At 43.8% G+C, this 110,719-nt stretch overlaps 2 protein-coding genes across 6 annotated transcripts; one reads left to right on the forward strand and one right to left on the reverse strand.

Annotated features, from left to right (window-relative positions):
* Positions 1-13,241: 13,241 nt before the first annotated feature.
* On the reverse strand, positions 13,242-51,777 carry nprl2 (NPR2 like, GATOR1 complex subunit). 2 transcript variants are annotated; one of them, XM_080184447.1, is made up of 11 exons: positions 51,679-51,777; positions 43,716-43,807; positions 41,753-41,921; positions 41,340-41,448; positions 30,513-30,649; positions 27,870-27,967; positions 22,503-22,539; positions 21,137-21,230; positions 17,115-17,232; positions 15,786-15,928; positions 13,242-15,012 (listed from the first exon to the last, which is right to left on the reverse strand). In XM_080184447.1, exons 1-11 carry the CDS (start codon positions 51,748-51,750, stop codon positions 14,945-14,947), a joined length of 1,137 nt encoding a protein of 378 aa, XP_080040573.1. In that variant the 5' UTR covers positions 51,751-51,777; the 3' UTR covers positions 13,242-14,944. The 2 variants fall into 2 exon arrangements, with proteins under 2 accessions (XP_080040573.1, XP_080040574.1); XM_080184448.1 differs by lacking the exons at positions 13,242-15,012; positions 15,786-15,928 and adding an exon at positions 15,941-16,151.
* Positions 51,774-77,956, forward strand: cyb561d2 (cytochrome b561 family, member D2). 4 transcript variants are annotated; one of them, XM_080184453.1, is made up of 3 exons: positions 51,793-51,985; positions 56,143-56,180; positions 75,151-77,956. In XM_080184453.1, the coding sequence occupies exons 1-3, from the start codon at positions 51,862-51,864 to the stop codon at positions 75,652-75,654; spliced, it is 666 nt and encodes a 221-aa protein (XP_080040579.1). In that variant the 5' UTR covers positions 51,793-51,861; the 3' UTR covers positions 75,655-77,956. The 4 variants fall into 4 exon arrangements, with proteins under 4 accessions (XP_080040576.1, XP_080040579.1, XP_080040578.1 ...); XM_080184452.1 differs by lacking the exon at positions 51,793-51,985 and adding an exon at positions 55,118-55,149; XM_080184451.1 differs by lacking the exon at positions 51,793-51,985 and adding an exon at positions 55,219-55,452.
* Positions 77,957-110,719: the final 32,763 nt, after the last annotated feature.

Here is a 110,719-nt window from a genome sequence, read left to right on the forward strand (position 1 = left end):
ACGAGGACGTAGTCATCTTTTATTGAACCTGTCACCTCTGTCAGCAAATAGACAAATCACAAGTGACAATCAAGCATGTACCTTTGTTCCTGATCCCAACATTTGAAAAACCTTTTGCCAGGGTCCTAATCAACTACTTAGGGCCATTGCTAAGGGAACCAATATTTATTATCATGGATGTATCCACCCGATTCACTGAAGCCATATCCTATAACCATTGCAGCTAGGAGAATAATAGAGGGGTTAACCAAATTAATTATTAGATATGGCTTACCAAAGGAGGATCAAATTTAATGTCAGGACTATTCAAAGAGGTCATGAATATCCTGGAGATCAAACAGTACAACTTATCAGCCTATCATCCAGAGTCCCACGGAGCACTAGAGAGGTAGCACCAGACTTTGAAAACCATGATGAGAGCTTTTTGCCAAGACTACCCTCATGATTGGAACAAAGGGATTCCATTTTTATTATCTGAGATTAGGGATGTATCAAACAAGTCTACTAAATTTAGTCCTTTTGAACTGGCCTATCAGTATGAGGTCAGAGGACTAGAGAAATTAATTCATGAAAAGTTGCCCAGTATGAAGTCAGAGACTATCCTTTTAGACAATGCCTCAAATTTCAGGGAATGACTGATTGGAGCCTGAGGTGGCGACAAAACATTTAAAGATGACAAGGAATGAAAGGCAGGGCTGATAGGAAGGCCCAAACCCCTAGTTTTATAACAGGACAGAGAATGCTTATGTTATTACCTGTATCAAGTGAACACTTGAAGCTAGATTCAGTGAGCTGTATCCCAGAGAAAGGAAATTGAGTGAGGTAAGCTATACAGACAGATACAAATCACACAGTGTGTGTCATGTGAACATGTTAAAGAAATATTGAGTTAGAGGAGATGAGAATAAGCAGGGGGTCTTGTTGGTAATGATGCATGGAGAATATGAGGTGTTAAATTATCATATAATTTCTACAGTGCAGAAGAGGCCATTTGGCCCATCAAGTCTGTACCTACCTTCTGACAGAGTCGGCTCCCTACCCTATCTCCATAATCCCACACAGTTACCATGGCTAATCCCTCCTAAGCTACACAATTTGGAACACCAAGGGGCAATTTAGCATGGCCAATCCATGCGTATCTTTGGACTGTGGGAGGAAACCAGAGCACCCGGAGGAAACACACGCAGCCACAGGAAGAACGTGCAAACTCCACATAGACAGTCACTCAAGGCTGGAATCGAAATCGGATCCTGGGGCTGTGAGGCAGCAGTGCTTCAGGATGTGTTATGTGACAATGACTGCCCTATAATTAACTTGGGGAATGAGGAAGTACTGGAGAAGTTAAACCAATGGTTAAATGTCAAATGTTATTAGCAAAAGTACCAGACCATTAAGACAGAGATGTTAAGCCTGGTACTGGCATTACAACACTTTGAGATTTATGTTGTCAACAACCCAGCAGAGACAATCATATATATGGACCACAACAAGAATTTGAGGGATCAGAACTTGGTTATTCTGAAGGCGTTTGCTATTGTACCCTTTAACGTAAATCTTTCATGTGGCCAGGAGAGAAAATGTCATTACGGGTGCTTTATCTTGAATATAGAAGAAATTTTGGGAGTTGTAACTATAAATTCTCCAGGGTATATTCTGTGTTAATACATGCATTTGGATTTTGTAATGTTGACTAAGATAGAATTAGTAAGAAAAGGGTTGAGAAATGAAACATCTTTTAAATTAAGACATTTCATTTTTAAAAAGAGGGGAATGTGTCATGGATCAGCCGAGTGACAGCTGTAGCCAGTATTCAAAGTGGATGATGAGATGTGACCTTTCCCAGTAACAAGATTAGCAGACAACCAGACAGGATCAGGTGTAAATAGCTGTCATCAGTAAACAGTTTACTTAGGTGACTAAGAGATAAGTGGAGATATACAGATGCTAATTTAAAAAGTCACAGAATGTGAGATGCAAAGAGCCCAAATATATTGTGTAGGGTTGGGGGGTGGGGTGGGGGGGGGGGGGGGGAGAGGGGGGGTGGGGTGGTGTGGTGGGGGGGAGGTGGAAATCAAAGAGGAACCAGCAATTAATTGCCAGCACCTACAGAAGCAGGCAAGTCAGTTTAACATTCCACTGCTAAGAGGCATTGTAATATCTAAGGATCTGAGGGTTATTTTAACATTAAGAAGTCTTAGAGCCAAGATACTGCAGGAATCTTCATAAAGGCAGTTTAAATATCTTTGATAGACCAGGAAAAGATGTTTTCCAGACTCTTTCATCTGCCTTGTATTGTGTGGGAATTAGGGTGCTATTCGGATTGGCGGTTGGTGACTAGTGGGGTGCCCCAAGGGTTGGTGCTGGGGCCTCAGCTATTTACCATTTATATAGATGATCTGGAGGAGGGAACTGAGTGGATGGTGTCGAAATTTGCTGATGACACCAAGATTGGTGGAACGGCAAATTGCGCGGAGGGTGTGGAGAGTCTGCAGAAGGATCTAGATGGGCTGGGCAAATGGGCCAGGAACTGGCAAATGGAATTTAATGTTGGCAAGTGCGAGGTGGTCCACTTTGGTAGGAATAATGATAGGAAGGACTATTACTTACGTGGCGAAAAACTGCAGCAGGCGACGGTGCAGAGGGACCTCGGGGTCCTTGTGCATGAGTCACAAAAACCCAGCCTGCAGGTGCAGCAGGTGGTCAGGAAGGCTAATGGGATGCTGGCCTTCATAGCGAGGGGGATTGAATATAAAGGTAGGGAGGTCTTGCTGAGGCTGTATAGGGCATTGGTGAGGCCGCAGCTGGAGTACTGTGTGCAGTTTTGGTCGCCGCACTTACGCAAGGATATTTTGGCCTTGGAGGGAGTGCAGAGGAGGTTTACTAGGCTGATACCGGAGTTGAGGGGGTTGAGCTATGAGGAGAGGCTGAATAAACTAGGCTTGTACTCGTTAGAGTTTAGAAGAATGAGGGGAGATCTCATTGAGACATATAAGATGATGAATGGGATGGATAGGGTAGAGGTGGAGAGACTCTTCCCACTCAGAAAGGACAGTAGGACTAGAGGGCACAGCCTCAAGATAAAGGGGGGGGCAGTTTAGAACGGAGTTGAGGAGGAACTTCTTCACTCAAAGGGTGGTGAATCTCTGGAATTCTCTGCCCGTTGAAGTGGTGGAGGCTGCCTCGCTAAATATTTTTAAGATGCGGGTTGATGGGTTTTTGATAAGCGAGGGGATTAAGGGTTATGGGGAGAGGGCGGGAATGTGGAACTGAGCCACGACAGATCAGCCATGATCTTATTGAATGGCGGGGCAGGCTTGAAGGGCTAGATGGCCTACTCCTGCTCCTATTTCTTATGTTCTTATAAGCTAGATTTCACTTTAGATTTATTTAATTTGGATGTTGTTTGGGAACGGGAAAATCTTAAGGAGTTCAGGGATTGCAAGTATATATTTTGGAACAAAGGGTAATTTCTAAACAAACTGTGTTTAGTAATTGATATACTTAATTGTTGTAGAGTATTATAGTCCAAGTCATGTGCATTTGTCTTTCATTTAATAAATAGTCTTTAGTAATTGTCACACAATGATTGGGCAGGTTATTCTCATTGAAGTTTTCACCTATCTTTGCAAGCTATTCCAAAACAAAACTATACACTACCATGAACTGGTGTCTCAAGTTGAGATTTCCTTGCAGATAACATCCACATGGTTTGTGAAACCCCAACATGTACCTGTAGATGGTAGATAGTCTTTGGGAATCAGAAGAGTCCACAGAATTCCGAGCCTCTGACCTGCTCTTGCTGCCAGAGCAATACTTGGTCCAGTTTAGTTTCTGATCAATGGCAACCCCCAGGGAATTAGTGATTATGATAGAGGGTGTTTGAGTGATAGTAATTTGATTTGATTTTTTGTCACATGTATTGGGACACATGAAAAGTATTGTTTCTTGCGCACTATACAGACAAAATATACCATTCATAGAGTGCATAGGGGAGAAGGACAGGAGAGGGTAGAGTATGCTGTTGCAGTCACAGACAGGGTGTAATGTTTCAGTACCAGAGTCATCATGAAAGAAGCTGAACTTTGTGCAATCATCGGCGAACATCCCCACTTCTGATCTTACGATAGAAGTTAATTAATGAAACAGCTGAAAATGGTTGGGACTAGGACATTACCCTTATAGATTCCTGCAGTGATGTCTCAGGACTGAAAAGATTGACCTCCGAGAACCATATTCATCTTCCTCTGCATCAGATATGACACTGGCCAATGGGATATTTTCCCTGATTCCTGATTACTCTGGTTTTGCAAGGGCTTCTTGATGCCATACTTGGTCAAATGATGTCTTGACGCCAAGGTCAGGCACTCTTATCTCACCTCTGGAGTTCAGCTCTTTTGTCCATGTTTAGACTAAGACTGTATTGAGGTCAGGAGTGGAGTGAACCACGCAGAACCCGAACTGAATGTCAGTGAGTTGGTTATTGCTGAGTACCTGCTGCTTGATAGCACTGTCGATGACACTTTCCGTTACTTTGCTGCTGATTGAGAGCAGACTGTTGGTAATTGGGAGCGTTGAATTTGTTCTGTTTCTTGTGTGCCGGATGTACTTGGACAATTTTCCACATTGCTGGTAGATGCCAGTGTTATAGCTATACTGGAACAGCTTAGGTAGGGGTTCAGCTAGTTCTGGAACACATCTATTGCCAGAATGTTGCTGTGTCCAGAGCCTTTGCAACATCCAGTTCATTCAGTTGTTTCTTGATATCACATGGAGTGATTCGAATTGGCTGAAGCCTGGCACTGGTGATACTGGGAACTTCAGGAGGAGGCAAGGTGGATCATCCACTCAGCCCTTCTGCCTGAAGGTGGTTGTCATATTGAGACATTACATGTTCACCTGCAAAGTTAAAGCCCATAGAATAAAAGAGATAGGTACAAAGTTGACTGAATGGCAGAAAACAAAGTACTAGTGAATGGTTGCTTTTCTAGACTGAAAGAAGGTTTACCGAGAGGTTGGTATTTGGATCAATGCTTTCCGTGATGCATATCAATGACCTCAACCTGGATGGAACAGAGCATAATTTTAAAATCCACAGGTGGCAAAAAACGTGGACGCATTATAAATTGCAAGGAGGATAATGATAGACTTTAAGAAGAGGTAGCCAGATTAGTGGAATGGGTTGACTTATGGAAGATAACATTCAATGTAGAGAAATATGAAGTGAAACGCTTTGGTTAAAAAAAATAAAAGAAAGAGTAGGATCTGAAATACACTGTCTATGGAGCAAGTAGTTAAGATCTGAAATATTCTATCTATGCAGTGGTTAGGATCTGAAATACACTGTCCACGCAGTGAGTGGTTAGTATCTGGAATACACTGTCCACGCAGCGAGTGGTTAGTATCTGGAATACACTGTCCACGCAGCGAGTGGTTAGTATCTGGAATACACTGTCCACGCAGCGAGTGGTTAGTATCTGGAATACACTGTCCACGCAGTGAGTGGTTAGTATCTGAAATACACTGTCCACGCAGCGAGTGGTTAGTATCTGGAATACACTGTCCACGCAGCGAGTGGTTAGTATCTGGAATACACTGTCCACGCAGCGAGTGGTTAGTATCTGGAATACACTGTCCACGCAGCGAGTGGTTAGTATCTGGAATACACTGTCCACGCAGCGAGTGGTTAGTATCTGAAATACACTGTCCACGCAGCGAGTGGTTAGTATCTGGAATACACTGTCCACGCAGCGAGTGGTTAGTATCTGGAATACACTGTCCACGCAGCGAGTGGTTAGTATCTGGAATACACTGTCCACGCAGCGAGTGGTTAGTATCTGGAATACACTGTCCACGCAGCGAGTGGTTAGTATCTGGAATACACTGTCCACGCAGCGAGTGGTTAGTATCTGGAATACACTGTCCACGCAGCGAGTGGTTAGTATCTGGAATACACTATCTACGCAGCGAGTGGTTAGTATCTGGAATACACTATCTACGCAGCGAGTGGTTAGTATCTGGAATACACTATCTATGCAGCGACTGGTTAAGCCTTATCAGTGCTGCTTGATAGCACTGTCGATGACCCCTTCCATCACTTATGATTGAGAGTAGACTGATTGGGCAGTAATTGGCTGGGTTGGATTTGTCCTACTTTTTGTGTACAGGGCATACCTGGGCAATTTTCCACATTGTTGAGTAGATGCTAGTGTTGTAACTGCCTTGGAAGAGCTTGGCTGGGGGACCGGCAAGTTCTGCAGCACAAGTCTTCAGTACTATTGCAGGAATGTGTCAGGGCACATTGCCTTTGCAGTATTCAGTGCCTCCAACTCTTTCTTGATATCACATGGAGTGAAACAAATTGGCTGGAGCCTGGCACCTGAGATGTTGGGGACCACTGCAGGAGGCCGAGATGGATCATCTACTCGGCACTTCTGACTGAAGATTGCTGCAAATATTTCAGCCTTATCTTTTGCATTGATATGCTAGGCTCCTCCATCATTAAGGATGGGGATATTTGTGGAGCCTCCTCCTCCAGTGAGTTGTTTAATAGTCCACCACTATTTATGACTGGATGTGGAAGAACTGCAGAGCTTAAGATCTGATCTGTTGGTTGTGGGGTCACTTAGCTCTGTCCATCACTTGCTGTTTGTCATGCAAGTAGTCCTGTTTGGTAGTGTCACCTTGATTTTAGGAATGCCTGGTGCTGTTCCTGGCATGCCATCCTGCCATCCAGGTTGACCCCCTGGCATAATGGCAGTGGTTGACTGGGGGAATATGTTGGGCCATGAGATTACAGATTGTGCTGGAGTACAGTTCCACTCCTGTTGATGGCTCACAGCACCTCATGGATGCCCAATCTTGAGCTGCTAGAGCAGTTTGAAGTCTGTCCCATTTTGCAGTGATAGTGCCACAAAACACAATGGAAGTTATTCCCAATGTGTAGTCGGAACTTCGTCTCCACAAGGACTGTGCAGTGGTCACTCTTACTGATTCTGTCATTGACAGATGCATCTGCAGGCAGATTGGTAAGGATGAGGTCAAGTATGTTTTCTCCTCTTGAAGGTTAGGTTTCACAGAATCCTACAATGCAGAATAAGGCGTAACGAGGAGAACAGTGTGTAACAATGCAGGTAGAATTAGGGGTCTTCTTGTGAGGTATCCTCTTGGGTTGAGTGGTCATAGTATTGTTGAATTTCTGATGGAGATGGAAGATGAGATAGTAGGGTCCCAAACCAGTGTCCTCTGTTTGAACAGAGGGGAGTATGATAAGATGAGGGCGGAATTGGTGAATATTGATTGGGGGCGCAGATTGGTTGGTAGGACAGCTGAGGAATAGTGGAAGATTTTAAGAAGATCTTTTTCAGTACTGAGAAGAAATATATTCCGATAGTAAAGAAGGACTGTAAGAGAAGGGATAACCAGCCGTGGTTATCAAAGGAAATAAATGAGAGTACCAAATTAAAAGCCAATGCGTACAGAGCAGCTAAAAATAGTGGGGAATTAGAAGATTGGGAAAGATTTAAAAAACAACAAAGATTGACTAAGAAAGCGATAAAGGAAAGATAGAGTCTGAAGCTAAACTAGCTCTAAATATAAAAAACGATAGTAAAAGTTTTTACAAATATATAAAGAGGAGACTGGCTAGAGTGAATGTTGGACCCTTGGAGGATGAGAGGGGGAACTTAGCGGTGAGTAACAAGGAAATGGCTGAGGCTTTAAATAAGTTTTTTGTGTCGGTCTTCACCAAGGAGGACACAAATAGCTTACCGAATATTAAAGATAGCAGGATGGTAGGAGATGATGTCCTTAATGCAATTACTGTCACTAGAGAGGTACTGCTTGGTAGACTAACAGGACTGAAGGTAGACAAGTCCCTGGGACCGGATGGAATGCATCCCAGGGTTCTGAAAGAAATGACAGAAGTAATAGCAAATGCCTTAGTAATTATTTATCAAAATTCGCTGGACTCTGGAGAGGTGCCGGAGGATTGGAAAACGGCTAATGTTACGCCGCTGTTTAAAAAAGGTAGCAGACAAAAGGCAGGGAATTATAGGCCGGTTAGCTTAACGTCCGTAGTTGGAAAAATGCTAGAATCCGTCATCAAAGAAGAAATAACAAGACGCCTAGAAGAGAACAGTTTGAGCAAGCAGACACAGCACGGATTCGTGAAGGGGAAGTCGTATTTAATGAATTTATTGGATTTCTATGAGGATGTGACTAGTGCGGTAGACAGAGGGGAACTGGTGGATACGGTGTTTTTAGATTTCCAGAAGGTGTTCGATAAGGTGCCTCACAAAAGGTTGCTGTAGAAGGTTAGGGTACAAAGAATTGGGGGTAAAGTGTTAGCGTGGATTGAGGATTGGTTATCTGACAGGAAGCAGAGAATTGGAATCAATGGGTGCTTTTCTGGTTGGCAGTTGGTGACTAGTGGAGTGCCGCAGGGATCAGTGCTGGGGGCTCAACTGTTTACCATTTACACAGATGATCTGGAGGAGGGGGCTGAGTGTAGGATAACAAAATTTGCTGATGACACGAAGTGAGTGGAAAAGCAAATTGGATGAAGGGAGCTGAAAGTCTGCAGAGAGACCTGAATAGGCTGAGTGAGTGGGCGAGGAACTGGCAGATGGAGTATAACGTTAGCAAATGTGACGTTATCCACTTTGGTAGAAATAATAGGAGGGATTATTATTTAAAGGGTGAAAAGCTGCAGCATGCTACAATGCAGAGGGACCTGGGGGTCCTTGTGCACGACTTGCAAAACCTCAGTCTGTAGGTGCAGCAGGTGATCAAGAAAGCGAATGGAATGTTGGCCTTTATAGCGAGGGGGATAGAATATAAAAGCAGGGAAGTCTTGCTGCAACTGTACAGGGCACTGGTGAGGCCGCAACTGGAGTACCATGTGCAATTTTGGTCCCCGCATTTGTGTAAGGATATATTGGCCTTGGAGGGAGTACACAGAAGGTTCACCAGGCTGATCCCGGAGATGACGGGGTTAACTTATGAGGAGAGATTGAATAGACTGGGCCTGTACTTGTTAGAGTTTAGAAGGCTGAGGGGGGATCTTATTAAGTCATATAAGATAATGAAGGGGCTAGATAGGGTAGGGGTAGAGAGATTCTTCCTGCTTAGAAAGGATAACAGAACTAGATGGCACAGTCTCAAAATAAAGGGTGGGCACTTTGGAATGGAGTTGAGGAGGAACTTCTTCACTCAAAGGGTGGTGAATCTCAAATTCTCTACCCATTGAAGTGGTGGAAGCTACCTCGTTAAATATATTTAAATCACGGGTAGATAGATTTCTGATAGACAAAAGAATTACGGGGAGAAAGCAGGAAAGTGGAACTGATCCACTTCAGATCAGCCATGATCTTATTGAATGGCGGGGCAGGCTCAAAGGGCTAGATGGCCTACTCCTGCTCCTATTTCTTATGTTCTTATGTAGAAGGAGGCCACTGATCTTAAAAGGTAACTCAAGGGAAATGCACAGTGTTAAGAATTGGGGAAAAAGATTAGAAAAAAGTAAAACAGGGAATTGATTAGAGACGAATGGCTGGAGAAATTGATGAGATGCAAATTAGCCTATTCATTGAAAAAAGTATTTTAAATACGTGACTCGAGAGAACAATGAGGCTATAGAAATGGTAACTTCAAAATAGAGACAAGAAAATCAAGTATTCCCAAAAGTCATCTCCACAAGGGGATAAAATCAGAGGGAAAGAAATGATGTAACTGTAGAGAATTAAGAAGAGCTAGAGACAGCTAACATCAGGGGAGATGGTGGCATAGTGGTATCTCACTGGACTAGTAAACCAGAGACCAAGAGCAAAGTCAGGGGTTCAAATTCTGCCATGGCAGATGGTGAATTTTGAATTGAATAAAATTCTGGAATTAAATGTCTACTGATGACCATGAAACTATTGTCAATTGTTGTAAAAAACCCATCATCTGGTTCACTAAGGTCCTTTAGGGAAGCGAATCTGCTGTTCTTACCCAGTCTAGCCTCCATGTCACTCCAGATTCATTGCAATATGGTTTGCTCTGAAATGGCAGGCAGTTGGCCACCTTAACCTGGAGTGGTAATTATTTACTGAATTTAGATCTTTTAGAATTTTAGATCTCTGAAGGCAGAAAAGGTAGTTTAATAGGGTGGTGAAAAAGGTTAATGACATACTCGTCTTTATCAATCAAGGTATAGATTACAAAAACATGATGGTGTTGTACAGAATTTTAGTGAGACCACAGCTGGACTACTGTGTGTAGTTCTCATCACCACATTATAGGAAGGATGTGAAGGCACTAGAGGGGGTGCAGAGGAGATTTACCAGGATGCTGCCTGGGATGGAACACTTAATTTACAAAGAGAAGTTGGATAGGCTTAGGTTGTTTTCATTGCAGCAGAGAAGACTGAGGGGTGACTGGATTGAGGAGTTCAAGATTATGAGGGGGCTTGGACAGGATCGATAGGGAGCAACTGTTTCCTTCAGTTGAAGGGGACACAAGTTAAAAGTGAGGGGTGGGAGGTTTGGGGGGAATTTGAGGTAAAACTTTCTTACTCAGAAGGTGATGACCATCTGGAATGCGCTGCCTGGGAGGGTGGTGGAGGCGGGATGCCTCACATCCTTTAAAAAGTACCTGGATGAGTACTGGGTACGCCATAACATTCAAGGCTAAGGGCCAAGTGCTGGCAAGTGGGATTCGGTGGGCAAGTCAGGGCATTTCATGTGTTGGTGCACTTGATGGGCCGAAAGGCCTCTTCTGCACTGTAGTATTCTGTGAATTTAGCTCATAGAGTTACTTAATATTGGGTGTTATTTGGGATAATGTAAAGTGTGTCTATAGCCTTAAGTGTCAAAGTGAGGTATAATTCTTCTTGTATTTTTTTATGAATTGTTCACACAACTGGCTGTTTCCTCACTGCAGTACACAGTGGTATTGTCACTGGACTAGTAATCCAGAGACCCAAACCAAGATATGGGAACTGGAATTCAAATCCCACCACAGCAGATGGTGAAATTTTAATTCAATAGGAATCTGGAATTAAAAGTCTAATGATGACCATGAAACCATTGTTGATTGTCACAAAAACCCATCTGGTTTTTCAGGGAAGGAAATCTGCCACCCATACCTTGTCTGGCCTACATGAGACACTAGATTGACAGCAATGTGGTTGACCCTTTAATATGCTCTCAAATGCACTCTGAAATGCAAGGCAGTTAGGGATGGGCAATAAATGCTGGCCCAGCCACCTACTCTGACATCCTGTAAAGAAATAAAACAAAACATAATACCAAAAAAGGCACACATAACAATGAGCCAGTGTTCCAAGGTACCCTTCTAAATTTTAGGACACCCTTGCATTTATCATCACCATGTTTCATAACAACTGGCTGAAAGAGATACCTAGCACAAAGAAAAAATATGATTCAATCAGAAAGATTGGATCTGGAGTATTCACAAAAAAAAATTGAAAGAATTGTAGGAAACAAGATATTTGAAAAGACAACATGGAAATGTGCCCTTCTGATTTCCACTATTTGGAAATTCTTATTCTATCACACAGGAGATAAAGAGTGAAATAATACATAGCTACATGAGATTTACAATCTACCATCTAGTGGGTTATGTAAAGATTAAAAGATATTGTGGACAAGAAGTCCCAATTTTTCGAGGGAGATTAATGGATGTCTTGAAACACAAGTATTGCACAGATTAGAACAATGGATACTACCAATGCAGGTAAGGAATTTGAGCAACACAGCATTTCAATGCTGCAAACAAAGAGTTTATTTACTGATATTGGATATGGAAAAGGACAGAAAGTGGAATTGCAAGAAAGAAGCAAGGCAAAAGAAGGGATTGGAAGAAAACAGAGTGTGCAAGGCCCCTGCAATTATATCGCATCTTTGATATATTCAGGTGTAGCCGATCTAAGCAAAACAAGGTACCAGGAACAGCAAAAGAGTGTTTAGCCTTGTCTTTTCCATTTATTTGCAGTGTGGTGACTAGTGGGGTGCCCCAGGGGTCGGTGCTGGGGCCTCAGCTATTTACCATTTATATAGATGATCTGGAGGAGGGAACCGAGTGTAGGGTGTCGAAATTTGCTGATGACACCAAGATTGGGGGAAAGGCAAATTGTGCGGAGGGTAATAGGAATCTGGAATTAAAAGTCTAATGATGACCATGAAACCATTGTTGATTGTCACAAAAACCCATCTGGTTTTTCAGGGAAGGAAATCTGCCACCCATACCTTGTCTGGCCTACATGAGACACTAGATTGACAGCAATGTGGTTGACCCTTTAATATGCTCTCAAATGCACTCTGAAATGCAAGGCAGTTAGGGATGGGCAATAAATGCTGGCCCAGCCACCTACTCTGACATCCTGTAAAGAAATAAAACAAAACATAATACCAAAAAAGGCACACATAACAATGAGCCAGTGTTCCAAGGTAGGAAGAATGGTAGGAAGGACTATTACTTACGTGGCGAAAAACTGCAGCAGGCGACGGTGCAGAGGGACCTCGGGGTCCTTGTGCATGAGTCGCAAAAACCCAGCCTGCAAGTGCAGCAGGTGGTCAGGAAGGCGAATGGGATGCTGGCCTTCATAGCGAAGGGGATTGAATATAAAAGTAGGGAGGTCTTGCTGCAGCTGTATAGGGCATTGGTGAGGCCGCAGCTGGAGTACTGTGTGCAGTTTTGGGCGCCGCACCTGCGCAAGGATATTTTGGCCCTGGAGGGAGTGCAGAGGAGGTTTACTAGGCTGATACCGGAGTTGAGGGGGTTGAGCTATGAGGAGAGGCTGAATAAACTAGGCTTGTACTCGTTAGAGTTTAGAAGAATGAGGGGAGATCTCATTGAGACGTATAAGATGATGAATGGGATGGATAGGATAGAGGTGGAAAGACTCTTCCCGCTCAAAAAAGACAGTAGGACTAGGGGGCACAGCCTCAAGATAAAGGGGGGGCGGTTCAGAACGGAGTTGAGGAGGAACTTCTTCACTCAAAGGGTGGTGAATCTCTGGAATTCTCTGCCCGTTGAAGTGGTGGAGGCTGCCTCGCTAAATATTTTTAAGAAGCGGGTTGATGGGTTTTTGATAAGAGAGGGGATTAAGGGTTATGGGGAGAGGGCGGGAAAGTGGAACTGAGCCACGACAGATCAGCCATGATCTTATTGAATGGCGGGGCAGGCTCGAAGGGCCAGATGGCCTACTCCTGCTCCTATTTCTTATGTTCTTATGTTCCATCCTCTTTGAGGATAGGGATGTTCATCCCCATTAATTGTCTACCACCATTTTTGGGGCTGGTTGTGGCAGAACTGCAGGGTTTCAATCTGACTCACTGGGTTGTGGGAGTTGTTCTTTCACTGTTTTAGCATGCATGCAGTCCGGAGTTGTAGCTTCACTAGATAGGCTTTCCATTTTTCAGAATGCTTGATGTGCTGGCATATTCTCCAATACTTCTCATTGCACCAGGGTTGATACCTGACTTCACCATAATGGCTTAGTGAGGGATACGCTGGGCCATGAGATTACAGTTTCTAGTTGAATATAATTCTGCTGATGTTAACGTCCTGTGGTGCCTCACAGATGTCCCATTTTGAGCTGAATCTATCCCATTTAGCAGAATGGTAGTGCCACACAATAATATGGAGAATATCCTGCGTGTGAAGATGGGACTTTATCTCCACTAAGATTGTGCAGTGATCCCTCCTAACAATAGGTGATTGGTGAGGATGAAGTCAAGTTGTTTTTTTCCTATTATTGATTTCGCTCATTATCTGCCACAGGCCAGGTCTGGCAGCCATGTCCTTCAGGACTTGACCTGATGTAATACTGCACGTAAAAGATAAAAGCTATCTCAGTGCAGCACTCCCTCAGTAATGAAATCGAGTGTCAGCCTAGGTTGTGTAATCAAATATCTGGAGTAGAACTTCAGCCCATAACCTTCTGCCTTAAGGGTGAAAGTGATACTACTGAGCCAAGCTGACAGGATGACAAATTGATGATTTGTGACACTACTGTTCCACAACCACACTGAAGAGTTACTAAAATTCATTAATGCTTGTTCATTCACTGTTAAATAGTTCTATTTATCCAAAGCTAGTAATAACAATCAGTATGGATTTTATCCATTCCCAATCTCATAAAGGCATTGATTTACAGATTACTGATTTAAAGTGCACTGAAAGCTCTGCAGTAACACACCCAAATGAATCATTCTTAAACGTTGGAAAAAACATTTTAACTGTAAAGTCACTGCAGCTGACGTGATCACTTTGACACACACACTTTCCAGCAGCTGTCCATGGATAGATTAGACTCCTCAAGAGTGGGGACTCTACCAAACCCAGGAGCACTCCTGCCACTGAAAGCACCCCCATAACTGTCCCAGCCGTGATCAGCTAACTCAGTACCGATCAGCAACTGAATGTGGTTACTTCAGGATGTGTATGACTCAGTACTACACACAATCAATAAATTGGTTACACAGCATAGCGGCTAGCCAAGGAATATTTACCCATCATAAATGATGGGAGGAGAGTGGAAGATTTGAATGAATCAGCTGGGGGGGAAAGCTCTGTTCTATCCTTGATATGATATGGAGATGCTGGCGTTGGACTGGGGTAAACATAGTAAGAAGTCTCACAACACCAGGAGAAAATAACTGAAGGTAAAGATTATATCAATAAAAATCTCTCCATTGTGGATCAGAACCTATTTGAGAAAAAATATTTTCATACATTTCTTCACTTATTTTTAAGTGAATGCAGGAAAGTCAGAAGATCTTCTCAGTCCTGCAGGCCAGCACAGCTCACACTACCCAGCTCAGTACCATTTTAAGTCCACTTCTTTGCCAATCTGTTCCTCAATTTGGAAACTCCTGGTCAATATTATGCGACTGCACAGCAGAACACGCAGTGATTATCCTGGCAACACATTGTACTGTCACTTCCAGCACACAATGATATTTGAGTCGTTCTCCAGTCTCTCATCCAATTCCTTGTAGCTAATTCCTGAGAGAAACAGACAAAAAAAAGTTATAATTCCTGCAAAAAAAACAAACCGTCCCAAGAAGTTAGTTACAGCAGAAATCAGATACAGAGTTAAGGAGGTGTCAGTATGAGCATTCTTGCTTCAGAGTTAGAAGGCTGTGGGGTTTACAAGCTCCATTCTGACACGAGTTCAAAATCTAGGCTGACATTGCAGTGCTGGAGTTGCTGCATTTCAAATGAGATGTTAATCCAATGCTCCGTCATCACTTTCAGGTGAATGTAAATGATTCTGTGGCACTGTTTTCAAGAAGAACAGGGAAAAGATGTGCTGGTTGGGTGCACTGGCCATGCTAAATTCTCCTCTAGTGTACCCGGGTAGACGTCAGATTATGGTGACTAGGGGGTTTTCACAGTAACTTTATTGCAATGTTAATGTAAGCCTACTTGTGACACTAATAAATAAACTTTACCTGCTACATTACCATATTGGCTAGATACAGAGTAAAGCTTTCTTTGCACTGCCCTGATGGAATGCTTCTCAAAGATCCCGTGATATTGTTCCTTTTCTAGTCCCAAGTCATTCTACAGCCTCTCTGACTCAGAATTCCAAAGATGTTGTTAACTAGAAGCTATGCATCTATAACCAATATAGTCCTCAAACTGAATTCACAAAGAACTCTTACTGCCAACAGGACATGCATCTCAGTCCTGAACACATCTAATCCTTTGCATCACTCTGTTCCCTTGGTTGCTTTCATTCCAATAATGGAGTGATTCGTTGTGGGTTGCTGTACCTGTTTTGCAGCAGATTTCATCATAGCTGTGAGAGCCAGTGTAGAGACGTGGTGGGCGGCTCCTCTCATCACGGTTAATCTTTACTGGATATTTGTGTAGTCGCCGAATTAGATCCTTCATCAGACCAAATTGGATCAACTTCCTGCAATCAGAGGAGAATGACATAGATTGGCTATTCTATAACAAATCACTTATCAGGCACCCAAAGTCTCTCCACTACTTACAGTAAGAAATCTCACAATAACAGGTTAAAGTCCAACAGGTTGATTTGGTATCACATGCTTTCGGAGCACTGCTCCTTCATCAGGTTTTGAGATTTCTTACTGTGCCCACCAGAGTCCAATGCCAGCATCTCTGCATCATCACTATTTACAGGACACAAGTGTGTTGGGATTTAATCCATTTTGCTGGGTTGCTGCAACCAAACTCAAAAAACTCAACACCACGCAGGGCAAAGCAATGAGTCTGACTGGTATATTATCTATAGATCAAACATTCACATTTCTCAACCATCACTAAACTGTGGTTGTACTGAAATACCATCTACAAGATACACTGCAGCCATTTGTCAAGGCTTCTTCTAAAGACCTTCCAAACCTGCGACCTCGACGCTTTTCATTCATGAGACATTGGTATTGCTGGCTGCCTAGCATTTATTGCCCATCGCTAGATGCTGGAGGACAGTTAGTAACCAACCACATTATTGTGGCTCTGGAGTCGCATGTAGGCCAGACCACATAAAGACGGCAGATTTTTTTCCCCTAAAATACATTAGTGAACCAGATGGGTTTTCTGTCAATTGACAATGGTTTCATGGTCTTTAGTAGATACTTAATTCCAGATTTTTTTTATTGAATTCAAATTCCACCATCTGCTGTGGGCTGGATTCAAACCCAGATCCCCCGAACGGGTTTCTGGATTAATAATCTAGCATGATACCACTCGACCATTGCCTCCCTGGCAAAGGGGAGGACAATCTAGACATTTAGAAGGATAAGGGCAGTAGGCACATGAGAATACTACCATCTGCAAATTCCCCTCTTAAGTCATGCATTATCCTGACTTTGTGTGCATATCACTACTCCTTTGTAACACTGAGACAAAATCTTGGAAATTTTTACTGAACAGCACTCTGAGTACTTACACCCCACAAACTGCAGCACCTCAAGGCTAATTTGGGATGGGCGATAAATGCTATACATCCTGAGAATTAATGAAAAGAAAACATTAAACAAAACCAATAAGAGCAGAGTAAGGGAAGGGAATTCATTCGATCTGCTCAGAAAGATAAATCACAGTACGCTACAAAGCCAGGCTCAACATCTTACCTCTCGTCCACGTGTTGAAGTTGTTGAGCATAGCGCGAGCAGAGATCTCGAGCTGTAGTGCCAGGGCTGAGCCCACAGTATAGCTGGAATACATCTCGCAGGCTGGCACGCTTGTGTCCTGTGGGCAAAGGCAGCAATTAACAGCTCTTCAAAGATCTCCCATTGTTACAGGACCCATCTCCACTCCACAAGAACCCACTGGGAAGATTGAAACAATGTTTACCTCCAATGCCATTGAGAATGTAAGTAACTACAGGGCATTCAGTGCAATAAACCCATTCTCCAAACTGACATTTCAGTTTCAGGGATTAACTATCACAACATCATTACCTCAAACAAAAACAGAAAAATGCTGGAAAATCTCAGCAGATCTGACAGCATCTGTAGAGAGACAGTAGAGCCAACATTGAGTCGAGATGACTCTTTGTCAGAGCTGAGAGGAAAGAGAGTCAGCAGAGATTTATGCTTTGACAGTAGGGAGGGGTAGTGGAATTGGACAAAAAGAATGTAAATGAGCATGCAGAAGGCTGAAAAAAGTGTTGAAAGTGTCCATTAAGTGATCAGAATGTGTTAATGGCGAAACAAAGGTACAGCTTAGTAAAGGACTGCCTGAGGAATGTGGCAGTTAGCCTGAAGTGGGGGTGGGGATGTGGAAAAAAGAAGAGTGATAAAATGGAGAATGAAGTGAATTAAATGAATGGAACACCATTACCTCTTTGTATTGGCAATCTCGCACTCTTATAATACTCAAGTAACCTGTACATTTTGAAACTACAAACACCAAGCTGGTGGTTTCCACAATGACTCTGAGATCTTCAACAATATTTAAGACTATTCTATTAAATGTATTAACCAAGGACTGTTGACTAATTTAACAGAGGATGAGACAACACCTACAGTAAAATAGCAAACAGCAATCATTTGTTCAGTATTATCTACAGTAATTTGCAGGTTGTGATGCCTTCTCCTGGTTCCTCATTCCCAGATCAGTTATTTTTGTGTGAACTTCATTTACCAACCACTGGCTCAGTTTCCCAGCAGATCCATATTCTGTTCCAAATCTATTTAAATTGTTTCTCATTAGTTGTCCTGCCTCTAATTTTATCCTTCTTTCTTTTTTAATGTCTTATCCAAATGATGCTTTTTAAAATTAAAATCAGTAGGGTCACAATTAATGAGTCACAACCTCCTTATATCTTGAAAAGTTTCTCCCTTTCCTGCCATGATAAATTTAACTGCTCGACAGGCACTGGTTACCGTGTACTATTCCACAGGTGCTAGTTGCTAGGTAAACAACTGCACAAGTCCTGACTGAGCTCTGTATTTGTCCAAATGGACATCACCTGCAGAGGACACAAATGTGTTCTCATCCAATATTCAAACATCTCATACAAAAGGGCACATCTTTGTAGTGTGGGAGGAAACCGGAGCACCCAGAAGAAACATATAGAGACATGGGGAGAAAGTGCAAATTCTGCACAGATAGTGACCAGAGGCTGGAATTGAACCCGGGTCCCTGACGCTGTGAGGCAGCAGTGCTAACCACCGTGCCCCTGTGCTATCCAAGATCATTTTTGATGCAAAGGTCTACTCTACTTCCTTAGTCATACCTTGGACACAAATTTATCTTAGCCACTAATCACAGACAAAGATCCTTACTAAATACTCTGTAAATTTAACTGTATGAAATCTGCCCAACAAACCAACCATATCTTGGGACACTCCAACGAGTTAGTTGGCTTCACTGTCCTTCCATGCTGCCGGTAGCTTATTCATTTTACCTTCCCAAATATTACCCACTATGTATTGTTACATAATTTCAAAGATTCTTCAATATCTTCAATAAATGTTCTTTACATTTATTAGGTTAGATATGCTTCAAACATTTAATTTAAAGAACAGTTTTGTCCCTTCTAATTCCTAGAGACATTATCAATTTAAAAATCAGTAAATCAGTAAAAACAGAGATTTTGCCAGCAGGAACATGGAGTTGGGATGGCTCCAACAAGACATTGGTGCCTATATTATTCTAGGGAAATGTGCTGCCACGATTATGCACATGGTAAGGGTACGGGGTTGGATTTGGGGAAATCAGAGACTGAAAGGATGTGCAATTGCTGTCTGTCAGCTCTGTACAAGTGCATCTGAGCAAGTCATTGCTCAGGGTTGAGGTCATTCTAGAAACATTAGTCTGTCTCTTTTGCTGCAAGGCTTCATAGCTGATGCCAAGTTGGGCCGATCGCTCACAGGAGATAACCAGCAATAATCTGATAAACGTATGATGCATACTGGGCATATAGGCTTCTGAGACGGCTCCATTACCATAGGAGCTTCCCCTGCCTTTTCAGAAAGAGGTCATGCGATTTTTTTTGTGTGTCCCTCAGGAGTCAGCTTTACCAATAACCAGGAAGGATAATGGATTTATCCCAATAGTTAGAACATAAGAACATAAAAACATAAGAAATAGGAGCAGGAGTAGGCCATCTAGCCCTTCGAGCCTGCCCCGCCATTCAATAAGATCATGGCTGATCTGTCGTGGCTCAGTTCCACTTTCCCGCCCTCTCCCCATAACCCTTAATCCCCTCTCTTATCAAGAACCCATCAACCCGCTTCTTAAAAATATTTAGCGAGGCAGCCTCCACCACTTCAACGGGCAGAGAATTCCAGAGATTCACCACCCTTTGAGTGAAGAAGTTCCTCCTCAACTCCGTTCTAAACCGCCTCCCCTTTATCTTGAGGCTGTGCCCCCTAGTCCTACTGTCTTTTTTGAGCGGGAAGAGTCTCTCCACCTCTATCCTATCCATCCCATTCATCATCTTATACGTCTCAATGAGATCTCCCCTCATTCTTCTAAACTCTAACGAGTACAAGCCTAGTTTATTCAGCCTCTCCTCATAGCTCTGTTATGTTGGGTGTGATGGTCTTTTATTGCTTGTTTGTAATAAAACTATAAATAGATTAAGTTAAGAACATAAGAAATAGGGGTAATAGGTCATTAAGCCATTGAGTTGGTCTGCTATTGAACATATCATGGCTGATCTTTTACCATAACCCTATATTCCCATACTTTTATTGTATCTCTTAGCATCCTCCAAAATATATCCCATTCACCACCTTAAACATTCACTTGCTCCATCAGTGACTCACAGGGGCAACAGTGTGTACTGTCCACAAGATGCAGTGCAGCAATTCACCAAGGTTCCTTTGAGAGTACAGTCCATACCTGTGACTTCAATCATCTTGAAGGACAAGGGCAGCAGATACATGGGACTACCACCACCTGCAAGGTGTCCTCCAAGCCACACACACTGACTCAGAACTTTATCTCCATTTCTTCGATGTCATTGGATCAAAATCCTGGAATGCCTTTCCTAACAGCATAGGTGGATGGACCTTCAGCAAACAAACTGCAGCGGTTCATGTAGGTGGCTCACCATTACCTTTTCAAGGGCAGTTAAGGATGGATAGTAAATGCTGGCCAGCGACACCCACATTCCATGAAAGAATTTAAATAAAAACTTGATAATACACAACGAAGGAGCACCTGCAGCTCTCTGGAATAGAGAATTCCTAAGATTTACAACCCTTTGAATGAAGAAATTTCTCAGTTCCATAAGGTGGCCCTCCATTCTGAAACTATGCCCCTTAGTTCCAGATCCCCCAGACAGGGATAATCCTGACACAGCACACCCGCTCTAGCCTCTTTCAGAATCTTGCATGTTTCAATGAGATCACCTTGTATTCTTTAAAATTCTAAATAAGATGGTCCCAGTTTATGTAATCACCACTAATAGGACAATCCTCTCATCCCAGGAATCAATCCTGTGAACCCATATTGTGCTTTCTCTAGTTTAAGCATGTTTTTTCTTAGATAAAGGAGAAGAAAACCGTATGCAGGTGTGGTCTCACCAATGGCCTGTATAAATGCAGTAAATTGCCTTTACTCTTATACCCCAATCCATTTGGAATAAAAGCACACTGTTTGTCAATACTTTATCACTGAACAGATACTTGCAGCATACCTGGTTTAGTGACATATGCCAGGCATTCTTCCTGCAAGGACTTGTCATCCACCAGATCCTGCACCCTCGGAGTTGGGCAGTACACATTCGAATACTACAGAGGGGAAAGGAACAAAACACTGTTAAGCATCAACAGAACTACAGATCAATAAGATTAGTGGAGATTCAGTAAAACACAAGATATTTTATTTATTGGTTCATGGACATTGCTGGCTGGGCCATCATTTATTGCCCATCCTTAATTGTTCTTGAGAAGATGATGGTGAGCTGCCTTCTTAAACTGTTGCAGTTCAAGGGGTTTAGGTATATACACAGTGCTGTAAGATTGAGTGAGTGTGTGGGTGTGGATGTGAGTGTGAGAGTCTGTTTTATGCTCAGTCTCAGATTTCTCTCACCAGTACACACATGCTCACCCTCTGCCACCCACATACACCGACACTCATCTGCTGGTCATTTTTATTAGTTTTTTTAAACTTAACAATTTAGAGCACTTAAATTGCCTTACTTCTGCTCAGAAATTGTTTCTTTCCTTAAGATTTCATATTTTTTTGAAATTCAGTTTGTTTTGTCAAACCTTTTAGTTTGGAATATTTTTCATTAGCCCAACGAGTGAAGATAATATGTAAAATGTGGCCACCTGAACAAAAAGGTTGGACAAACTTGTTGCAGATGATACACGCTACTGCCACTGTGTCAGTGGTGGAGGGAGGGAATGTTGAAGGCAGTGAATGGGCTTGGGATGCCAATCAAGCGGCTTTTTCCTGGGTGGGTGTTGAGTTTTTTTGGATGTTGATGGAGCTGGACTCATCTTGGGAAACGGAGAGTATTCTATCACACTCCCAACATGTGCCTTGTACTTGGTGAACAGGCTTTGGGGAAATCAGGAGATGAGGAATGCGCCAAAGAATTCCCACATTTTGTCTGCTCTTGTAGCCACAGTATTCATATGGCTAGTCCAGTTCAGTTTCTGATCAACGGTAACCTCCAGGATGTTGATGGAGGAGGATTCAGCAATGTACTGCTACTGAATGTCAAGAGGGGATAGTTAAATTCTGTTTTGTTTGAGATTGTCTGGCACCTGTGCAGTATGAATGTTGTTTGCCACCCCAAGCCTAGATTTTGTCCAGGTCTTGCCTTTTATGGGCACGGACTGCTTTGGTAGCTAGGGAGTTGTGAATGGTGCTGAACATTGTACAGTCATCAGTGAACATCCTCTGACATTATGATGGAAAGAAGGTCATAACGGCTGAAGATAGCTGGGTGTTTTGTTGTATGTTAATGAAAGAAGGAATCAGGCACAGAAACAATAATTATTCAGATTACAATGTGGAAGTATAAACATACCAACCTTCCATTGTGCACTCACCTGGAATATAGGAACTAAAGTCACAACTCCATAGTATCTGCAAGACAACAGCACACATTATGTTCAGACTGCAACTTGCACTGAATGAATTCTAGTCCCATTACTGGACTGTGTGCAATGTAACACATTGTTTTGGGTAAGATATATTCCCATGCTGAATGTGGCAAGACAGACCTATGCTAGAGCAAGGATCAATTTGGGAATCATGAAGAATGGAACGAAATAAGGTCCTCATACTTATTAACCAACTCTTTATCCCAAATTACCATAAATACTGTGCATTGTTGTACACTCTACTTCAACCTGTTAAACCTTCTGAGAAGGATGAACAAATATATGCAAATTACTTTATCCCAAATTCCCAGATCCTGACCACTACTCAAAAAGTTCCTGAAAAAGCATTGAAACCTCAAATCAGCACAAGATTTAAAGACAAGGATCAATGGGAGATTTGTGTCAAGAGAGACAGAATGATAAAGAGAGAGAAGGAACAATGCAAACTTAATGTCAATGAGAGGAAGGAGCTTCATCAGCTTGAGACAGAAAAGGAAGGGAAAAAAAAGCCACTGCAGTCAAACTGGCAGAGAAATACGCAGAGTCTGTTCAGCAACGTTATGGAACAAAAGTAGTAGTAACATAAGTTAGCCCAAGGTGCTTCACAGGAGCATTATATAACAAAGTAGGACACCAAGCCATACAATAAGATATTGGGGGCAATTCTCCAAGCCCACTGTGCAGTTTGAGTAGCGCAGTAGGCCGGGAGGCATCAATGGAGGGAGGGGACACGATATTGTGGCTTGCCTGGGGATGTCCAGGAGAGAGCAATCAGAGTATGGCGGGGGGGGGGGGGGGGGGGGGGGGTGTGTGTGTGTGGTGGTCAGAAGGCCAGTGATCTGAATGCCGACAATGCTGAGTCACTGCGCATATGCCAATCTTCGCATTGAGAGATTGACACATGCGCAGTGGCCTGTTCAGCGCGATGATGCTGGCCTCTCCAGGGAGAATAGATCCTGCTCCACGATTGCCAAAGTGAATCGCACTGAGGCACTCTGTGATGCACAGAGTGTCAGAGATTCATTCTGGAAATCACGCTGAAAAAATCAGCGGGAGTTACTCCCATTTTCCCGCACATTGGGGACGTAGAATTTTTTTGGGAGAATCCCAGCCATTATGTCAAATGACCAAAAGCTTGATCAAAGAGATCTTAAAAAGAGGAGAGTGAGATAGAGACAAAGGGGTTTAGGGAGGGAATTCCAGTTTGGGATCAAGGCAACTGGAGGCATTTCCACCAATGGTGGAGTGATTATAATTGGGAATACACAAGTGACCAGAATTAGAGGAGCAGATATGTTGGAAGGTCATGGGGCTGAAGGAGATTATAGAGAAAGGGAGGGGCCATGAAAGGATTAGAAAATGATGAGAAGTTTAAAAGAAAGGCCAGGAACCAATCTAAATTAGCGAACATAGGAGTTATAGTGGGAAAGGACTTGCTGTATGTTAAGGCACGGGTAGCTGGGTTTTGGATTACCCCAAGTTTAGGCAGGTGACAGCCTATAGCTGTTTCTTGCTGTTATGTGTAAATTTCAGACTTGTGATGTGGAGAACTTCAGGAGGAGGCTGTGATGGACCATCCATTCAGCACTTTTGGCTGAAGGTGGTTGCAACTGTTTCAGGCTGGTCTTTTGCATTCATGTGCTGCACTCATTGAGGAAAGAGATATCTGAGGAGCACCTTCTTCCCTAAATTGTTTAGTTGTCCACCATCATTCATAATTGGATGAGGCAAGATTTGATCAGATCCATTGTTTAAGAGGTCACTTAACTCTGTCTATCCTCAAAGTGAAGATAGGACTTTATCTTTACCTCCTATTATGCAGTAGTTACTCCTGCCAATTTGGTCATGGACAGATGCATCTGCATCTGGTAGACTGGTGTGGGTGAGGGAAAGTTGTTTTTTCCACCTTATTGGTTGTCTCACCACCTGCCGCTGATCCAGTCCAGCAGCTATACCCTTCAAGATTCATCCAGCTTGGTCAGTGGTGGTGTTGCTGAGCCACTTTTGAAGTTGCTCACATGGACACATTCAGTGCCCTTGCCACCCTATTTCTTCCATGTGGTATTCAACATGGAGGAGTACTGGTTCATCAGCTGAGAAAGACTGGCATGTGGTAATCAACAGGAGATTTTCTTTCCCATATTTGCCATGATACCATGAAACTTCATGGGGACCAAAGTCAATGTTGAGGACTTCCAGAGCAACTTCCTCCTTCATGTATATCACTGAGTTGCCCTCTCTGGTGAGTCTGTCTGGCTGGTGAGACAGGACATTGCTAGGAATAGTGATGGTGGAGTCTGGGGCACTCAAGACTGACACTTATGTCAATAACCACCATAATGTACAACCTCTAACAAACACATCTAATGTGTTCCAATCAAACTAATTCCATAGACAAAAAACCCTTTTCACAGGTTTAACAAAGCATAGACTAATGTTCCCGTGATACTGCACTTGAGATCTTTGAATGAAGTCTCCTGTTCTCTGGATAGACTCAGAACAGTTTGAAGTTTGTTTATTTTTACTGGGATTTTTATGGCTCTGCATTCTTAGGGAAAAAAACTGATTAGCAGGTCAGATGATAGGAGCTTTACATTTTCAGTTTGGAGCAGCAGTTAGAGTTGAGTTAAGGGTTATCAAGCTGAAAAGAAGTCTCTCTCTGTTTTTCGGAAATTCTGCTGATTAGCTGACAGCAAGGTTTTGCCTTTCTGACGGGGGAGAATCGGCTGTTGGTGGCTTGCCTCGAGTCCCTGGTGTTTTGGGAAGCTGTTCGGACTTAAAACTGTTCGCGTTTATCTAGAGAACTGCAGACTTCATCCAAAGGTTTCAAGTCCAGTATCATGTGAACATTAGTCTATGCTGTGTTAAACCCGTTGAAAGGGTCTTTTGTCTATGGGATTGGTTTGATTGGAACATATTAGATATATTTGTTAAGCATTATACATTATAGTTGTTCTGTTTCTTGTCTGTAATTGGTAAAAGTTCTTGCTAATTTTTTTACTATACATGTTAACTACATTCTTAAATAAGCATGGTTTGATAAAAGCTCCCCAAGTGGGTCATTTGAATCATACCTGAAGTGAAACATATTGTGCTTATCCTAGCCAAATTCAAGAGGCAAAACGTGATGATCCACGTGGTCTTCATAAAACACTTTGGGGTTTCTGACTTGAACCACAATTGTAGGAAGCTCCCAAATTTAGCATGTGTTCAGTTGTTAGCGTGGAGGACTTTGCAGGGTCAATTGGGCAGGGTGTGCACTGCCATTTCCAATACCTAGATCCATGTCAGGCGGTCCCTCTAGTTATATTTCTTTATGACTTTTTGGTAAAATTTTGTTTGGCCATTTCAAAGGGCAGTTAAGAATCAACCACATTGCTGTGGACCTGGACTCACATGTAGGTCAGGTAGGCAAGGATGGCAGATTTCCTTCCCTAAAGGACATTAGTGAACAAAATGGGTTTTTACACCAATTAATGACAGTTTCATGGTCATCACTACTGGTTTTATATTCCAGATTTTTTATTAATTAAATTTAAATCCCACCAGCTGCCATGACGAGATATTAACTTATGACATCAATGCGCTAATCAGGGCCTTCAAATTACAGCCTAGTAACATCAATGTGTCACTGTCTCCTTCCACCCTTTAAAGTGATGTGTTCCAGATTGTAACAACTGGCTGCCAAAAAGAATGATCCTGCCATCCCTGGATGTAAGTAAAAGGAAATCTTGGTAGGCAAAGCCTTTCAAAAGGAGCAATTTGTTTTTCAGCAAGATGATCACTAAATACATGGATCCCACCCTTGTCTATATAATCTGTTCAATTAAATGGCAATTAAAATCTTATGATTATAAAATTGCTGAGGTTGCTAAGGTGCAGTGAATGGGCAAAAAACATTTCACCCACTTTGTACTAGAATTATAATGCAAAACAAAATGTTGGAAGGAATGAACTAATACATGCTTCAGAACAACTGAATCTGGTTTATTAGATTTGAGAATATTTTGATAAGCAGTGTAGAGAGTGCTTTACCCTGTATCTAATTCCTACTATACCTGCCCTATTCAAATGAGAGGTCACTGACCTGAAACGTTAACTCTGGTTTCTCTCCATGGCTCCTGCCTGTCCTCCTAAGAACTTAAGCATTTTTTTGTCTCCGTAAATGCCCTGCGAGTGCTTGATGGGAACAGTGTAGAGGAAGCTTACTCTATATCTAACTCGTACTACAGCAGTCCTGAATGTTTTTGTTGGGGACAGTGGAGAGAAGTTTTACTCTGCTTGAAGCTCATTCCATACCTGGTCTGGGACAGTTTTATGCGGACAGTGTAGAGGGAGCTTTATTCTGTATATAACACTATGTTGTACCTGCCTTGGGAGTGTTTGATGGGGGCAGTGTAGAGGGAGTTTTATCTGTATCTAACCTTGTGCTGTACCTGGCCTGGAAATGTTTGATAGTGATAGTGTAGAGAGAGCTTTACTCTGTATCTGTCCTGTGCTATACCTGCCCTGTGAGCATTTGTTGAAAGAATGTAAGGGGAGCTTTACTCTGTATCTTACCTCATGCTGTAATTGCCAGAGAACGCCTAATTAATTGGTGTACAAAACTATCTTCTGGATCAAAGATTCTAGGCAATGCTTGAGTTGACACTGTCTTCAAAAACAGAAAACGAATCTATTTCTTACCACTACCGAATTTTACCTTGATCTGCACACACAAAACAACCAGACTAGGGCCCACCCTAGTTCACCTGTCCAGAAAAATCCTACACCTCCCCCACATTGCAGTACCCATTATTTCTTAAATGATTCCAGAATTTATACCTCCACTTTCCTGGAGTCCTTCCATATGGTGATCACTATGTGTGAAGAAGAATTTTCTGATACGAGTTGCAGGTGTTTAACTACTCTGTGATTTCCAGTTACTAATATTTATTTATATAGTGCCTTTAGCACAATGAAACCTTCCAAGGTGCTTCACAGCGCATTTAAACAAAGTGCAACACCAAGCCACGTAAGGAGATTCAGATACAGTGTCTTAAATATGGCTATCTGAAAACTGGCAATATCCAAAAACTGGACAGTTCGTTAGGCTGCCATGCACGAATCTTCATTATTATTAGATGAGTAAAATAACTAAGCTTTGTTTAGTTATCTGCTGCATTGGCATGGTGGCACACTGACTAGTTATTGACTATTGCAGGTGGTGATATTCTCTTTAAAGTTATATTTCTTATCTGTGCCAGTCAAACAAAAGGCAAACTTGGGTTGAAATAGTTTGCAAGACACTGACTCTCTCTCTGTGCTACTCACAGTAAATTTTGCACTGCAATCCGCACCAAGTTTAACTCCACATCTGCTTCAGCAGAGATCTTCTGGATATGGCGGAATCCATCGATGTACGGCAGAATCTGACGGATGCAACATCAGCCAAAATTTAGCATATAGCCAGCCACACAACGGTTCAATGACAGTCTTCACCGGGCAATCGCTGAGCCGAACAGGCTCCTACAATGCTTTGGGCACTCAGTGGCTCCTCTACACGATGCATTTTTGTACACGGAGAAAATGTGGAATGGACGGCCACATGAAATGGTTGAAGCAAATAGCACTGACATATTTCAGGGGTGGCTTGATGTATATTGCACAGACTATGTGTGGTCAGCAGGTTCCACATGAGGCTAGCCAGACACAGTCAGTGATTCCCCCATGCCAGCTTGGAGTCAGATTCAGTCAGTGACTTAATTATGCAATAGCCAAAAATGGCAAAACACATTCAATTGTGTCTTCAAATCACATGGTAGTAACTGGTGAGGAAAGCTATGTGGCCCACCCTAGTTCACCTGTCCAGAAAAATCCTACACCTCCCCCACATTGCAGTACCCATTATTTCTTAACTACTCTGTGATTTCCAGTTACTAATATTTATTTATATAGTGCCTTTAGCACAATGAAACCTTCCAAGGTGCTTCACAGCGCATTTAAACAAAGTGCAACACCAAGCCACGTAAGGAGATTCAGATACAGTGTCTTAAATATGGCTATCTGAAAACTGGCAATATCCAAAAACTGGACAGTTCGTTAGGCTGCCATGCACGAATCTTCATTATTATTAGATGAGTAAAATAACTAAGCTTTGTTTAGTTATCTGCTGCATTGGCATGGTGGCACACTGACTAGTTATTGACTTCATGCACCTATCTTTTCCCATGCCCTAATTGGTCCAAGCAATCCTTGACCCAGTCCAAACCACCCAACATGAAAATTGGGAAGATCCAAAATTCGGCATGTACTTGGTCCCGATGTTACCGGTTTTGAGACACTGTACCGGTGTCAAGTTTAATTATCAAAAAAGAGTCTTAAAGGAGGTAAGTGAGGTAGAACGGCAGAGAGCTCTAGGGAGGGAACCTCAAAGCTTGGGCCCAGGCAATTGAAGGTTCAGCTACCAATGGCACACCAATTATAATTGGGTTTGCACAAGCGAACAGAACTAGAAAAGCAGAGATATCTTGTGGAAGAGCTTACAGAGATAGGGAAAGTCAAGGCCATGGAGGGAAGAGTGAAAATAAGGATGGGACTCAGAGCCAGTGTAAGCCAGCGAGCACCGAGGAATGAGACTTGCTGAGAGTTAAAACATGTTTTGGATGATCTCAAATTTATGGACGACAGAACGTGGGAGATTGGTCAGAAGTGTGTTGGAAGTAGTTGAGTCTAGAGGTAATGAAGGCATGAATGAAGGTTTCAGCAGCAGAAGAGCTGAGATGGGGTGAAGTCAGGTGATGTTATGGAGGTGGAAATAGACAGTAATGCTGATGGTATTAATATAATATCAGCAGTTCATCTTGGGATCGATTGTGACACCAAGGTTACAAAAGACTGGCTCAATCTTAGTCTGTTGTCAGGGAGAGGGATAGAGTCACTTCCATGTTTCAACTATATACATACAGCATCATTTCAGATGTCACTTCCTCCAGTGGATGCTTATTCTTCTCTGCTTCACCTTGTTTCCCATGCTCCAGCTCTGGAGAAAGCACCCGACAAAACCTCTGCTTTCACAACAAAAATCTGCAACTGACACCAACAAACAGACTTTTTCTCAAATGAGGCAAAGCAAGAGAGGAAGAACTGGGGAGTCTGGCACGTACTACTCAGCCAGTGTCTGCCGTTGTCTGGCAGTCTCAAAAGCAGCCAATCTGATACCTAAACAATTTACAATTGACAGGCTACTCAGCCAACGTCTGCTGTTGAAAGGCAGTTTCTGAACAGCACTGACAGTGGGTGGGATCAGGCAGAGAACAAAACCTGTAATGGACTCAACACATGCAAAGTGAAGCAAATGTTTACACAGGGAGGGAAATGGACATCGGAAAAGGTTAGAATTCTGCCCAGAGTCAGAAAGGTCCCATTTTTCTTCTAGTAAAGTGTCATGACTTTTCAATGACTTAAGGTCTTTTTTCCATAGTTTTCCAATTTTCTAAGCTCTGTGGGAAGCCTGCTGACTGGAAGAATCAAACATGAAGTTCTGAGAATCTTACTTTTGTAATTTTATTTAATGTTCCAGATTTATCACTTATCATCCAGTATACCTCTTCTCAGACTCTGGCTTTCTAGAACCCGATCTTCCCCAGTCAGTCATAATCCAGACATTAGGGATCAGTCTCGAGTGTCTCACACTGCTCCCAATGACCGAATGCCTCTCTTGTCCCAGTGGGTCTGACCACAGCAGTGTACATTTCAATCTCAACTTCTGCTGAGCAACTTCTCCAACATTCAAGAACATGAGGAACTAAGATTTGGACTTCGATCGGAGAGCCGTTTGAGTACCGTGGTGATACTTGGTCAACTGGGCTTTTACAACGTCTGAAGTTTCTTGTGGGCTTTAGCAGAATCAGGCTTTCATACATTCACACCATTCAGACACTCAATTCCCTATTCTTCTCATGACTTTCCTCTCACCTGCTGTGTTGTGAGATCCCAATGGATTTTAATAAAATCCTCTTTACACTCGGTGAAAACTGGAACATCATATTCCTGTACCACTGGCTGGTCTCTCCGTTGAGCGATCACCTTCAGGTGAATGGTATTGGATTCATCTACAAGAGCAACAAACCATAACTTACTTGGAATGCAACGTGCACCTCCATCTTCAGCTACACTGAGAGTCATCCAAAAACTGGGACTGTTTCTTTCAAACACTCAGCTTTGCATTCTAGTCCCTTGCTTGCCTCCCTACTAAGTCAGTTGCTAACTGGAAAGTACTTTGTGCATTCAGTCTCTTCACCTGCTGCATATCCCAAGGCCAGAAAAAGCTGGCTAACATGAGATAAATTCACAGTGACCTCATTATAATATTTAAATGGCCAATATACACCCTACAAGTAGACTTTTGCCTGTTCCTCGTCTCACTTTCATTAAAAGTGGAAATAGCTCATGTTTGAAATCTTAACCTCTGACAAGACACCCCTGATCAATTTCTGGGGGTGAAGGTTCAGCTATCTATTACAAAATAGCCAAGCAGAAAACAACCATAGCAAAACTGACAGATAAAATTGACCTGTAAAATATGACATAGATCTAAAACCTTACAATTCTGTACCAGAAATGCACCATACTCCAAGAACAACATCTAATCAAGTTAGATGGCAAGATACTATAGACAATTTGCCCAAGGGTAAAACAAGTTCGCAGACAAGGAAGATGATGAGAAATTTAAATGAATAACCAGCAAAACAAATGTTTTGTAATCAACTGCTCAAAAAATACTTAAATAAAGCCAAGACACAAGTGAACTTGTAACAATATCCACACTACTGTGAAGATATTGTACTTTTAGAAAATGTATTTATGCCATGTTTCTTGTGCAGGATTTATTTTTAAGAAGTTAGTTCTATTTACCCGGTGTTGTATATCTATAACTGACAGCCCCAAGTTGATACTGCAGAAGTATAATTAATCTTAATTGCTGGAGTGTTTATTTTAATCTGGGTTATTGCAGTTTGATTATTTTAGTGCTTTCCCCTGGGGTTTTTCAGAATGGCATTTGATTAGGGTGATTGACAGGAAAAATGACATGACTATGCTAGGCTAGGCTTAGAGAAACAGCAGTTGCTGCCTGGGATCTTTGAGAGTAGCTCTCTCTCTGTCTGGAGATTGGAGTCTGGGACCTGCCAGAAAATAGGTCTCTTCCTCTGAAGTTCTGCTGTTTGAAGATAGGTCTTTCTCTGGAGGCTGCTATATGGGAGTCAGAAGACAAGTGTCTTTCTATATCTCTGTCCAGAGTTGTTAAAAGGCTGGAAGTCCAGCACCCATGTAAGCCTATATGTTCTGTGTTAACTGATTCAGAAGAGGCATTTTTGCTTCAATTGGAACTATAGAGATAGCCAGCGGTTAAGAATTATACATTGTCATGTTTAAGTATGTCAATTGGTAAAAGTTATATTGTATTTTAACTATGTTGTTAAATAAAGTTTGTTTTAATAAAGCTTCATAGTGGGTTATTAGAATCATACCTAGAACAAAACACCTTCTAAAACACATTCTAAATTGGGACAAGACTAATTTTGATAGTATCAGGCAGGGACTTTCAGAAGTTAATTGGGGGAGTCTGTCAGAAGACAAAGAGACATCTGGTAAGTGGGAGGCTTTCAAAAGAGTGTTAACCAGGGTTCAGGTTAGCACATTGCTCTTAGAGTGAAGGACAAGGCTGGTAGAAGTAGGGAACCGTGGATGACTCAGGATATTGAGGCCACGGTCAAGAAGGAGAAGGAGAAACATGACATGCATAGGCAGCTGAGATCAAGTGAAAAGTATAGGGGATGTAGGGGTAGAATTAAGAAAGAAATCAGGAGACAAAAAGGGGAACAAGGTTGTTTTGGCAGACAGGCAAAGGAGAATTTAAAGAGCTTCTACAAATATATAAAGGCCAAAAGAGTAACTGGGGAGAGAGTAGGGCCTCTTAAGGATCTACAAGATCATCCATGTCTGGATCCACAAGAGATGGATGAGATCATAAATGAATATTTCTCATCAGTATTTACTGTTGAGAAAAGCATTGACGTTAGGGAACTTGGAGATATAAATAGTGATGTCTTGAGGAGTGCACATACTACAGAGAAGGAAGTGCTGAAAGTCTCAAAGCATATAAAGGTAGATAAATCCCCGGGACCTGATGAAGTGTATCCCAAGACATTGTGGGAGACCAGGGAGGAAATTGCGGGTCCCCTAGTAGGGATATTTGAATCGTTGATAGTCACAGGTGAAGTACCTGAAGATTAGAGGATGGCAAATGTTGTGCCTTTGTTTAAAAAGTGCTGCAGGGAAAAGCCTGGAAACTGATGAGCCTCACTTCTATGGTACGTAAGTTGTTGGAAGGTATTTTGAGAGACAGGATCTACAGGCATTTAGAAACGCAAGGACTGATTAGGGATAGTCAACATGGCTTTGAGAGTGGAAAATCATGTCTCACAAATTTGACTGAGTTTTTTGAAGGGGTAACCAAGAAGGTAAATGAGGGCAGTGCAGTTGATATTGTTTACATGGACTTTAGCAAGATCTTTGACAAAGTACCACATGGTAGGATGTTGTATAAGGTTAAATCTCATGGAATCCAGGGTGATGTAGCTAAATGGATACAAAGTTAGCTTGATGACAGAAGCCAGAGCGTGGTTGTAGAGGGTTGTTTTTCAAACTGGAGACCCGTGACAGTAATGTGCCTCAGGTCCACTGTTATTTGTCATTTATGTTAATGATTTTGATGAGAACATAGGAGGCATGGTTAGTAAGTTTGCAGATGACACCATGTTTGCAGATGGTATAGCGGACAGTGAAGAAAGTTATCTCGGATTGCAACGGGAACCTGATCAATTGGGCCAGTGGGCTGATGAATGGCAGATAGAGTTTAATTTAGATAAATGTGAGGTGATGCATTTTGGTAGACTGAATCAGGGCAGGACTTACTCAGTTGATGGTAGGGCGTTGGGGAGAGTTAGAGAACAAAGGGATCTAGAGGTACAGGTTCATAGCTCTGAAAGTGAAGTCATGGGTAGACAGAGTGGTGAAGAAGGCATTCAGCATGCTTGATTTCATTGGTCAGAACACTGAATACAGGGATTGGGACGTTTTGTTGATATTGTACAAAATATTGGTAAGGCCACACTTGGAATACTGCACACAGTTTTGTTCACCCATCATAGAAAGGATATTAAACTAGAAAGAATGCAGAAGAGATTTACTAGGATGCCCCAAGGGGACATGACGATTTGAGTTATAAGAAGGCGCTGGATAGACTGGGACTCTTTTCTCTACAGCATAGAAGGCTGAGGGGTGACTTATAGAGGTCTATAAAATGATGAGGGGCATGGAACAGCAAGATAGTCAATACCTTTTCCCAAAGGTAGGGGAGTCTAAAACTAGAGGGCAAGGGTTTAAAGTGAGGGGAGAGATACAAAAGGGTCCAGTGGGGCAATTTTTTCACATAGAGGGTGGAGAGTGTCTGGAACAAGCTGCCAGAGGTTGTAGTAGATGGTACAATTTTGTCTTTTAAAAAGTGTTTAGATAGTTATGTGGGTAAGATGAATATAGAGAGATATGGACCAAATGCGGCCAATAAGACTAGCTTAGGGGTTTTTGAAAAAACAAAATGCGGCATGGACAAATTAGGCCGAAGGGCCTGTTTCCATGCTGTAAACCTCTATGACTCTGTGACCTTCTGCCCATACTAATGCCAAAATCAAAAAAATGTTGGGGGTCTAGGCTAACTTCATAGTATACCTTGGAGTTTCTGATCTCTTCTCTAAAACTATTCACAAGGAATATACAACAGGCACTACATACAATGAACAGCAATAGAATAACACACATGCCTCACTACCACACTATTCACGTAAATGACCACTAATCAGCAGCAAAATTAAACAATATAAGCGAGGACTGGTCATAATCTTCCCAACTTGCTCAGATTCTGGGAAGATCCTAGTGGAATGGAAAACTCCAAATATAACATTTCTACTCGAGAAACAAGGCAGACAGAAATCAGGAAACTATAGACAGTTACCCAAATACCTATTACTGGGGAAATGCTGGAGGCAGCATTTAGGAAATCATTATTCAATCAGGCAAATTCAACATGGTTTTGTGAAAATCAGGTTTGATAAAGTTATTGGAGTTCTTTGGGGATAAGAGCTGACGGTATTGGAGGTGATATATTAACATGGATAGAGAGGATTGACCAACTAATTGATACAGGGAATTAGGATAAATGGGTTGATTTAAGGTTGGCAAACTATAACTACTGGAGTGCCAAAGGGATCAACACTGGGGTGTCAATTATTTACATCTAGATGAATGACTTGGATGAAAAGGATCAAATGTACTGTAGACAAATTTGCTGATGATACAAAGGTAGGTAGGCAAACAAACTGTGAGGAGGATACAAAGAATCTACAAAGGCATAAAAATAGACAAAGTAAGAGCATTCAAACATTTGGCAGATGGACCATAACATGGAAAAACGTGAGGTTGTCCACTCTGGTAGAAAGAATAGAAAAGCAAGATATTATTTAAATGGAGTGACATCGCAGATTGCTGCAAAACAAAGGTTATGGGCATCCTTATTTAGGAATCACTCAGTTACAATGCAGATTAAGCAAGTAATAGGGAAGAAAAATAGAAGGTTGGCCTTTAATGCAAGGGCTTAGATTATAAAAGTAGGGAAGTTTTGTAACAACGGCACGGGACACTAGTGAGACTATACCTAAGATTCTATGATCCTAGAATGCTGTGTACAGTTTTGGTCTTCTTATTTAAGGCAGAATATATTTCCATTAAAAGCAGATCAGAGCAGGTTCTGTGGACTGATTGCTGGTATTTAAGGCTTGGCTTATGAGGAAAGGTAGAGCAGGTTGGGTCGATACTCACTGGAGTTTAGAAGAATGGTCTTACTGAAACATATAAGATTCTGAGGGTGCTTCACAGGAAAAAATGCTGAGAGGATGATTCCTCTCAATGGAAAACCTAGAACTAGAGTACACAGATTGCACACAAGGGCTGTCTTGTTTAAGATGAAGAGAAGGAGGAATTTCCTCTCTGAGGGTTGTTAGCATTTGAAATTCTCTTCCACAAAGCAGGGTCAGAGAATATATTCAAGGCTGCGACATACAGATTTTTGACCAACTAGGAAGGCAAGGGTAATGGGGATGAAAAGTGATATTAAGGCCACAACCAGATCAGCCATGAATACTGAATGGCACAGCTGACTTGATGGACCGAATGGCCTACTCTTCTTCCTTACAATGTTATGGTACTTTAAAGTTTCTGGGAGGGCAAGAGCATCATTCTGGATCATTGTTATCCATTTAAACCACTGGCACTAAGACTTGTTATGACAACTATTCTAAAAACCGAGACTGCTTCTTTCAAATATACTGCTGTGCCTCCCATACATATGGTAATATTGTGGCTTTTGCTCTGAATTAGGGTAACAACTAATATAGCCTTTGACAAAGTAAACATTCTGAAAACTCTTCCCAGGAGAATTATCAAATAATATTTGTTGCCCATCCCTAACTGCCCCCTAACTGAATGGCTTGCTGAGGGTAGTTACGAGTCGTAGAAATAGAATCCCTATTGTAGGGGGTGGTCATTTGGCCCATCGAGTCTGCATCAACAACAATCTCACCTAGGCCCTATCCTCATAACCCCATGTATTTAACCCACTAATCCCAGTAACATATCTGGAGGAGGGAACCGAGTGTAGGGTGTCGAAATTTGCTGATGACACCAAGATAGGGGGAACGGCAAATTGTGCGGAGGGTGTGGAGAGTCTGCAGAAGGATCTAGATAGGCTGGGCGAATGGGCCAGGAAATGGCAAATGGAATTTAATGTTGGCAAGTGTGAGGTGGTCCACTTTGGTAGGAAGAATGGTAGGAAGGACTATTACTTACGGGGCGAAAAACTGCAGCAGGCGACGGTGCAGAGGGACCTCGGGGTCCTTGTGCATGAGTCGCAAAAACCCAGCTTGCAGGTGCAGCAGGTGGTCAGGAAGGCGAATGGGATGCTGGCCTTCATAGCGAGGGGGATTGAATATAAAAGTAGGGAGGTCTTGCTGCAGCTGTACAGGGCATTGGTGAGGCCGCAGCTGGAGTACTGTGTGCAGTTTTGGGCACCGCACCTGCGCAAAGATATTTTGGCCTTGGAGGGAGTGCAGAGGAGGTTTACTAGGCTGATACCGGAGTTGAGGGGGTTGAGCTATGAGGAGAGGCTGAATAAACTGGGCTTGTACTCGTTAGAGTTTAGAAGAATGAGGGGAGATCTCATTGAGACGTATAAGATGATGAATGGGATGGATAGGATAGAGGTGGAGAGACTCTTCCCGCTCAAAAAAGACAGTAGGACTAGGGGGCACAGCCTCAAGATAAAAGGGGGGGGCGGTTTAGAACGGAGTTGAGGAGGAACTTCTTCACTCAAAGGGTGGTGAATCTCTGGAATTCTCTGCCCGTTGAAGTGGTGGAGGCTGCCTCGCTAAATATTTTTAAGACGCGGGTTGATGGGTTTTTGATAAGAGAGGGGATTAAGGGTTATGGGGAGAAAGCGGGAAAGTAGAACTGAGCAGCGACAGATCAGCCATGATCTTATTGAATGGCGGGGCAGGCTCAAAGGGCTGGATGGCCTACTCCTGCTCCTATTTCTTATGTTCTTATGTTCTTATATGCATCCCAGGACACTAAAGGACAATTTGGCATAGCCAATGCATCTAACCCACATATCTTTGAAGAGTGGAAGAAAATCCACCCAGACATGGAGAGAATGTACGAACTCCACACAGACAGTGGCCCAAGCCAGGGATTGAACCCACGTCCCTAACCATTATGCCACCCCACATTGTCAGCCACATTGCTGTGGATCTGGAGTCATATATTGGCCAGACTGCAAAAGAGTCTTTCTTCCCTAAAGGACATTAGTGAACCAGAGTGGTTTTTACAATTGATAAACATATGAATTAGGAACAGGAGTAGGCATCTTAGTCCTTCAAACCTACTACACCATTCAATAAAATTATGGCTGATCTGACTGTCACTTTTTTAAAATCAAAAAGCTATCTAGTCCTGTCTTGAAAACATTTAAACACACTGCTTCTATGCCCTTTTGTGGAAGGGAGTTCTGAAGACTCACTTCCCCCAGAGAAAAAAATTCTTTTAATTTCTGTCTTAAATGAACAAACTCTTGTTTTTAAACAGTTTCTGTTTAAACCAGTGGTTTAAATGGATGACGATAATCCAGAATGATACTCTTTTCAGCCTATCGAGTTAGCTATGCCATTCAGTATTCATGGCTGATCTGGTTGTGGCCTTAATACCACTTTTCATCCCCATTACCCTTGCCTTCCTAGTTGGTCAAAAATCTGTCTGTCTCAGCCTTGAATATATTCTCTGACCCTGCTTTGTGGAAGAGAATTCTAAATGCTAACAACCCTCAGAGAGGAAATTCCTCCTTCTCTTCATCTTAAAATGAGACAGCCCTTGTGTGCAATGTGTACCCTAGTTCTAGATTTTCCACTGAGGGGAAACATCCTCTCAGCATCTATCCTGTGAAGCACCCTCAGAGTCTTAAACAGGTGATAGTTTCACAGTTACCGTTGCTGAGACTAGTGTTGAAATTCAGATTTATTTTTAATGAATTAAATTTAATCATCCCCAGCTGCCGTGATAGGATTTGAAACTATATCCTCAAAGCATCTGCCTGGGCCTCTGGATAACTAATTCCACCATCTCCTCCAAGATGTAGGAGAGTACAGAGGTAGGGAGGCACAGCACTAAGGTGGGATTTGAAATCAGGGAAGAGAATATCAAAATCAAGATATTGGTTACCTGGGAACCAATATAGGTAAATGATAGTCTTGGTGCAAGTTAGAATATGGACAGTAATGTTTTGGATGATTTTATTTTTATGAAGCTTCAAAGATGCAAGGCCAGCCAGAAATGCATTGCAAGTTCATTTCAGGGTCAAGTATAACACTAAGCTTGCAAAGAGTCTGATTCAGCAGCAAACGGTTGCCAGAGATTGATGAAGTCAATTGTTATGGGGCTGAATTTGTGACAGGCAGAGGAGGAGATAATCTGTCTGTCCAGCACTGGATGTCGGAAAAGTTGTCTGACAATTTACAGAAATAGGAAGTGAGGTAAAGCTGGGAGTTGTCATGTGGGGTTGAATGTATTTTTGCATAATTTCACCAAGGGGCAGCACAGAGATCAGAAGTAGGAGGCCATGGATTAATCCTTGAGAGGCACCAAAGGTATGGAAAAGGGAACAGAAGTCATTGCAACTGATTCTGTAACTACAACTGGCTACGTAATATTAGAATTAGGAGAGCACAGTCTCACTCAGCTGGACAACTCTGGGGAGCGGTAGGGGGATAATTCTGTCAATCATACAAACAAACAAAGAACAAAGAACAACCCAGCACAGGAAACAGGCCCTTCGGCCCAACGAGCCCACGCCGCCACATCCTCCTACACCTACCCTGCCCTGCGTGTATGCGAGTGGAACGCCTAACTTAGCCAGATTCAGGGGAGAATAGTGTCAATTTGGTATACCAATCAGCCTAAAAGCACATCTTTGGGGTGTGGGAGGAAACCGGAGCGCCCGGAGGAAACCCACGCAACCACAGGGAGAATGCGCAAACTCCCACAGACACAGGCCCAAATCCATGTATCTGCACAGCTAGCAGTGCTAGTCACTGAGCTGTTGCAGCGCCCATCTACTGGTCCAGGATCAAGCACACACGCCGACACGAAGTACTAGGCCACTCCCGGAACCTCCAAGAGCAGCCCACGCACGACCCGCCGTGTGCATGCCCCTTGTTTGACAACAAGGTGGACTGCCACCTGCGGAATAAAAAGACAAAAACGTTAACATGCAAGTCTGCATTTCCGGTGTCTCCCGAGGCTCTGACCCTATTTAATACCCCCTACTATAACCCTCCATCCTTATTTCGCTCATGTGTCTATCTAGGTAAACCTTAAACAAGTCCAACGTGCCTGCCTCCACCACCCTACTCAGTAGCGCGTTCCATACCCCCACGACCCTCTGCGTGAAGAACCTTCCTCTCATATCCAAATTATACTTCTCCCCCCTCACCCTTAGATCGTGACCTCTTGTAATTGTCCCCAATCTAGGGAACAGTTTATCACTATTGACTCTATCTATTCCCTTCAGTATCTTATATACCTCTATCATGTCTCCCCTTAATCTCCATCTTTCCAAGGAGAAAAGTCCCAGTTTCTCCAACCTTTCCTCATAACTCAGTCCTTCCATGCCAGGCAACATCCTGGTAAACCTCCTCTGCACCCTTTCCAGAGTCTCCACGGCTTCCGGTAGTAAGGTGACCAGAACTGGACGCAGTACTCCAAATGTGGTCTAACCAACGTTCTGTACAACTGAAGTATTAGGCGGCAGCTCCTATACTCTATACCCCTTCCTATAAAGGCTAGCATTCCATAAGCTTTCCTCACAACCTTCTCTACTTGTGTCGCCACCTTCACAGACTTGTGAACCTGCACTCCCAGGTCCCTCTGTATTTCTATACTCCTAATCAGTCTACCTTTTATCATGTAGCTCCTCTCTGCATTATTCCTTCCAAAATGCATCACCTCGCATTTGTCAGGATTAAATTCCATCTGCCACCTATCTGCCCAATGTACCAACCTATCTATATCCTGCTGTATCACCTGACATTCCACCTCAGTATCCGCCAATCCTGCCATCTTGGTGTCATCCGCAAACTTGCTGATCACACCACGTACGCTCTCTTCCAAGTCGTTTATGTATACTACAAAGAGGAGAGGTCCCAGTATTGAGCCCTGCGGCACACCACTGGTCACTGGCCTCCAGCCCGAAAAGGTCCCCTCAACAACTACCCTCTGTCTCCTGTTGCCCAGCCAGTTCTCAATCCACCTAGCTACCTGTCCTTGTATCCCATGTGCCTTAACCTTTTCTACCAGCCTACCATGAGGGACTTTGTCAAACGCCTTACTGAAATCCATATAGATGACATCAACGGCTCTCCCATCGTCAACTGTTTTTGTCACCTCCTCAAAGAATTCTACCAGATTCGTGAGGCAAGACCTCCCCCTAACAAAGCCATGTTGCGTATCCCTAATCAGATCGCAACGTTCCAAATGCTCATACACCCTACCCCTAAGTATTTTTTCCATTAATTTTCCTACCACCTATGTCAAACTCACTGGTCTATAATTTCCAGGGTTATCCCTACTACCTTTTTTAAACAGCGATACAACATTAGCTACCTTCCATTCTTCTGGGACCTCACTTGTGTCCAAAGAAGAGACAAATATTTGCGCCAGAGGCCCAGCAATTTCATCTTTCACCTCCCTAAGCAGCCTGGGATAAATACCATCAGGCCCCGGAGCTTTATCCGTCATGTCAAAGGCTATAGGCTGGTTGAGAAGGATGAGGATTTTGGTACTACGGCAGAACAGAAACCTGATTGCAGGAATGTCAGAGATCTGGAAAAGAAAAGCCTGGATTTGGGAGGCGCCAACGGGTTCAAGGATGCTGGAGAGGAAAGGAAATTTGGAAAAATAATGTGAAAGGACAGAGGAGTGAGGGATTGTATTTTTGAGAAGGGGTGGAGGACAGCATCTGATCAGGCAGAATCATGAACAATGTCAGCTAATATGGGGCCAGCAAGGAAAGTTGGGTAGTCAGCAGTTTTATAGGAATAGGATCAAGGCAGCAGGAGGCCATTCAAGTACTCACGGACGTACCTATTGGTAGTGAACACTCTCCGTGGGCATTCAACTCTTCCAGAATAATGGTCATCAGCGGGACTAGTTTCTGCTTGCTGTCTTCATTAGAGATGAAACCACTCTCAAGCTAGAAAGAGAGAACTCTTTTTATAGATCAGATTACGTACTGGCAAATTAAGCTATTTCATCAAAATCAAAACACTTTAATTCATTCCCCTTTTCAACTGCCTCAGTGGAGAGAAGATTTTCATCAAATCCCTCGGACTGAAAGTTCAGAGCTTTAATCTGTTGCTTCACATTGCCAATTCCAATCGAAGGGACTGTAAACATTGAAATTTTCAGAATGCATCTAGGACTGCTTCCTAGATCAGAGTTCCTGGAGAAGTAATGGTTTTAGAGGGTTGAATGGTCCTTTTCCATGCTGTTCTTACCTCTAGTGTGGTGAGGTAGCCTGCCAGCTTTTTTACAATTGGTTCCAAGGAACAGGTCTTGGCTTTTGCATCACAAACAAAGCCCAGATTGAAGAGCAATGCATTTCGGACATACTTCTTGTGTTCGATGCACACAGGACAACCAATTAGCTTCTTATCCATAGCAGTGCTTCACAAATAGAAAAAAAACTGATCAACAGAAATACAGAACTAACAGCAAATAGTGTTTACAATATAATTTTTCTTTATATTGGGAGGCAGGATAATCATACAGGCAACATAAACCTGTATATAAATGCATCTTCCCTGTGGTTCTAACAAAATAAAGCAGTTGCCTCAAGTTTGATGAACTCTATATCACAGTTTCCAAACTGAGAGTCATGACCTTTAGCGAGATGAAATTTTGGGGTTGCAAGTTCTGAGACAGTAATGGCTGCTGTGGAGCTTGGTCTGATTTCTGATGGCTACAAAGTTCTTTTAAATCTTTGCATTTTTTTCTCTATTTATGGGCACAGCCTAACAACAAATCATTCCTCCTTGCGCAGGAGTTAAACCCACCCTTGTCTCCTGATCAACAGCAGTACACACACACACACACTCCTCCCCCATTTCCCAGGATCACATGAAGTCTGAGACATTAAAATGGGGTCACACCAGGAAAAGGTTTGGGATGCACTGCTGTATACATTGCACTACTGCTTTCCCTGATCTCCTTGGTTGACACAAAAGATCTCAGCACTATTCAACCAGCAGAGGAGTTCTCCCAGAAGTCTTGGTCAATACTTACCCTTGACCAACATCATTGAATGAGATTATTCAGTCATTCACTTAGCTGTTTGTGGGTCCCTGAAGGAACAAACTGGCTACAACCCTACAACAGTGATTACACATCAAATGATTTGTTTGCCCTGAAGCATTTGGGACAATTTAAGCCATGAAAGGCACTCCTTAAAGACAAGGCTTTTTAACTTTTTTTTACTGCAACTCCTAGTTCATTGACATTGAGCTGCTGCGAAATGCCAAGATGCACCAAAGTGGATGAATCCTTCCATCCCATCCTCCGCCCACCCCATCATCTCCGGGATCAGAAGCGCTGATGATGCCCACAAATACAAAAAGTAAATTTTTCCATTTCTGTGCTCTTGGTTGGCAGTGAACATAGTCCTCAGTCTGTTCATACAGACCAGCAAAGGGACCTCAACCACCAGCCTATAAAGATCTTCTCCAGTCAAGCGGAGAAACTGGCAATCAGAAATAAAACCAATATCTGTAATGTTAAAACAACTTCTGCTCAGAGTAAAATAAGTCAACAGAATCAGAGCAGATAAATGTTACAGTGCACAGCGTATTACAATCCGGGAAACTCCATCTGTAAAGGTGGTGGAAGTTGATTCACTCATGGAATTAGATATATAATTGGAAAATAGATACTTACAGGTCTTTCAGGAAAGCATTGATGAATGGGAGTATTTGGATAACTATTCCAAAGATCAAGTATAAGGACAAAGGGCTGAATACCCTCCTGCTGCGCTATTTAATTCGAACTGCCCATACTGCTGTTTATTTCATTGAATCCCTACAGTGCAGGAGGCTATTCGGTCCATTAAGTCTGCACAGACTCTCTGACAGAGCATCCCACCCAGGCCCTATCCTGTGATACCATGTATTTACCCCACTAATCCTCCTAACTTGTACATTTTGGATACTAAGGAACAATTTAGTATGAACAATCCACCTAACCTGCACATGTTTGGACAGGGGGAGAAAACTGAAGCACCTGCAGAAAACCCACGCAGACACGGGGAGAACATTTAAACTCCACACAGATAGTTGTTTGTTGTCACAGGTTCCAGGGAATCCTTACACAGCACTAGATTATTACACAACCACTTATGTTTGAAAGATCCAATGATATGAAAAGAGGGTACAAGTGTGCAAGAAGTTTGTAACTTGTGGAACTTACACTGTAATGAGCTTATTCTGTAACTCTGGCTTTGTTATGATGTACACCTGGACTGTATCAAACAGCTCCCTTGAAATGTACTCCTCAGGCACCTGTAACAGATCCAACGTGCGAGTTAGGCTAACTGCAAGTGATATCCATTTTTGCTGATTCCTAAATACTTACACTCATCAAAAATCAGGTTACTCAATAAACCAGCGACTGTAAGTGAGCTCCATCCTTTATTCTGAAATGAAGGGCATTAGTACAACAGGTGTGTACCAAAGTTCCCAGTATAAACTCACTGCCATCAGCATTCTTTCTGATGTGCCTGCACTGACACTCTTAATACATCACCTTAAGCTTTCTCCCCACTACTAAACTCGGAAACTCACTTCACACTGGAGTTGAATTGTTTTTATTGGCTTGAGTGCTGTCATGATGTCGAGATGCCGGTGTTGGACTGGAGTAAACACAGTAAGAAGTCTGACAACACCATGTTTAAGCCCAACTAATTTATTTGATAGTAAACTCACAAGCTTTCAAGGTTCCGCTCTTCGTCAGGTGAATGGAGAGTTCTGGCCTCAGACAGTACATATAACAGCACAGACAGTTTAGAGGGGAACCTCGAAAGCTTGTGAGTTTACCATCAAATAAATCGGTTGGACTTAAACCTGGTGTTGTCAGACTTCTTTTTGAGTGCCGTCAGCAGACCCTGATACTCAGGTCTCACATCGCCAAGGGCAAAGACAGAAGAACATTTTCCAGACTCACCAAAGGTTGCTGCCTAGGAATACTAAAATTAGAAGTCAATTCTGGCAGTGAGAGACCCCCTCCAGATTCGGAGTCACTAATACTAAACCCATATTAAAAACAAGTCAGTGAGTGTCATACAGCTGACAACATGCTTCACAGTGTCATCCACAGATCAGTAATAGCATTCCTGCCTCCAAGTCAATGGTTGTAGTTTTAAGTCTTACTCCTGCAAGATGAGCACAATAACTCAGCTGACATTCTGCTGTAGTACTGAGGGAGTGCTGAGCTGTGGGAGGTGTCAAATTATGGAAGGGATGAACTGACGTTTCTCTGCCCTTTTTTAAATTAATCGCTGGCAAGGCCAGCATTTGTTGTCCATCCATAATTGCCTTTGAGAAGGTGCTGGTGAGCCACCTTCTTGAACCACTGCTGTCTGTAACCAAACTGCTGTGGGTCTGGATCCATTTATAAGCCAGATCAGGTAATGACAGTAGATTTTCTTCCTTGCAGGACAACAGATAGGTTTTTATGACAATCAATGCTAGTTTCCTCATCATCATTACTGAGACTGGTTTCAATTCCAGATTTTAGAAGTTAATTGAATTTAAATCCTACTAGCTGATGGGATTTGAAAACTCTTCCCCAGAGCATTAACCTAGGCCTCTGGATTACTCTAATAGTGACAATACCACTACTCCATCTTCTCTCCATGTTAAAAGATTTCTTGGCTTTATTTCCAAGAGCAGGGGAGTTCTGGCTAATAATAAAAATAGAATATGTTCCCATGTTGCTCTTTGTCAGAGTTTGCTGTAAACATAATGGCCACATTTCCTACAATTGCAGCTACAATTCAATTGGCTGTAAAATGCTTTAGGAAGCTCCAGGCCTGGGAAAGGCATTACCTAGATAGAAGCCTTTCCTCTTTTCGAGAACTTAAGCCAAATACTCCAGTCACACCTTTTGCCAAATTCAAAGGCAGACAGAAATTGGAATCAAAGTTTCATGTTTTGATTTGGACCATAAGGCTATAAGATGTAGGAGCAGAATTTAGCCATTCAGCCCATCGAGACTGCTCTGCCATTCAATCATGACTGATATGATTTTCATCCCTATCCTCCTGCTTTCTCCCCATAACCGTTGATCCGTTTATTGATCAAGGCCCTATCTATGTCTTAAAGACACTCAATGACCTGGCCTCCACAGCCCTCTGTGGCAATGCGTTCCACAGATTCACAACTGTATAGCTCAAGAAATTCCTCCTCATCTCAGTTTTAAAGGAGCATCCCTTCACTCTGAGGTTATGCCCTCAAGCTCCAGTCTTTCCCACTAGTGGAAACATCCTCTCCATGTCCACTCTATCCAGGTCTCTCAGTATTCTATAAGTTTCAATTAGATCTTCCCTCATCCTTCTAAACTTCATCAAGTATAGAACCAGACTCCTCAACCACTCCTCATATGACAAACCCTTCATTCGTGGGATCATTCTTATGAATCTCCTCTGAACTCCCTCCTCAGGTATGGGGCCCAAAACTGCTCAATATTCCAAATGGGGTCTGATCAGAATCTTATACAGTCTCAGCAGTACATCCCCAGCCCTCTAGAAATGAATACCAACATTGAATTTGCCTTCCTAACTGCCAACTGAACCTGCTTGTTAATCTTAAGAGTCCTGAACTAGTACTCCCTAGTCCCTTTGTGCTCCAGATTTCAAAGACTTTCCCCATTTAAAAAATATTCTACAGCCACTAATCTTCCTATCAAAGTGCATAACCTAACACTTTCCCTCATTGTATTCCATCTGCCACTTCTTTGCCCACTCTCCTAGTCCGTCCAAGTCATTCTGCAGCCTCCCTGCTTCCTCAACACTATCGGTCCCTCTACATATCTTTGTATCCTTTGCAAATTTAGCAACCATGTCCTCAGTTCCATCTTCCAGATCACTAATGTATATCGTGAAAAGTTGTGGCCCCAACACTGATCCCTGTGGAACACCACTAGTCACCAGTTGCCATCCTGAAAAGGACCCCCTTATCCCCACTCTTTATCTTCTGTCTGTCAGCCAAACTTCTATCCATGCCAGTACCTTGCCTCTAACATCAATCTTAGGTGATTTAGCAGCCTCATGAAGGCACCTTGTCACGTCCACCAGCTCTCCTTTGTCTAATTTACAACATATAAAAACTACAGCACAAACAGGCCCTTTGGCCCACAAGTTGTGCTGATCATATCCCTACCTACAAGGATACCTATAACCCTCAATCCTATTAAGTCCCATGTACTCATCCAGAAGTCTCTTAAAAGACCCTATCAAATTTGCCTCCACCACCGCTGACAGTAGCCGATTCCACTCACCCACCACCCTCAGGGTGAAAAACGTACCCCTGACATCTCCTCTGAATCTACTCCCCAGCATCTTAAACCCATGTCCTCTCGTAGCAACCATTTCAGCCCTGGGAAAAAGCCTCTGAGAATCCACCCATCTATACCTCTCAATATGTTATACACCTCTATCAGGTCACCTCTCATCCTTTGTCTCTCCAAGGAGAAAAGACCGAGCTCCCTCAACATATCCTCATAACGCATGCCACCCAATCCAGGCAACATCCTCGTAAATCTCCTCTGCACCCTTTCAATAGCTTCCACATCCCTCCTGTAATGAGGCGACCAGAATTGAGCACAGTACTCCAAGTGGGGTCTGACTAGGGTCTTATAAAGCTGCAGCATTATCTCCCAACTCCCAAACTCAGTTCCCTCGATAAATGAAGGCCAGTACACCTTACACCTTCTTAACCACATCCTCTACCTGCAAGGCCGATTTAAGAGTCCTGTGGACCCAGACTCCATGGTCCTTCTGATCCTCTACACTGCTAAGAGTCTTACCCTTGATATTATACTCTTTCATCCCATTTGACCTGCCAAAATGGACCACTACACATTTATCCGGGTTGAAGTCCATCTGCCACTTTTCTGCCCAGTCTTGCACTCTATCTATGTCACGCTGCAACCACTGACATCCCTCCAGACTATCCACAACACCACCAACCTTTGTGTCGTCAGCAAACTTACCAACCCATCCCTCCACTTCCTCATCCAGGTCATTTATGAAAACTACAAACAGCAAGGGTCCCAGAACAGATCCCTTGGGGCACTCCATGGGTGATCGACCTCCATGCAGAAAAAGACCCAATAACACCCACTCTCTGCCTTCTGCGGGCAAGCCAGTTCTGGATCCACAAGGCAATAGTCCCTTGGATCCCATGCCCTCTCACTTTCTCAAGAAGTCTTGCATGGGAGACCTTATCGAAAGCCTTGCTGAAGTCCACATAAACCACATCTACCGCTCTTCCTTTGTTAACGTGTTTAGACACATTTTCAAAGAACTCAACCAGGCTCGTAAGGCATGATCTGCCTTTGACAAAGCCATGCTGACTACTTTTGAGCATACGAAACTTCTCTAAACGTTCATAAATTGTTTCCCTGAGGATCTTCCCCATCAGCTTACCAACCACTGAGGTTAGACTCACCGATCGGTAATTCCCCAGGCTACCCCATTCCCTTTCTTGAATATAGGAACCACATCTGCAATACTCCAATCCTCCGGAACCTCTCCCGTCTCCATCAACGATGCAAAGATTATCACCAGAGGCCTCATCATTACCTCCTCAAAGAATTCTAACAGATTTGTCAGATATGACCTCCTTTTGACTAAGACATGCTGACTCAGTCCTATTTTACCTTGCATTTCCAAGTACTCCGCAATTTCATCCTTAATGATAGACTCACCCATGACTGAGGTCAGGCTAACTGGCCTATTAATTTCCCAAATTCTGCCTTCCTTCCTTCTTAATCAGGAGTGTTACATTAGCCTTTTTCTGGTCCTCTGGGACCTTCCCCGACTCCAGTGATTCCTGAAAGATCACCACCAATGCCTTCACAATCTCCTCAGCTCTCCCCTTCAGGACCCTGGGGTGTAGTCCATCTGGTCTTGGTAATTTATCCACCTTCAGACCTTTCAGCATCCCTTGCACCTTTTCCTGTGTGATGGCTACTACATTTACTTCTGACATCTAGTAGACGTTCCACAAATTCTTTATCTTGAGGTTAGCTACCAACTTGATTTTCCCAGTCCACCTGCATATTGAAATCCCCTATTACTGTAATATTGCCTTTCTTACATGATTTTCTATCTCCTGATTTATTTTCTGTCTGACATCCTGACTACCACTAGGAGGCCTATACATAACTCCCATCAGAGTTTTTTTCCTTTGCGATTCCTCAACTCTATCCACACAGATTCTATGCCGTCTGACCCTATATCACTTCTCGCTAATGGTTTAACTTTGTTTCTTACCAACAAGGCAAGCCCGCCTCCCCTACCCATTTGCCTATCCTTTCGATAGGACACGTATCCTTGGATGTTCAGATTCCATCTCTGATGCCCTTTCAGCCACGTCTCTGTGATGCCCACAAAATCGTACCCTCCAATTACAATGTGTGCTTCCAGCTCATGTACCTTGTCCCGTATACCGCGTGGATACAGCACCCTCAATGCTGTGTTGATGCCCCTTCCCATAGTTGTCCCTTTATCTGCTGTGCTTGAAGTTTTATTCCTGCCAATTTCCATACTCTCTATGGGTAGTTCTGGAAACTTTAACTTCTACAGTATCATCAATATTAATTGTAAACATTAATAATCGACTCTGCATTATGAGATACAGGAACAGAAAATAATTCAAAATTACACTCAGAGCATTGTTGTTGTAATTTACGTTATACAGGTACAAACATCCCAGTGTATAATATGGATTACACAATGAGAACCAGCTGAATATAGAAAGTTCAGGGGGAACTGAAAAATCAAATAAGCAAAGCAAAGAAAGAGTATGAAAGGAGGCTGGCAGCTAACATAAAAGGGAATCCAAAGGTCTTCCATAAACATATAAATATTAAAGAGTGGCAAAAGGAGGAGTGAAGCCGGTCAGGGACTGAAAAGGAGAGTTATGTATGGAGGCAAGGGCCATCACTAAGATATTGGATGGAAAACTTTGCATCTGTCTTTAACAAGGAAGAAGATGCTACCCAGGTTATGAGCAAACAGTAGACATTTCTTGAAGGGTTTAAAATCGATACAAAGGAGATATTGAATAGGCTGTCTGTACTTTTAAGTTCATGACACATTTGTTGAGATCCAAGGATACTGAGGGAATTGAGAATGGAAATTGTGGAGGCAATGGCCATAATTTTCCTCAGATACAGTGATGGTCCCAGAGGACAGGAAAATTACAAGTGTTCTAAAACAGGTATAAAAATTTAAGTTCAGCAATTACAGGCCAGTCAGTTTAATCTTAGTGATGGGGAAGCTTTTAGAAATAATGACAAAATTAATTGTCACTTGAGCAAATGCAGTTAATTAAGGAGAGTTAACATGGATTTATTAAGGGCAAATCATGTTTAACTAACTCATTTTGAGTTTTTGATGAGAGGGGAGTTAACGAGGTGTACATGGACTTTCAAAAGTCATTTGATAAAAGTGTCACACAACACTTGTGAACAAAGTTACAACTCATGGAATAAAATGGGCAGCAGCAACATGAATAAGAAAATGGACTGAATGACAGAAAACAAATTGTAGTGGTGAGAGGCTGCTTTTCTGGCTGGAGGAAATTTATAGTGGAGCTCCCTAGCGTTCAGCTTTAGGACTCCGATTATCCTGATATCTATTAATGATGTAGGCCTGGGTGGATAGGACATAATTTCAAAATTTGCAGATGACATAAAACTTGAAAGTATCATGACCTGTGAGGATGATAGTTTAGAACTTCAAAAAAAAGGCTCATGGAATAGGCAGACAAGTAGATGAAATATAACATGTTTTTAAGTGTAAAGTGACTCATTTAGTTGAAAGAACTTGGAGAACAATATAAACCAAAGGGTACAATTCTAAAGGGTGGACAAGACAGGTTGATAGCACAGTTAATAAAGCATCCTGGACTTTATTAGTAGAGGCATTGAGTGCAAAGTGTGGAAGTTACGTTAAATCTGAAAAAAAAATTGGTTCAGTCTCAGCTGGAGTACTGTGTCCAGTTCTGGGCATCACGGTTTAGGAAGGCATTTGAAAGGGCACAGAAAAAATTTGCAAGAATGACACAGGGATCAGAAATTTCAGTTACAGAGACAGATTGGAGAAACTGGGACTGTGCTCCTTACAGAAGGTTGAGGGGAGTTTTTAGTAGAGATATTCCAAATTAAGAGAGGTCCGAAACAGTAGATAGGGAGAAATGATTCCTTTTAGTGGAAAGATCCAGAATGAGGGGACACAGATTTAAGGTAATTGTCTAAAGAAACAATGATGACATGGGAAAAAAACTTCTTTACGTTTTAAGTGATTAAGGTCTGGAATTTACTGCCTGAGAATGTGGTGGAGGCAGATTCAATTGAGGTATTCAACAACGCACTGGATCATTATTTGAAAAGGAAAACCGTGCAGTGTAATGAGGCAAAAGCAGGGGATAGAGTGGCACGAGGTGAATTGTGACTGCTCCTGGCAGCCACAACAGGCTGAATTGCATCTTTGTGTCATAACTACTACAATTCAAATCCCAATTCTTAATCTGAAATAAATCAGACCATCTCAGCACAGCTATAAAAGCCAATCCCTCCCAACAAAAATATTTCAGGCTCAGTCAGGGCAGTGCAGAAAATCATGGAGGAATCCAGCTGCTGGAAGGTACGTCAGGTCACACCTGTACTTCTTGTAAAGATGCTGAATTCAGTTCCAGTACAGGGTGAGCTGGGGGGTCATGGGCACCAATAAATGTGGGCAGCCAGTGGACAAGAGGCTGCTACTTCGCTGCAATTTGGCTGTAGAGACAGGATTTTTTAATTCCAATTCAATCAAATCAAGTCCAATTCAGAGTCTCAACAAGTTGAGATATTCCAGATCCAAGCTGACAAGACAGGGCTCTCACCTCCTATCTTGGCCTTGATCTACAGGATCCAAGCTGATTGGAATAGGCATAGCACCTCCTCAAAGGCTTGATCTCATTTGCATCTTAGCCAAAAGGCCGAGATGCCGCTTTTAAAAATTGTTTCAGACGAAGCTAAAACGTAATCGAATGACTTCAACCAAGTGGAAAGAGGGGATGCTTCAAACCAGATAGTCTGGGTTCCCTCAGGAAATCTCTCGAGTTCCCACCTGCCAGAAGGCATCGCACTTTTGTGTGGGTACCTGGAAAGTGATTTTCGGCCCGAGAGTCGGGTGAAACTCGCTGAAAAACACACACTCGATCCGGCTCCCCATTGCCGGCTGCAGCAGCGGGGCGGGGCCACCCTGAACCCTGACCTCAGGCTGACCCCCCGCCGCACGCAGCGCCGTGACCTCAGCGCGCAGCTCCGCCTATCGCTCGCCGCCATGGCGGAACCCAGCGACGACTACTGGCTGTATGGAGCCCTGCGGAAAGCGGCTGGAACAACAGCCCACCTCCTCAGCCTGGCATTCCCAATCGGCGTGGCTGTGCTGTCAAGGCCTGGAAGCAGTGAGTATCCCACATCTGGACAAGAGCAGCCAGTAGAGCTGCTAAAATAGGGGCGGGACGAGGCGGATATGGGTGAATGGAGTAGGTTGGGGGAGGGGCGCGTCTGAGGGGGAGGGGGAGAGGGAGGGGGAGGGGCGCGTCGGAGGAGGAGGGGCGCGTCTGCGTGGGAGGGGGAGGGGGAGGGGGCGTGGGAGAGGGGGAGGGGGGCGTAGGGGGGAGGGCAGGGGGGCGTAGGGGGGAGGGCAGGGGGGCGTGGGGGGAGGGCAGGGGCGCGTCTGTGGGGGAGGAGGAGGGGTGTGCGGGGGAGGGGGAGGGGCGCAGGGGCGCGTCTGAGGGGGAGAGGGAGGGGAGGGGCGCGTCTGAGGGGGAGAGGGAGGGGAGGGGAGGGGGGAGAGGGAGGGGAGGGGAGGGGGGAGAGGGAGGGGAGGGGGGAGAGGGAGGGGAGGGGCGCGTCTGAGGGGGAGAGGGAGGGGAGGGGGAGAGGGAGGGAGGGGGGAGAGGGAGGGGAGGGGCGCGTCTGAGGGGGAGAGGGAGGGGAATGAGGGGAGGGGCGCGTCTGAGGGGGAGAGGGAGGGGAGGGGCGCGGGGGAGAGGGAGGGGAGGGGCGCGTCGGAGAGGGAGGGGAGGGGCGCGTCTGAGGAGGAGAGGGAGGGGAGGGGCGCGTCTGAGGGGGACAGGGAGGGGAGGGGCGCGTCTGAGGGGGACAGGGAGGGGAGGGGCGCGTCTGAGGGGGACAGGGAGGGGCATGTCTGAGAGGGAGAGGGAGGGGAGGGGCGCGGGGGAGAGGGAGGGGAGGGGCACGGGGGAGGGGGTGAGGGAGGGGAGGGGCGTGGGGGAGGGGGTGAGGGAGGGGAGGGGCGCGTCTGAGGGGGAGGGGCGTGGGGGAGGGGGTGAGGGAGGGGAGGGGCGCATCTGAGGGGGAGGGGGAGAGGTGGGGGAGAGGGAGGGGAGGGGCGCATCTGAGGGGGAGAGGGAGGAGAGGGAGGGGAGGGGCGCGTCTGAGGGGGACAGGGAGGGGAGGGGCGCGTCTGAGGGGGAGGGGGACAGGGAGGGGAGGGGCGCGTCTGAGGGGGAGGGGGACAGGGAGGGGAGGGGCGCGTCTGAGGGGGACAGGGAGGGGAGGGGTGCGTCTGAGGGGGAGGGGGACAGGGAGGGGAGGGGCACGTCTGAGGGGGAGGGGGAGAGGGAGGGGCGCGTCTGAGGGGAAGAGGGAGGGGAGGGGCGCGTCTGAGGGGGAGAGGGAGGGGAGGGGCGCGTCTGAGGGGAGAGGGAGAGGTAGGGGAGGGGGAGAGGGAGGGGAGGGGCGCGTCTGAGGGGGAGAGGGAGGGGAGGGGCGCGTCTGAGGGGGAGAGGGAGGGGAGGGGCGCGTCTGAGGGGGAGAGGGAGGGGAGGGGCGCATCTGAGAGGGAGGGGAGGGGCGCGTCTGAGGGGGAGGGGGAGCGGGAGGGGAGGGGCGCGTCTGAGGGGGAGAGGGAGGGGAGGGGCGCGTCTGAGGGGGAGAGGGAGAGGTAGGGGAGGGGGAGAGTGAGGGGAGGGGCGCGTCTGAGGGGGAGAGGGAGGGGAGGGGCGCGTCTGAGAGGGAGGGGGACAGGGAGGGGAGGGGCGCGTCTCAGGGGGAGGGGGAGCGGGAGGGGAGGGGCACGTCTCAGGGGGAGCGGGAGGGGAGGGGCGCGTCTGAGGGGGAGGGGGAGAGGGAGGGGAGGGGCGCGTCTGAGGGGGAGAGGGAGGGGAGGGGCGTGTCTGAGGGGGAGAGGGAGGGGAGGGGCGCGTCTGAGGGGGAGGGGGAGAGGGAGGAGAGGGGCGCGTCTGAGGGGGAGAGGGAGGGGAGGGGCGCGTCTGAGGGGGAGGGGGAGAGGGAGGGGAGGGGCGCGTCTGAGGGGGAGAGGGAGGGGAGGGGCGCGTCTGAGGGGGAGGGGGAGAGGGAGGGGAGGGGCGCGGGGGAGGGGGAGAGGGAGGGGAGGGGCGCGGGGGAGGGGGAGAGGGAGGGGCGCGGGGGAGGGGGAGAGGGAGGGGAGGGGCGCGTCTGAGGGGGAGGGGGAGAGGCGCGGGGGAGGGGGAGAGGGAGGGGAGGGGCGCGTCTGAGGGGGAGGGGGAGAGGGAGGGGAGGGGCGCGTCGGAGAGGGAGGGGAGGGGAGGGGCCCAGGTGGGGGTGGAGGGGGAGGGGGGAGGGGGGAGGGGGGCCGTGGGCGCGTCTGCGGGTGGAGGGGGAGGGGGGCCGTGGGTGCGTCTGCGGGTGGAGGGGGAGGGGGGCCGTGGGCGCGTCGGCGGGTGGAGGGGTGGGGGGCCGTAGGCGCGTCTGCGGGTGGAGGTGGAGGGGGAGGGGGGCCGTGGGCGCGTCTGCGGGTGGAGGGGGAGGGGGTCCGTGGGCGCATCTGCGGGTGGAGGGGGAGTGAGAGACGGTGGGGGTGTCTCTGTTTGTGTCTGTGGGTGGAGGGGGAAGGCTGTGGGTGCATTGGGCAGGGTGGGTGCGTTGGGGGGGGCCTGTGGGTGCATTGGGCAGGGTGGGCACGTGAGGGTCTGTGCGTGCATTGGGCAGGGTGGGCACATGGGGGGACTGTGGGAGGGCTGTGGGTGCATTGGGCAGGGTGGTTGTGTGGGTGGGCTGTGGGTGCATTGGGCAGGGTGGGCGTGTGGGGGGTGCATTGGGCACATTGGGCAGGGTGGGTGCATGGGGAGGCTGTGGGTGCATGGGGGGGCTGTGGGAGGTCTGTGGGTGCATTGGGCAGGGTAGGCGTAGGGCACCAGGTATATGGGACAAGATGGGGGACTGGTGCATGGGATGGTTCATAATTGGGGGGTGTGTATGGGACATGGTGGGAGAAGGGGTGTGTGGGCAGGATGGGTGTATGGGAACAGGATGGGGGATGTGTGTGGGGGAGAGGTTGTATGGGGCAGAATGGACTGGGGCTGTGGGTTTGTGGGGGAGGTTACTGTGGGTGTATGGGGAAGGATGAAGAGATGTTGTGGATGGATGGGGGAGGGGCTCTGGGTGTATGGAGCTGTGAGTGTAAGGGGCAGCATGGGGGAGGGGCTGTGGATGTATGGGGCAAGATGGGTGAGTGGCTCTAGGTAAATGGAACACCGTGAGTGAGGGGGTCCAGATATATGTGACACTACTGAGGAGGTGCTGCAGGTATATGGGTCACCGTGGGGAGGAGCTCGAGGTAAATGTGACACTCTGGACGATGGGCTCCAGGTATATTTGGCCGTTTGGGGGAGCGGCCTCGTGTATGGGACAGGATGGGTGTGGGTCCAGATATGTGATATCATGGGTGAGGGGCAGATGTATTTTAGCATCATTGGGAGTGGTTCAATTTTTACAGGAGAATCGCAGTGCGGGGGCTTCATTCCGTATAGCCAGGGGCACATCTAATAAAGAATTAAATTTATGTTTTAGTTTGTTATTTATGTATTCATATAGCAGGAAAACCAACAATAATTCTTTGAAAACTTCCAATTCTAATAGAGTAGGTTAAGGCATGTTCACTAAAGTGATCACTCAAACTTTGATTTCCAGCCTTCTATGTCCTTGAAACCTAGTCTTGTGTAGTGTTGTTCCGATGGAATTTCATGAGCCTAATGGTTTGGAAAGAGTCACTTTCCACTGGTCCTGCCTCACTGGTAGATAATAAGTTTATTAACATTGACCACTTGAGACATGTGCACATTAATGGGGATACAGATTTAACCTTTATAAGACATCTCAATGTTCCTTTATACCTATACCTATGCAGTGGCATATGATAAAGGCTTAACCATATCTCACCAATGCCATGACATTCTGATTACTGGGACTTGAGGATTGGACTGCAAATAACCTAGATGTTTTACTTTATACTTACCCAACCATAGACTCACGTTCTTTAATCAACAAATTATGAATAAGTATGGAAAAACCCGAGCAGCTTCTCCACTCCATCATTTGCCACATCTGTGAGCAGGCTGACTCAATACAATATGCTTTTACCAACGTCTTTCAAGCTCACTTCAAGTTATCTTCCTTCCTAATAGTCCAGCACTAGCAAGATGGACTTCATTGCCTTGCTTTGTACTGTAAGCTTCTATGAAATACTTGTGACCAAGTGTTGTGATGAAGGTGTTATTGGACTATACCTTAAATAACAGCTGATGATTTCACTTCATCTTTTTTGTTCTAGGTTTATTTTCTTGGCATCCATTCCTGATGGCTCTTGCTGTAAGTAATCTATACTTGCGTGTCACGCATGGAGATAGTCATCGGAGGCTGCCCTTTGGACAAGCATTTTTGTTTGGGGGATATGCTTCCCTCCAAAGAAAATACAATCTCCCCATTTCTCTTGCATAGTTTTTCCCAGGTCACACCTCTCTTAACCTACTCTTTTCAGTAGCTCTCCTCACTGACACAAAAACTGATTAGAAACGAGGACTGAGCCTGTATTTTGTCTCTGTGGGCTGGCCTAACGTGCTCCTTTTGCATTAGTGACCTTTAAAAATCCACCATGCAGCATTTACCATCTTCTGTGTCCTGTAATGGATCCTGATTTTAATTTTGTCTTGGAACAGAGTTGCTCCATGAGAATCTTTCCCTCTCTCCATCACACAACACAAACGTAGGTTTTAAATAAAAACGTTTCCTGCTTTGAATACAAGTCAGGTGACACATTCTCCCAAAGCTATGTTGTGCTGGGCTTCCTGACTTGTTTTTCACAGAGTGACAGCAGATAAATCTCAGGGTGACCTGCCACACAGACTCTTGTCAGGCCCACTGGCGACTTTCCTGTGACTTTGCTCAGAGTGAATTGAAAGTTCCACTGTTTTATGAGGATGGGATCATGAAAACGTAGGAATTGCTAAATATAATTGTTTTTAAAAACTCATTCATGGGATATGGATGTCACCAGCTAAACCAGCATTTATGCCCATCCCTAGTTGCCCTTGAGAAGGTGATGGTGAGTCACCAACTTAAACCACTGTAGTCCCTGTCTGTAGGACAAGGAACTTCCTAGCTCACTGCTAAACTGGTTTCATTCCTTTTAAACTTCCCAACGGTTTGATACAGCTGAAGGCTTTTTAGGCCATTTCAGAGGGCACTTAATAGTCAAGCACGTAGAATCATTGATTGGAATGTTCCGATCAGCACCAAATTCTCTGTCCATGCTTTCAGCAGAGGCAGGGTGTGAACGGACAGAAAATTCAGACCAAGCAAATAATTGATGCATGCAGAAACGGAACGGTGATAATTATGGGGGATTTTAATCTGCATATTGATTGGATGACCCAAGTCGGACATGGTGGGCTTGAGGAAGAGTTCTTGGAACGCTGTCGGGATAGTTTCCTTGAACAGTATGTAAGGGAACCAACGAGGGAGCGAGCTATCTTAGATCTGGTGTTGTGTAACGAGGCAGGTAGAATTAGGGATCTTCTTGTGAGGGATCCTCTTGGGACGAGTGATCATGGTATGGTTGAATTTCTGATGCAGATTGAGGATGAGAAAGTAGGGTCCCGAACCTGTGTCCTCTGTTTGAACAGAGGGGAGTATGATAGGATGAGAGCGGAATTAGCCAATGTAGATTGGGGGCGCAGATTGGTTGGTAGGGCAGCTGAGGAACAGTGGAAGATCTTTAAGGAGATCTTTTTCGGTACTCAACAGAAATATATTCCAATGGTAAAGAAGGACTGTAGGAGAAGGGATAACCAGTCGTGGTTATCGAAGGAAATGAAGGAGAGTATTAAATTAAAAGCTGATGCATTCAGAGTGGCTAAAAATAGTGGGCGATTAGAAGATTGGGAAAGATTTAAAAATCAACAAAGAATGACTAAGAAGGTGATAAAGAAAGGAAAGATAGCGTATGAAGCTAAACTAGCACAAAATATAAAAAAGTAAGTATAAACAGTGAAAGTTTTTACAAATATATAAAGAAGAGGAGGCTGGCTAGAGTGAATGTTGGACCCTTGGAGGATGATAGGGGGGATTTAGCGGTGGGTGATGGGGAAATGGCTGAGGCTTTAAATAAGTTTTTTGCCTTGGTCTTCACGGAGGAGGACACGAATAGTTTGCCGGATATTAAAGATAGAAGAATGGTAGGAGTTGAGGGCCTGAATGCGTTTACCATCACTAGAGAGGTAGTGCTTGATAGACTAATGGGACTGAAGGTGGACAAGTTCCCAGGACCAGATGGAATGCATCCCAGGGTTCTGAAAGAAATGGCAGAGGTGATAGTGGATGCCTTAGTAATTATTTATCAAAATTCGGCACAGTAGCACAGTGGTTAGCGCTGCTGCTTCACAGCTCCAGGGTCCTGGGTTCGATTCCCAGCTCGGGTCACTGTCTGTGTGGAGTTTGCACATTCTCCTCGTGTCTGCGTGGGTTTCCTCCGGGTGCTCCGGTTTCCTCCCACAATCCAAAGATGTGCAGGTTAGGTTGATTGGCCATGATAAAAATTGCCCCTTAGTGTCCTGAGATGCATAGGTTAGAGGGATTAGCGGGTAAAATATGTAGGGATATGGGGGTAGGGCCTGGGTGGTATTGTGTTCGATGCAGACTCGATGGGCCGAAGGGCCTGTTTCTGCACTGTAGGGTTCTACGATCTATGAAAATTTGCTGGACTTTGGGGAAGTGTCGGAAGTTTGGAAAACGGCAAATGTTACACCGTTGTTTAAAAAAGATAGCAGACAAAAGGCAGGGAATTATAGGCCGGTTAGTTTAACATCTGTAGTTGGAAAAATGCTAGAATCCGTCATCAAAAAAGAAATAGCGAGGCACCTAGAAAATAATGGTCTGATCGATCGGACGCAACACGGATTCGTGAAGGGGAAGTCGTGTTTGACGACTATATTGGATTTCTATGAGGATGTGGCTAGTGCGGTAGACAGAGGGCAACCGGTGGATGTGGTGTTTTTAGATTTCCAGAAGGCGTTTGATAAGGTGCCTCGCAAAAAGTTGTTACAGAAGGTTAAGGTGCATGGAGTTGGGGGCAAGGTGTTAGCGTGGATTGAGCATTGGCTGTCTAATAGGAAGCAGAGAGTTGGTATCAATGGGTGCTATTCTGGTTGGCAGTTGGTGACTAGTGGAGTACCGCAGGGATCGGTGCTGGGGCCACAACTATTTACCATTTATATAGATGATCTGGAGGAGGGGGCTGAGTGTAGGGTGACGAAATTTGCTGATGACATGAAGATGAGTGGAAAAGCAAATTGTGTGGAGGGTGTGGAAAGTCTGCAGAGAGATGGAGTACTGTGTGCAGTTTTGGTCACCGCACTTGCGCAAGGATATATTGGCCTTGGAGGGAGTGCAGAGGAGGTTCACATAGCTGATACCGGAGATGAGGGGGTTGGCCTACGAAGAGAGACTAAATAGACCTGGGTCTGCACTTGTTGGAGTTTAGAAGGCTGAGGTGGGATCTTATAGAGACGTATAAGATAATGAAGGGGATGGATAAGGTAGAGGTAGAGAGATTCTTCCTGCTTAGAAAGGATAGCAGGACTAGAGGACACAGCCTCAAGATAAGGGAGGGGGGGGGGCAGTTTAGATCAGAGTTGAGGAGGAACTTCTTCACTCAAAGGGTGGTGAATCTCTGGAATTCTCTGCCTGTTGAAGTGGTGGGGGCTACCTCGCTAAATATATTTAAGTCACGGGTGGATAGGTTTCTGATAGACAGGGGAATTAAGGGTTATAGGGAGAAAGCGGGAAAGTGGAACTGATCCACTTCAGATCAGCCATGATCTTGTTGAATGGCGGGGCAGGCTCGAAGGGCTAGATGGCCTACTCCTGCTCCTATTTCTTACGTTCTTAGAACTCCTACAGTGTAGAAGAAGTCCAGCATAGAAGAAGTCCATTCAGTCCAGCGAGTCTGTGGCAACTCTCCGAAAGAGCATCCCTGCCCTAACCTGGTAACCTCACGCATTTACCATGGCTAATCTTTGGACTGTGAGAGGAAACACACAGACTTGGGGAGAACTTGCAAACTCCACACAGTCACCCAAGTCTGGAATCGAACCGGGTGTCTGACGCTGTGATGGAACAGTGCTAACCACTGTGCTACCGTGCCACTCCTTGCTGTGGGTCTGGATTCATATACAGGCCAGACCAGGTAAGGATGGTTGGTTTCCTTCCCAAAAGACATTGATGAGCCAGATGGATTTTTTCAACAATTGTTTCATGATCATCTTTCCTGAAACTAGCTTTTAATTCTAGATTTCTCAATTGAATTTGAATTCCACCACTTGGGATTTGAACCCTGAATTACTAATCCACTGATATTACCACTATGTCATCGCCACCCCCTGTAATAGACCAGGTCCATCTTGATCCCCTCTGCCATGCTTAAAGTAATTTATACAGTAATAATCCAGATATTGAGTAATCACAGCAATCAATTTCAATTGTCCAGTTTTATATCAGATAACGTACAATGTATAATGAAGCTATATTTTAAGTTCTGTCCTTTTTAAGATCTCAGTCCATATTTTAATAAGTGCATCCAGAGGCCAATTCTGTTGAATGACAGCTCCTGGAAAATATGGCCAGTGATTCCTTAGAACAGAAAATATTACAGTAAGATTGAAAGAGGTGTTCAAGGTTATGTGGAATGTTTGTAGAATGACTGGGGGGGCAATTGTTTTCACTGGCAAGAGGATTAGAGGACACTGATTTAACGAGTAATTGGCAAAAGAGAAGAGATTAGAAGAACTTTTTTATGTAGCAAATAGTTATGATTTGGGAAAGCTACCTGAAAAAGTGGTAGAAGCAGATTCCATTTAACTTTCGAAATAAAAGGGATAAATATTTGGAAATAAGGCTACAGGAAAAGAGTGGGATTAATTGGATAGCTCTTTTATAGAGCCAGTACAGGCTTGATGGGCCAAATGGCTATCTTCTGTGCTGTATGATTCTGTGGTCCTATATTCTAGATTTTCGGTGAGTGGAGGTTGAGTTTCTCTGCAGGGAGTGTAAACCCGGGCACTTCTCACTAATTCCTAGTGCCCCCCCCCTCAATTCACCTTTATTAACCAGAATATGGTGTGGAGTGAGCAGATGAGACTCAACCTCCCAACCAGATGCACTGAGATTGTGAAAGTGAGCAGGATACTGTCTTGTTTGCTCTGGAATGGAATAAGAGACCAAAGAAAGAATGGAAAAAGTTCATCCTGATTTTGTATGTTTTAAGGATTCTTGGTTCTTATTTTCCCATAACTTCTACATTATTCAGGAGAGCAGAGATTATCTGTTTGTTACGAGAATGTGATTCTCTTTGTTCCTCTATTCTGCTCTGAGAAAAAACGGAACACTGAACAAGTGAAGTTATTGGTGAATGACAGCTCTTGGGGATCCTGGGGCAACGTTGAATGCAAGGGTGAGGAGGTTATTCTTCAGCTATACAGAGAATTGGTGAGACCACATCTGGAGTACTGTGTACTGTACAAGTAGCTTTATTTAAGGAAAGAGGTAAATGCATTGGAAGCAGTTTAAAGAAGTTTTACAAGAAGTGATACCTGGAACGGATGAGTTATGAGAAAAGTCTCTACAAGCTAGGCTTGCATCTATTAAAGAGTTTAGAAGAATAAGAGGTGTCGTTTGAAATATATAAGATTCTGAGTGGACTTGACATATGGATGTGGAAATGCTGTTTCCTCTTGTAACAAAATCTAGAACTAAGGGCAAAGATAAAAGCAAATTACTTCAGGTGTTGCAATATGAAACGAAAACAGAAAATTCTGGAAAATCTCAGCAAGTCTTACACATCTGTGGAGAGAGAACAGAGCTAATGTTTGGTGTCAGGATGAGCCAGCCCTCTGACAAAGGGTTATCCAGACTTGAAACGTTGGCCATGTTCTCTCTTCACAAATTCTGTCATACCTGCTGAAGATTTTCTAGAACTAGGGGGCCTGTGTTTAAAAATAAGGAGTCATCCATTCAAGACAGATGAGTTTATTTTTCTCAGAGGATTGTGAAACTTCCTCAAAAGATGGTTGAAGCAGAGTCTTTGAATATCTTTAATGCAGAAGTAAATAGGTTCTTGATATGCAAGGGGCTGAAAGGTTATCCAGGGTAGACAAGTTTGTGAAGTTGATCTTTAAATTAGATTAGTCACGATCTTATTGAATGGCAGAGCAGACTCAAGGGGCCAAGTAGTGTGCTCCTGCCCCCAATTTGTATGTTCATGTGTGTTAGTATCTGAATTTTTTCATCTTACAAATGAAAAATAAATGAAAAGTGGTTATTGTCGGCATTTACTCTGAATGTTTTATGTGTGAGATATTGTGGAGAGTGCTGAAAGCTTTTTAGTTTTGAAGTACTTTAATGTATAGTCGCTGTTGCAAAGTAGGAAATACTGCAGCTAACTTTCACCCACTAACCTTCACAGGTAACAATGTGACAATGATCTGTTTTATGATGTTGATTGAAGAATAAATATTAGAAAGAATTTTGCTCTTTAAAATTGGGCAAAGGGGTCTTTTATATCCACCTATGAGGACTGACAGGGCCTCCTTTTAGCACCTTTTTTGAAAGACTGTGCACTGATCCCTCAGTACTACACTAGAGAGTTACATTTTGTGCTTGAGTCTTCAGATTGGATCTTCAATCCCAATGACTCACTGATATGGTTTCAGGAAGGAAACATGCAGTCCTTACCTGGCCTACGCGTGATTCCAGATCCATAGCAATGCAGTTAACTCTTAAATGCTCTCTGAAATGGCCAAGTAAGATACTCAGTTGTATTCAGCGGCAACAAATGGAACAAGAAGGAATGGAACTAGACAGGCCACCTGGCATCAACTTAGGCACCAGGAACGACAACAGAAAACCCAGTCCTGTGGACCCTGCATAGTCCTCCTTCCTAACATCTGGGGGGTTGTGCCAAAATTAGGAGAGCTGTTTCACAAGACTAGTCAAGCAACAGTCTGACATTGTCATACTCACAGGATCATACCTTAACAGATAAAGATCCAGACACCACCGTCACAATTCCTGGGCATTCCAGCAGGACAGATCCAGCAGAGGTGGTCTCACGGTGGTATACAGTCAGGGGGGAGTTGCCCTGGGAGTGTTAAGCATTGATTGGGGCTCTATGAAGTCTCATGGCATCAGGTCAAATATGGGCAAGGAAATCTGTTGATTGCCACATATAGTCCTCCCTCAGCTGATGAATCAGTCCTCCTCATCAGGTGAACAACACTTGGAGGAAGCACTGAGGATGGCAAGGGTGCAAAATGTACTCTGGGGGAAACTACAACGTCCATCACCAAGATTGGCTCAGTAGTACCACCACAGACCGAGCTGGCTGGGTCATAAATGACATAGCTGCTAGACTGGATCTGTGGCAAGTGGTGAGGGAAAAACATACTTAAATTCACCCTCACCAACCTGCCTGCCACAGATGCATCTGTCCATGACAGTAATGGTAGGAGTAACCACTTTACAATCCCTGTAAAGTCCCATTTTCACATTTAAGGACACCCTCCATTGTGTTGTATGGCACTACTACTGTGCTAAATGGCCTCAAACAGCTCAAAACTGGATATCCATGAGGAGCTGTGAGCCATCAGCAGTAGCAGAATTGTACTCGAGCACAATCTGTAACCTCATGGCTTGGCATATTTCCCATTCTACCATTCCACCAAGCCAGGAGATCAACCCTGGTTCAATGTGGAGTACAGGAGTGTACGCCAAGAGCAATTGCGTACCTAAAAATAAGCTGTCAACGTGGTGAAGTTACAACACAGGACTACTTGCATGCTTAACAGCATAAGCAGCAAGTCTCATACAGAGGTAAGCAATCCCACAACCAACGGATCAGATCTAAGCTCTGCAGTCCTGCCACCTCCAGCTGTGAATGGTGGTGGACAGTTAGACAACTTGCTGGAGGTGGAAGACCTCAGCAAATCAGTTCAAAAAGTAAGGCTGGAGCGCTTGTAAAAATCTTCATTCAGAAGTGCTGAATGGATGATCCACCTTGGCCTCCTCCAGCAGTCCCCAGCATCGTAGATGTCAGTCTTCAGCCAATTAGATTCACTCCACATGATATCAAGAAATGGCTGAAGGCACTGGATGCTACAAAGGCTATGAGCTCTGATAATATTCCAGAAATATCACTGAAGACTTGTGTTGCAGAACTTTCTGCATACCTAACCAAGTTGTTTCAGTACAGCTACAACACTGGCATCTACCCAGCAATGTGGAAAATTGTCCAGGTTTATCCTGTCCGCAAGAAACAGGACAAATCCAACCTGGCCAATTGTTGTCCCAGCCGTCTACTCTAAATCAACTGTAAATTTGTCAAAGGAGTCATCAACAGCGCTATCAAGCTGCACTTACTCAACGATGATGAATGCTCAGTTTAGATCACTCGACTCCTGACCTCGTTACAATCTTGATCGAAAAATGGACAGAAGAGCTGAATGCCAAAATGAAAGTGACAGCCCTTGACACCAAGGCAGCATTTGACCAGTATGGCACCGAGGAGTCCTAGCAAAAGTGGAATTAATGGGAATCGGGGGAAATCCTTTGCTGGTTGGAGTCATAACTGGCGCAAAGGAAGATGGTTGTGATGATTGAAGGTCAATCATCTCCACTCCGGGGCATCACTGCAGGAGTTCCTCAGGTTAGTGTCTGAGGCCTAATCTCCATCATAAGGTCAGAAGTGGGAATATTCGCAGATGACTACACAATGCTCAGAATGATTTGTGACTCCAGATACTGAGGCCATCAAGATCTGGACAATATCTAGGCTTATGCTGATAATTGGTAAGTAACATTTGTGCCACAAGTGCCAGGCAGTGACCATTGCCCAAAAAGAGAGGACCTAACCATCTCCCTCTGACATTTAATGGCGTTACCATCACTGAATCCCCTATTATCAACATCCTGAGAGTTACCATGGACCATACACTGAACTGGATTAGCCATATAAGTTATGTGGCTACCAGAGCAAGTCAAGAGGCTAGGAATCCTCCGGTGAGTAACTCAGCTCCTGACTCCCCAATGCCTGTCTACCATTTGCAATGCACAAGTCAGGAGTGGGATGGAATACTCTCCACTTGCCTGGATGGGTGCAGCTTCAACAATATTTAAGCAGCTCAACATGATCCAGGACAAAGCAGCTCACTTGATTGTGGATAGGGTAGCAATCAGTCCCTCCAACACTGACACACAGTGGCAGCAGAAACCAAAACGAAAAATGCTGGAAAATCTCAGTAGATCTGGCAGCATGTGTAAGGAAAGAAAAGAGATGACGTTTTGAGTCTAGATGACCCTTTGTTAAAGCGAAAAGGCATAGAGAGTGGGAGATATTTATATTGCAGGGTGAGGGAATGAAAGATGAGCTATACCCACAGAAATCAGGGGAAAAGAGTGCTAATGGCAGTTGATAGAATAAAGAGTGTGAGTGGCCAAACGGCAGAGAAGCTAAAATCAGAGGGTAAGCTGTGACAGATGAAGATTGGGGAGGGGGATGGATGGATGGAAGAGAGGTAAAATTTGAAAAGAGGGAGCAAAAGGAGAGAAAAGGTAAGGAAAGGGAGGGGGATAAAGTTGGGGAAAGAGTGGGGGGGAGAAAAAAGAAGAAAGACAATAAAGAAATAAAAGAGAACAGTAAAAAATTAAATAAAATGAAAACAGAGGTCAACATGTGTATCCTCCACAAGATGTACTGCAGGAACTCACCAAGGTTCCTTAGGCAGCACCTCTCAAACCCATGATCACTACCATTTAGAAGTACAAGTAACAAATGCTGGGAACACCACTTGGAGGTTCCCCTCCAAGCTACTTACTGTCCTGACTTGGAAATATATTACTGTTCGTTCACTGTCACTGGGTCAAAATCCTGGAACTTCCTCCCTAACAGTACTGTGAATATAGTTACACCTCAGGGACTACAGTGGTTCAAAATGGCAGCTCACCATCACCTTCTCAAGGGCAACTAGGGATGGGCAATAAATACTGGTCTAGATAGTGACGCCCACATTGGTAAATTATTAAAAAAAGTAGTATTCTTACTGAAATGAGAGTGCTACCACTGAGCCAAGTCTGGCACATAATCACAAGGTTAGCCAGGTGAGTGTATGAAAGGTTATATATGAAGTGAATCTAGCGCACTCTATTAACAGTTGAGGAAATAAAGTGAAGCAGTAATTAATAGGAAGTGCATTAATTTGACAAATTAACATATTGCTGAAAAGAGAGACGTGTTGCCAGAGCTTTCTGTCTTTTATAGAACAACAGACTTCTGAACTTCTGATTAATTCCAAAAGGAGCAAGGCTAGAACATATTTTTTTTTGCAGAAAATAGGTTGCGGCATATGACTGCAAGATGCTCCTAGCAAGGGTAAATGAAACACGTTATTAGCTCAATTAATAAACTCATTTGATTTCTGATATAGCTATTAACGCACTCAGTTATTCCGCAAGTTGTGGAATCATATGTAACTGTAGATGTTTTGGGTTTTGCAAGCATGGGCTGGATGAGTGCAGTCTGCCTATTAAGAACAACTGAAGGAATATGCTGTTTGCAATAATTAGCTACTCATGGGCCTGTGTACCTGGTGTTACGCCAATGCTGGAATTTGTATACAGTGTTGCTCAATTGTGCTGTAGGCTTTTTGGACTAATGCAACATCCTATTAAATGAAAAGTACCACTTACATCGCCACTACATAGTAACAGTGTGAAAAGCCGCACAAAAGGTTGCTTCAGAAGGTTAGGGGGCATGGAGTTGGGGATAAGGTGTTAGCGTGGATACAGGATTGGTTGTCTAATAGGAGGCAGAGAGTTGGTATCAATGGGTGCTATTCTGATTGGCGGTTGGTGATAGTGGAGTGCCGCAGGGATCAGTGCTGGGGCCTCAGCTATTTACCATTTATATAGATGATCTGGAGGAGGGGGCTGAGTGTAGGGTAATGAAATTTGCTGATGACACAAAGATGAGTGGAAAAGCAAATTGCGCGGAGGGTGTGGAAAGTCTGCAGAGGGATCTGGATAGGCTAAGCGAGTGGGCGAGGACCTGGCAGATGGAGTATAATGTTAGCAAGCGTGAGGTTATCCACTTTGGCAGAAATAATAGTAGGAGGGATTACTATTTAAAGGGCGAAAAGCTGCAGCATGCTACGGTGCAGAGGGACCTGGGGGCCGCAGCTGGAGTACTGTGTGCAGTTTTGGTCGCCACACTTGCGCAAGGATATTTTGGCATTGGAGGGAGCGCAGAGGAGGTTCACTAGGCTGATACTGGAGATGAGGGGGTTAGACTATGAAGAGAGACTGAATAGACTGGAGCTGTACTCATTGGAGTTTGGAAGGATGAGGGGGGATCTTATAGAGACATATAAGATAATGAAAGGGATGGATAGGGTAGAGGTAGAGAGATTCTTCCCGCTCAGAAAGGACAGCAGGACTAGAGGACACAGCCTCAAGGAGGGGGGGGGGGGGCAGTTTAGAACGGAGTTGAGGAGGAACTTCTTCACTCAAAGGGTGGTGAATCTCTGGAATTCTCTGCCCGTTGAAGTGGTGGAGGCTACCTCGCTAAATATATTTAAGTTGCGGGTAGATAGATTTTTGACAGACAAGGGAATTAAGGGTTATGGGGAGAAAGCAGGAAAGTGGAACTGATCCACTTCAGATCAGCCTTGATCTTGTTGAATGGCGGGGCAGGCTCGAAGGGCTAGATGGCCTACTCCTGCTCCTATTTCTTATGTTCTTAACTTGTTATTCAGATTTTTCAGATACTAGCCTTTCATGGGTCATTTGAGGTAGACTGGGCACTTCTCAGGTCCAAAAGTAGCGGTGTTTGGCCCATTTGCAAGTTTTCCCCACACACAACTTACAATGATTTGATCAGGATAGCTGTTGTCCCACAAAACAGCTTTAATGCACTCTATTTCTGTGGCAAGCCTGTAAGGAGGGCAAATGGTAAGGGCCCTTTACAAAGTGGCTGATGAGCCTAAAATAATAGCCATAGAGCTATACAAATCCCAACTTATATAAACCTACCTAGTGCAGGTAGGTTTGTGGTAGACTATATTAGAGAACCCATTAGCAGATTTCTTAACCAGCACATCGAGAAAAGGGAATGAGTTAGACTTCACCATCTCAAAAGTCCAGTTGCAACACCTCAGCCAATCTAAGTCAGTTTGCCAACAAATCAGCATCTTTTTCTCCTGCACCATGAATTGTGATCGTTTTAAATTTGGCATTCTTGCATTTGTCCTGTTGAAGCCTTTCATCTTGCGCATACACCTCTCTTTGCAGCAATATTCAAATTAAAATGCCTTTCGGAAGAACAAAGGATACAAGAAGCAGTACTACCAATGTTTGAAGTTATGTGTGGAATAAAGAGTATCACATAGCCAGCTTGGATGCAATAAAGTGAGGAAGGAAGAAATTTTTACAAGAATTTTGTAGCTTCTAAAAATTACAAGCATAAATTTAACTTTGGATAATTAAGGGGAGGGGATTTGAGCCAGTTAGACTGGAAATGTGCATTGTCAAAGTAAGGAAATTAATCAGGAATTGCTACAGATTACCAGAGAAAGAAATTATCATGGAACAGGTAGGAAAAAGGGGGTAATAATTATGGGGAATAATAATTATGTCGGATATTAGTTACTGTACATTAACAACAACGACATGTATTTATATAGCAAGGTAGTAAAATGCCCCAAACACTCCAAAGGAGAAATATCAAACAAAATTTGACACTGAGCCACATTAGATGATATCTGGGTAGATTAGCAAAAGCTTGACCAAAGAGGTTTTTTAAGAAATGTCTTAAAGGAAGAAAGCGAAGAAAATAGTCTTAGGGGCAGAATTCTAGAGTTTAGCACACAGACAGCTGAGACCACTGCCCTCGAGTGCAGTGATTAAAATCAGGGTTATTCAAGAGTTGGAGGAATGCAGATATCTTGGAGAGTTGGAGGGGATTACGGAGATTGGGAGGGGCGAGATCGTGAAGTGTTTTTAAAACTAGGATGAGAATTTTAAAACTGATACATTATTTGGATGATAGCCAATGTAGATCGGTAAGCATGGGGGTGTGTCAGATGAATGCAAGCCCAGTTTATGGAGACTGCTCTGGCATTTGTGAGATTGGTTAGGAGTGCATTGAAATAATCGGATCTAGAGATAACATGAGGGTAATTTGAGGCACACAGATATATAATTGGAAGCTCGCCTCTGAGTCAAAATGACACCAAGGATGAGAACAATCTGGTTCAGTCTCAGATGTTTGCCATGGAGAGGGAAGGAGTCGGTGGCAAGGGAGCAGAGTTTGTAGTTCACCAGTGGCTTCAGTCTTCCCAGTAATTAACTGGAGGAAGTTTATTCTCATCCAGTATTGGATATCGTACAAGCCAATCCAATCATTTCTGGATGGTGGAGGGTTTGAAGGAGCTACTAGTGAGATTTAGCTGAATGTTGTCTGTACATGCAAAGCCAATGTATTATCTAATAATGTTAGCAAGGGGCAGCATGTAAGTAAGAAATAGGGGGGAGGGGGACAAGAATAGATTCTTGTGGTATACCAGAGGTAACATTGTGGGAATAGGAAGTGTAGCCATTGTAAATATTCTCTGATTACAAGTGAATCGATAAGAATGGACCAAGTGAATCGTGCTGGTCAACCATGGAGAGGCATTGAAGATCAACATGTCAGCAGCTGTAGATAGGTTGAAGATGATAAAGGGAAAAAATTATCTTTGTCACAGTTACATTGGCTGTCATTTATGACTTTGATAGGAGCTATTTTGGTCTAGGCAAAAGAAAGGGTAAGGTGGGCAAAGAAGCAACAACACTCAAGGACTTTGGGGAGGAAAGTGAGGTTGGAGTGATAGTTTAAAGCTAAAGTTTACTTATTAGTCGCAAGTAAGCTTACATTAACACTGAAAATCCCCCAGTCGTCGCACTCCAGCGCCTGTTTGGGTACGCTGAGGGAGAATTTAGCATGACCAATGCATCTAACCAGCAGATCTTTTGAACTGTGGTAGGAAATCACAGCACCCAGAGGAAACCCATGCAGACACTGGGAGAACGTGCAGGCTTTGCACAGACAGTGGCCCAAGCCAGGATTTGAACCTGGGTCCCTGGCATTGAGGCAGCAGTGCTAACCACTGTACCACCGTGATAACATACAAGGAGAGGTGTGGATCAAGGGTTTTTTGTGAGTATGAGGTATGCAGGAGACTGGGAGGGTATCTGAGGTAAAAGAACCATTAACAATATTGGCTAACATGCAAACCAAGGAAGAAATGGTGTCCTAGATTCAACAACCTTCTGCTACTTCCTATTAAGGTCAGAAGTGGGGGATGTTCACTAGGGATTGCACTGAGTTCAGGATTATTCACAACTCCTCAGCTACTGAAGCAATTTGTGTCTGTATGCGGCAAGACCTGGACAATATTCAGGCTTTGGCTAGTAAGTGGCAAGTAACATTCACGTTGCAATGATCATCTCCAACAAGAAAGAATCTAACCATTTCCCCATGACATTCAACAGCTTTACTATCATGTAATTCCCTGCTATCAACATCCTGGGGATTACCAATGGTCAGAAACATAACTTGACCAGTCGTATAAGCTCTCTAACTGAAAGGGCAGCTCTAGATATTCTGCAGTAAGTAATTAATCTCTTGACTTCCTAAAACCTATCCACCATCTTCAAGCACAGTCGGAAGTGTGATGGAATGTGCTCCATTTGCTTGGATAAGTGCAGCTCCAACAAAACCCAAGAAGTTCAACACCATCCAAGCCAAAAAAAACTGCTTGATTGGCATACCATCCACTACATTAAAGATTTACTCCCTTCACTATTGGCACACTGGCAGCAGTGTGTACTAATTACAAGATGCACTACAATAACTTGCCAAAGCTCTTTCGACAGTAGCTTCCAAACCTGTGACCTTTACCACCTAGAAAAAAAAAGGTAGCAGCATCCCTTCTAGTTACACGCTATCCTACCTTGAAACTCTATCACAGTTCACTGTGTCAAAATCCTGAAACATACTCTCACATTAATACCGTGGGTGTTCCGACACCACATGGACACATGTAATTGTGCTAGGAGCAGTTCAAAGATGGTTTACTAGACTAATACCAGGAGTGGATGGGTTGTTTTATGTTGAAAGGTTAGCTTTGTATCCACTAGAGTTTACAGGAGTAGAAGGTGATTTGATCAAAACCTCTAAGATCTTGAGGGGTATTGACAGGGTAGATAGATTTGGAAAGGATGTTTCCTCTTTTTGGAGAATTTGGAACTAAAAATTAAAAATAATGGATTGCTCATTTAAGATTTGGAGATGCCGGCGTTGGACTGGGGTAAACACAGTAAGAAGTCTCACAACATCAGGTTAAAGTCCAACAGGTTTATTTGGTAGTAGATGCCACTAGCTTTTGGAGCACTGCTCCTTCATCAGCTGACTGGGGAGTTCTGATCACAAACAGGGCATATAAAGGCACACACAGTTTTTACAGAATACTGATTAGAATGCAAATCTTTACACCTAATCAAGTCTTAAAGTTGCCGACAATGTGAGTGGAGATGGCATTAAGCATAGGTTAAAGAGATGTGTATCGTCTCCAGACAGGAAAGTAAGTGAGATGTTGCAAGCCCAGGCAAGTCATGGGGGTTACAGATAGTGTGACATGAGCCCAAGATCCCGGTTGAGGCCGTCCTCATGTGCGGAACTCAGCTATCAGCTTCTGCTCAGCTACTCTGTGCTGTCGTATGTCACGAAGGCCGCCTTGGAGAACGTTTACCCGAAGATCAGAGGCCAAATGCCCGTGACTGCTGAAGTGTTCGCTAACAGGAAGGAATCAGTCTTGCCTGGTGATTGTCGAGCGGCGTTCATTCATCCGTTGTCGTAGCGTCTGCATGGTCTCCCCAATGTACCATGCCTTGGGACATCCTTTCCTGCAGCGTATCAGGTAGACAACGTTGGCCGAGTTGCAAGAGTATGTGCCGTGTACCTGATGGATGGTGTTCTCGCGTGAGATGATGGCATCTGTGAGAACCTCACGTGAGAACCGCATCCATCAGGTACATGGCACATACTCTTACAACTTGGCCAATGTTGTCTACCTGATGTGCTGCAGGAAAGGATGTCCCGAGGCATGGTACATTGGGGAGATCATGCAGATGCTACGAAAATGGATGAATGAACACCGTTCGCCAATCACCAGGCAAGACTGATCCCTTCCTGTTGGCGAATCCTTCTGTGGTCACAGGCATTCGGCCTCTGATCTTCGGGTAAACGTTCTCCAAGGCGGCCTTCGTGACATATGACAGCACAGAGTAGCTGAGCAGAAACTGATAGCTGAGTTCCACACACATGAGGACAGCCTCAACTGGAATCTTGGTACATGTCACACAATCTGTAACCCCCGCGACTTGCCTGGGCTTGCAACATCTCACTTATCATCCCGTCTGAAGACAATACACATCTCTTTAACCTATGCTTAATGCTATCTCCATGCACATTGTCTGTACCTTTAAGACTTAATTAGGTGTAAAGATTCACATTCTAATCAGTATTCTGTAAACTGTGTGTGCCTTTATGTGCCCTGTTTGTGATCAGAGCTCCCCACTCACCTGACGAACGGACAGCGCTCTGAAAGCTAGTGGCGTTTACTACCAAATAAACCTATTGGACTTCAACCTGGTGTTGTGAGACTTCTTGCTTATTTAAGACAGAGATGAGGAGAGATGTTTTCTGTTAGGGTCATAACTCTCTGGAACTCTGCTTCCACTGACTTTTGTGGAAGAGAGAGTTTGAATATTTTTAAGGCAGAGCTGAATTCTTGATTAACAAAAGGTGAAAGGTTTTTGGGAGTTGGCAGGAATGTGGGGTTGAAGTTACCGTCAGATCAGCCATGATCTTATTGAATGGTGGAACATGCTCAAGGGATCGTGTGGCCTATTCCTGCTTCTAATTCATATGTTCATATGCAGCAGCTCACCATCACCCTCTCAAGGGCAATTGGGTGTGGCCAATAAATGTGGGCCTAGCCAGCAACACTTACATCCCATGAGCAAAAAAAAATAAAAACAGAAAATGCAGGAAATACCCAGCAGGTCAGACAGCATCAGTGGAGAGAGAAAAACAGTATTTCCAGCATTTTATATTTTTATTTTAGATTTCCAGCATTTGTAGTATATTTCTTTTATAACCAAGAAGGTTAGCAGTTTAGTGTGAATGTGGGCAGGCACGCAGAAGGGGAGTTCCTCGATAAGATGTGCTTGGAGAGTGCATGTTGGGAGGGAAATCATTAAAAGATGTGATTTCAGGGTTAGACCCAGGAGAAATGAATCTTTTGAAAAAGTCATCTTTGAAAAACTAATAAAGGGAGTTTCTTGGTGTGGCTTGTTACAATGAGAATTCAAAGGCTCTCAATTGGCATGTATTTATCAGCAGGTTTGATTGGGAGAAACACTAGTACAGTGACTTTCAAGCTTTTTAATGCTGTGACATCAGTAAAAGCTAGGCATAATAAAATGCATTGGAAATTTCAGTGAAGGCGTTATCAGAAGGTTGAAAATTAGGACCGAGGTGAGGAAGGGAAATGGAAGGCCAAATATAAAACTCCTCCCAACCCCCTTTATCTATATGACAATATGAATAGTTGAATGTGCTGTAAACGATGAACAGCAGGCTGTTAAAGATGTAAGGGAAGTTAAAAGAGAACAAAGAGTTCTGCTGAATGCTGTGAGTGAATGCATTGCATGGGGTGTTCCTGAACAATTCAGACCAGGAGGTGTTGTGATTAGCTTCAAGTGTTCGAAGATTAGTGGAGGAGGGAAAAATAGCAGTAAAACTCCCTTCATGTGATCACAAGCACGATTGCTAAAAGTTTGCATTTGTGAGCCTTGTGCCCAAGTGTCTAGGCTGTGTGATTACCCAATTAAGTTCCTGCAGGAATTCCCTTCTAGCAGCATTTTAGGAAGGGTGGTAAACTGGATTTTAAAAAAAACATAAAAAGCTTGATCTAAAAAAACTCAGTAGGAAGGAGGAAGAGCATAAGATGGCACAATTGAAGGAACAAGAAAGGGAAGTTGAAAGGAACAATGATCTTGGTAATATTCAATAAGTTGGAAATGTTGACGGGAAGGAGGATCCTTTATCAGTATTTTTCTATATCCTTCTCACGAGTTCTTGAGAGCTGCTAGCCAAATCACTGCAGGTTTGGGGCAGTGTTCAAATCACCAGTGGAGGCATGAGCTGCAGAGATGAAAAGAAATTTCTCTTGTAAATACACTGGCTTTAGAAATGAAGGAGATATAGAAGATCCAGAATGGATCAGAAGACACGCAATGGCAAAGAATACTGGTATTCTTTGGTAAGAAGTGAGAGTTGTTGGTTAGAGGTGTGGGGAAACTTAAAAGAATTGAAAGAACTTGATTTTTATTGTCTGTGTTGGTGGCATGAAAGAGATTGAGATTTGGTGTTTCAAAACTGCTTCTGTGCAAGCAGCAGAATTTTGTGTGCACTGACTGATGTTTCAGGAGAAATAGAGTGGATTCACTAACAAAAGAGTGTTGAACTGGAGGGTTGTTGGAAGAGATCATTCTATGGAAGAAATAGATTGGGAGGAAAACAGCTCTGGGAGATCCTGAGTTGACAAGAGAACAATCAGCAAATAAATCATTAACAACAGTGTAGATAGGACAATTTAAGAGAAATCCACATAGCCATGGGCAAGTTCTTCTTCAAGCCACTCACGATCCTGATTTGGAAACATGTTGCCAATCCTTTGCAATCACTGTGTCAAAATCCTGGAATTCCCTCCCTAACTACATTGTGAGTCAACCTACAGCACATGGACTGCAGCAATTCAAGAAGGGGCTCACCACCATCTTCTCAAGGGCAAGAAGGGATACTGGCCAGCCAGCGATGTCCACGTTCTACGAATGAATAAAAAAAAGACCACATCATGGTATCTTACTTTAGACAATAGAATGGAGAGCAGTAAGAGCCAAAACCTAATAGGATCCTGAGTGAAGGATCTGACAGACATAATGGGGATAAATTCTGACATGATTCTGTTTGTAGAACAGAGTAGAACATGTTGATCAGGAAATATATGTGAAAACGTTCAGCTTTTGCTTTCAGAGAGATGGCTAAATTACCTGAATAAAGAGACAGGAAAGGAAGATTCACAGAAGTTTTGACGTACAAAAATTTAACCATGCTTCTGTTTTCTCCTAGTTTTCCTTCATTATGACTCAAGCCATTCTGCTGTTCTCTCCAGAGACTTCCCTTATTTTGTCCTACTCAAGGAAAATCAAAGTCCGAGTCCATTGGTTGTTGCAGGGGCTGGCCACAATGTGTGCTGGTCTGGGTTTGACCATTATTAGCTATAACAAATACCTGAATGACAAACCACATTTTACCAGCTGGCATGGTCTGGTTGGCCTGGTGACTGTCCTTTACATTTGCATGCAGTCCATTGGTGGAGTGTCGCTACTCTATCCCAAATTAATGAGGAACTGGTCCCTATCCAAACTGAAACTCTACCATGCCACCTCTGGATTGGTTGCCTACCTGCTGGGTTGCACTAGTCTCCTGCTGGGTATGTTTTCAACATGGTTCACTGAAACAGTAACTGGTATTAGCTGGTACCTTGCAGTATGCTGTCCAGCCCTGTTGGCATTGGTCCTCATGAACCAAATATCCAGTGCCTTCCTGAAGAAAAAGAGGATGCAGCCTTAAATCAACTTCTCCGTCCCACCCATAGATGCTCGACAACGACCTGGGCTTGTATTAATCTGAAATTCTACAGCAGTGGAACTGTCAAAACTAACTTCATCTATTTTACAAAGACCCATTCATCAGTACAGGTGACTGACACACCAAAATAAGAACAATTCAGTGCAAAACCTGGACTTTATGATTCTACTCCATGCTAACTGATGCTGGGAGATTGAAAAGCAATTTGATCATCTGCTGTTTTGTGACACCGTTTAGAGTGTCAAGTGTCCTTATGTATGCTTCATCCATAATGAAATGTGTGTGTGTTCCTTCTTTGCTAATCAGCATGGCAGTGAGCAGTGCTGTGTCTTGGTTGTGTAGTGTTCTCTGAATAATACTTCTTTTGCTCTTGCTGATTGAAGTTTAAGAAAATATTCAACAAAATGGAAACTAATGTTGTACTCCTGAGTCATGATGTTACATGAAGTCATGAACAAAAGTTCAGTGTTCGGACCAAAATGTTGTGCCTCCTGCATTAACCTGGAATTTTAAAAAATCTGTTATTTTAAACCTTTTGGTTTTCTTTTTGAGACCTCATTTCATGTAAGAAAATATTCCTTATCCCAACCTGCCTTAATTCCCTCATGTAGAATTTGCAACAAAGGTGGGAGTACAATCTCAGTCTTGTTTAGAATAGCTTATTTATTTATTAATGTTGATGTAATTTTAATTGTGCTGTTTTCTTCTCAATTTGCATATTCCAAATCCATGTACATGTTTAATGCTATTGCTTTCTGTCTGAGCGTTTGTCTGTGTCTGTGTTCCTAAGTATTGGTCCTACAGTATTACATGAATAATTTATCCCACTGGCTGTATATTGAAAGTTTTTTAGAATGCTGATTAGACATTGTGTGTGTTGAGAAGATTGGCTTGTGCTTCATTAGTATGATCTCTGACCCTTTTTCTGTGCTGTTACTTTCAAAGGCCGTTCCAATGTTAAGTGGGGTGAACTTGGACATTTTGAGGGGACTGAAAACAGCAGATTCACCATTGCCAACTGCACTTGATATTCAGTTTTATTGAAGTCAGTGACTGGGACAATTAATGTGATGCAGTATGTTTGGTGTTCCAAGCCAATATCACACCCAGTATATTGTTCCAAACTACAAGTGAGATCTTAGGCTGCAATGAATTATTTTCATCTTTAAGCAATTAAAAATGACTTAATCGTGCGATTATCCTGACAGATAATATGTACTTTTGTCTTGTGCATGCACAAGTTGGCACAGTGGTTAGCTGTGCTGCCTCACAGCACCAGGGACCTGGGTAAGATTCTCGGCTTGGGTCACTGTCTGTCCGGAGTTTGTACGTTCTCCCTGTGTCTGTGTGGATTTTCTACAGGTGCTCCAGTTCCTCCCACAATCTGAAAAATGTGCTGGTAAGGTGCATTGGCCATGCTAAATTCTCCCTCAGTGTACCCGAACAGGCACCGGAGTGTGGCGACTAGAGGATTTTCACAGTAACTTCATTGTAGTGTTAATGTAAGCCTACTTGTGACTAACAAATAAATAAACTTAAATAATAAACTTACAAGTGTATTTGTGACTCTTACACACAAAAGATGAGTATAGATAATCTGCCAAGAATGACAGAATCACAGCAGACATGGGATTCTTCCTATGAGGAATTTGCATGTGTGCGCAGTAAGCTTTCTTGTACGGTATCGTCACTTGTCATCTCCTAGTTGCTTTTGTTTGAACTGCAGCAGCCAGAGGCTGGGCTGTGTTCCAACAGTAGACCAAAAGACTTTTGTAGATATAGACTATTACTCTGAACAAGGATGATCTGACATTGGACTGTAGCTCAAAGCGAAAATTGCATCAATTACAGACTTTCTTTTAACTCTTAACAATATCCAGAGGGAATGAGAGAATCTCTATGGGCAGACTGATGACAAAAAATGTTCAAATTCTCATACTTCACGTACTGGCCTGATCTGCCATATTTGAGCCCTTAGTCCTCTGGATGGCTGACGATGGTCCTACAATTGAACAAAAGAAGTATATTAAGCAAACTCCAACAAAGCACCCACACCTTCTTTCTTCAATATGTCATCTCAATAGATTCAGTATTGAGGTTACAGAGATGTATCCTGTTGATTGGTGTAATGGTGCTAGATGTCTGTCGGATTCAGATAAGTCCACTTAACTATTGGATTTCATTGTTGATCAACTTGTGGCTGAATTCTATTGGTTTACTGAAGTTGTAACGACCCAGGCAGTCAGTGCCTTCTAGCTCTGAATAAACAAAATATATGATCATCTTTTATGTGTTGCATTCTATCTTGCTTGAGTGCTTTTTGACTTCTGTTCAGTTAGTCTCTACGTTCCTTTGTACGAAATGCAAAGCGAGTGTCAGGAGGTGTCTGTCCCAAAAGCACACTGCTCATCAGGGTATTTTTATTTATCTAAGCTTGGCTTGGTTGCTGTCCCTTTAAGTTCGGTTACTGCACACAAGTGAATGGATTTAAATTTTATGTAATAGTGTTGGCAGCCCAGTTTACATATTTTGCATTTTTTCTTACTGTTTGCTTCAATGGACAAGCTGCTGATTTGAGCTGTTGCACAAAGTCAGGGTCAGCTCTAAAGACTAGAACCAGTTGCAGTTTAAGAACAAAAGCTGCATTCCAGCTGAATTTAAAACATATGTTGCAAGAACTGTTGGAACATGTCTTCATGTTTCCGGTGGCGTGGGAGTGCAGGGTAGATTTGAGCTAATTCTGGAGAAACTCTGGTTGTAATTTGTTCAGTTGTATGTATGGCAAGTAATTATTTTTGAGTCCAAGTGTCACACGTGAATATCAAAGTAAGCCATGCAACTGGAATTAAATTGAGTTAGTAGAAGATGGTGGAATTGATTAGCATCTTCACAATGAGAGACATGGCAGATATGTTAGCTCTTGTAGTCAGAAAAGGTTATAAGTAAAAGTCTACATATAAAAGTTATATAGTTACATTAATCGATTAGAATATTCATGTTATTTGCTTAATATGTTAAACTTAAATTAGGTCTGATGTGACTTACTTTCTAAGTTTGGAGGCATATAATAAAACTCCAGTAGTTTAAAGGTAATTACCAGATAGGGTGTTATCTGGGCTTTGTTAACTCGGGAATGTAATTGAAAACCTACCTTGGTCTTAAAGCTAGAATAGTGTTGCTCGAATACATGTGTTGAGACTCACAGATGGGGTGCTGCAAGATCTGATAGTCAAACTCGCCTAAAGTAAGAAAGCTGGAAAAGACTGAAATGGTGGTGGCAGCACAGCCTACACAGAATTCAGGCCAAACTCCAAACCAGTGGAATAGTTTCAAGCAAGTGTACCACAGAGTCAAACCCCATTGGGGTGTTCGAGGTATCTGATGCCCCAAATGTAACAAAAGGGATGATGGTGCTGTGCAAATTGAGGTGAAAATGGGATAAATGAAAATAACCTAAAGGAGCTGTAAAGGCTGACAACAGGAGCATTATCAGCACCTCTTGTCAGAAAACATGGGAGCAGTGGTTGTGATCTGAAATAGTTGGATTCAGTGTTGAGTACAGAGGGTTGTAAAGTGCCTACTTGATAAATGAAGTGTGTTGAAGAAGTAGCTAAATTCTGAAGTGAGGACATTCCAGATCATTCCAGAGTGGTGCCAAAGCATATAAAAAGGGTGAGGTTCCAATGTCCATCAAAATATGATCAACAAGTGTAACAAGGAGAGTTTGGAAATAATTAATTATTTATAAAGCACTGAAAATCTATTTAGAAAGTGCCTTTTGGGTTTCTAAGATGTCTCAAAATGCTTTATAGAGCACAATAATCTATATTACACATTGATTGAGGGATAAATATTGGCCAGTGGATAGAGAAGAATTCTGTAGGAATAATGCCATTACACATCCACCTGAGAGAGCAGATGGACATCATTTCTGATAGTGTGCCACTTCCTCAGCACTGTTTTGTTCACCTATATTATGTGCTCAACTCTCTGGTGTGGGACTTGTACCCACAACCTTCTGACACGAACGGAGAGTGCTGACACATAGCTGACATTTCAGAATGAAAGGAGTTAGCAAAAAGCACACTAGCCTGACCCTGCCATAAGAGGATATGTGGGCTCAACCACTTGGGGCAGCCCAAATCCATGGGATGGTATAGTCACACATAGAGACTTTTGATCAAAAGTTACAAATTCCATCCAGGTTAAGCGGATTAGCCATGCTAAATTGCCCCATAGTATCCAATGATGTGTAGGATAGTTGGATCAACCATGGTAAATGCATGGGGTTATTGGTATACGACAGAGCCTAGGTAAGATATTCTTTTGGAGAGTTGGTGCAGACTTGATAGGCTGAATGGCCTCCTTCTAGCGAGGGGGATTGAATATAAAAGTAGGGAGGTCTTGCTGCAGCTGTATAGGGCACTGGTGAGGCCGCAGCTGGAGTACTGTGTGCAGTTTTGGTCACTGCATCTACGCAAGGATATTTTGGCCTTGGAGGGAGTGCAGAGGAGGTTTACTAGGCTGATTCCGGAGTTGAAGGGGTTGAACTATGAGGAGAGGCTGAATAAACTAGGCTTGTACTCGTTAGAGTTTAGAAGAATGAGGGGAGATCTCATTGAGACGTATAAGATGTTGAATGGGATGGATAGGATAGAGGTGGAGAGGCTCTTCCCGCTCAGAAAGGACAGTAGGACTAGAGGGCACAGCCTCAGGATAAAGGGGGGGGCGGTTTAGAATGGAGTTGAGGAGGAACTTCTTCACTCAAAGGGTGGTGAATGTCTGGAATTCTCTGCCCGTTGAAGTGGCGGAGGCTGCCTCGCTCAATATTTTTAAGACGCGGGTTGATAGGTTTTTGATAGGCAAGGGGATTAAGGGTTATGGGGAGAGGGCAGGAATGTGGAACTGAGCCATGACAGATCAGCCATGATCTTATTGAATGGCGGGGCAGGCTTGAAGGGCTGGATGGCCTACTCCTGCTCCTATTTCTTATGTTCTTATGTTCTTCTGCATTGTACAGGGCACTGGTGAGGCCGCAGCTGGAGTACTGTGTGTAGTTTTGGTTGCCGCACTTGCGCAAGGATATTTTGGCCTTGGAGGGAGTGCAGAGGAGGTTCACTAGGCTGATATCGGAGTTGAAGGGGTTGAGCTATGAGGAGAGGCTGACTAGACCGGGCTTGTACTCGTTAGAGTTTTGAAGGATGAGGGGGGATCTCATTGAGACGTATAAGATGATGAAAGGGATGGATAGGGTAGAGGTGGAGAGGTTCTTCCTGCTCAGAAAGGACAGCGGGACTAGAGGACACAGCCTCAAGATAAGGGGGGGGGGCAGTTTAGAACAGAGTTGAGGAGGAACTTCTTCAGTCAAAGGGTGGTGAATCTCTGGAATTCTCTGCCCACTGAAGTGGTGGAGGCTACCTTGCTAAATATATTTAAGATGTGGGTAGATAGGTTTTTGGTAGGCAAAGGGATTAAGGGTTATGGGGAGAAAGCGGGAAAGTGGAACTGAGCCACTTCAGATCAGCCATGATCTTATTGAATGGCGGGGTAGGCTCGAAGGGCTAGATGGCCTACTCCTGCTCCTATTTCTTATGTTCTTATGGTTCTATGGATTCAAATACATTGAGGGACAGGAACTGGAAGAGTAACAACAGAGTGGTACAGCAGATATACCTGAAATAAAGCAGAAAGTGCTGGAAAAACTCAGCAGGTCTGGTAGCATCTGTGGAGAGGACAAAATTAGCGGGCACAGTTTCCCCAAAATTTCTAAGCGTCATGATACCGAGAAATGGGTTGAATCACGCCAGGCTCTCAGGTGCTCTGCATTGCAATCTTTCAACACTCAAGTCATTTTTTTGGAGAGTTGGGAGCTTGGCATTTGTGAGGGGGAGGGGTATGGAGCAGGGCTTAAACATGCTGATTAAACAGGCTTGTAAGTCCGTATGACCTTTTTCAGAGCAGATATACCTGATTGATTTACTATAGGTGGCCCATAATGTCTTGGAAATCCTCACTTTACTCATTCAATTGTTTTAACAAAATTGGCAATAGGTAAATCTAAAATGAAGTTAAATATAATGCTCTACCACTTATTGAAGATGAGTGAGAATCTTACTGAAGATGTGAATAATTCCAATCACTAAAAAAACGGATTGAGAGATTGCTGTTTGTTGGTTTGGGCATCTTACCAAGGTATCCAGGCAAATTAAAGCATGTGGTAAGGTTAAGAGAATTGGGATTCATGTTGAAAATGATCTGAGATACAGCAGTTGGAGGAATATATAGAATTCATAGAATCATAGAATCCCTCGAGTGCAGAGGAAGTCATTCGGCCCATCAAGTCAGCACCAACTCCCTAAAAGAGCACCCTATCCCAAAAGCCCAATCCCCAGCTGTCACCACATAGCTCTGCTCATTGGTCATGGTCAATTCAATTAACCCGTACATTTTTGGAGCGTGGGAGGAAACTAGGGTATCTGGAAGAAACCCATGCAGACACAGACAGAATATGCAAACTCCACACAGACAATCATCCAAGTCCCTGGTCCTGTGAGGCAGCAGTGCTTTAAGGATTCTTTAAGGGTTGCTGGTTAGGCTGTTCAGCACTTGGATAAGTGGCCCCATGATTCCCTTAAATTTGCATCTGGGTTCAATCTGAATCATGAGTCTCTGATTTGAGATTGTAAATTGAGAGAGGTGGATACTCAATGAGTATCAGTTGCTGAAAGGAAGGGTGGAAGTATAGAAGGCAAATGCTATGTTGGCCTTCACAGTGAGAGGATTTGAGTATAGGGATGTTTTGCTGCAATTGTATAGGGTGTTGGTGAGGCCAGGTGGCGAACATTGTGTGTAGTTTTGGTGTTATTTGAGGAAGGATGTCCTTGCTATAGAGAGAGTACAGTGAAGGTTTACCTGGCTGATTCCTGGGATTGCAGGTCTGTCGTATCGGGAGAGACTAAATTGGTTAGGATTATAGTCATTGGAGTTTAAGAGTGAGAGGAGATCTCATAGAAACTTACAAAATTCTAACAGGGTTAGACAGGGTATATTTAGAAAGAATGCTCCTAATGGTGGGGGAGTCCAGAAATAGGGGTCATATTTTGAGGATAAGGGGTAAAACTTTTAGAACTGAGGTGAGGAGAAATTTATTCATCCAGAGGATGGTGAATGTGTGGACTTCACTCCCACCAACCAAAACGTTGTCTGATTTCAAGAAGAAATTAGATATAGCTCTTTGGACTAAAGGGATCATGGAATATGGGAGGTAGGTGGGATCAGGATTTTGAATTTAATGATCAGCCATGATCAAGATGAATGGCGGAGCAGGCCTGAGGGGCTGAATGGCCTACTGCTTCTAGTTTCTTTGATTCACAGAGACTTACTGCCTGAAACACGTGAGTGTGCTGTAACTGCTCAGAGGAACTCTTTAAAAATGGCAATGTTTGTAGTATCATTGTTAACAGGACAGTAAACCTACCTGTCCCATTTTAAGACTGTCACTGCCACATTGACACCAATTTTGCATGAATAAAAAATGATCCTAATATGTTTCTTAGTTAACTGATTCAAAATGATTGCAGCTCAACAGTGGGCACTGTGAATGGGATTGACCTTGTGCACATGCCAGGATCAATGACATCTTCCAATCTCAATTATGGCCCATGTAGGACCATTCTTTGTGTTCCACACAGTTAACCCATCGGTATTTGCACCACTTCTGAGTAATTACCTCTAAATTTGGGCCAACAGCAATGTTGACAGACACAATAGCACAGTGGTTAGCACAGCTGTCTTACAATACCAGAGATCCGGATTTGATTCCAGCCTTGGGTAAGTGTTTTGAGTTTGCATGTTATCTTCTTGGCAGTGTAGGTTTTCTCCAGGTGCACCGGTTTCCTCCCACAGTCCAAAGATGTGCAAGTTAGGTGGATTGGCCATGCCAAATTGTCCCTTAGTGTCCAAAGATGCATGTGGATTAGGGGGATTAGCATGGTAAAATAAATGTGGTTATGGGGCTAGGGCCTAGGTAAGAGTCACTGACGCTTGTGCATTTCCAACCAAACTGGGTTTAGGCCCAATCCCTGCAGAGGCATGAGGCACACCAAATGACCTTGGACCGCATTACAGGATGACAGATCAGGTCACTGATTAAAGGAGGTGATGATGAAGGAAAGCAGTTGGGAATGGGGTGATCAGGAGGGGCACAGACAGAAAGAAGTCAGTTGAGAAGGGGTTAATTGGGCAGAGAGGCAATTGGGAAGGGGTCACTGAGGATGAGATAACCAAGAACGGTCGTGATCAGGCTATGAGGAAAAAAATGCATTTATATAGCACCTTTCACAACCACCAGACATCCCTAGGTCAATGAAACATTTCTAAAGTTTAGTCAGTGTTATAATATAGGAAATATGGTAGCTAGTTTGGACACAGCAAGTGTCCACAAAACATGACCAGATTATCTGTTGTTGTGTTATTGAATTAAGAGATAAATATTAGCCAGAACACCTAGGAGAATGCTCCTGCTGTTCTTCCAAATAGTGCCACGTCGCCTGACAGGGTCTCAGTTTAACATCTCAACCAAAGATAGTATAGCACTGGAGCGTAGGCCAAGATGGTGGCCCTCAGTCTGGAGTGGGATTTGGACCCAAAAACATCTGTTTCAGAAGTGAGAGAGCTACCACCTGAGCCACAGCTGTTGCACAAGGAGAGGAGAAAATGTGGAAAGTAATTTGGAGGTATCAGTAACCTGCTCCTCCCAGCTCCATGTTCAGTTATTATATTTTGTGATCTTACCTTGTTCATTGCAGTTTGCTGTTGTCTCAGTAAGAACCCTGTGTGGGGAAATTAAAGTGATGGACACAAAATGGTTGCCTGGCACACACAGTGGTTACCTGGGAAGGGACATTAACAGGCACCGGCGTTTAGCACAGACAGTTACTTAGAAATTAAAACATGCAGGATCTGAAATGTTGCAGGAAGCTTGTCAGAGCTTGAGGCACTTTGGATAAGGGCAGACCCAGAACAATGAGTTTGAGGTCAGCTACAGATGTAACAAGATCAGCCACTGAATAGATCGAAACCAGTCAGTGATAGAGGACATAACTGCATAAATGTATCCATTCTATGAACAATGATGTGTTAATTGTCCACGTCTGTACCTGTCTGCTTGTAATGATGTGTTAACTATCAATGTCCGTATCTGCCTACTCAACTTGTAACAATGTGTTAACTGCTAATGCCTGTACTGCCTATTGTCTAAAAGGTATAAAAATAATCAACTACCGTTGTGTAGTTGAGAAGGTAGCTGCCAAGTACTGCGGAGTACCAGTGCTTTCTCTTAAAGCTTTGTGTCCAAAATAAAACTGTATTGTTGAAACCTCAAAGTCTGACTCTGAAGTGGTAAATTTCCCACAACAATCCCCTGTTAACCTACACATAGACCTGGTTTTCCTGAGAGCAGCCTGTGCTGGTGCAAGAGCAGTTACCTCCGGTCAAGCCAGCAGGGTCCAAAACAGCAAATCAGCCCCTTACTTACATATGAAAGCTTAACACACTAAGCGAGGGCTCTGCACACTAAATGTTTGGCCTTGTGTTGGCAGTTGGCACAGCTCCGGTTCATAGTAAGATGTGTTTCCTGCTGCCACATTGGAAACTTGGCATAATAACTTTTATGAGATCTGCAAGGTAGACTTGTTAGACTCCTTGATTGAGGCAGTTGTAGCTGTCCAATCCAGGAGGCCTACAGAAGTATATAATGTGGAGTGTCTGGGTTACTGGCACTCAGGGTGTACACTCAGTATTAAGAAGTACCTGACTGAACTTTACTAACATTTGTAAATAAATCTGTATTTGGTTTTGGGACACTGACCTCGTGGGGGTTGTTTCACTTAGAACATCACATAGTACCCAACAACAAAACCTCTGAGCCTGTGCATCCAAATAACTAGAATGGCTGATAAAGAGAAGAATGTCTGTTTGTCAGTGAAGCAGCACATGGAAGCTAGGGGGCCAGGAAGGCAGACTTAGATTGTCTTTCTTTGACTTCTGGAAAGAAATTATAGCCCAGTACTTCTGTGTGGGGAATGACTGTCCCCTGTTTGAGCTTTGTTTTTTTGTATAATAATGCATTTTTAAAACGTAATAAAGCAGAATCTGTCAGGCAGACCTTGTCAGAGGATGCTGGGAATCGCATTCCTCTTTTGTACTTGGGCAGCATGACATAGGGGTTTAAATAATTCTGGGCTGCATTTCATTCCACTTACACAATGATATCAGATTAGTTATTCCATTAAAGAATATTTTTGAGGTACTAAGCAGATAGTGCTTACAATGTAATTAGTTTATGTGGCCATTATCTGAATGCATCAGGTCTTTCTCCAAAGAAATGGGCACTAGAAGGTCCCACTAATGTAATTCAATCCCAATTTAATCCAGTTCCCATTTGCAGTTGTTTGCCAGTAGGGATGAAACAGCTTGCCCTTTTAGGTCCACTAATTTATTTTAACATGCAAAGGATTAAGTCTGCCATTAGGTAGCATTAACCTGGTATAAATTCAATATGTATGGGAACATCAGCACTTGCAAGGTTCCCCTCCAAGCCACACATCAGCCTGATTTGGAACTTCATTGTCATTCCTTCGCTGTGGCACAGTAGTTAGCACGGCTGCTTTACAGCTCCAACGACCTGGGTTCAATTCTAGCCTTGGGTAATTGTGTGGAGTTTGCACATTATCCCTGTGTCTGTGTGGGTTTCCTCCGTGTGCTCTGGTTTCCTGCCACGGTCCAAAGATGTGTGGGTTAGGTTGATTGGCTATGGTAAATTGCCCCTTAGTGCCCCAAGAAGCGTAGGTTAAATGGGATTAGCCATTGTAAATGTGTGGGATTACGGGGATAGGTCTGGGGAGAGGGCCTAGGTAAGATACTCCTCACCAAGTTGGTGTAGATTCAATGGGCAAAATGGCAGCTGTAAGGATTCTATGATTCACTGTCACTGGGTCAAAATCCTGGAACTCCCTAATGGACATCCCTAAGGAACTCCCTCTGGACATACCTACACCACATGGGCTACAGCAGTTCAAGAAAGTGGCTCATCATCACCTCCTTGAGGGCAAGTGGGACGGGCAATAAAAATGCTGGCCTAGCCAGCAACACTCACGTCCGATGAAAGAAAGAAAGATTATAGAATGAAAGTTTGGAAAATAATGGTACTGATTTAAGAACTTAGACTGTTGAGGGTGAAAATCTAAATATCAGGGCCCCCACTAAATCATACATTACTGCCTAACCGTTTACATCATTTTGTGTTGAGTTCGATAATCCCAACAATAATAAATCAAATCAAGAGGGCAGGATATGACCTTAGGAAGGTAGTTGTGATATGCTTGCCGCCTTTATTGAAAACTGGCAAGTGGAGGAATGATTTTGATTTTGGAATTTGAAAACCAATCGTCTTACCAATTGCTTTTCCTTTTTTCACAGGTGTTTGTGTTAATGGCTTCAAGAAAATTAGCTACAATTTAATCAATCATCTTTCATCTTTAGATTTATTATCTGGTAAGTTAGCATAGAGCAGGCCATTCTGCATAGCCAGTCCAAGCCCAAACCCATATATCCCTTTGGTGGTAACAGGGGAAAGGGAGTGGTTGTTCATGGGGATCTTGTTTGGCATTTCTCTTGATCGGATGAGGAATGGGAGGAGGGATGGGTTCAGAAAGTGCAGCACTAGCTCCTGGAGGAAAGAGGGAGTAGAGGGACAGAAAACAAGGAGGGCTCTTCAATTAGGCCCTCAAGATGCCTAATCCATTGTTTGAGTTTTGAATTGCAACTGTACTACATGTTCCACCTGGCTTGCCAGAGGCAGTGCCTCTGGAGTCTGCCATCTTGAGGTCAGACCAGGTCTTCTTTATTGAAAACCTCTGCTGACTTTAAATGTGAAACATCCACTAAGAGTCTTTAGAGAGCACAGCTCCTACATTACTTGAATCAGGATCACTGCCTGAGGAATTTGCGCTTCACCAAGGAGGTTGTCATAGAGACCCGTGGCTTAGAGAAACAAAGGCCCAGACCCCATAGCACTGCCAGGATGACATTGCTGTCAAGAGTAGAACTTAATTTTTACTCTTTGCTTCTGTGACAGCCCAGTAGGTTTCAATCTGTGGGAAAATTGGCATAAGGGGCACCTTTCCTTTGAGTACCATCTCAGATTTGAGTTTAGTTCTGTCCAAGTGAATATATTCCCCCTTTGGACTATGTGTCTCAAAGTTTTGTATGAGGTGATTATGCTTCTTGCAGTCCTACTATCTCCACTGCAAGTGCATGAAATCCATGCACTAGTTGTCAAGCACCATCAGCTAATTAGGTGTGAGCTTCTGAGGTAAAGAGCTATCTCACTTATTGTTTCAGATAGTTTTATACAAACCAGGAAATCATCTTCCTCATCTTTTGTCCTTTCTGAACTGGTTCAGCAGGTATCTCCACTGAATTACTGATTGGAGATACATTGTGCAGGAGGAGACCTTCTGAAATCAATCAATAAATTCCAGTTTGTGTATGGAAGAAGTGTTCCATTGAAGGACAAGGGTCTTATTCATTCAGCCTCCATACAACCACTCGATGAATAAAAATAATAAGATGGGAAAAGGTTCTTGGCTGAAACCCAAATAGTTTCCTGTTCTTGTTCCATTTTTACAGGAGTTTGTAGGACCACATTCTGAAGATTGATTTCAGATGTTTTAGCCAATCATCCTTTATTTCTTTAAATGTGTTGAATGCCAAGTTGTGCAAGGTTTGAAGATTTTTTTTGAGAATTAAAACAAGTGGGAAGGAAGGAGACAAACCAGAATGAGTGATTTAAATGACACTAATTTTGGGCTTTACCAACCTGTTCATCCTGGTTCAGGTCCTCACTATCCAGCATCCTTGGCCTGGTCCCCACTTACAACATCTGTTTCTAATGAAAGCTACTGTCACCAACCCCATTGCAGAGCCTACCTTGCATTCCACTGTCCCTCTGTTCTATCTTTAATCTTCCTGTCCTCCAAAGTTCGTTGGGAATAAGGAAGTCTTGCCAAAACCACACAAGGCACTAATTAGACTAAGACCAGGAATACCATGAACAGTTTTGGTGGAGCAGACCCAATGGGCTGAATGGCCAACTTCTGCTCCTACATCTTATGGGGGTACACTTTGCAAAATCTCCATGCCCATTATTCTGTTCTACGCAGAGATATACTGGCATTGGAGGCAGTCTAGAGAAGGTTCACTAGGTTGATCCTGGCTATGGAGGGATCTTCTTATGAGGGAGGTTGAGTAGGTTGGGTCTGTGCTCATTGGAGTTTAGAAGACTGAGAGATGACCTTATTGAGACATATAGGATTCTCAGAGGGCTTAACAGTTGTTTTCCCTTGTGGGAGAGTCTAGGACCAGAGAGCATAATCTCAGAGTAAGGAGTCACCCATTTAAGACAGAGATGAGGAATTTCTTCTCTCAGAGGAGAGTGAGTCTGTGGAATTCTTTATTGCAGACTGTTGTGGCGATTGGGTCATTAAGTGTGTTCAAGGCCGAATAGATTTTTAATCAGGAAGGGAATCAAAGGTTATGAAGATAAGGTGGGAAAGTGGAGTTGAGGATTATAACAGATCATGATCTCATTGAATGGTGCAGCAGACCTGCCTCTGACCCCGAAGCACTGGGTTTGATTCCCACCCCAGGAATTGAGAACCAATGAAGGTGCATTCATAATGCAACCAAACAGCTTGAATCAACCTGCAAATCCTTCCAAACATGCCAGTAGCTGGCAGTAAGAGTGGGAGAGACTCTTGGTCAGCCATTTTGATGTGGAATGGCGCCCCTCAAGCTATAATCCTCGGGAGAAAGACTAACAACCTATTCCAGGAATAACCAGCTATGGAAACAGACAAAAATCTGCCTTAGTGCATCACCAGGTGCAGGAAGAGAATTGGAATTAAGAATGTTTAATATGGAAACTACTAAATCCTGATGTAAAACACAATGGTGATCATCCAAACTTTTGATTTTTACCTGATCCTATAAATTCAGCAGTTTTGATATTAGCAGTCCCCTGATAAACAGATAAGGGCTCTGGACCATTGAAGACCTGTGGTTGCAGCACCCTATCCATCTGTCCAGTCTGGTGGGGTTACTGGAGATGTGTGACATCTTTTTGATAGCTAGGTGGCAACACTAAAGCACAATCCTGCACATGCTGGAAATCTAAAATAAAAACAGAAAATGCTGGGAATACCCAGCAAGTCAGGCGACATCTGTGGGGAGGAAGAGACAGAGTTAACATTTCAGATATTTTATCAGAACTGAGGAAGAATAAAATGTAATTGGTTTTAAGAAAGTGGTGGGGGTGAGGAGGAGGAGAAGAAAAAAGGAAAGTCTGTGACAGGATGGAAGACAGGAAAGAATAAATGACAAAAGGTTTCATAGTACAAAAGCCAAAAGGAGTCGTGATGGACACAGTAAAGAAACAAAAGATGTGTCCAGATGAGGTGTGAATGGCAGCATAGTAGTTATCTGAATGCAAAGCTGAGAAAGAAATGTGAGAGAAAGAAAAGTGAAAAGAAACCAAATAAACTGGAGGCAGAGGTCATGATCTAAAATTGTTGAACTTGGTGTTGAGTCCAGGAGGCTGGAGAGTGCTGAGTTGAAAGATGAAGTTCTGGTCATTGAACTTCCCTGGAGCTTCATTAGAGCATTGCAGCAGGCCCAGGATGAAGGATCAGAGCGGGAGCAAGGTGGAGAATTGAAATGACAAGTGACTGGCCACTCGTGGAATGCTTGTGGATTGAATGGAGACGTTTCACAAAGCGGTCACACAGTTGCTTGGTCTCCCCAGTGGAGAGGAGATCTCAAGTCTCAAGCGGATAAAGCAATAAGCTTATATTCTCTGCATAAGAAGGATGGTCTACAATTTGAGTAAATAACATTCTGGCGTCTAATTAATGGCATGTCACGTGACTTTAAAATCAATTTAGGAAGTTTATGATTGCAATTAATTCCTGAAGCATAACACACGATGGTGGGATGAAATTAAAGCACAGGAACAATTTACAATGCCAAATCTGTGAATGGAATACAGTAAAATGGGAAGGAAACAATACTCCTTCCATTTAGATAGAGGATATTTGTTTGTACGTTAGTTTTGTCTTTTTAATTTCTTTGCTCTGTAGCTTTTCTTCGACGTAATGATTGAACTGACAGATGGTACCAGAGTGACACAGGCTGTACTTTACAGCTTTTAATAGTGGAACAGTTCACAGCTTAGTTGAGAGTCTGAAGCCCAGGATCAGGGTAGCTGACAGCTACAATCAAGATGGAACATCTGATGGCTTCCAGATTTGGTAACTATTAGTTCAGTTTGCGGACACAGCTTGAAGGACATTACAGCAATAGCATTGCATGAATAGTATACCAAATATTAAGTGTAGAATCACTTAAACAATAAACATGCTGCAGTTGTTTAGTATATGACCATGACTACAGTGGAATGTGTGTTTTATAATAAACCCAACCTTGAGTATTTCTGAAGGAAGAGACATGCTGTTAAAGTTTTTTGTCTTGTTCTCATAATTCTCAAAGGGAATAACAATTTATACTACATTAGAAATGTGGTGCTGATTTCTTGTCATGTTAGCTCTGATTGGTTGTTACTTTGCCATGGAGAATACACCAGGGGCTATTGTTGTCCTCCATCCCCCAGTGCTTTTGTTTATCCAGAAAGATGCAACACCTTGACATATTCGTTTTGCCTGCAGAGAGGTCCCTGTATGTGGATATATGTGTAGCTTCTAGCAAGCATAAATGAGCTATGTGAGCCTGACTGATAATCTTAAACTGATTGCTAGTGTAATTCTTAGCACACTCGGAATTGTTTGGTAAGTGCTGTCCAATCACAGAACCACATCTAACATTAGACATTATGTTCTGAATTTTACAAGCATGGGCTGGTTGAATTCGGTTAGTACACTGCTTTGTAAGCAGCCAAAAGTACGTACTGTTTTATATAATCTACCCATCATTGGAATGTTCATCTTACGTATTTGGCATCACAATGGCACTGAAATTCATGAAGTATATTACTGATCTGTGTGGTAGGCGGAATGTCTTTTTGACTTGACGGCAGCATCCTGTTCGTGGAAAACATCACCCATTTTGTCGCTGTGCAGTTTAATCAGTTGCTCAAGTTTTTGAGATACTTTAGGCTTCCAGGGTAATTTGAGATAGAAAGTGGCAGTATTAGGCCTATTTGTGAATATATGTGACACACAGCAAGCAGTAATCAGACCAGGGCAACCATTATCTCACAGAAGAGCTTTGATGTGTCCTATTTTGGCGTCAATTGCAGAGTTCTCACACCATCCTCCCTCTGCAATTTTCTTCAGCCCTACATCCGCAGCACACAAGCTCAGATCTTTTGTATGTCTCCCTTTCTCCAGTGTCAGCCACCATTCTGCACAGTCAAATTCTCTCTCTAACCCATTGGAGCGTAAGAATTGCTAGATAAAAATAAATCAAGGTGCACCCAGTTTACCTTCTACACCAAACTGTTATCCAACATTATGACATGTAATGTACACTGTTGTTGCAGCAAGACTGTGTTCTGGAGCAGCATGATGGCACACTGCTGTCTCATAGCACCAGGAACTGGGGTTTGGTTCCCAGCTCGGGTCACTGTCTGTGTGGAGACTGCACATTCTCCCTGTGTCTGTGTGGGTTTCTTCTGGTGCTCCGGTTTCCTCTCACAGTCCAGATGATTGCTCAGTTTTCCCTCAGTGTAACTGAACAGGCACCAGAGTGTGGAGACTAGGAGTTTTCACAATAATTTCATGCAGTGTTAATGTAAGCCTACTTGTGATAATAATAAATAAACTCAACTTTAAACTATTCCTTTAATAGCACAAGGTCTAGTTGCTGTAAATAAGTACCTCCAGTACAATTCCGTAGACTGGCAACTGCTTATAAATTTTACACAAGATCTTTGTTATTGAAGTCAGAGAAAAACAATAGAAAGTGCCTGGCTTTTTTTTAAAAAACTATAGTTGAAACTAGGCAATGTGTACATTAGCTGTAGAGAGCTATACATAGGTATAGCTACTGCTGGCAGCAGTAGTATTTCCGTGCCTGTGACTTGTGTTCCCCTCCACAGGTGAGACCTGCAGTTATTTAGTGAGGGAATATCTTTTGGCCCTTTGACTTTCATTCTATGTGTTTTTCTTCCTAAGATTTACAGAGTTGGAATTTTTTGAAACAGCGCATATGCTGTGTTGCTTTAGTTTTTGTTTTATTTCAGAATGCTTTTGAACTGCTGCTTAAAGGAGCAGTTTGTTTCAGGGTTAGTGACTATTGAATGATTATGATGGTGATGTAGGGGCTGTATTATCTTTCATACTGAACCATGATAATGACACGCCGTGTGACCATATGGCAAATTTATTATCTTTAAAATGGGTATTGATTCAAAAATATATAACCTCAGGAAATCCACCACTCCGTACAACCCACAGCATACTCTACGTTTCTCCAACACTGGCCTCTTGCCCACCCACCCTACCAGGCACTCACCTCCACCCAACCACCATTAGTAGCCATTCCTTCATCTGCCTGAGCCCTGAATTTTGAAGTTCCCTCCCCTACGCCTCTCCACTGACCTATTTCTTCGACAAAGATCACTTGTCCTGATGGCGCCTTATATATACAAAGAATGGGATGGTTCTCCCAGCCCGTGTGCTGCTCAAGCAGCACAATGGGCAGGGTGACATCAACGGAGTCTGTTTCGCAGGCTTTCCGCTGAGCGCCATGGCCTCGGTTTTCAGAGTAATCAGCTCCGCACCAGAAATCGGCGAGGAGCTGATTTCAGTACGCTAATCGGCATTTCAATATCATTATTGGGCCTGGGACTGAAGTACACCCCCACCACACACACACACAACAGGAATGGTTCATCCAGCAGGGTTTACAACTGCTCCTCACTGACAGGGAACAGGCGGCCTGACCCCGCTGGAGTGAAGTGAGATCATTGAGGCCCCCCCAGGAGGGAAGGAGGGGGGGGGTCCTTGGACAATACCAGCTTGGCAGTGCCAGCCTGGCCCCCTATCAATGCCCAAGGGGCAAACTGGCAATGCCCTAAGAGCATCTTGGCACTGTCCGCGAGGTCTGTTTGGGAGGCGGGCCCTGGTTGGGGGGTTGGGGAATCAGAGTGGGGGGGTCCCACTGCCACACTGCATGTGGGATCGTGTGTAGAGAAGGGGGGACGGTGATCGGGGCTGGCCATCCAGGTGAAGGCTGCCAGGTTTGGGGAGATCAGAGCTGGTCAGGGAGTGGGGACATTGAGGCTTGCCCCGGGAGGTCTGGGAGACTAGCAATTAGGGGCTGGGGGGGGCTTGGAAGGCTGGTGATGGGGGCTTGCAGGGCTGGCCCCGATTGGGCTGGCCCCTGGTTGGAAGCCAGCAGTGTGATGGCCTTTTGGGCAGGAATAAGCCCCACACACCGATTTTCAGACAGAATCTCACTGGGCCACTCTCTGATGCACAGAGTATGGGAGATTTAATCTGAAAATCACACTAGAAAAATCAGTGGGAGCTACTCATGCAAATTGGGGACATGGAATATTTTTGGGAGAATCCCAGTCAATATCTTCAGAGAAGAGGAGATTTTCCTTTGGAGTCAAAATCATGATGGACCGGGACAAAGTAAATAGAGAGAGCTGTTTCCATTGGTGGAAGGATCGAGAACTAGAAGGCATCAGTTTAAGATGATTGATAAAAGAAGGAATGACAGTTTAAGGAAAACCTTTCAGTGAGTCGTTAAGATCTGGAATGCACTGCCTGAGAATGCAGTGGAGGCAAATTCAGTTGTGATTTTCAAATGAGAATCGGATAATTATCTGATGCGAGAGATTTGCAGGGCCATGGGGAAAAATGAGAGGAGTGGGCCCAGCTGAGTCACTCTTAAAGAGAAGCCAGTAATGACACCACAAGCCAAATGGCCTCTACCTGTACTGTAACCATTCAATGATTCAGTTTCATGACTTTGTATGACTTGGGTTGAATTTTGTCTGATAACACTCCATTCAGGCATCTTGAAACATCTTACTGCATTATGAGCAAATGCAAGTTAAGCCCTTGGATATCTGGAGGATTGCTGGTGATCCAACCTTATTATGATAGTTGCATAGGACACCGTGATAAATTACGTATGATTATAGCTGCCACATTAAAGAGGACAGTTCCAAACATCATCAATAATCTGAGGCAGGGCCATTAAAAAAACTCAGTGAGCACAGAATATGTTGAGTGTTTTGGAATCACAATAGATTGAATTTCATTATCATTTGATGATTTGATGTTGCATACACGTCCTGTGGTTCTATCAAGCTACTGAAGGTTGGGTAGTACACAGACTGATTGGATTACAAGGAACTGACACAGTCTTGGGTTCTGGTCTCAGAAACTGAGAGTGGATCTCAGTTTCGTATAAAGTAAAATTTGGCAAGATCTGTGGAGGGGAGAGGGTTGCTACTGTTGCTGTGAAGAAAAGATTCAGTGAATAGAGTTACAGAATGGCGAAGTTTTCATTTCCATTCAACACACTATGAACTTCTGATCTCTGCTACAATGTAGTGTGGGGAAGAGGGGAACATTAATTGAAGTCAGGCATCTCCTCACAGAGCCTGAGAAAATTCAGTGAGGCGATATTGAAGGAGCCTCAGCAATGAGCTGTTACCATACAGCCTCTTGTGTGTTGTCCTGAATGACATTCAAAAAAAAATCTTGGATTTTTATAGCATCCTTCATGATCTCAGGATGCCCCAAAATGCTTTGCAGTCAATGTGTCAAGACTGTTGTAATGTAGGAAACGTGGCGGCCAGTTTGCACACAGCAAGGTCCCACAAACAGCAGTGTGAGAATGACCAGATACTAAGATGTTGGTTGGGGTATGAACACTAGGATGAACTCTGCTTTTTCTCTTCTGCCATTCCTCTTATGCAATTGGATCATTTATCTCCAGCTGAGAAAGCAGAAGATTTAACCTTGTATTCAAAAGGTGGCACTTCCAACATTGCAGCATTCCCTGGGTAGGACACTGGAGTGTCTGTAAGTAGTGATTCCCTGTGGTTGGATTGTAAAAGCTCTGTTTTCACTCCACTCCAGTTTGGGTAGCCAACTCTGATTAAATATATGCTGGAGGTTTCATTACGTGGCTACCACCTCCAACACATCCAATCCTTCCTTCTTACACCAATTGGAAGACAAAAAGACTCATCTAATTGGATGATATTTGACTGTCCCTAAACAGCCTTTTTTCCAACCACCATTTTCAATATTTAAAGCAAAGTAAAAGTTTATTTAATAGTGACAAGTAAGGCTTACATTAACACTGCAATGAAGCTACTGTGAAATTCCCCTAGCCGCCACACCCAGTTGCTGTTCAGGTCAATGCACCTAACCAGCATGTCTTTCAGACTGTAGAAGGAAACCAGAGCACCCGGAGGAAACCCATGCAGACATGGGAAGAAAGTGCAAACTCCAGACACTGACCCAAGGTGGGAATTGAACCTGGGTCCCTGATACTGTGAGGCAGCAGTGCTAGCCACTGTGCTACCATGCTGCCCTATATTTTTACATTTGCTAAAGAGAAATGTTCAAAGAAAAGTATCTGTGTATCTGTTTTTCTGTATGTGTGTGTATCTGTCTGTGTATGTGATGTATATCAGTGGGCTAGAATTTCCAGCAAGCATGAGGATCCAGATGTTGGGTTCCTGTAGAGGTTTTGAATGTGTCCATATCTTCAGAATACCCGCTGAGACAGCCTTCCAGAAATCGTTCACATAATTGGCTGCCTCTTTGCTCACCATCCTATTCAGAACGGTGAGTGGGCTCCTGATGCTATGGACACAGTCAGATGCCAGGCTGGCAGCCCCACCATGAGAGGTGGATGCTGTGAAGGAGGCAGGAAAATGGTGCCCTCTGCTGCCTATATATAAATAATAGAAAACCGAAGCCATTAGGGCCATTGTGCTCAAGAAGAAACTCCAGCAGAGATGTATTCATAAAAGGAACAACAACATTTCATTCCTGGCACGTGGGGAGTCATGTACGTAAAGTACTAACACTGGGGCAAAATGGCACCCTAGTGTAATTGGACTAATTGAGTTCCCACTTCCATAGAGCCAGGAATCCACTCAGTTACCAATTCATCCCTGGGACAGTGTCTCAGAGGCAGGAATGTGTCAAGGAGTTGCCCTGGTAGAGTTGGCTGTTATTTTTCTGGCACCCCCTACCCCTCTGCCTCCAACATCATCTCCACAAAGCTGGGCCCTGTGTGTCAGTGGGCATTCGTGAATTCTCTGTGTGCCAGTATAACTGTGTCTATGTTTGCGCATATGTATCTTTTTTTCTATCTCTGTGGGGCCAATTTTCTGGCCTCGCTGTGCTTGGCACAGATGGCACTAATCCAGGAAAATTGCACGCAGGTTTAAAAATGGGTTTTGCGCCCAGCGCCAAACAGTTTGCAATTGTCCCAGTCCCTTGCTACTGGTGCACACTGAGTATCATCCAGAAAGGGTGTGAGCACACTTAGCACACTTAAAGTAGCATTTAAATATGCTTAGCCCAATAAACACTGCATTCTCCCAGCTCCAGGGATCTCCCCACTCTCAGGTGTGCGCGAACCCGATGAGAATCTCTACTGGTTTCAGATTTCTAGATCATTGGGACCTCTCCTGGGGCAGGTGGAACCTGTACAAGAGAGACAGGTTACACCTAAACTACAAAGGGACCAATATACTTGCAGGGAGGTTTGCTAGTGTTATTGGGGAGGGTTTAAACTAGATTTGCAGGGTGATGGGAACCAGAGTGCCAGAGCAGATAGTGGAGCAGGGATGAAAATAAATGATGATAATAGTTCATGCAAAATCACAAATAGAAGGGTTGTATGTGGTGGTAATAATTTTCTGAGGTGTGTCTATTTCAATGCCAGGAGTATTGTGGGGAAGGCACATGAGTTGAGGGCATGGATTGACACATGGAATTATGACATTATAGCCATTAGTGAAACATGGCTGCAGGAGGGGTAGGACTGGCAGTTCAATGTTCCAGGGTTCCAATGTTTCAGACATGATAGAGGCAGAGGGATGAAGGGTATGGGATGGCATTGCTAGTCAGGGAAAATGTTGCAGCAGTGCTCAGGCAGGACAGATTAGAGGGCTTGTCTACCAAGGCCATATGGGTAGAGCTGAGAAACAGGAAAGGTATGATCGCATCAATGGGGTTGTACTATAGACCACCCAATAGTCAGCAAGAATTGAAGGAGAAAATCTGCAGAGATACCAGACAGCTGCTGGAAACATAAAGTTGTGATAGTAGGGGATTTTAATTTTCCACATATAGGTTGGAACTCCCATACTGTTAAAGGTCTAGACGGGGTGGAGTTTGTAAAATGTGCTCAGGAAAATTTTCTAAATCAATATTTGGAGGTACCAACTAGAGAGGATGCAATATTAGATCTCCTATTAGGAAATGAGTTAGGGCAAGTGACAGAAGTGTGTACAGGGGAACACTTTAGTTCCAGTGATCATAACGCTATTAGTTTCAACTTGATCATGGACAAAGATAGATCTGGTCCTCGGGTTGAGGTTCTAAACTGGAAAAGGCCAAATTTGAAGAAATGAGAAAGGATCTAAAAAGCGTGGATTGGGACAGGCTGTTTTCTGGCAAGGATGTGATTGGTAAGTGGGAGGCCTTCAGACAAATTTTGAGAGTGCAGAGTTTGTATGTTCCTATCAGGATTAAAGGCAAAGTGAATAAGAATAAGGAACCTTGGTTCTCAAGGGATTTTGCAACTCTGATGAAGAAGAAAAGAGAGATGTATGACATATATAGGCAACAGGGAACAAATAAGATGCTTGAGGAGTATAAAACGTGCAAGAAACTACTTAAGAAGGAAATCAGGAGGGCTAAAAGAAGACATGAAGTTGCTTTGGCAGTCAAGATGAAGGATAATCCTAAGAGCTTCTACAAGTATATTAAGAGCAAAAGGATAGTAAGGCATAAAATTGGTCTTCTTGAAGATCAGATGGTCGGCTTTGTATGGAACCAAAAGAAATGGGGGAGATATTAAATGGTTTTTTTGCATCTGTATTTACTAAGGAAACTGGCATGGAGTCTACGGAAATAAGGCAAACAAATAGGGAGGTCATGGAAACTATACAGATTAAAGGGGAGGAGGTGCTTGCTGTCTTGAGGCAAATCAGAGTAGATAAATCCCCAGGACCGGACAGGGTATTCTCTCGGAACTTGAAGGAGACTAGTGTTGAAATTGCAGGGGCTCTGGCAGATATATTTAAAATGGCGGTAGCCATGGGTGAGGTGCTGGATGATTGGAGGATAGCTCATGTTGTTCCGTTGGTTAAAAAAGTCTCTAAAAGTAATCTGGGAAATTATAGGCCGGTAAGTTTGACGTCAGTAGTAGGTAAATTATTGGAAGGAGTACTAAGAGATAGGATCTATAAATACTTGGATGGACAGGGACTTATTAGGGAGAGTCAACATGGCTTTGTGCATGGTAGGTCATGTTTAACCAATCTATTAGAGTTTTTCAAGGAGGTTACCAGGAAAGTGGATGAAAGGAAGGCAGTAGATGTTGTCGACATGGATTTCAGCAAGGCCTTTGACAAAGTCCCGCATGGGAGGTTAATTAGGAAGGCTCGGTCACTAGGTATACATGGAGAGACAGTAAATTAGATTAGTCACTGGCTCAATGGAAGAAGCCAGTGAGTGGTAGTGGAGGATTGCTTCTCTAAGTGGAGACCTGTGACCAGTGGTGTGCCGCAGGGATCAGTGTTGGATCCATTGTTGTTTATCATCTATATCAATGATCTGGATGATAATGTGGCAAATTGGATCAGTAAATTTGCTGATGATACAAAGATTGGAGGAATAGTGGACAGTGAGGAAGGTTTTCAAAGCTTGCAGAGGGATTTGGGCCAGCTAGAAAACTGGGTTGAAAAATGGCAGACGGAGTGTAATGCAGACAAGTGTGAGGTATTGCACTTTGGAAGGACAAACCAGGGTAGAACATACAAGATAAATGGTAGGACACTGAAAGGTGTAGTAGAACAGAGGGATCTGGGAATACAGATACACAATTCCCTAAAAGTGGTGACAGAGGTAGATACGGTCGTAAAGAGTGCTTTTAGAACATTGGCCTTTATAAATCAAAGAATTGAGTATAAGAGTTGGAATGTTATGGTGAGGTTGTATACGACATTGGTGAGGCCGAATTTAGAGTATTGTGCGCAGTTTTGGTCACATAATTACAGGAAAGATATTAATAAGGTTGAAAGAGTGCAGAGAAGGTTTACAAGGATGTTGTCAGGACTTGAGAAACTGAGTTACAGAGAAAGGTTGAATAGGTTAGGACTTTATTCCCTGGAGCGTAGAAGAATGAGGGGAGATTTGATAGAGGTGTATAAAATTATGATGGGTATAGATAGAGTGAATACAAGCAGGCTTTTTCCACTGAAGCTAGGGGAGAAAAAAACTAGAGGATGTGGGTTAAGGGTGAAGGGGGAAAAGTTTAAAGGGAATATTGGTTGGGGGGGGGGCGCTTCTTCATACGGGAAGTGGTGGGAGTGTGGAATGAGCTGCCAGATGAAGTGGTAAATGCGGGCTCACTTTTAACATTTAAGAAAAACTTGGACAGGTACATGGATGAGAGGGGTGTGAAAGGATATGGTCCAGGTGCAGGTCAATGGGACTAGGCAGAAAAATGGTTCAGCACAGCCAAGAAGGGCCAAAAGGCCTGTTTCTGTGCTGTAATGCTCTATGGTTCTATGGTCTCCACTAGTGAAGATCTGGCATGATGGCCACACTGGGGAGCTCGGAGGCCATTGAAGCCCTGGGTGGTTGGGAACATATGGTTGGGTGGTATATATGGATTTTAGTAAGGCGTTTTGATAAGGTTCACCATGGTAGCCTTCTGCAGAAAATGCAGATGTATGGGATTGAGGGTAGTCTAGGAAATTGGATCAGGAATTGGCTAGCAGATAGGAGACAGAGGGTGGTGGTTGATGGTAAATATTTGTCATGGAGTTCGGTTACAAGTGGTGTGCCTCAGGGATCTGTTTTGGGGCCACTGCTGTTTGTAATTTTTATTAATGATCTGGATGAGGGTATAGCTGGGTGGATTAGTAAATTTGCTGATGACACCAAAGTCGGAGGTGTGGTAGATTGTGAGGAAGGGTGTCATAGTTTGCAGGGAGACTTAGACAGGTTGCAGAGCTGGGCCGAGAGGTGGCGGATGGAGTTTAATGCGGAAAAGTGTGAGGTAATTCACTTTGGTAGGAATAACAGATGTGTTGAGTATAGGGCTAACGGGAGGACTTTGAATAGTGTGGATGAACAGAGGGATCTAGGTGTATGTGTACATAGATCCCTGAAAGTTGGGAATCAAATAGATAAGGTTGTTAAGAAGGCATACGGTGTCTTGGCGTTTATTGGTAGGGGGATTGAATTTAGGAGTCGCAGCGTCATGTTGCAACTGTACACAACTCTGGTGCGTCCGCAGTTGGAGTACTGTGTGCAGTTCTGGTCCCCACATTACAGGAAGGATGTGGAGGCTTTGGAGAGGGTGCAGAGGAGGTTTACCAGGATGTTGCCTGGTATGGAGGGGAGGTCCTATGAGGAGAGACTGAGGGATTTGGGGTTGTTTTCGCTAGAAAGAAGGCGGCTAAGAGGGGATCTTATTGAAACATATAAGATGATTAGAGGTTTAGAAAGGGTGGATAGTGATAGCCTTTTTCCTCGGATGGAGAAAGCTAGCACGAGGGGGCATGGCTTTAAATTAAGGGGGGGTAGTTATAGGACGGATGTCAGGGGTAGGTTCTTTACCCAGAGGGTGGTGAGGGATTGGAATGCCCTGCCTGCTGCAGTTGTAAATGCGCCTAGTTTGGGGGCGTTTAAGAGATCCGTGGATAGGTTTATGGACGAAAAGGGATTGGTTTAGATTAGTGGGTCATTGTTTTTTTTTAACTGGTCGGCGCAACATCGTGGGCCGAAGGGCCTGTTCTGCGCTGTAATGTTCTATGTTCTATAAGTGGGGAGAGCCCATCTGGAGACCACCAGAGGATGGGGTATGAAGGGGGTCCCATTGGGAGGGCCCCATAGGCTATGATGCCAGGAAGGTTTGGGAAAATATGCTGCTGCTGTAGGAGGGGGGTCCTGATGTCCATGAGGGGACTGCAGGGGTCTCACTGTTTGATTGGAGCACTCTTTTAAAACAGTGCCCGATCGTTTTGCAGTCAGGCATGTTTAAGACCCGCCCTTCCCAGAACATGGGTAACTCACCACTCCCCCTACGAATGGGTAAGTGTGGGATGCTTGCAGTCCAGACCGCGACGGTCTGTTCTGGTTTTCTCATTCTTTTGAAACACATTCTTTCCCGTATGTCTGTGTGCATCCATGTTTCTGTCTGTTTACCCGATATTTTTCAGTTTGAAAAGTAGGCAATGATATATTTCCATTAGGGGGCAGCACATACTCACTCCCTTACATAAATATCTCAATGATAGAAATACACCACATTTATAAAGATTTATGTATGTTCTTTCTCTGACAGCAGCCAAAATCTACTCTTTTTACTTGGTACTACATGTTATACACGTTTGCCCCATACCTTTACTCGCTTTTGTGTATGTGCTGTTAATGTTGAAGAAATTTGGTGCTTGTTGCTTTAATTGGGTAAACTTTGAGTGAGAAATTGGGCTTGTCAGTGTCCAATGTTTGGGCATTATGAGTGCCCTTTGAGAGTCCATAGCATGTATGCAGATCAGTTAGGCTAATCATGCCAGAGGCCTTGTTAGTTTAGACTATAGCATGCATAAAGTGAACATCCATCGGGAACAAACAGGTCCTGGCATCAATCCATTTGTAATATGGTGCCATTGGTGATATTTTTGAATTCAATACTGCAGCCAATGCTCTCACTTAACCTCAGACAGTGTTCAACAGCTTGAAGGATGCCTCCCCCTCCCCCTAATAGCAATGTTGCCTGCATAGAAGTTAGGTCCTGCTATGGTTTACTCATACGTATGTCAGGTATGAGTTCTGATTGATATAGATTATTAGTAAGTCGGTGATGAGGGTGCAGTGCTTTGTGTAGTTGGTGAGAAATGGCATCTGAGGACGCATTCACTGAACTCGACCACTCACATGAAGTCATTGAACTTTTTGTGGCACTGCATTGACCTCCATGCCTAGTCTGCTCCCACTGCCTTTTGATGATGTGTCTGGAGGAGCTCCTATTCCTTGTGGATCCAGAATTATTATTCCTACAGTTTCATTTTCACTATCCTGGAAACCTCATCACAAAAGCAACATCATCACATGTACTGCAGCGTTTCAAGGAGTAAAGCCCACCACCATCTTCTAGAACAACTAAGGATCAGCAGCAAAGTGACCTCATGCACACAACAAAGAATAAAAGTTCGCATGAAAAGTAATTTACCTGCCGGTTTCCTCCAGCAAAACCTGAAGCACAGCGTTTGAAAACCTTGGACCCCACTCTCTTCGTTCTGTCATTCTTTACCTCTCCCAAGATCAAATTCTCTTCATCTGTGGGTCCCAATATTTGCACTGGTCACAATGCATCAACCGTTTAAGAGGTGCAGGTTAGAACAAAGGACAGAGAAAATTACAGCACAGGAACAGGCCCTTCAGCCCTCCAAGCCTGCACCGACCATGCTACCCAACTAAAACCTCCTACCCTTCCCGGGACCATATCCCTCTATTCCCATCCTATTCATGTACTTATCTGCTTCCACTACCTCCCCCGGCAACAAGTTCCAAGCACCCATTATTCTCTGTGTAAAAAATCTGCCTCGTACAACTCCTTTAAACCTTGCCCCTCGCACCTTAAACCTATGCCCCCTAGTAATTGATTTTTCCACCATAAGGCGTAGGTTTAAGGTGCGAGGGGCAAGTTTTAAAAGAGATGTATGAGTCAGAATTTTTACACAGAGTGGTGAATGCCTGGAACTCGTTGCTGGAGGAGGTAGTGGAAGCGGATCTGGTAGTGACTTTTAAGGGGCGCCTTGACAAGCACATGAATGAGATGGGAATAGAGGGATATGGTTCCAAGAAACATAGGGGGTTTTAGTTAAGTTGGGCAGCATGGTCGGTGCAGGCTTGGAGGGCCAGAGGGCCTGTTCCTGTGCTGTAATTTTCTTTGACCTTTGTTCACCCTAGGAAAAAGCTTCTGACTATCCACTCTGTTCATGCCTCTCATAATCTTGTAGACTTCTGTCAGGTCTCCCCTCAACCTCCGTCACTCCAGTGAGAACAAACCAAGTTTTTCCAACCTCTCCTCATAGCTAATGCCCTCCATACCAGGCAACATCCTGGTAAATCTTTTCTGTACCCTCTCCAAAGTCTCCACATCCTTCTGGTAATGTGGCAACCAGAATTGAACACTGTATTCCAAATGCGGCCTAACTCATGTTCTATAAAACTGCAACATAACTTGCCAATTTTTAAACTCAATACCCCGGCCTATGAAGGCAAGCATGCCGTATGCTTTCTTGACTATCTTCTCCACCTGCTTTGCCATTTTCAGTGACCTGTGTACCCGTACACCTAGATCCTTTTGTCTATCAATAATCTTAAGGGTTCTGCCATTTACTGTATATTTCCTATCTGTATTAGACCTTCCAAAATGTATTACCTCACATTTGTCTGGATTACACTCCATCTGCCATTTCTCTGCCCAAGCCTCCAAATGATCTACATCTTGCTGTATCTTCTGATGGTCCTCATCGCTATCCGCAAATCCACCAACCTTTGTGTCGTCCGCAAACTTACTAATCAATCCAGTTACATTTTCCTCCAAATCATTTGTATATATTACAAACAGCAAAGGTCCCAGCACTGATCCCTGAGGAACACCACTTGTCACAGCCCTCCATTCAGAAACGCACCCTTCCACTGCTACTCACTATCTTCTTTGACGGAGCTGGTTTTGTATCCATCTTGTTAGCTCACTTCTGATCCTTTACGACTTCACCTTCGGCACCAGTCTGCCATGAGGTACCTTGTCAAAGGCCTTATTAAAGTCCATGTAGACAACATCCACTGCCTTCCCCTCATCAATCATCTTCGTCACTTCCTCGAAAAACTCGATCAAGTTCGTGAGACTCAACTGTCCCTTCACAAAATCATGTTGCCTCTCACTAATATGTCTACTTATTTCCAAGTGGGAATAAATCCTGTCTCGAAAAGGATCTGCAGAAGGATCTAGATAGGCTGGGCGAATGGGCCAGGAAATGGCAAATGGAATTTAATGTTGGCAAGTGTGAGGTGGTCCGCTTTGGTAGGAATAATGGTAGGAAGGACTGTTACTTACGGGGCGAAAAACTGCAGCAGGCGACGGTGCAGAGGGACCTCGGGGTCCTTGTGCATGAGTCGCAAAAACCCAGCTTGCAGGTGCAGCAGGTGGTCAGGAAGGCGAATGGGATGCTGGCCTTCATAGCGAGGGGGATTGAATATAAAAGTAGGGAGGTCTTGCTGCGGCTGTATTGGGCATTGGTGAGGCCGCAGCTGGAGTACTGTGTGCAGTTTTGGGCGCCGTCCTTACGCAAGGATATTTTGGCCTTGGAGGGAGTGCAGAGGAGGTTTACTAGGCTGATTCCGGAGTTGAGGGGGTTGAGCTATGAGGAGAGGCTGAATAAACTGGGCTTGTACTCGTTAGAGTTTAGAAGAATGAGGGGAGATCTCATTGAGACATATAAGATGATGAATGGGATGGATAGGATAGAGGTGGAGAGACTCTTCCCGCTCAAAAAAGACAGTAGGACTAGGGGGCACAGCCTCAAGATAAAGGGGGGGCGGTTTAGAACGGAGTTGAGGAGGAACTTCTTCACTCAAAGGGTGGTGAATCTCTGGAATTCTCTGCCCGTTGAAGTGGTGGAGGCTGCCTCGCTAAATATTTTTAAGACGCGGGTTGATGGGTTTTTGATAAGAGAGGGGATTAAATGTTATGGGGAGAGGGCGGGAAAGTGGAACTGAGCAGCGACAGATCAGCCATGATCTTATTGAATGGCGGGGCAGGCTCGAAGGGCTAGATGGCCTACTCCTGCTCCTATTTCTTATGTTCTTATGTTCTTATGAAAAATCCTTTCCAATAATTTCCCTATCACTGATGTAAGGCTCACCGACCTATGATTACCATCACTTCCTCGAAAAACTCGATCAAGTTCGTGAGACTCAACTGTCCCTTCACAAAATCATGCTGCCTCTCACAAATATGTCTGCTTATTTCCAAGTGGGAATAAATCCTGTCTCAAAAAATCCTTTCCAATAATTTCCCTATCACTGATGTAAGGCTCACCGGCCTATAATTACCTGGATTATTCTTGCTACCCTTCTTAAACAAAGGAATAACATTGGCTATTCTCCAATCCTCTGGGACTTCCCCTGTAGCCAGTGAGGATACAAAGATTTCTCTCAAGGTCCCAGCAATTTCCTCCCTTGCCTCTCTCAGTATTCTGGGTAAGGTAAACGATACCGGTGCTAGTCACTCTTAGTATAGGTCCTCTGCTGATGCTTTGAGCCAGTAAACAGTGTGATTAACATCTGCTGGATGCAAAGATCTTGTATGGCTTTTGTAAGTAGTAGACATGTAAAATAAAATGTGCAAAAGAAACATTCATTTATATGGGCATTTCATATTCTCCAGATGTTCCAAAGTATTTCCCAGTCAATGAAATGGGGTTACTGTCATAATATTGACAAATGTAGGAACCAGCTTACACACAGAATGCTCCACATACAAAAGTTAGATAAATAACCAGGCAATCTGCTTTTATTTTAGTTGTTTGAGAGATAAATGTTAGTGATAACACCTGCTCTTTCTTGAATAATGATTTGTTATATATTGATTTGTTTATGCACACTAGTATACGATCAACAGATTAATTTACATCCAGCAGTTTATTTACAAAGGGGGTCTTGTAATGTAGTGGCTAGTTTCCTTGTGTGGTTGTGTGGCCCCTTTAAGGGGCGATCCTTTGTGCACCACATAACCGGGCCGGAGCCAATTGCATTTTCTTTGTCAGATGCTAGAAAAGGTACTCACAGATTGACAAAGAAAGCCTAGCAGATATCAATGCAGTGAAAAAATTTCACCAGTATGTCTATGGTCAGCATTTCACCATTGTGTCACACTGTAAGCCGATGTTGGGCCTTTTCTGAGAGGATAAGCCAGAGCCACCTATTGCCTTGGCCAGGATGCTGAGATGAGCTTTGTTGCTGGCAGTATACCAGTATAGGCCAGGAAGACAGATTTCAAATGCAAATCATTGAGCTGCCTTCCCCTACCACAGACTTGCCTGTTTCAGTAGTCATGTTGTGGACAGATAGAGACCCGTTGTTATCGAAGGTGAAGAAAATGGTACTGACAGGGCGGCACTTCAACAAGGCAGAGCAAATGATGCCATATTTGCAATGCAAGGACAAGATAATCTGCGAAGGTGGGGTATTATTTTGTGGTCTGTGTCACCATATCACCTTCAGGGCAACAGCCCCTGCTGCAAGAGTTACATCATGCCAATCCTGGCCAGAGCAGAATGAAAGCATTGGTCAGAGATTATGTCTGGTGGCCTGGTATTGACAGAGACATTGAACAAATGGAATTTCAGACTTTCCTGAAGTCTAATGGCATCCATCATGTTAGGTCAGTCACCTAACATCCTGCCTCAAGTGGGTTAGCAGAGTGAGCCGTGCAGACATTCAAGCTTCCATGAAAAGCAGGCTCGTGGGCCATTAGCATTGCAATTTGCAAGTTCTTTGCTGCTCTACGTCATTATATCCCATGCCACTACTGGGGCTGCACTTGTGGAGTTGCTAATGGGTTAGTACCTATTTAGACTTAATGTTCCCAAATTTGTCATGGAGGATGGAGGCCAAAGAATATTGTGACTTTCATAAAAGTGACAAATCATTTGATGTGAACGACTTCATGCTGGTACGGAATTTTGGTTTTTGACCTCTTTGGGTACCAAGGAAATGTGTAGAAAAGACAGGGCCAGCTCATATATAATAGAGACACAGGGCCATCGAGTTAAGAAACATGTTGACCACTTACACAAGAGGATGGAGCTATCAGGTGTGCCCTGCATCAAGTTTATATGTATCAGCCTCTGAACAAGATGGTCAGGCCATGGTCAGGCCAAGGCAACCTTTGCTTTCAGTATCTGAGGCAAAAGAAGGGGCCAGCCAGGGTTTAGCTCCAGAGATGGTTAGCACGTCTACCCCATTAGGGACCCTGTGTCGTTGGTTTCTGAAGAATCCCTGAGAGAGTTGTGGCATTCTGTGAGGGTCTGGAAGTCTCTGGACCAGCTGATGTCATGAACTATTTTCCTTGTGTCCCTTCTGTAATATTGTTGTTTCTCTGCATATATATTAACTGTCTTTTTTTAAATTATCATAGTTAGTCCAAGAAGTTGAGGGGGTGGTGGAGGAATGTGGTAGCGTGGCCCCTTGGAGGGCCAATCTTGCATGGGCCACATGACAAGGTTGGAGCCAATGGAGTGCAAGCGTGCATACTGACCATGCAACTGTGACGGAATAACAATACAAGTCCCAGCCAGGATGGTGTGTAACTTGGAGACAACACAAAGGTAATGGTGCTTCCATGACAAACTGTTCGTGCCCTTTTCTGAGCTCAAGCTCAAAGGGATTGGAAGTGTTGCTGATGTTAGCTTGGTGAATTAATGCAGTGCACCCTGTAGTAATACGTGCAGCCAAAGTGAGTTGGTGATAGATAAGTTGGCTATTAAATCCAATCAAGTAAATTGATCTGCCCCGGATGATGCCGAGATGAAATAGCAGAGACAGCAAAAGAAAAAAATTAAAGATCTTATCAGGACAGCCAAGATATAGTAAATATGTTTTACATTTAAAATTATCTCCCCTTCACATAATCTTAAAAATATTTTTAAAAAAAACTTACACTCCCAGTCTGTAAGTGGAATTATTCTTCCAGTCACATTTTTTCACCCATTCAACTCAAAGGGTTTTTTCTCTCTGAGGTAAAGGGACACAAGTACGTGATGTCTCACCAAACTGGGGGATGACTTCTGATTGTTGAGTACAACTAGATATCATCTTAACAATCACAACTTCTCAAAGAAGATGATAACTCAGAACAGCTGGCAGGGTGGCACAGTGGTTAGCACTGCTAGCTCACAGTGCCAGGTGACCCGGGTTCGATTCCCAGCTTGGATCACTGTGCAGAGTTTGCCTGTTCTCCCTGTGTCTGTGTGGGTTTCCTCAGGGTGTTCTGGTTTCTTCCCAAAAATATGCAGGTTAGGTGGATTGGCCATTCTAAATTGCCGATTAGTGTGGGGTTAGCTAGGATAAATGCATGGGATAATGGGTGGGTGGGATTGTGGTCAGTGCAGACTCGACAAGCTGAACGGCCTCCTTCTGCACTGTAGAGATTCTATGATTCTATGATTTGAGATCTAGGAAAAGTGAATTTCACAAATTTAAGGCTTACCCGAGATGAGAGAGAATCTCTTAAAGTCTTTGAAAGAAACCTGCAAATTGGGCAGTTGGAGCCATCAGCTTAATACAATGTAAATCTTTGCCCCTTTTCCTTATCAGGTCAAATGGCTGAGCTTTTAACATTTATTTGAGACAGTGATCTTGTTGGTTGTTCTAACTTGTTAAAGACACCCATTTGAAAAGCGATCTGGGAATTATTTGCAGTGGAGGAATCTCAGCAGTGATGCTAAGGACACAGTAATATAAAGAGAAGCATATTTCAGCCTGTTTGCAGACTGAAAATTTCCTCTGCTGCCAGCACATCTGACCAAGCCAGCATTGCGACACCAGGCTGGCACAAGGCAAGGATGCAGCAGAGTGCATGCATGTGGCCATCCAGAGTGAAGGCAGTACCATTCTCTCTCATGGTGGCACTGCCACTCATGGGGCTACTTTCTGCTCTGTCTGGCTTCATCTCTTCCCAAGCAACATGGTGTTTCTCCCTGTTCAGCTGGTCACTATTAAGAGAGGTGGGTAACTGCAGTGCAAGCCAGTAAAATGGCCTGCAGCCTCTTTAATGATTGCTAGGAGGCACTTGCATTGATCGTCAGACCCTTAATAACCTTTGGGAAAGGTTATTTGTAATCTGCACTTGAACTCCTTTATTAAGATGACATCTTGCACAAAAGATGGTCTAAACTAGTATTGCAGGTCAAGACGGCATCTTGGCCACTTGGAGACTCTTTAGTGCCTTAAGTATCTGGGAAAATGCTCACCCCTGCTCCCCCTCAACTCCCCATGTTTATTAAAAGGTCTGAGCCTTCAGAGTCAGGATATAAAATATGAGGTTCAGCTTTATTTGTGCATTGGCAGAAATGCTCGAAAATTGGAGTTGAGCTGGAGGTTGGGAGTGGGAGAAAGGTTGACCTCCCAACTTTGTGATCACCCACCATATTAATTTCCAGACATTTCAGTGAGGAGGAGAGATGGTGCTGTTGTACCATTGTGCAAACCAACCTGAGCCAAGCTCAGAGTTAACGATATGTTCACTGATTCAGCAATGTCCAGTGTCAGTAATGAGTCTGTTCTATCAACCAAACTATATCCCTCATTTGCAGCATTATCTATATTTTGTGATGCACATCACAAATTGAAAGTAAGAACTTGTATTTATGTAGTGCTTTTCACAACCTCACAACATCTCAAAGTTCTTTACAGCCAATGAATTTTGTTTGAAATGTAGTTACTGGTGTAAAGTAGGAAATGTGGTAACCAATTTGCACATCATAATTGGCAATGGAATGAATGACCAGATAATCTGTTTAAGAAGTTGGTCAGTAATAGAGCAGTAAAACAACCTGGACTCAAATGGTTGTTTGTATTTCGTTTTTAATTCAGTTCTTCCATTGATCTACAAATAACATGAAATTCAACTGATCTCATTGTGTGGTTTAAATCCTATAATATGTTGCTAAATTGAA

This window comes from Carcharhinus amblyrhynchos, chromosome 3 (genome assembly GCF_965287045.1).
Source record: "Carcharhinus amblyrhynchos chromosome 3, sCarAmb.v2.hapA, whole genome shotgun sequence".
Taxonomy (NCBI): Eukaryota; Metazoa; Chordata; class Chondrichthyes; order Carcharhiniformes; family Carcharhinidae; genus Carcharhinus; species Carcharhinus amblyrhynchos.

Excerpts from the sequence above, each read along its gene's own strand:
- cyb561d2 (XM_080184453.1), top strand. The coding sequence starts at position 51,862 with ATGGCGGAACCCAGCGACGACTACTGGCTGTATGGAGCCCTGCGGAAA. Across the intron at positions 51,986-56,142 it reads GCTGTCAAGGCCTGGAAGCA|GTTTATTTTCTTGGCATCCA; the intron begins GTGAGTATCCCA and ends TTTTTGTTCTAG. Across the intron at positions 56,181-75,150 it reads CATTCCTGATGGCTCTTGCT|TTTTCCTTCATTATGACTCA; the intron begins GTAAGTAATCTA and ends GTTTTCTCCTAG.
- nprl2 (XM_080184447.1), bottom strand. The coding sequence starts at position 51,750 with ATGGGGAGCCGGATCGAGTGTGTGTTTTTCAGCGAGTTTCACCCGACT. Across the intron at positions 41,449-41,752 it reads GCTACCTCACCACACTAGAG|CTTGAGAGTGGTTTCATCTC; the intron begins GTAAGAACAGCA and ends CTCTCTTTCTAG. Across the intron at positions 21,231-22,502 it reads CTTTAGTTCCTATATTCCAG|TATTCGAATGTGTACTGCCC; the intron begins GTGAGTGCACAA and ends TCCCCTCTGTAG.